General features: G+C 29.0%; 4 protein-coding genes across 6 annotated transcripts; 2 read left to right on the forward strand and 2 right to left on the reverse strand.

Annotated features, from left to right (window-relative positions):
- Nucleotides 1-13,675: 13,675 nt before the first annotated feature.
- On the reverse strand, nt 13,676-93,099 carry Brf (Brf RNA polymerase III subunit). The gene is made up of 8 exons (XM_065515590.1): nt 92,940-93,099; nt 92,506-92,874; nt 92,329-92,433; nt 16,854-17,003; nt 15,180-15,406; nt 14,313-15,100; nt 14,129-14,244; nt 13,676-14,059 (listed from the first exon to the last, which is right to left on the reverse strand). The coding sequence occupies exons 1-8, from the start codon at nt 93,010-93,012 to the stop codon at nt 13,914-13,916; spliced, it is 1,974 nt and encodes a 657-aa protein (XP_065371662.1). The 5' UTR covers nt 93,013-93,099; the 3' UTR covers nt 13,676-13,913.
- Nucleotides 50,754-89,277, forward strand: lute. 3 transcript variants are annotated; one of them, XM_065515587.1, is made up of 6 exons: nt 50,754-51,427; nt 68,861-69,349; nt 84,567-85,106; nt 85,176-85,323; nt 85,383-86,057; nt 87,046-89,277. In XM_065515587.1, the coding sequence occupies exons 2-6, from the start codon at nt 68,965-68,967 to the stop codon at nt 87,593-87,595; spliced, it is 2,298 nt and encodes a 765-aa protein (XP_065371659.1). In that variant the 5' UTR covers nt 50,754-51,427; nt 68,861-68,964; the 3' UTR covers nt 87,596-89,277. The 3 variants fall into 3 exon arrangements, with proteins under 3 accessions (XP_065371659.1, XP_065371660.1, XP_065371661.1); XM_065515588.1 differs by lacking the exons at nt 50,754-51,427; nt 68,861-69,349 and adding an exon at nt 78,893-79,199; XM_065515589.1 differs by lacking the exons at nt 50,754-51,427; nt 68,861-69,349 and adding an exon at nt 82,645-82,889.
- Nucleotides 93,100-100,116: 7,017 nt separating the features above from the next.
- On the reverse strand, nt 100,117-122,209 carry kuk (kugelkern). Its single transcript, XM_065515591.1, has 2 exons — nt 122,093-122,209; nt 100,117-102,662 (listed from the first exon to the last, which is right to left on the reverse strand). Exon 2 carries the CDS (start codon nt 102,641-102,643, stop codon nt 100,766-100,768), a length of 1,878 nt encoding a protein of 625 aa, XP_065371663.1. The 5' UTR covers nt 102,644-102,662; nt 122,093-122,209; the 3' UTR covers nt 100,117-100,765.
- A 731-nt stretch (nt 122,210-122,940) lies between these two features.
- On the forward strand, nt 122,941-132,218 carry LOC135963654 (thioredoxin domain-containing protein 9). Its single transcript, XM_065515592.1, has 3 exons — nt 122,941-123,074; nt 123,465-123,736; nt 130,495-132,218. The coding sequence occupies exons 2-3, from the start codon at nt 123,560-123,562 to the stop codon at nt 130,966-130,968; spliced, it is 651 nt and encodes a 216-aa protein (XP_065371664.1). The 5' UTR covers nt 122,941-123,074; nt 123,465-123,559; the 3' UTR covers nt 130,969-132,218.
- The last annotated feature ends 7,998 nt before the right edge of the window (nt 132,219-140,216 follow it).

Consider the following 140,216-nt stretch of genomic DNA (forward strand, 5'->3'; position numbering starts at 1 on the left):
AAAACTTTCAAAATATTTTCAGAAAATATGCACATGTGATATGAATGAGATGAAAAATAATATTTTGTATGTTATACTTATTTAAGTCCCTTTTTGTAAGCTAATGTGGTAATGACTTATTTAACTCCCTATTTGTAAGCGAAGGTGGTAAGTACTTGCCTCCAATGACATTACCGTGTTAAAATAATGTGTTAAAATGCCAATGTATAAGTGGTGAAGAGTAGTTATATTAACTTTTTAACTCATTACATTTCAATATAAGTTTTTGCTGGGTTATTAGAACAACCTCTAAATGTTGTACATCAAATATAATGACCACCCTAATATACACACATACGAACGAACACAACCAACAAAAGTCTCGTAAGTATATAAAATTACAGGCTTTTATATGTATAAATAAAATATGTGATTGGGCAAAGGAACGATCACAGTCCGAAAATATTTTTTTAAATACTATACATAAGATAGCACTCGTTATTTTACCCACATGTTTATTACTACCAAAACTACTAAAGAAAAAAGCAAAGCTAAGTGGACATATTATATAGAACAAACTGACGTGAACAATTTTCCCAGAATACCAGAATTTTGGCCATTAATAGAATACTAATTACCTAAATAACAAGTACTATACTTGGGGTTTTCGAAGTCGCTGAATAAGAAACTTAAATCAAAATATTCAAAATACTACTTTTATTTTTTAACACAAGGGGAATGAAGCCTTGGAGACAGTAAAGGGTTTTCCAATTGTAACAAAATATATGTAACATGTTCACTTGCATGTATTTGCTTGGGATTTAGAGACTAAGAAACTTAGCAAAATAACTTATCAGCCTGCCCCTGTGAATAAGCATTTGTATTTATATTTGAAACTTACATACCACAGTGGTTTAGAAAAGTTTTTTTTTTAAATAATTCGGTATCTCGGGAACTATTGGAAGTTGAGGTGTCACCAAATTTTAGGGGTCACCCACTGGCTCTGGCACTGGTTCAAAAACACCTCAACTCTTGTGAAACTTCGTTACGATATCTTCAATAATTCCGAATTATTTTCAAAAAAACGTTTCTAAACTACTGTGCATACCTACATATGATAAATCATTCATATAATTCAAACCACACACGCATTTCTTCACAAAACCTCCTTAAAATTACAAGGAATATATTCAGGAATAAATAAAAATCCTTATGAATAAAACTCTTCTTTTTATTTTTCAATATAATGAAATTAAGTTAATTTTAAATAATTGTTGTTGACGACGACATTCCATTCGTAATGCAAAATTTATTCCACAAATTAATACTTTAGCTGATCTGTGCCACCACATTCATATTAAAATATCGTTACAATAAAACAACCATTTATTACAATACTTAAAGTAGTATTAAGTATGAAAATTAATATATACTTACATATAAATGGAATCTTTCATAACATTTAACAATATTCGATGAACAATCAAACACAACAATTTAACATATTAAGTTCAAAGATGATGATGAAATAAAGGTATAAAGGACAAATATTTAAAAGCCCTACAACTTATTTGCAAATACATTGATTAATGCACGAAGACATGCAACCTGTTAGGCAATAAAACCAAATGAAAAACTTCCCGTAGGATTAGGAAAACTCAAAAGTATTAAAAAATTTAATCCTCAGACCCTATGAAAAATTGGTTGATGTAAACAAAAATTTTTAAAAAAATATAAAACTAGAAAAATACAAAAATATTTATACAAAAAGAAAAAAATATGCTCTAAAAAGTCCAAAACTGTCATAAATAAAAAATTATCTGAAAAGCACGAATCTATAGGATTAAAAAAAAATATGCATTTACATGATTCCGTTTTCAATGGTAATCACTTTTGTTTTGCGTTGCCATATGCAATGACCAATATTGTGGATGCTGTGTGTTTGATCATTAAGCATGATCAAACCAGCCACTGCCCATCAAGAACATCTGTTTATGATAATTATTAGATTAATATTCCAATAGTATATCAGAAATTTCCAATTGAATTTCAGAAATTTCCAATTATATTTCAGAAATTTTTAATTATATTTCAGAATTTTCCAATTATGTTTCAGAATATTCCACTTATATTTCAAATGTTTCCATTTGCTTCCAATTGTATTTCAGAAGATCCCATTTGTATTTCAGAATTTTTAATTTATACTTAAAAAGTTTCTAATTGTATTTCAGAATTTTCTATTTGTATTTCAGACATTTCCATTGGTATTGCTATTTGAATTTTCTGAAATACAAATAAAAATTTATGAAATACAATTAGAAATTTCTGAAATATAAATGGAAATTTCTGAAATATAATTTGAAAATTCTGAAATATAAATGGAAAATTCTGAAATATAATTGGAAATTTCTGCACCCTGCATGTAAGAGTAAATAAAAAAACAACTTATTTGGGACTAGCAGAGAACCTTCAAAGTAGTAAGAAGAGGTAGGCTTTGTTTTTGACGTACAAAAGAAACGGAAATGTGTTATTATGATTTTTTAAGAAAAAGTAAATTCCCATTATTTTTATACCCACCATTAAAAAAAGGGGGGTTTATTGGAAATATTGGTCGCATAAGATTCTATATATCTATGTGCGTCCGTATTCTGTTGAAAACAATATATGACCCAAAGGAAAGTTGCAAACTGGCAGAAAATGTTACACAAATCCAGGTCAACCATTTGGGGGGAAAAAATTAAAGTATATGTATATAAAAATTAAATATATATGAAAACTTTTCGGTTTTGGGGTGAAAAATTTATATTTCACTACCTCTCGATCCGCGCCTGGTTTATTTGGTATTGAAAATGGGAAATTTCACCTAGCCCCCATACACATATACCCGGAATACTATTTGAGCAGTTATAAATATGTTGATTATGTGGCCTCCGAAATTATACTGTAAAATATGGCGAAAATCGGTCAACATTTCTCTTTAGTCCCCATACAAGACCACTCTCAGAAAATTACTTGAACATTCATAACTGTCATATAATAATTAAAATCGTGATGAAATTGTACATAAACAAGTTTTATATAAACCTAAATCGGTCTACCAACTTTTGTGAGGATCGGCCCATAATTGACGATATATTGGACCAATTGAAGAGTCAATCGTCTGCTTTAAAATATTTTGACATTCGCTTAACAGTTCGATAACTATTTTGAATTATGTACCTCCCGGGGATTAATTTTTGGGAATTATCTTGAAGTTGTTTTAAGAGGTTTTTCTACCAAATGTTGAGTTTTTACAGCACCAGTCTCCCGATTTTTTTGTTATAATTTTGCTTCAATCTAGCATTAAAATCGTTTATTATTTTGGTTTTTGAGTGCCCCCGTGGACTAGTTGGCAGTGTCCTAATCTATCATTCTGAGGGTTGCTGGTTCGAATACAGCCAGATTATCATCTGTTTCACTACAATGGGCTTAATGTCATCGTCACTCTGCCCGGTAAATTAGTAAGAATAAAATTTATAATTAAAATATCGCAAATCTTAACTCTAGCCACTTTACCAAGGTTTACTACCGTAATTGTATTGTAATATGTATAAACTTTATACTATAAAGTAAAAAAATGTAGGAATCAATGATTAGCAAGGTTACCCACCTACTAGGCAACGACAGATGGCATCTTAGACCAGCTACAGCAGACTCAGCTGGGACAACAACCGAAACTTATACATACAAGGCTAAAATAACAACAGACTGGATCATATGGCAACATCGTACATATACTTAGCTGGAACAACAACCTGGACTGGATCGCACGATACTCCAATCGCAAATCTTAATTCGAGCCACTTACTACTGTTACCTAAGCTACAGTTACCAAAATAGCTCAAAATACCGTTACCGTTAAAATTAATCATCAAAATAAATATTGAAATAACGGTAAAACATGGATTACCGTATGTATGGATGTCCAACATTCTAAATGACGAATCAAGTCTGATGAACAAATTGTTTAAAAGTAATCGAAATTTTTAGAAGTATAAACCCAAAACGACTTAAATCGATTGTGATATCATTTTTAAAAATATTATTTCTTAATGCGGATGATCGCTTTTATAGTTGCAGTTGCAATTAACAAACAGTGAAATAAAACAAATAAAATTTACGAAATTAATTTAATATTTTCCAAAAAATATGAGTATATAAGTACCTCCACTACATATAGTTATATGTATATTTCCTGTATATGCATCATGGAACAAATAAACGAGAAGAGTAAATACTGGCACAACATGACCATGCACATACAGTCGTCATTCAATTGGACATAAATACACAGATACATTCGTTTGAACATTCATAACTACGCATTCGAAACGAGTATATCCTTCCATATTGCAGGTTTAATGGCTGACCAGATGACCGGCCGGCAATAGCTGAATGACTGATTGGGCTGGCTGGATGGGTTAGTTGTCTGTTTGTTTGCTGGGACGAAACGAAAAATTTCGATAAAAAAAAATAATTTTTAAACTTTTACTCTTCTGAATTCACTAAAATTTGGTATACATGTTTTCCATGGCAATGCAAAATTTAATTTAGTTTGGTTTTTATATATGTAGGTTCAAAATTCATATTTTTGAATAGATGAATGCAAAATACCTAAAGTAAAACTGTTAATTACTTTTGAACTGTTGGCCAGACTTTATAATTTTTGATCTCATATTAAAGGATGCATCGTCAAATTCTTTTCTAAAACAGCATATAAAATAGAAAATCGTCATTAAACCAAGAAAATCTCATAAAAGTCATGTTCCAGTTACCAAATAGTTTCCTTTAAATATGTGCACAATTAAAAACATGTATAAATAAAATTGTTCTCGAGCTTTTAGAAATTTAGTGATGTATTTGAAAAAATGTATTTAAGTGTTTGTTTATATTTTTATAACTAATTACCCATTTTTTATAAAATTTGTTTTATGTTAATCATTGATGGTTTAATTTATACTGTTAAGTAAAATATTTTAATAATTGGAAATGGATTCTAAAAATGTCATAAGATAAAGGTTACTTTTGCAAAATATATAGCATATTTTCTAATAAATTTTTAATGAAGGAATTTTTTTTTTTACCAGGCTCTTGGCCTGGTAAAAGTGTAAAAGAGCAATTTAGTGACACAAAATTTTACAAAATGTGAACGTACGTTTAAAATTTGCTGTCGATAAATTTTATTCTCGAACCATATATTGCATTTGTAATGCACTTTTCGATTCCTTTCTTCGGATTTGTCCACATTATTTTGTTTTAATTTTTTTTTTTCTATAAAATTAATTTAGAAATAATATTAAATTTATTTCCAAAAAAAAATAAAATGTGAAATAAATAAAAAATTAGTTCTTATGTATTTTGTTTTTGGTTTTTGCTAAACTGCTCTTTTGCTGGTGAAAGTACTCTACATTGTGAATACCGCTAATATATAAAATATTTATATTTAAATCGTTTGATCTAGTAAATAAAGTAAAGAATGAAGTTTTGATGTCGGTTTTTAATATTTTATTGTTAAAGAAAAACAAAAAATAACGTTAAAGTTAACAATTCAAGTATTGATAATGTTAAAAACATTCGAAAACAAAGTCCATTATTAAATTTTCAACAAAAATATCAGATTAACTCCCGAACAATATACAAAACAATTGACTAGCAAACCCTTTAGTTTCCGTTTTGGAGCTATGCTTTAAAAAATTTTAGCTAGTTGAATCTTTGCTTAATAAAGTGGTCTTGGGGAATTACACAATAAAGGGAATCTATTCAATGTTTGATATCATTGTCACAGAACGTGACTAATTTGAAGTCAGGCACTGCATGATCGTCGCATTTACATATACGCAAAAAGTTTATTACCATGTTAGACAAAGATGTTCAACGACGTTCAAAAGCTTTTCTTGCAACAAAACATTAATTTGCAATATTTGTGTTTATCATTCGATTTATTAAATATTTTGCAACACTTACGTACGCGGTTAATAACATCACTTATATACATATATTTTAACATCATGGCCTTCATCTATTTCAATGTAATCATTATAAATGTCATCCTCAATATCACTTTCGACGACCGTTTCAAAATCACATTCTCCATCACATTCAATTCCACTTTAATTTAAGTTAATATTTTGATTATTAATTGCGATTCTTCTAATATTTCGCCAGCTAAATAACAAATATTTTATTCCGTACCTTTTATTTTCATTGGTACAAGTCCTAAGTTAAAAATTTTGAAAGATTTGTTTTTAGAATTGTAACTTCTTGCAGTAATATTTATATATTTATAGAAGGAGCTATTGAAACACTCATCTACAGTAATCGGAAGTCCCTTTAGTCTACTAAACATATTGCTAAGCAAATAATGAAGTCTAATTGACCAACTCGTTCGGTTGTGATTAGGGTTTTTATCCCGATTCCCGGGATTTTTAGTCGGGAATCCCGGGAATTAAAAACTGGCGAAAATACAAAGAAAAAAAGTTTGAAATCTATTTTTTTCAACAAAAAAACGGAAAATGTTTTTTTTACAGATTTTTGCTTATATGTATTATTTATATGGGGGTTTTCGTATGAAAATTTAAAAACAGAATTAATTCTTATTGAATCATTCTAATTTCTTAAAATTTCTTCTTCAAATCCATAACAAAATAGCTTCAAAAATGTATGAAATGATTAAATTTTTCTTCAATTCAAATCTATTACAAAAAGTTTTATGATAATTTTTTCAATTAATTTTGTAAATGATAAAACAAAACTGAATCAAGAAAAAAAAGTTAACTCAATTTGAATTAACAAAAAATTATGTGCTGTTTTTCTATGGCGAACGAGTGCTTTGAGTGGACGTTTTACATGTATGTTGTTTTTGTTACAATAACAAAACACATGTTAAATTTCCACTCAAAGTACTCGTTCGCTATAGAAAAACAGCACATTAATCATTCAAAGTTTGAATAAATTCTGTTATTAATTAACTACAAAATTAATTTAGTTTAAACAAAGGCTTTTGAATGAATCTAAAAAATAAAATATTGATAATTACGGATTAAGATTTTAGTGAATTAAGCTCAAATTGTATTAATTAAATCGAAGCTCTGATATATAATAGTTATAACACTAAGTTTTTATACGAAATTTGGCTATAATATTCCTAATTTACAGTACATATCATTATATATTTCGGAAATAGGAATGTAGAACAAAAATTTCCCGATTCCCGGGAATCAAAAAAGGTCGGAAATTAAAAACCCTAGTTGTGACTAAAAATTTATGGATGCGATGACAAAAAATCGGTTATTTAAGTCGTAGTCTTCTGTCTCAACTGATTTTCTATTGTTTTAACTTATAATGAAATTCCCGATATTTCCCGCCAAATATATCCCGGGAATATCTAAAAGAAAATATTATGAGGGCCTGATGTGATTTGGAATTAAATAAATGATAATGAATGAATTACATTTTTCCCGATTACGAACCCTTATTAATTGAGGAATATTTTTTAGAAAATAAGCCATTGGTCTGTTTTGAGATATCGTTTGTTCAATCTTATATAAAATTTTGATCCTCAATAAAAGACCAAAGCTAATATAACATTTTTGAGCAACTCAAAATTTTGTACAAACATAAAGAACCTGTGTACCAAGTTTGAACAAATTTTAAACGTATGAGATCCGATGCCTTGTCGAAAATTTGTGTGTCCTCCCTGCTTACTTGCTTGGCAACCATTGCGTATAATGCGCTTTATTACTATTGTTGTTGTTGTTGCTGTTATTATTATTATTATTTGTATTGTTATTTATGCTTAAATAAAACTGATGATATAGACTGTTGGTTGTTATTTTCGATTGATACCAATGCAAACATAAACTTACATACATATATATTCCATATGGGCATTTTTCATTTTGCTTTATTGAGGGTACAGTGGTATGAATAATGACTAAGATGTTAAATGTTTAAGTAATATAAAGATCTGACTAAAATGTAATAATTCAAAATGTATTTAAAAAATTTTCGGAAAATCTGGGTTGAACATGGAAATAAATTGTATGTTAATGGTGATAAGGAATTCAAAATATAACACCAATGTAAAAACTAATTAATGCACATAAAAGCTTTAATGGCTAAATATTTTTGTACACGAATAAAAATCTATTAATTTTGAAAGCTTTTATTATAAAGAACAAAAAATATTTATATAAATATAAAACATTTACTTATATACAATATTTTATTTATCGAATTATTTCAATATATTTCAACAATTATGCTGATATACATATGTTAATTTTATACACACTGTACCAGCAATATTTCAACCCATTTTATGAGATTGTTAACAAAATTGTCGAAATATAAAACAGCAGTGTTTACAAACAACAAAGTGCAACAAAATGATAAATGATTCAACTATAGTTTTTATTTTTTTTTTACAAAATATATGTATGTTTCAAAAACGTTTTGTGGTGAAACACTGTTGTGAAATCTTTATAATACAATTTAAGTTTTTAAATTTCATATCAAATATTCGACATATACAAAATACCGGATTTCAAATAATTCGAATATACGAAAATTTTAAAAACCGGTTTTCGGGTTTTTCTATCAAAACCCGATTTAAATAACCAGGTTTTAGCATTTTTGGCAATTTAAGAATTAAGACAGAAATTAAGTTTAAATTCTAATATAAAACAATATTTCAATCTTTTAAAAATTAATTTAACATAAATAACTTAAATTTAGACATATTAATTATTTTTATATACAAATTACACAGAACAATAATATTATTACAGGTAAGCCTCCATTTACGCGGTACTTTATTTACACGATTTCGATATAACGCGAACTCATATTAGCAACCATTTTTTCAAATACGCTACTTTTTTTACACGATTTTTATATAACGCGGCAACAAACAACAAGAAACGAAAAAACAGAACAGATTTCTTTTTTGAAAACTTCGTTAATTTTTATGAATTTTATGTTATGTTTTGATCTCTTTTATGTATTATTCCTTAATTTTAAATAAGAAATAATTTTTTTAGTTGAGTTTTTTTACTTTACTTTTGTTTTAAGTAAGTTTTTAGAAGTACAAATAAAATAAGTTTTATAGGAGATATAATACAAAAAAATATTAATATTTCATTATCATACCCTACACCACCATAGTGGTGTTTGTAGCGCCCAACAATATTAGTCCAACCACTTTAACGTATACATATCAACTCACTTTCTGAGTATAGAACTAATTTTTGAATTTACATGTGTCGTGTTTTTTAATTTTTTAAAAACTGAAAATGGAATTGTTAACCACATTAAAAATAATGATAAATATTTGTAAAATTTTTGAATTACATATTAAAAAATAATTAAATATCGTCACCTAAAATGCAAAATAACGTAACATCACTTTTCATAAGTTTATAGGAGAAGCAAAAAACGATATAAAATGAAAACTACTTGAGATATTGAAACAAAATTTTCAAGTTTGAATTACAATGACTCTAGAAATATATTTTATGAAAAAAAAATAATTTTTTCAAAGCACACTTTAAGATATGTGGCTTAGGTTTTTTTGAATTGTTATTTTCTGAAACAAAAAACGTATCATCAATATAAATTTTTATGAAAAAATAAAAACTTAAATAAAAATATTTTTTTTTATTTTAAATAAAAGCAGTTTATATATCCTTTTTAATTTTATTATGTTTTTTTTATTTTAATTAATAAAGACTACTTTTTTGAACTAAAAAATTTCTTCATTAAATTTTCATTAAGACAGCAAAAAATATTCAATTGCAACAAATTTATTAAAAAAAAATAGGATACTACCTAAAATAAGGTAAAAACGATTTATTAATTAATTACTCAAAGCATATACGTTATTTTGTTCAAGAAAATCATATACTTGATGATACTTTAGTTTCAATTTTGGTTATAACTTGGTTATTTTTGATAGTAAAAGTTTAAAATTTTGTACACATATGTAATATGATGTAGTGAATCGTAATCAATAATAAAATCAATTTCGAATTTTTTGATGATACGTTGTTTTGCATTTTAGGTGACGATATGTATAATTATTTATTAAAACCGAAATGTAAAAACCAAGTGATGTTCAGTATGAAAAATATTAATATAAATATCTTCAAATTAACTTTTTTTTAAAAACAAATTTATAAACCTGACTAATTTTAAGTTATTAATTTGTATCTATTAAATAATACATATTTACGGTCTCATTTTTTATTCTTTACTGAAGAATTTGTTATTTTAGATTACACAGTTTGAATTTAGAATTTTGTCCTAAAGATAAAAAATTGTGAACGTATAAAATCAAAAAAACTTCATCTTCAAGATCAAAATCGCAAAAATATTTTAAATTTTTTTTAAAGATTCTTTTTACATTTTTCCCCCTATTCAGGTCCATAGGTAGCAAACCGTTCAAAATTCAAGGAAACAATCAACTACAAAAATGTACCTAAGATCTCAATAAACTAGAACTTCCTAGGAATGATTCTTAACACCGTTTAGGTAGGTCAATATAAGTTAGTAAAAAAACTAAAGGAATTAAGTGTTTTGGACCATAAACTATTAATGTACGAACGAATCGTACAGGAAGCCATAAGCTTTCAGGAAATGAAATTTGTATGACGATAAATACTGATAACAGACCTTTATGAATTGACCAATAGTGTCAAAGTTTACAAAAGATTTTAAATAATTTTACTTTCTAGCTTAGTACTTACTCTGTTCCAAATATCGTGTGAAATGCTGTCAAACTACATAAAATTATATGTGTTATATATGGCTTAATATAAAAAAGGAGTGACTCGATTTTTTTTACTTTACAGGAGAAGGAAAAGACTTAATAAAATCCATAAAATTTTAGATACAAAAAAGTTTTAATGCAAATTTTAATAAAAAGAGGCAACACATTTTATTTCTCATTTATTTTTTTTTTTTATTTTAATGATATTACTTATAAAGTGAATCTGGGAGGATATTTTTAATCGCCGACTTTGATTTATGTGGGAGAGATTCGTAACTGTCAGTTAAGTCTGTTTTGAAATATATTGATCCTGATGAGTCATACACCAATTACAGTAAGATCACCAATACATCTACCTAGAATTTTAAATAGAGGTTTGAGTACATACATTTCATGAACTTTTATAGTAAGCAATATTTTTACCAGGACAATTCGAAGAGTATCATTTAGGCATGTTTTCAACATTTAGAATATAGTCGTAGTTAAAATAGTAGTTGAGCTTGAAGGGGTGCTGGAACTTTCCGTGCCTCCTTTATTAATTGCACAAATTGCTACGGCAAATTTATTTGCTTATTTTTAATTTTTCTTTCTATATGACTTGAATGGCTAGAGTCACATTCCAGTTGAGTATGTCGACTTATTAAAAAGTGTTCAATCGTTATTTGAGTTTCCATACTAAAAGCCGACAATGCATTAGATAATATTACATTGCGGTTTTGGTAGACACAACCATCTGAGTAAACAATTACTTGGTGGAATTCTGGCGATCAAGTTTGGATCTTCCACAAGTGTTTAATAACACACGTCGCAAAAACGGAAGATACTAGACATCCATTTCTTTCACATAATATAATTGTCCAATTCGTGTGTTAAAATATTGTATATAGTGAAATTATGTAGTTGTGGCTTCATTTTATTATATGCAGCACTCGTCTTTAGTTGAGGAATTAAATCACTAAAGCTGTTAAATTTCCTGATAGGTGGAAAAATCCGATTCAGAAGCGAATTTTATACTTCGAAAATATAAACGTACAGCTGCGCTGAGAGATTTACTTTGTATTATTGTCATGGTGATAACCAGGGAAACCGGAAATATGCTCTAAAAAAAGCGTTTTAAGCGCTTTAAATATGCAGTAAAAACTTTAAAATATGCTCTTAAAATTTAAAAAAATATGCTCTTAAAAACAAACTTTTACTTAATTTTTAACCAAAAAAATTTTCAAATAAAAATCGTTGTCTATTGGATCTGAAAACATTTTTATACATAGAAAATGTTCTTTCGACATCAACTGATGCATCAGTGATGATGACATCATGATGTTACAGGAGCAAATTTAAAAGACAATATTTCTTTAACACTTAGAACGGTTAAGTTTGAATTAGAACTAAAATTTGATATTTAGATGGCGCTATTATTAAAATAGTGCTTATTTTATATTAAAACAAGTAAGAGAGCTACATTCGGCTGTGCCGAATCTTATATACCCTTCACCAAATTATACTTCAAAATAAAAAATTTAAATATTTTTAGGTGAACAAAAATTTTTTTTCAGCTTTTTAATTTTTTGGAAAAAAAAAATTTTCGAATTGTTTTTTTAAAATTTTTTTTTTTTAAATTTAAAAAAAAAAATTTTTGTTTTTTAATTTTTGCTTGTTTGGTGAAAAGCCATCTATTTTCAATTTTGAATTTTAAACAAAGGAAGTAAAAACCTGTAACACAACAGCGAAAAATAAGTAAGACAAAATTTGTTTTTGATAAAGTTAAAATATACTATTAAACAGTAAAATATTCTCTAAAAACGCATAAATATGACATAAATATGCTCTTAAAACAAATATATGCAAAAATATGAATTTAAGGATAAACTATGCAAAAATATGCACTAACAAATCGATGCCAAAATTTGTATATAGTTCTGAAACGTGTAAATATCTTATCCATATGTTCATTAGACTCACCAGAAAAAACATGCATTTGCATATTTTGGTTTCCCTGGTGATAACCAATCAAACAAAACAAAAAAACAAGTTAGGGTTTTTTCTTTCAAAAATTCTTTGACTTGTCTTAGGGCTTTTTTGAGATCGTTATAAATCTGTTATTTGTAATTATATCCCCTTTAAATTTGTCTACTGGAATAAAGGAAAAAACGCTATTTAAAAAAAAAAATAAGTAAGAAAGACATTACATGGTCTACACCAAGTAATGAGCAAAAACATTTTTCTTTTAAAATATCAATGATTTATATTTTTGAGCGATTTCCGGAAGTGGGCCTTATATGGGATCTATGACCAATTATGGACCGATAACCTTGAAATTAGGTCGTGTGATTTATGTCTATATGAAAGTTATTTATATTGAATTTTGTATGTATACCAACATTTTTAAGAGATTTATGCACGTTAAAGTGATTTTGGGAAGAGGGTCTATATGAGAGCTATGACTAATTATGGACCGATCGTAACAAAATTTGATGACATGAATTTTGTATATATGAAACTTATTTGAAGCGAAATTTGTTTAGATACATATATAAATTAAACATTTATGACCGATAAATAATGGACCGATTTCAGCGATTTTCAATAGGCTTGGTCCTATGTACCAAATTTCATCGAAAAATCTTCAAAATTGCGATCTGTACTCTGCGCACAAGGTTTATATGGACAGCCAGCCAGCCAGCCGACCAGACGGACGGACATCGTTTAATCGACTCAGAAAGTGATTCTAAGTCGATCGGTATACTTTAAGGTGGGTGTTAGACTAATATTTTTGGGCGTTACAAACATCTGCACAAACGCATTATACCCTCCCCACTATGGTGGTGTAGGGTATAAAAACGGTGTATGAATATGGGCGCATATCTATAATAAATAAGTTAATACAAAACATTGATTTAAAGATTACAAAGAGTGGATAGAATATTTATTAAATTCTAAAAAATGGTAATAATACAAAAATAAAATTGAGTAAATAATTTAAAAATTATTAAAATTAAAATGAACCTATAACAATATCGAAAAAATCACAATATAAATATTGTTAAGCTTAATTCATAGACTATAAAATTAAATTAAATTGAATGTATGTATGTTTTCGAAAATATTTTAGATATATTGGCTAAATAAATTAATAATTGTCTTCGTCATAACCGTAGTAATCATCTTCATCACCGCCATCATTAAGCATGTCTTTGAGGGAAGAGTACTCCTTTTCAGGTTCTGGTTCGGGTTCAATGTCATCCTCAGCATTGACATCTTCATCATCCACATCGTCTATGAAATAAGAATTTTATATATTTCAATATAAATGTGTTGTTGAGATATATATTTAATTTATTGTACCATTTTCTACAATAACAGCATCCGGTTTTTCCTCCTGCTCGGCCACTGGTAGACCCATTTCAAGTTTTGGAATTTTGGCGCTGGGACCGCCTATAGAATAGGCTGGTTTGCCACGACTTACAATAAAAAATAAACAAAACAATTTTTAATATTTCAGAGGAAATTTCATTCAAGTTTCTATTACCTATTTTTCGTTGTTATAGGGCCCGTTTCCACTATGACAGGCAAGTCTTTAGTCTCCAATTTAAGTTGAACAGTAGTTTCATCATTTACTAATTTCTCTCCAGCAGCAGCATTTTCACTTTTAATTTGAACATCTGCTGTATTGCTAGTACTGGGTCCACCCTCAGTCAGGGTTCTCAAAATGTCATAATTAATTTTTGTGGAAATTTTCTTTTCTTGCAACATTTTCTCAATGGCTTCACCCGCTGTGGTCGAAGGACCAATGACTTTTTTCCTAGGTTTACGTTTCTTCTTTTCCGGTTTACCCTCTTCACGCTCTTTGGCCAGTCTTTCTTCTTTCTCCTTCATTTCTTTGAGATATTCTGCATTCAAAGCCTTCCACATGGTATTTTTGCGATCTGCCTCCTCATGTGTGAGAATGTAATTATTGATTTCTTCATCATCTAAGCCCTCAAGATCCAATTCATCTTCTACGACAGCATTTTTAGCCTTTTCTAATTCCTGCAATTCACTTGCTGTGGGACGACACATCGATTCAATGTCAGGCTTTAGGCCTTCAATAACTAGTTTTTGTGTTTTTGGAACAACTGGTGCCAAATCGGGATTATCGGATAAACATTCCTGTATGGCTTCCAAGTTAGATTTTTCGATAAATTCTGCCGTCTCGGCCTCTTCGAACTCATCTTTGCCGGTTAAACGTTTGATGGTATTGCGTTGTAATCGCTTGATATCTTGTTCCAACTGTATGTCGATTTCCATTTGCAATTCGGTCAACTCGAATTCAGCGATCTGAAAGTTAATGAACGATTTGAAAACATGATATAGTATATTTTTTTGGAAATGATTAGTGTTAATGTTAATTACTAACATCTTTTATGCGATCTCTATCCTTTTTCCTGGCCGCCTTGAAGGCTGGTGGATCTTGTTCAGCTTCCAAATCAACAGACATAAATTCATCTAGGGTTAGAGCACTGGAGGGTGTATCAGCAAATTCTGTTAGTCTTTTGCGCAAAGTGGATTCATGGATCTTAACAATGCGCACAATGTCCACTATCGTACGACTAAACTCGTGCATACGGGCAGCAATAAGAAGAGCTAGAATTAAGAAGGAATGAAAATTAAATATTTTTATATGGAAATATTGGAAAGAAAATTTTCTAAGGAAGCATTAAAGTAAGGATAAATGCTTTATTATCTACATAAGAAAATTATTTATACTGCATCTAAAATAGCAAACTAAAAACAGTCCGCCTTCTAAATAAAGTAAAAGTGGCACTAGTTAACTAACAATTTCACATAAAACATAAATAATAATTTTATATTAAAGTCTCAAAAGAATTAATTCTTGATAAAATTTCATTACGAATTAATTCCTTGGCATAATTTCTTAGTATTTCAAACGCATTGACTTCATTATTTTGAGAATTAATTCCTTATTGAATCATTAAATTTTTCATTAATTCAAATCCATTATAAAATATCAAGCTTGGCTACCGATTCGAAACGGTTAAAAGCTAAAGGTAACGCTAATTGCACTTATTTCGGTAACGGTTTTTTAATGATAACTATAATTTTCTGCGGTGCATTAAAATGCTACTAAACATTTGACTATTTTCAGTCATTGTTCACGTTTTTGAACGGACAGGTAATAGTTAAATCACTGATCTATCCCAATAAAAATGTATTTATTAAAATTTGTGAAGGAATTTGAAAAACTCGAATATAATTTTTTTTATATAATGATAAGCGTGGAATTTGATTGAAAAAATCATTATTTTCCACCAATATCTAAAGTAGGGTACACGTTTATATCGATTTTTAATTTTTAAAGCTAATTTTTATCAATATTAATTTTTTTTTTTAAATTTATGAAACATATTAATTAATTATATACCCTTGCCACTCATGGCGAAGGGTATAAAAATGAAATATCTTTATAAGAGATTATCCTATTTAGCCATTATTAGGTATGACCTAAGAAAAGAACGAATCAATCCAATATCGGATGCTCTGTTCAAAAGTGAAGCGTATCCCAGCAGTTGGGGTGCTTCAGTGGCACATTTTTTTAAAATTAACGAAGTAAAGCAAAACTTCCCGCTTTGTTGGTACAAAATTCGACATTTTTGATGCAAAAAAAAACATTGTTGGTTACACTATAATTTTCAATAACTAAGTGAGAATAAATGACAGATATGTCCCCTTTAAAATGACATATAAGTTCTTAAAAACAAAAACCGCGTTCAAAAGATACGCCATCTATTGCATATCCCGCATGTTTAAGTCATACAAATGTGACCATTCAAAGGTAGAATGAATTTTATTATGAATTAATTCAACAATGAATGAATGCTAATTAATTAATTAATTGGAATCTCTGATTTATAGAGATTTGTAATATTTATTAACTGTGTATATCAAACAATACAAATACCATGCATATAGGATGTTTATTACAAAATCATAGAGAAAATATGGTATTTTTCATAGGTGTTAATACGAGTATATAAAGAAAAAACACTAAATGTAAAGAAAAAAATCATACCAGCCCCACATAAACCAGTTGGCCTCCTTCCTGAATGTATGGAATCCTTTTTCATACGCTGAACAATACGCAATGCAGTCATTGATACTTCATGTGTTTTTCCACCAAATTGCAATTTATTTGCAAAACGCATTATATACAAACAAGGATCTGTAAAAGAAAAAAATTTAATAAAAATATTAAAAAAAAAACAATGAAATAAAACAATTATAATGAAACAATTTGTTTACGAGTATATGAACATATTTATTTGTTTTCCAAAGAACAATTATATAAATGAATATTTCAAAAAAATTATATATTTATTTAATGCACAAATAAATTCTCATTTAAACAAATAAACAACAAATCATAAAGTTGCTTCGGCATAACAAGACTCAAAGACTTTATTTGGAATAAACCATATTTAATTAAATAAAAGTAGTTTAAATCAATAACATATAAATGGAGATAATAAAACCACGATATTGTAATAAATAAAACCCCATAAAGGGAAAATTGGATTTGAATTTAAAATCACGCACAATAAATGCTATAACATAAATAGCTTATTCAACTATGAGAAAAAAATTTACTTTTTACAGATTTAAGTGTCCTTAGTTCTATATTTTTTTTTATTGTAGCTTCCAAACTGCAATTCTTGTGTAAAAAATCGAGGTAGCTGTGGATTTTTGATTATATATGTAGCTGCCGACTAAATCTGATATATTGATACCAGTTATCTGTGGTCTTCGAAAAACCTATTTTAACACACGATTAGACAGACTACTCCGCACATGGAATATGGATTATAATAACCCATCACATATAACTAGGATGTATAGCCCATGTGTAATTTTTAATTCCAGTTATATAAAAAATATTTTATCATTATTTGGGATTTTTATTGAATACGTAAATCATAGATTATTCAATGTTAAATTTTACAAATTCAAAATGGCTCTGGTACCTTAACCTCAATATGTCCTCTATCTTAAAAAAAAGGATACTAATCTAGGTAGGTCTATAGGTATCATGTAATGGAGTGGCTATTTAAGTAAATACCCACTTCGGCATTAAGAGGTTTCAAATCATATGAATATTAGTTTTATTCTTCGAGTAAAAGTTAGGGGCTCCCTGATATGGATAGAATTATAAACTTGTACATGTACAGGTAAGCCTCCATTTACGCGGTACTTTATTTACGCGAATTCGATATAACGCGAACTCATATTAGAAACCATTTTTTCAAATACGCGACTTTTTTTACACGATTTTTATATAACGCGGCAAAAAACAAGAAACGAAAAAAACACAGCGAATAACAGATTTCTTTTTTTAAAAACTTCGTTAATTTTTATGATTTTTTGTTATGTTTTGATCTCTTTTATGTATTAGACTATTTTGTTTTTTAATTGACATTTTTTTCTTAATTTTCGATAAGAAATAATTTTTTTAGTTGAGTTTTTTTTTACTTTTGTTTTAACTAAATTTTTAAAAGTACAAATAAAATAAGTTTTCCTCAAGTATATATCGTCGCATTAAATGCAAACGGACGTAACTACATTTTGAATTTTTGTGTAGTTACGTCCGCTTTCATTTAAGGTGACGATATGTATGTACATATGTGTTTTCTATTTAACGCGATTTTAGGTCCCAATTTCTATTTTGTTATGTGACTGATGTATTGTTTTACGCGAAACAAAAAATTATTGGCCCCACAAAAGCATTTCGTTCTAAATTAGAACCTCGTTTTACGCGAATTTGATTTACACGCTATTTATTGGGCCCAACAAACCGCGTAAATGGAGGCCTACCTGTATTTTAAAATCCATTAATGCCGTAGAAAAATACCCAGATATCATAGGTTCAGGCATAATATTAAGTTTGCTTCGTATTCGCTCTGAAAATTCCGATTTCATTGGAACTTTTGTATTGATATACAAAATATGTTATGATAAGTCTATGATTCACTTACCGAGATAAAAAAATTCCAAATTAGGTCAAATATTATTCTGCGAACTAAGAACCCTGATTTTGTCCTAACTCTATTAATGATATAAACGAAACTAAATTCATTACACATGATATTGCTATAAGTATTTTAGACGAACTTTCCATTAACACACATTTCACATACCAGAATTATTCATATATCTTTAAAAGGATCCTACCTTTAATCACGGACATGATTAAAAATCTTAAACAAATTCTATTCAGAATCGATATATACACACAGAAAACAGATTGATTGGAAATCGATTCCCATTACTACTATTTAAAAAGACGAACAGACAATTAATGATTATCATTAAAATACTATAAATATTATAGTAAGTAAGAAAATATGGTCGTTCAAATCCGATCATGTATTACCCTACACTAAGTAAATGAGCAAAAACATTTTTCTTTTAAAACTTCAGTAATTTTTTTTTTCCGTGAATGATTTTCGGAAGATGGCTTTATATGGGATCTATGACTAATTATGTACCGATCATCATAAAATTAGATGACATGAATTCCATATATATAGAACTTATTTGGAGTGATATTTGTGTAGATACCTATATAAATTCAATATTTATGACCGATAAAGTCGAATTGCGGGAGGACATTTGTATGGAGGCTAGGTGAAATAATGGACCGACTTCATTGCCGACAAAATTGTATGTGCTAAATCTCTTAAAAATTGCGACCTGTACGTTGCGCACAAAGTTCTGGAATTGATTCTGATGCAATACAGATATCTACACTTTTTTAGGTGTTATTTCATCAATATTATTAACCATATGCTATTACTTATATGTTTGGCTCTGCTCAATTCCATGAAAAACTATCCTTTGTCAAAGGCTTTGGTTGCTAATAAGATTACCCTCTTCAACAGATTTTTCAAAGGAGTTGGTTCATTTTGGTGGAATTTGCCATACAAATTAAGAAACGTATGTAGTAAAAAGGTCCCTTTTTACTCTACGAAATCTGGAAAATCGATGCTATCTCCTAGACTTTCAAATAGTGGGGAGGGGGAGGGTATATTGGATTAGTGCTGATGTTAGTAACGTGCAAAAATATTGTCCTAATATCCACCTTAAAGTATACCAGAAATCACTTTCTGAGTCGATTAAGCTATGTCCGTCCGTGCGTCTGTCCATCCATATAAACCTTGTAATCAAACTACAGGTCGCAATTTTAAAGATAATTCGACAAAATTTAGCACAAACTAAGCCTATTGAATTTGGTTAGAATCGGTATATTATTTCTCCTAGCCCCCAGTATATATATTATATAGTATATTATTTCTTTTGCCCTATCTTAAAATAGTTAAGCTCTCATAAATATCTCAATTATAAACATATCCAAACCAAATTCAGCACAAATAAATTAATATAAGCTGAACTAGGACTACCAAATTTGGTACCGATCGGTCTACAATTTTCCATAGCTCCCATATAAGCACCAATCTCGAAAATTTCATTAATGTTCATAAAGCTCTGAAATATGTTAGTATCCAAATAAAATTCAACAGAAATATGATTCATATATTCGCAAATCATCCCACCTAATTTTGTGACGATAGGTCCGTAATTAGACATATCTCCCATATAAGGCCCACTTCCGAAAATCACTTAATCGAGCATAAATATCTTAAAAATGTTGGTATTCAAATAAGATTCAATACAAAAAAACTGTTAATATCATATACTCCGTGTAGGGTATCATGGTCAAGCCCGACCATACTTTATTACTTGTTTTTATTATTTTTTTTAATAAAATGTTTATTAAATACAAAAAGCTCCTAGATATAGTAGCTTCCATCGAAAGTTTTTGCAAAACAATTGCATGTACTAATACAGTATTGGCCATAACTAAAGCACCCCCTCAATGGATTTTTTCAAATCATAATTTTTTGATAAAAACGGCTTTTTTGGGATGTATTTTGTATATATTTTATTAACTAATGTTGTTAATGTTCATTTAATATTCATTTAGTACAAGATAATTTTATTAAAAATTAATTTAAAATGATAAATCATATAAAAACTCAAAACGCAACGGACAAAACAAAAGCACCCTCTTATAAGATGTTTAAAAATTTGACTCGGTACTGCATATTTACAATGTGAATTATCGGGAATCTCAGTGAATGGACTTCAAAATTCCAAAAGAAAAAAATATAGGAAGAAGTAGTGTGCAAAATTTAAGTTTTATACAGTTTATTGTGAAAAAAATGATGAAAAGGAACAAGTACTCCAGTAAATTTAAAATTAAAGTTATGAAGACTGGAAGACGGGCTTATCACTACATGAATTTAGTAAAAAATATTCAATTAACAGATCAGTTATTTCCAGGCTCATATCAACATTTTTTAAGACTGGTCGAAAATCTCCGGTGCATTCTGGAGGTCGTTCGCGAAAAAAACACGATATTATGATTCCTTGATCAAAAGAGCAATACAAAAAGATCCTACAGCATCAGATATTCAAGAACGAACAAGTTTAAGATTATGCGTTAGCGAAAGAACAATCCGTAGAAGAGTAGTAGAAGCCCGATTATTCAGCTGACGACCTTAAAAAAAACATTTCTATCAGCTAAGAACAAGACAGCTAGACTGAAATTTGCCAAAGCCCACATCGACTGGAGTGTCCAAAAATTAAAGACACTACTGTTCCCTGCCGAATCCAAATACAACTTAAAAAGTTCCGCTGGAATAAGGCGTGTACGCAGACCAAAAGGAGGAAGACTGAATCCTAAGTATTGCAAAGGAACAATTAAACATGGTGGAGGCAATGTAATGGTCTGGGGTTGCTTTTCTGGTCAAGGATTTGGGCCAAATCATAAAATTTATGGGATTATGGATCGGTTCATGTACCGTGATGTATTGAAAGCTGTAATGTTACCTTATGCCAGTGAAGAGATGCCAATTATAGGGAGTTTCCAACAGAATAATGATCCTAAGCACCCCTCCAAAGTTTGTAAGACTTGGCTACACAGCAATAAGATTCAAGTTCTTCATTGGCCTGGTCAATCTCCCGATCTCAATCCTATTGAGAACTTGTGACACATTGTTAATATGAAAATAAATCGTGAAAATTGTTGAAATAAGGATCGGAAATTTTCACGATTTATTTCATGCCGTTAAAATAGCCTGGGAAGGAATATCGAAAAACGCCATAAAAACATATTATCTTCTATGCCAAGAGATGTTCTTGTGCCATCCAAAACAAAGGATTTGCAACAAAAAATTAATTAAAATTTTTTTATTTATCATATATCCTTTGTCCGTTTCATTTTCTACCTAAAAATATTTTTTGATTTTAAGTTTCCTCTTATAGAAAGGTTAACTTTGAAAGTATTTGTTTATCAATACTAAACATATTAAAAATTAAAATAATACATAATAGATATTTAAAACTTTGATTTTATACAAAAAAATACCATATGAAAAAAATTCATTGAGGGGGTGCTTTAGTTATGGCCAATACTGTATAATTAGTAATTTAAAGCAACCAACAGAATTCGATTGGCGACAAATTCGGTTGCAACCAATAATCTGTTTTCTCTGAGTATCGATTCTGAATAGAATTTATAGATTTATCGAGTACAATAAAATTTATCAAAAACTGTTTATTACTACACCCTTAAACTTTTAGCACAATCCACCTAACACAGATTTCAATTTAATTTAAAAGTAATACAAAACTAAAATAACACCGTTCGAAATAAAAACAACCACCACATGTTCATTTTATATAAAAAAAAAACAATTTAAAAAACAATCAAAAAAGCAAGTACAATGAAGTTGAACTTCGAGATCTTGACATTTCTCAGGCAAAGCTAATTAATTTAGAAGGCTGTGAAGAGTTCATCTGAAAAGCTAATAATTTAAAGAAAAACCATACAGACTGGAAAATAGAAAAAAAACGTAATAACTGTGACAAAAAATAAGAAAAACTAAGCAGTCAGTCATTAAGTAAGTCTATAACAGTTGGTCAGTTGGTCTGTAGTTGCATGCAAACTCAAGATCTTGAACCAACATCGGGTTTGGTTTTTTTCTCAATTTTGTTTGCCATGTCTAAGCTAAATTTAAGTCAATTTGTTTTTTTATTTTCGTGTTGGTTTATTTTTTTATTTTTTTGAACAAACAAATAAATGACCTTGAAATGATGTATCGTCCAATACAATACTCGTACAGCATTAAAATAGATATACAAAAACTATTGACAAGATTTTTGAACAACAATAATGTGTTTATAAAAGAAGTTAAATAAAAAGAATTTTTTAAAATTGTTAAGAGACCGACTGCAAACAAGCAAAAATGTTCTGCTACAGAAATATGTTAAACAATTATAGAAGTTCAAAGGTATGAAATCAATATTATATTATTAATAACTTACAAATGTCAACATAGATGTTATGAAGTTATAAACACATTCGGCCCTGTGCTGAAATATTTATATATTTTTCCTGAAATTGTATAAATTTAAATGATTTTTTCTATAGTTATTATAGATAAATTTAGATAAAACTTGGATAGTCACAACATAAGAGACTTGAGTATAATTGGTTAAAGTTTCTAGAAAATCCATCCTTGATTATCCTCATTGGATTGTAACCACTCCGTTACAACCCTAGAGGTGTGTTTAAAGTCATTGTCGTGCTGGAATCTCCAAGATTCCTGTTTCAGCGCTTGGATACATAACATCGTTTAAAATGGATTTGTATACGAATTCCGCCATAGTATGTTTTATGATAAGAATTGAACCCAATATTATGGTGTAGGCTTAGGAAAATATGCCTAAAGTTAGTAGATTTCAGTACGACATGACCATAAACACTCCTATAGGGTTGTAACCGAGTGGTTACAATCCAATGTGGTGCTTGTTTTAAAGTGGCCCGTTAAACGCCAGATCTCAATCCCATAGAAAACCTATGGAAAATTGAAGATCGCAAAATGATGACTCAAAATTATACCACGAAAGAAACTTTACAAGGGAATGGTTAAAATATTTAGTCTACCACTGAAACATCTATCGATTTCATACAATTTTAAAAGTTATATGGGTCACCTGTTTAACTTTTCTCACTTCTGATTTCTTATAGATTACTAAATATATTTGTTAATATGTATATTAGGATGCCAAATTGAATGTCTGTCTCTCATTAAAGTATTTAATATGATGGAATCAAAATTTTCATTTGTTTATTATTTAAAGAATACATTTATTTTCATTTCAAACACTTGAAACTTGCATAAATACTTTAAAAACCACTGGACGATCTAAGAAATAACACTCTTCTAATCCCAAAATAAACAACAACACGACAATGATTAAGTATTGTAATGACGAGCATGACGATGATGATGTTAAAGTTGATTGAATAAAGAGAGAAAGAGAGAAAAAATAAACATCTGAAAATTACGTGCTACAAGTAAATTGCAATTTCAACAAAATCATCGAACACAACAAACTACCAAAGAAAAACAACAAAAAAACTTGAAAATAATTGAATCATTTCAAATTTATAACAAAAAAAATTAAAAACTTCTACATCAGCAGTAACAACAGCAATCACAACAACTAAGAGAATTTAAACAAATCACGATAAAAGATTTTTGCAACATCCAAAATACTACTATATACATTAAGGTAGGGATTGCGATTACGATTAAAAAAAGCAACGTTTATCGCGATTACCGATTAATAGCAGTTATATTATTTACATTTTTATTAAAGTATCAATCACTTCGTTGTAGTGAAACAACGGAAAATAATTTAAATTTATTTCTTTTGTTTAAAATATATGAATTTTACTTTTAAACAGAATCAGCCCAATTATGAATAAAAATTCCCCGGGAGTTTTTTCCCTTATCTCATTTTTCCTATTCAATTTCTATGGGAAAAAACTCCCGGTGAACAAACTCCCGCGGAATTTTTTATTCGTAATTGGGCTGAATATGATTTGTAAAAATCGGTGGAAAAATGTCTGAGTTACGGTAGTTTAAAGACAGGATGCTGTCCAACTGAAGCAAAATACTGTCAGATATGTTTTTTTAAAGAATAAAAGAATACGCAAGCATTTGTATGAAGAAACCGTAAAAGACGAAAAACATGTTATCACAAACATTTTTATTATTTACTTACTTGTTTTGGAAAGCGACTTAATTATGCTTTTTCACTAAAATAAGAAAAAAAAATATTTTACCGCTTCACAATCAACATAGAGTGTGAAGAAAATTTAAATTTGTTGGAAAAAGTGCGTTAAAAAGTGTTATTCGTTCCCGGAATAATTTAATTATAAATTAATCCAAAAACTAATAAAGTTTCTCGAATAAGAAGAAGTTTGGCTGTCCAATGCTTTTTTAATGGTTTATAATATTATAATATAATATGGATATTTCTTTATACTTTTATTAAGAGATTTAAAAGGACAGACTAAGTTAAATCAGGAAAAATCTGTAATTCGCTTCGAAAGGAAACTTTTTTAAATCAGAATGTATGTAAACTAATACAAACCTCTATTAATATCATTATTTTCTCTAAATATTAATAAGTTTACAAGTTGTAATGTTAATGTTTAAAATCCTTTCAAGACTTAAGGCCTTATTCATAATCAATTTTTAAATTTACATATTACAGGATTATAAAATATGAAGATAGTTGTAAAACTCAACAGGAGCTTGCTAAATCATTGGGAACTACGTAAGCACCAATTTCATAAACGTTTGCGAGCAGCAGGATTCTTCCAAAAGCAGGGCAATTGGATACCATACGAATTGAAGCCGAGAGAAATTTTTCATGGCCGAAATAATGCTTGAACGCTATAAAAGATTATAATTTTTATCATTACTTGCGATGAAAAATGTATCCATAACAATAACTCGAAGCGTAAGAGATCATATGTGAAGCCCGACCAAACAGCCGAATCGACACCAAAGCCAAAAATTCTGTATTTGGTGGGATCATCGTTTTAAGCAAGCATTGTTAAAAATGTTGCAATAACTGTTAAAAAGTATTCCGACTAAGGAGTGAGATCGAAAAATTCTTAACACACGTTTTTCATTACATTTTTTAACCCAAGTATTATTTGAATTTTTTTTTGATCAAGTTACCTTTGAAAAACATGTCAGTTATTATGTGTAATGTCAATTATATTAATTTTTTTGTTAATCTGATTAAAATGAGTGACCAGAAAAAAGTGCGTACTGAAATTATTAAATATTTTCAACAAAACCCAACTTGGTCTTACAAAAAGTTGGCCAAGCATACAAAGGTCTGCCGTCAAACTGTTTCCAATGTTATTAAACAGTACCGGGAGAACTTGTCAGTTGATAGAAAACCTGGTTCAGGTAGAAGGAATGGTCCACATGATGTTTCTAAAGCCAAAAAAATAGAACGCATTTTCAAAAGAGCTCCCAACACATCCGGTAGGAAAGCAGCCCGGTTAGCTCAGTGCTCGGACTATTTGGTACGAAAAGTTAAAGCTAATGCAGGTTTAAAAACATACAAGGCTCAAAAAGTTCCTGACAGGAACGCTACTAAAAATTTAGAGGCCAAAAACAGAGCACGGAAATTGAAGTCAAGTTTTATAAAAAAATATTCTTGCTGCATAATGGATGACGAAACGTATGTTCTGGCAGATTTTTCGCAACTTCCAGGTCAAAAATTTTATGTTGCTGATGCTCGAGGGAATGTTGAAGAAAAGTTTAGGACCCAAAAGCAGACAAAATTTCCCAGAAAGTTCTTGGTATGGCAAGCAATATGCAGTTGCGGCAAAAGAAGCCACTCATTTGTTACAACGGGCTCTATAAATACCGAAATTTACATCAAGGAATGTTTACAAAAAAGGCTGCTTCCATTCATAAGACTTCATAATGTGTCCACTTATTTTTGGCCTGACTTGGCATCCTGTCACTATGGCAAACAAGCCCTTGAGTGGTACAAGAACAATAATGTGGTATTTGTACCAAGAGAGGCAAATCCTCCAAACTGCCCGGAGCTAAGGCCAGTGGAGAGATATTGGGCTCTTGTTAAAAGAGAATTGAAGAGTACAAAAAAGGTGTCCAAAAGTGTGGTAGATTTTAAACGGAGATGGACTACATGTTCGAGCAAAGTGACAGAAAGCACTATAAAAACGTTAATGGAAGGGTTTCCGAAAAAGGTTCAAAATTTCATCACTAGTGATTAAAACTATAAAAATAATTTTTTTTGTAAATTGTAATAATAATTTCAATCAAATAAAAAAAAAATTAAAGCTGTAAGTTTAGTGGTTTCTTTTTTATAAACATATATGTATGTTAAGAATTTTTCGATCTCACTCCTTACTATTTGTTTCGATCGATGCAGAAAGCTCTCTATGGGATACGCTTGACTTTGAAACAGAGTATCCTATATTGGCTTGATTCGTTTTTGGCAGTTCTTTTCGGAATCGATACGTTGCCAGAAGGATGAGAAAATGTCACAGAATGGCCAATACTTTGAATAAATTTACAACATTCACAAATTTTTTTGGGGCAATACTAATATATATATATGGATTCTATTGGAAATGCAGCACACATATTTCTAGCTATTTATGTGTGCGTGAGTATCTTCACTTTTAATTTCATTTGCAGACAATTTCCTTGAAAAATCATTGTCATTTTTAGGAAGTTCTTCTACAGATTCTTCTCTCATCTCCATACACTACTCGTCTTTTCCTTCTTAAATATTTAGCAACGAATTCGGTTGCACCACCCCACTAAATTGTTCAACAACAGCAACAACGTTCAACCAAAAATAGAAAAATACCTACAAAAAAAATCTTTTAGTACTTCAACTCTATCAAATGGCAATTTGGTAAAGTACTTGACACACTCAGTAAAAATAAAGAAAAAAAAACAACAAAACGAGAACCTAAAAAAAATGTGTTGTTTATTTTTGTATTTGTAAAAATTTGTTCAAGTGAGTGAATGAAGTGAGTCAGTGAGTGAGTAAATGTCTTCAGTGAACAATTTACGCTGCTACACATCTTAAGCGTAAATTGCTTTGAAAATATTCGTGCTGTTTTTTTTCGAATATTTTTTTGACTGATATTCTTTCTTATTTCTATTTCTACTTATCATTGTTGGTGCTTGCACGAAAAAGGGTTTTTTCGTGAGAGGTGGAAAAAGCTTAAAACCAGTAACAAATTTTAAGCGAAATAATTTTTGGATTCCAAATTGGTCCCCTATTATCATTGGCAATGGTCTTTGTCTATGTATTTAAGATAACAATCGATAGTTTAAATGTGTATCGACTTTTTTCTCTATAGTATTGAAAATATCTTGAGAAAATTTTGTCATGATTTTGCATTTGTTTCACTGTCATGAATGTGTTTGTTTGCATCTTGAGGTTTCACCAATTCGCAATCTTTCAAAATTCGGCATGAATTAAAATGCTCTTCATTTGAAGACACCGAGATTCATAATTGTTTGAATACAATTTCTCTATTTGGAATTAGGAACTCATATTGAATAATTGTTTGATCTTATGCAAAGACTTATAGTCCCATAACCTGTTGGAAGTCGATCTTTGGTATAAGGCCAAATAAATACATGTGTATATAAGTCTTTGAAATTCCTTTCATTTGATATCCATAGTGTCTATATACAGTGGCCCTTTTGCGATTTTCGACGATCGCAAGGTTAAAAATCAAATCCATAAAAATCAAATCCAACATTTTATTAAAATCGGATAACGTTTAGAGTAGAGTGTTCAAAAAACCGGCAAATTTGAAAAACCGGTTTAACCGAAAAAGTGTGTTTTTGAAAATACCGGGTTTGATTATTGTCTTTTAAAAAAAACCGGTTAAACGGTTTCGGTTTTTGTCTTCAAAAAAACCCGGTTATAATAAATTTGTATTTAATATGAAAGAGGTCTCTTTAAAATTATTTTTATTTGTGGACGCTAATATGAAATGTGTTAAAAATTTTGTACTAAATCTTCGGAAATTTAGCATTTTTTAAATCTTAAGACTTTATCTTTATGCAATTATTTTATATCTATTACGAAATATTGTCAAATGCTATAATTTTCTATAGAATAAATCAATATTTTTAAAAATGGTATCAAAGTTTTCATTAATATATTTGAATGAGCTTTAGAAAATGTTGAAAAAATCCAATTAGTTCATAGTTTTAGACGTTTAAATTTCATCATTTGATACCAAAAAAATCATCAAATCTAAAATTTTACATTTTAACAAAATATTTTGAATATTTTAGTTTAAATTTATTTAAATTACGTTTAAAAAAAATTTTAAAATTTGGTATTTGAGATATGCATGAAATTTTATGGTTTTTTTTTGTATCAAGTTATAATGGGTTATATAAATTAGAATACAAAAACTATTTTAAATTAGATTTTTTTTCAACATAAATTTTTAGGAAAATTTTCTGGAAATTTCAAATAAAATGTGCAAACTCTAAACGTATTCCGATTTTGTTCATATTTTCAGCATTGACAATCCAAAAAGTTCAAAATAAGGGCCACCCACAACTTTTTGGATACATAAGTGTAGAAACACGCTCGCGGATTTCGCAGGTCAAGCCCGATCAAATAATACCCTACACTAAGTAAATGAGCAAAAATATTTTTCTTTTAAAATTTCAATAATTTGTATTCCTGTGTGTGATTTTCGAAATGGGCCTTATATGGGAGCTATGCCTAATTATGGACCGATCATAATAAAATTTGGTGTCATGAATTCCGTATATATTAAACTTATTTGGAGCAAAATTTGTGAATATATCTATATAAACTATTAATCGACTCAGAAAGTGATTCTGAATCGATCGGTATACTTTGAGTGGGTGTTAGACTAATATTTTTGGGCTTTACAAACATCTGCACAAACGCATAATACCATCCATACTATGGTGCTGTAGGGTATAATAATGGGGTCAGCGTTGCCACTCATAAAATATTTTTCCTACCAAATTTCTAATTAAAAACTACCAAAGCCTACCAAAACCTACCAAATTTAAAATATTTGAGAAATGCTATATGAATTCGTTTCAAAATTAATAGTTAACTTAAAATTATATTATTGCTGCTATAAAATTATCCAGAGGAAGAATGATATTGAAGCAGAGTTTAACTCATATTATTAGAAAATAAAAGTTTTGAGAGCCCTTTGGCATTTTTTGAACTCAACACTACTAAATAAATACACATTTACCTGACTAAACTAAATATTTTAGAAAATGCTATCTTCATATTTTGCAAATATGTAGTTTTATTATTTTGGCTTAACATAAGTAGTTTTTTCATTATTATTTTAATTATTTTGTTCTTAAAAATACTTCTGTATTCAGAAATATCGTAGCCTACCAAAATACGACAAATATCGGAACAAACCAACCAAACTACCAAAAGTCAATTTGTTAACTTCAAACTACCAATTTTGGTCCAATTGGACCAAAGCGGCAACGTTGAATGGGGTACGGATTTTATTGTCATTTGTATATTGTTGTTTGTATTTCATAGTAATTACACAGAGAAAACAGATTCGTGTTCACAACCGAATTTGGCGCCAATCGAATTTTGTCGGTTGCAAGTACTAACATTCTATTCGGTTGCAATGACTGAATATATTAGTATATACAATATTCATTTGCTGAATTAACGATACACACAACTGCTCGAAAATAATAATTCAGTGGTAAGGACTGTAAGTATCAGTTGGAACAATTAATATATTTTTTGTTTTGTCAAAATACATACACACATAATTTAATTATTTTTTGTGATTCTTTATTCGTTTATACTAAAATTACATGTAAATATGCTACATCTCTAATTATATCTAAACATAACACAAATAATACAAAATAATTCTTAAAATAAGAGGATCTTGCGAAGGTTGGAACAGGCCCGTATTTCATTTTTTGTCCTATATATGAGTCGTCCATCACAGTAGGTACCAAAATTGGAGACATGTTCAGGTTTCATTATGCGCGATCCAGCAAAGCGTTTGATTTCTGCGTTTATGACAAGTGTTGCAGATACAGTCACGATTTTTTCTCTGAAATAATGTTAAAAAATCTTTAGAGACAATTTAAATTTATGTACATAAATGTATACCTAATTAATAATGATGAACTTACCTTCTTGTTTATAATTATTACTGGTTATTTCTTCATGTACAATAAATATACATAATTATTTTGATTTTTCATTTTATTTTAATAATTCTTTTTATAAAATGACAACAAACTTAAAAAATTTTCCATTGGTTGATAAACTAGTATACTTGTATATCATAATGGAATTTTTCGTTTGCAACCATCAATATGCTGAATATAATTCGGTAGTGTTTTCCGAATGTATTAAATTAAGTTTAGTAAAGACACAAACCGGTGCTTTAAGGCTGCTTCAACCATATTTCAATTGCAATTATGGTTTTACGATTCTTATTACCGAAATTCAGTTAAACTTATAGTTATTTAAAAACTACAATAAATATTCGATATATATTATTAAATTTTAATAATCATAACCGATTTCCAACAAATCTGTTTTCTGTGTGTATCTCTACTTCTTCTTCCTTGGCATTCACAAATAAACTGAGAGAGAGTGTGAAAAGATGAGAACTTTTGAGAAATTGCAATGAAAATGAAATAGATTTTTCGTTCAAGCCCGACCACAATAAGTAAATGAGCAAAAATATTTTTCTTTTTAAATTTCAGTAATTTATTTTCGTGAATTATTTTCGGAAGAGGGCCTTATATGGGAGTTATGACTAATTATGGACCGATCGCCATGAAATTACTGCACAACAGTCAGCAGGCTTGTCTTTCTACGCTTACAGTGTCCCCTTGGAACGAATCTGTGGAACGATACATCATCATGAACAGTTGCCAATAAGAAGTTAAAAATGCTTATTTGGAAATACATATTTTCATAATTCTTTTGTATTTAGTAATAGTGTTAGAAATTCTTTAATTTTTAAAGAATTGCTAACAAATGTTTATATCGTGTTAAAATACTCTGTGTTATTGATGTTGCTGTTTGCAACGTTTTCGGTAATGCCATACACACAACGACTGACAACGAAATAAGTGTGTACATAGTTGAAATTGCAGCTGTAAGTACTTGAAATAATAAATCAATGATTTAACCAAATAAGTTCTGTGATTTTTAGTTTTAAAGTGTTTGAAATAAAACGATCAGAAATAATGCACAAATCTTAAATCTATTTTTAGAGACTAAATCAAGGTTAACGTAAAATTTGAGTATGTTCTACAACTGTTGAAAGACAGGACATCAGTTCAATACTATAAAATAACAAAGTTCTTTATCAAAAGTAAGAAATCAAAAAAAATTTTAATCCAAAAACATTTATTTAAGGAATATTATTAAATCACTTTCAATTTTGTAATTTTTAAACATATGTAGGTAAATATTTGTATTAAAACTAAAACATAGAAACGCGTCTACACCCTGTAATTACAATGCACTTTCAGCACAATAAGTAAACAAAAAGGTAAATTCTTTACTACATATATACATGAATATGTATTTAAACGACAAAAGTCAATGAAGTCCGGGAAGAATACAAAAACAAGCAAAACAAAAACAAACAATAAAACATCATTGTACGCTGAAATATTTCTTGAACTTTGCTAGAGTTCAAAACTAGTGCATTCATTAAATTACACTTGTACTAAACCTGAATTTAAAAAAATGCAAAAAATTCAACAAAAGTGGTTATCTTAAAAGTTGTTGCCAACTCTTTGCGGTTAATTAAATACACCGAATGAAAAACAAGGCACAGGAAAATTCTCTCATCCTAAAGCAATGATCAGAGAGAGAAAACCTGTCTTTATGTTTTTTTTTAAACATAAAAATTCTTAAATCTTAAATCACATAAACACGTTTTTAACGTAAAATTAACCAGTTGCTCTGACAGTCACATGACAATACATATTTACTAGTATTTTGTTAACGGCATCACTTTCGGTAAGAGAATATATGGCGGTGCAGCGTATATTTGTAGTGCGAGTAGTGATACGAGAGTGCACTCGTATTTATTGCATTTTTGTGAATGGCCCAAGATCGGGTTCAAGATTTTTAGCATGCTGTTTTTTTTTTCTTGGATGTTTGTTGAATGTGTTTTTGGTAGTGGCTACCACATGAATGCGCCTGGTAGTTGTAGTGCGTGTGTACGTTTTTCTACAAGGTCATTATTAGTGATCTCTCAGTCAGTTGTTTGTTGTGATATTAAACACAATTTTATACATCATGAGTGATAATAAGAAAAGCGCGCCGTACACCCTCTAGTATAAATTATTAAACTTTTACTAACTTTGGCAAAGTTATAACGAAAAATGTAAAAAGGCCTTGCAGACCTACATTATATTAGGGGTTGTACGGGGAAATTTTTTTGAGTTACGGTCTAGTATACATATTTATGTAAGTTTGTCATTCCGTTTTTAATTTCTACAATTTTCATTTGCGACACCATAAAGTACATATATATATTCTGTCCGTCTGTATGTTGATATCAACTTTCCGAAGCCCCCAAATAACTTACATACATGATTCATACATCAATATATGAGACATTAGCTAAATACCACAACCTATTTTTAATCTATGTATATCTGAATTACTAAGTCTTGAATATAGACAATATGGATATCTACTGATAGGCATTTTAAAGACCTTTCCAACGACGTATATAACGCCATAGTAATTCGAACCAGAAAATGTTGTTCACTAATAAAATATTTTCAGCTAAAAACAAGTAAGAAAGTATGGTCGGTCAAGCCCGACCATATAATACCCTACACCAAGTAAATGAGTAAAAATATTTTTCTTTTAAAATATCAATAATTTATATTCGTGAGTGATTTTCGGAAGTGGGCCTTATATGGGGGCTATGACCAATTATGGACCGATCACCATAAAATTAGGTCGTGTGATTTATGTCTATATGAAAGTTATTTATGTTGAATTTTGTGTATATACCAACATTTTTAAGAGATTTATGCTCGTTAAAGTGATTTTCGGAAGCGGGACTATATGGGAGCTATGACTAATTATGGACCGATCGTAACAAAATTTAGTGACATGGTTTTTGTATATATAAAACTTATTTGTAGCGAAATTTGTGTAGATAAATATATAAATTAAACATTTATGACCGATAAAGTCCAATTTCGAGAGGACATTTGTATGGGGGCTAGGTGAAATAATGGACCGATTTCAGCCAGTTTCAATAGGCTTGGTCCTTGGGCCGAAAAAAAGTGTATATACCACATTTTATCGAAATGTCTTCAAAATTAATCGACTCATAAAGTGATTCTGAGTCTATCGTTATAATTTAAGGTGGGTGTTAGACTAATATTTTTGGGCGTTACAAACATCTACACAAACGTATTATAGCTTTGTATATTCGGCTGTGCCGAATCTTACATATCCTTCACCAAATTGTACTTTAAAATACAAAATTTAAATATTTTTAGGTATACAAAATTTAAAAAAAAAAATTTCAAAATTGTTTTTTAAAATTTAAAAAAAAAATTTTCCAAATTTTTTTTTTTCTGAATTGTTTTTTTTCAAGTTTTTTTATTTTTTTTTAAATTATTAGTGCAAAACAAGTAGGAGAGCTATATTTGGCTGTGCCGAATCTTATATATCCTTCTTAAAAAAGTTTTTTCGAAATTTTTTTTTAAATTTTTAAAAGTTTTTTAAATTTTTAAAAATTAAAAGAAAAAGAATTTTTGGCAAAAAAAAATTTTGATGAAAAAAATTCGGGTTAAAATATATTTTTCCTGATTTTGACCCATTGTAGGTCCAACTTTGCACAGCCTTATATAAATCGTTGCAATGGACTTTGATAGATCATTAGATACCAATATTGTCTATATTAATGACTTAGTAATCCAGATATAAAAACTAGTAAATAAGAAATGAAAGACAAGTTCTAAGAAAAATACCTAAGTCCATAGAAAAAATACAAACTAAGCAATAGAAAAAGCTCTAAGTCCAAAAAACCTTTTATCTCGGCAAATACTTATGTTATCATTTTGCTTTTTACAAATTGCGTTTACAGAATTCAAAAATATTTACGCAAAAAAAGTTTGAATGTTTTTTGTCTCTCCTGTAAAATTTTAAAATATGGACTTAGAGCCTTTGCATGTTAAGCCAGCGATATATGATTTTGCACAGCCAAATTTAGCACTCTTACTTGTTAAAATCAATTTTGTTCCTAAGAACATTTAGCGTTTAAATAAAATGGTGTCTCCTATTTAATAAAAATTAATTTAAAATTTTTATTTTATATTTAAGTAGTTTATTTACTTGTATTTTATTTTAAGCTAAATTAAATAAGACTGTGCTACAGCGAACAATCCGTATGTTCAAAATTGTGGTTATAAAGTAAATTGGTTTGTCAAATATTGAATGTCAAGAATTGTGCTGTCATCGACAATAAAGCGATAAAAATAAAGAAAATATGTTATAAGAAAAAAGTTGCTAAGTTCATTAAAATAAAAAATTTATGCAATAGAAAATGTACCAAGAAAAAACTTACAAAACGTATACGAATTGTTCACGCAAAATTTCATTGTATTATCTGCAATATATATGGGGCATTTCATGTCAAGTGAACCAACTTTTGAAATCGATGTCTTCCGATCGGGATGAAATTTGCACCAAGGTTAGCTCTATTGGATAGTAACTCAGACACCATTTTTCAACAACATCGGTCGAGAACTCTCTGAGTTATAGGGGGTAAAATTTTGACAATTTGGTCAAACAGGGGTTTTTTCTTATCCATGTAACTTATTACCTATTGTTCTTAGCAAAATGTGTCCCAAATAGTATAGATAGCTATTTCTTCGATCTTTCGAAAAAAAATATTTAAAAAAAAAATAAAAAATTTTTAATATTTTTTTTCCGAAATCAACAACTTTTTTGACTTTTTTTTAAAACACGTCCTTTTTTTTTTTTTTTTTTTTCTTAAAATAAAGTTTAGATATTTTCCTTGAACACCTACTTGGTCGCTTAGTGGGATGCGAGTGGGATATCTATCAAAATAAATATTTTGTAACTCAAAACATAAAATTTTTGACTTTTTTTGCAAAATCAAAAACTTTGTTGACTTTTTTTTCAAAATGGACCCTTTTTTAATTTTTTTTTTTAAGTCAAACAAAAGCTTAGATATTATCCTTGAAGACCCTTTTGGTCCCTTAGTGGGATGCGAGTGGGATATCTATCAAAATAAATATTTTGTAACGCAAGACATACAATTTTTTTAATTTTTTTTTGCAAAATCAAAATTTTTTTCCAATATGGGCCCTTTTTTAATTTTTTTTTTTTCTCAAAAGAAAGCCTAGGTCCATTCCTTTAAGATATTTTTAGTCCCTTAGTGGGATGCGAGTGGGATATCTATCAAAATAAATGTTTTAACACAAAAATTGTATGTCTTGAGTTACAAAACATTTATTTTGATATATATCCCACTCGCATCCCACTAAGCGATCAAAACCATCTTAAAGGAATAGGCCTAAGCTTGATTTTGCAAAAAAAAATTAAAAAATTGTATGTCTTGCGTTACAAAATATTTATTTTGATAGATATCCCACTCGCATCCCACTAAGGGACTAAAAATATCTTAAAGGAATGGACCTAAGCTTTCTTTTGACTACAAAAAAAATTTTAAAAAAAGGGCCCATTTGGAAAAAAAATCGTATTTGCAAAAAAAAAAGTCAAAGATTGTAAGTCTTGAGTTAAAAAATATTTATTTTGATAGATATCCCACTCGCATCCCACTAAGCGACCAAAAGGGTCTTCAAGGATAATATCTAAGCTTTTGTTTGACCTAAAAAAAAAAATTAAAAAAGGGTCCATTTTGAAAAAAAAAAGTCAACAAAGTTTTTGATTTTGCAAAAAAAGTCAAAAATTTTATGTTTTGAGTTACAAAATATTTATTTTGATAGATATCCCACTCGCATCCCACTAAGCGACCAAGTAGGTGTTCAAGGAAAATATCTAAACTTTATTTTAAGAAAAAAAAAAAAAAAAAAAAAAAAGGACGTGTTTTAAAAAAAAGTCAAAAAAGTTTTTGATTTCGGAAAAAAAATATTAAAAATTTTTTATTTTTTTTTTTAAATATTTTTTTTCGAAAGATCGAAGAAATAGCTATCTATACTATTTGGGACACATTTTGCTAAGAACAATAGGTAATAAGTTACATGGATAAGAAAAAACCCCTGTTTGACCAAATTGTCAAAATTTTACCCCCTATAACTCAGAGAGTTCTCGACCGATGTTGTTGAAAAATTGTGTCTGAGTTACTATCCAATAGAGCTAACCTTGGTGCAAATTTCATCCCGATCGGAAGACATCGATTTCAAAAGTTGGTTCACTTGACATGAAATGCCCCATATATATATTAATTCCTGTTGTTCCTATAAGCAGCATAGGGCCGTAAAGCCCTTATCTGCAATAAATTACGCAAAATAAAAAAAAAAAAAAAAAACAAGTACGAAAATATAGTCGGTCAAGCCCGACCATATGATACCCTACACCGATCTAATTATGTACCAATCGCCATAAAATTAGGTGGCATAACTTCTATATATATGAAATCTATTTGTGTTGAATTTTATTTGAATATAAACATTTTTGAGAAATCTATACTTATTAAAATGATTTTCAGAAGTGGGCATTATATGGGAGCTATGACTAATTATAGAACGATCGTTATAAATTTTAGTGACATGACTTTTGTATATATATAAATTATTTGTGTTGAGTTCTATTAGAATACCAATATTTTTAAGAGATTTACGCTAGTTAAAGTGATTTTCGGAAGTGGGCCTATATGGTAGCTATGACTACTACTTGTGGACCGATCATCACAAAATTTATGAAAACTTATTTTTGTGAATTTAGTTTGGATATCTATATAACTAAGATATTTATGAGAGCTTAACTACTTTCAGATAGGGCAATCGTATGGGGGCTGGGTGAAATAATGGACCGATTCTAACCAAATTCCTTGGGGCAATAGAAGAGCAAATTTTGTCGAATTATCTTCGAAATTACAACTCAGAAAGTGATCCTGAGCAGATTGATATACTTTAAGGTGGGTGTTGGGACAATATTTCTGCAGGTTAAAAACATCAGCACTAACCAAATATACCCTCCCCACTATAGTGGTGTTCAAATTAAAATACCGAAATACCGATTTTGCAGCTTTTCAATACCAAATAATAAAGAACAAAAGAAGGGTAAAAGGCAGAATAAAGGAATAATTTATGTCAGAAAAAAACGCCAATATTTCCTTGTTCATGTCCACTAATGGTGTTTTCTTTTCTGACACAAAATGTTGCCTATATATTTTGTACCATTTATTAAATGTTACCCATACCCTCATAATGTGTTGCATTTTTAACGATCACAATAGAACAAAAATCATTACCATTTATGCAAGTTTCTTTTACGTAGCTTCGAAATATTATAAAACTAACCCTTTGATAAAATTGAGGGTGAAACATGTAGCATATATTCAGGGTTTTAGGGTAACATTATTAGAAAAGAACACGACCAAACTACATTTTTTTCAGAAAAGAACACAAATAAGGCTAAGGGCAGAAAAAATGCACCATTTATGCCAGAAAAGAAAACACCATAAGTCACTTTGTTTCGCTGCAGCACGGTGTAATTAATATTCTAATTTTTTTTTTTTGTTTAAGACTTGGTTTGATTTTTTATGGCAAAAAAAAACAACAATAAAAAAGACACATTTGTCAAAATAAAAACACTCTATGAGTAAGACTGTAAATTTCCTTCCATTTTTTAAAACATAATATAATAGTTATCTAGTATTATCATCAGATAGTGGGATGGTCATTTTGTTTTTTTTTTAACAAATTTAAATTTTATTATAACTCTAAACTTATAAACAAGTTTGGAATTAATTCTAACACATCCGCATATCATATAAATATTATGTAGATACTGACAAGAACTCAGTTCAACTCAAAATAGCATATTTACGCTTGTTGTATGTTGGGAATGACTGAAATTTTAAATATAAATCATTTTTTCGGACAAAGACCTTTTCAATTACGAAGGCTAGGTCAATTGTCGATTTGATTTCTAATTTGTTTATTTCATTTATTTAATGTTAAATGTCTGGTTCCCTAGTTTTTGTTTAAATAATTAATATTCTAAACATTTTTTATTGATTATTTAGCACTTACATCAATAGTTAGTTGAATTTTATATTTTTTTTTTTTGGTAAAACATATCGAAAAAATACAAATTTGGTGAAATAAAAATAAAATTAAGTTTAAAATTAATTATAACACATCCGCATATGCTTAAAGTTTTCATAAATGCTATTTTGACATTGATATAAGTGGTAGCAAATTAACATATTTACACTTATTAAATGTTTAATATATTATATGTAATCGAAATGTTAAAATTGTTTAAAGAATTATTGAATTACTACGGATTCTATTAGATTACTATTGATTATCATTTATATTTATTTAGATTTACCTTGCCAAATTTCAATTAAAATAAAGTAAATTTCTATACTGCGGGCTAAATCAAATTGAAGCAAAAAATAAATTCCTAAAATATATTTCGCAAACTTTCTTAGTTTATGTGTATTTTCAAGGTCCTCTTGCACCAGCATTACACGATAAACATATTCAACAGCAAAAAAATTATAATAAAACTTTTCTATAGTTTTGTTTAACATATTTAGCAACACCTACAAGACACAACTTTGTTGTTTGTTTTGCGAACATATTTTTTCGCCAACTTGCAACAACAGCAACATCAAACATTGAATAGAGCAAGAACATTCTAACACTTAACATTAATTTGATAATCTTTTAAGCAGTAAATTTTATGTTTTTCAAATACTGCAGCATAAAGTAAAAAAAAAAAAACGTTTTAGAATAAATTCTTTTTTCATTCATTCAACTAAAAGCTGTCCAACTCAGATGATGCTGCTGTTCGTAGAACTTCTTACAGATGCAGATGCATCCTTTTTTATATTTAATTTATATGAAAGTACATGTACACACTCTCTCTCTCTCTAACAGATGCCCACACTATCTACCATGATGAAGTAAAAATAAACTAAAATTGTAAATGTTGCATTAGTTAGTTGAGAAATGAAATTAAAACAAAAAAAAATAGTTTTCAAAGACTTTTTCAGAGGGTGTTTGGTTACGTTGGATTTCTATGGCTAGAATATGTATAAAAAGATTTTTCTATTTACTGCTCAGTATTTATTAAACTTAAATGAATAGCTAGTAATTTGTTCCACAAAAAAATTGTTTTAGTTCAGCTATGACTGTGTATGTACGAGTATGTTGGTATTTAGTTAATTTTGTAGTTTTTTTCTATTCTGCACTGTCTTCATTTTAAATTTTAGTATTATTGTTGTTTCTATGTTACATAGAAAAAAACTAAACTAAAATACAGAAAAAACATTTATGAATGAAACAAATGCACTTGAAAAATGATGATAATGTTGATGTTTGATAAAGTTTTAGTACAGTGGGCTTGGCAAAAACAAAATTCAATAATAAAAACAAAATTTCTAAATCTCTCAAAAAAAAATCCACAACAAAAAATATTGAATTAAATTTATGATTTGGCAAGGCAATAATCAATGATATTACGCATAATCGCGTTATTTATTATTTGAATTTGTTTACTTTTATTCATTGCATTTTTCAAGAGTTCTACATTATAAACCATAAAATCTGGGCTCGTTCTTTGTTTAATGTTTTCAATTTTATTTTTGTTGTCATAATCGACAAGTATTGAATCTTATTTATGCAATTATTTAAACAAATTTCGACTAAAGTATTCATTCATTCATATTAAGAATTAACCAAAAACATTTAATATTTGTATACAAATTGTTGTAGATTCTTATAAACAGAAAAATAAAAGATTTATATTTAAGTTTAAAGCCATTGCGCTTAATTAAGTACATTTTCCCATGGTAATAGAGGAGGTGTTGTTGAGTTTAACTTTTGAATTTGGACTTTGAAGGGCAAGGCAGTGCGGAGTCCCAAGGCCCCCAAACTGGGGTACATCGGGTATATGAAAAATTTAAAACGATACCAAAGCTTTGTTATCGAATCCTATTTGAAATATTTTAATATTGTAACCCCATTAACACAAAGTCTGGTTAGGTGTTAACTATGAGAACTGTCAGTATAACTATTAGTTAACACATAACCAGACTTTGTGTTAATGGGGGAAGTGTTTAAAAATCACTAATGAGTCAAATAAGGAAAAAACCGGGAAAACCTCGATTTTTGGCCTATTTTTGATCTATATCTGGATAACTAAGTCATTAATATAGACAATATGGATATCTAATGATAGATATTTCAAAGTCCATTGCAACGATGTACATATATAATGGGTCAACATTTTAACCCGAATTTTTTTTTCATCCAAAATTTTTTTTCTCATAAATTCTTTTTAAAAAATTAAAAAAATTGGAAAAAAAACTTTTTTTTTAAAAAAAATAAAAAGCAATTTTTTAAAAAAATCAACAAATTTTTAAAAAAAATTAACAAATTTTTAAAAAAAAAAAAAAAAATTTCTAAAAAACAATTTAAAAAAAATTTATTTTGGTTAAATGAAAATATTTAAAAAAAAAAATAATAATTAAGTATAATTTGGTGAAGGGTATTAAGATTCGGCACAGCCAAATATAGCTCTCTTACTTTTTATATATACAGTTGGGAAAAAAATAATAGTACCACTATGACACTTTTTTTTATTTTTCCAAAAACAAATAATTAGTGTTGGTATTTTTTCAAATGTTGATATTTAATACATTGGTTAGTATGTCTCCTATATTAAAAATGTATTGAATTGTTATTATATTTTTTTTTGGCAATTTGAAGTAACAATTTCTAGAAAAAATGCCGAAAAATAAAATAGCACCACTTACACATTTTTTATAAAAACAGTTATGTTTCGCAAAATTGCTTCAATTGACAGCATGCACGTGCATGTGTTTAAAAGATTTGAATTTTATTAATTCGATCATAAAGTCTAACGAAAAGCAAATATTTTAAATAAAATGCGTCGTGGAAAACACCCGCAGTGCGGAGAAACGCGAAATAATTAAAAACCTATTATCGGATGGAAAATCTTATAGAGAAAGAAGTTGGTCGATTGTTTGGGTGTTCAAACAAAATGATTCACAACGCAATTAATTATAAAGAAAGAGCTGAAAGACGTGGAAGAAAAGGAGTCCTGATGCCGCTTCACGTCAAAAATTGATCCGCGAGAGCAAAAAGGATCCTTTCAAAGCTGCAACCGAACTAATAAAGGACCTTAATATAACTGCGAGAGTACAAACAGTTCGCACATGTCTAAGAGAACATAATTTAAAAGACATATCACCAAGCGCATGAAGTTCGCAAAGAATATCAAAATTGGCCAGTCCAAAAGTGGAAAAATATTTTATGGACATGAGAGTAAATTTGTAGTTTGGTGGTCATACGTCCTCAAAACTCGAATTCAATCCAAAATATATTACCAAAACTATTTAACATGGAGGGGGTTTTATTGGTGGTGGTGCTATTTTTTTCGCAGCTGTATAGCGGTATAATGTAAAAATTTTATTTTTACACGCCCCTCCGCCCACAGACCGAAAAACAAAAATCTGACTTTACAGTGTTACCCGCTAGGGTAACACTTTACATTGTTATGGTACACGGACTCAACGTATTTGGAAATATATATAATAACCCTTATAAGTATTAAACCACTGTGATATCTTCGAATTCTGGTAAGTAGAAATATAAGTAAGTATGAGTTAAAATACAAAGTATGTATCTATGTACTTGTTTTCATTCGTATGGATGATGACATTTGAAATGTTATTTTAAACACTTTTACTAATGGTTATTTAATGCTACGAAATTATCTCAATGTTTTTTTTTAGCAAAATCATCTTTATAAACTCTTAATATTGCCAGAATTGTACATGAAATATGTATGTAGTATGTAAAAAGATAACAACAATATTTGCTGCAGTAGCAATATATTTTTTTCTTATTTCATCTATCTTTCTATGCAGCCATTCATACATTCAGTCAGTCATCCATAGATGTTGTTGATAAACTAAGGAAATAAATGCATACATTTTAAATTCAAAAGCTTCTTCATAAACTAAATCTATGTATATAGCAAAAAAGTACTTGTAGAATATAATAGATATATGTATGTATATGTAATACGAGTGTTGATTCATTTGTTCTGAAAAAAAAATAACATTTAAAAACATAAAACTTTAGAGGATAGACGAAAAGAATGGAGACTTTTTTTAAAAAAATATTGGGTGTATGACTTAAAAATGCTGATTTTTTAAAAAAATTTAGGTTTTATTTTGAAAAATTTTTACAATATACATTGCTGTGGAGTTTGGACAAAACATCGTAAGTCGAGATAAGAAAATATCTTAGTATTTTTATAACAAAACTAACTTTTCAAAACGCTCCGTTTACACTACTCTGCTTCTTCTTACGAATATTATTTTTTATTTCATTTATTTTAGATTGTAAGCCCTTAGGGCCTAATTAATCCAGCTTAATCATATGACAAATATTATATTAGAATATTAGTTTCTGAGATATCATAAAAAAAACAAATCGACTTATTTGGAGTTGTTGTTGATTTGTTTTTGACAAAAGAACTTAATTCGCAAAAACTGTTGAATTTATCGATAATTATTTTATTATTTATCCTTTGTATAATTCATTGAGACAAATAGTAAAGTTCTTCAAGGACAAATAATAAAATATTCATCGATAAATTCAACAGTTTTTGTGCTCTCCTGAATAAATTGAAAATTTCACTTAAGTTGTTTTCTCAAAAGTTCACAGATTTATTCAAAGTATTGGCCATTGTTAGCTATGACCTCTTCCCATTTGTCTGGCAACATACGGATTCCGAGCCAAAAGAATTGCTCATCTTTTGAGGCCAAGAACGAATCAAGCCAATTTCGGATACTCTGTTCTAAACTGAAGCGTATCCCAGAGAGAGCGTTCTGCTTCAATCGAAGCAAATAGTAGTTGGACGGTGAGTCAAAACTTCGCAACCACTTCATTCTAAACACGTTTTAGCAGGTATTGTAACATGTGGCCGAATGTTGTCATGATGGAATATTACGGTTTTTTGTCTGGCCGCATATTCTGGGCGTTTTTCGGCCAATGCTCGCTTCAAACGAATCAGTTGCGTTCGGTATAGGTTCCCTGTGATGGTCTGGTCAGATTTCAGAATCTCATAAAAGATAGGACCCTTTTGCTCCCACCAAATTGAGTGCCCTGATAGACTAGTCAATAGTGTGCTGGACTATTAATCTGAGGGTTGCGGGTTCGATTCCAGCCAGAGACTCTGGGTGTAGCTGCAGACAAGCAAAACGCTTCGCAGTTTGTTTGTTATGATTCGATGAAAACATTATTTTCTTTTATTAGCGTTCAAGCAGCATTTCAAAGTTGTGTATTTCAAATATACAACTTCAATTCATATGGTACCAATATTCCCCATTTTCGAATGAATCCTGCTGCTTGCAAACCTTTTTAAATTGATAATTGTGTAGCTTCCAATAATTTTGCAAGCTCTTGTTGAGTTTGACAACAATCTTTATGGAGTAATGCCTCAAATTCTTGGTCTTCAAACTTTTTTGGATTGCCTGGGCGATCTTTGTTTTCAGTGTCAAAATCACCACTTCTGAACCGCACAAACCATCTCCCGCACATTGAACATATGAAACACATTCTCCATAAGTTTCGGTGAGCAATCGCTGTTTTTTTCAAATTAAAGAAGTAAAACAAAACTGACACGCCTGGTGGTTATCAATAATCTAAAATTGGAAATTAGTTCTCAAACAGAACAAATGAGGATGGTCTTGGTTGCTATTGCCCCGTGAACAAAACTTGTATTTATAAAAAACTGAACAGTACAGTATACAATTTGCGAAAGAATATTTAAACTGGTCGAAACAAAAATGGAATACTATTCTCTTTTCGGAAAAATCCAAGCAACTAATACCATTTTTATAAAAATTTACAGGAAAAACTTTGATGTCTGTTTTAAAGATTTTTAAAAAATGTTAATGCTATATTCTTATATAGTAAGGTCTCAAATCTATATAAACTATATAAATAAAAATGAAATGTCGTTCGTTGGTAATTGCATCAGTTGAGAACGGCCGCACCGATTTAGAAAAATGTGTTTTTATAATGTTGGTCATAGTCCAACTTAGGTTTTTACGAAATGAAAAATTGACCACGCCCACTTTTTTTACACCGATTTGGCTAATTTTTTGTTTAACTGTTCGTAGTTATCCAATTTAAGTTTATACTGAAGGAAAAATTTACCACGGCCACTTTTACGCTCACTTTTTTTCGATTTATCTAAAATCGGAAAACGGCTTCACCTATTTGACTAATTTGTTTTTAAATGTTCGTAAGAAAAATAAAGCGAAACTTTTTATAAAAACTTAAACCATTTTTTGGAAAATAAATTTTATGCATACATTTTATGAAAGTTTTATTCTTTGTCTATCCATAATTGTTTACAATTTTTAAATCGGTATAAAAATGTTTGAGTTAGAGTAGAGTAGAGTTAGTAAAGTACTACGACCTACCCTAAAACAGTTTTTTCAAAATAACTCATAATTTTGAGGGTGTTTCAAATGCCTACATGCCTAGGTCGCTTTTCAAGCTCTGTCAAAAAGTTTTATTTTGTAGCAGAGTGTTATTAATTAAAATTCGAAAACGAGATCGCGAGAAAATAACCATTTAAATAAAATTACATAACAAATAAAATGCAAAAACATTTTTTATATAAGGGGATTCCCTGAACATTAAAAAATCTAATTAAAAGTATGTATTTCAGTGTTGTCTACATTCTAAATCCGCTAAAAACTTGGCCAATAAGCGTTTCATCAAGAAAAGGAGCTCGATCTGTAATCACTCATATTTCTGACCAAAAAATCGATATTTTTATATAAAAACTCACAATATCTAAAATCGTTAGTAACTTGGCCAATAAGCGTTTAATCAAGAAAAGTAGCTCGATCTGTGATCACTCATATTTCTGAACAAAAATCGATTTTTTATATAAAACCTCAAAATATCCAAAATTGCTAATAACATGGCCAATAAGCGTTTAATCAAGAAAAGGAGCTCGATCTGTGATCATTTTAAGTTTTTTGACAACAGACTTAGGTTCTTTGTCTCTCAGTAACGCTTCGATGTACATTTTATTCTATGACAAAGATCAAACATAACCCACACCTATATCAAACATAACCCAAACCTATATGAATAAAAATTATCATTCAACAATACGTTTTTATTTTTTCTTTTTAACTATTTTTACCCATTTCAAACCGCTTCTCACAAATTCACAAATCGATGCCAAGCATTTTTTTAATTTGGACAGGACAACGTCTGTCGGGTCATCTAGTAACAACATAAATACAGTTTAAAAGAAGTGTGTACATTTTTTCCACTCTAACCACTCATAACATCAGCATTTAAACCTATTTTGATTTTCAATAGATTTCTATTTCAAAATTTCAAACCACCCTCGTACAAGTATGCTCATAAAGAACAAACATTTAGTTAATAGTTTATGTTTGTTTAGTATTAAGGATAATATGTGTATTTGTTGGTTTGTATTCGTATGCATGTACTTATGTAGTTTGTTTAAAAGTAGGAGCAACAAACAGCAATTTAACTGAAGATAATGACGAGATTAGTAAGAAAAACAAATATGAGTAGTACATATGTAGTATACGAATTTTACACACCTTTTTCACTTACGTTTTCGTATCAAAGTTAAGCCATGTATGTACCGTACTAATAAAAATATTAATAAAGGGTTTTTTTAAGGCCGATAGAACTTACAAAGGGTTAACTGTCAAACGAACTGTCATATTGCGCACACTTTTTGACATTTATATCAGTATACTCTGGCAAATCATCATGGATAGATTGACACTTGAAAAACTATGAAATTATCAAAATTTACTTTGAAATTTAGTCACCGATTCACTCAACATATGGACGACTGTTTTATCGCAAAATCTTGTTAATAATCAAAATTGCCGCATATGGAGTGAAACCAATTCACAACAGACCCTACAGACTCCATTACATCCAGATAAATGTACCATTTGGTGCGGTTTACACGCTGGTGGCATCATCGGACCTTATTTATTAAAAAATGAAGCCGAAACTCGCGCATCATGATTAATGAATTTCTGTTTGAAAATATGGATAACATAGATCCGAGCGAGATGTGGCTTCAGCATAGCGCTTCGTGTCATCGAAGTCATTGGTTTATGCTGATAAAACAGCAACAATTGGCGCCAACATTGTTCGTGTTATTCACATACAGCCAGCAATGCTTTACAAATTTTCCAGAATGCGCTTCGTTCAAGCGGCCATATGAAATAATTTTCAAATGTTAATGTGTTATTTTTGTGTTCTTTTTTACAATTTCAAGTTCTAAAAAATACGCTTTAGAAATACTTTGAATTTCAGACACAAATATAGTTAGTTATTCTGTTCATTTGCTTGGGGTAGTTTAAACTATTTTTACTAGCTTTGGGAATTATCAATACAAAAAGTAGATTGACAATTTTCCAATACTTTGGAAAATTGTCAATCTACTAGCATGTAAACGAACAGACGAATTGTTTAAAGGTTTGTCCATGTTTACAGTTACATACCAATCATATCAACTAACTCTACCAACGTCTTACAAGTAATATTTGAATGAGTGCCACTTGCTGCTGTTAAACTCTTGTACTCAAGCTCAACATGTATTATTAATTGCAATTTCTGTTCTGATGAAAATGCTAAAATAAAAGTTTTCTTAAATGTTCCAAGAATTTCTTATAATTGTTAATTATAAATGCTAAAATGGAATGTTTTCTTTGTAAGAACAATTTTTTAGATTTTAATAGATTTTATTGGCAACGTTGTTCAACTAAACTGGGTCATTTATAATTTGGTAATTACAAGAAAAATCAGGGAATTTAAGATTAATTTCAAGCTTTTACTGATGAACTTACGGAGTTACGGAACTTTGAGAAATTCTTTACACCGATTTTTATTAATATATGTTCGAAGGAATTTCCACAGATATATTACTAGGGGGCGGATTAATATGCAAATGCAAGTTTTTTCTAGAACATTCAAATAGCATATAGACTAATTACACACATTTTGCTGTAAAATGTCATCGATTTGTTAAGGCATATAAATATTTGTATATTTTATTGATAATATTATATTTGTATGCGTATTAATTAACCCAATTTTTAATACAAATATTATTTTTTGATGTTCCGATACGAAGCGTAACGCTGGCAGTGAAATCAGCAGGTTTGAAGATAAATGTCATGAAGACAAAATCCTTACATATAAATGCAACCTCCCGGAATTTATTTGCAATAGGTGTAAGCGAAATAGAAGATGTCAGCCAATTTTGCTATCTTGGGAGCATTATATCTACGCACGGGGGATCGGGTGAGGACATCGACAATCGTTTGCAGAAGGCACGTCAAACATTTGGTGGCCTAAAATCTATTTGGAGATCACCATCTTTATCTCTGCTTACAAAAATAGCAATCTTCAATGCCAATGTAAAATCTACCCTTTTGTACGGCTGCGAGACTTGGAACGCTGCCACTCGTGATATACGGAAAATGCAAGTATTCGTGAACCGATGTCTTCGCAAGATCCTACGTGTATTCTGGCCGAGAACCATATCTAATCACACGCTCTGGGAAAAATAGACCAACAAATCCTATCGATTGAGATAAGGAGACGAAAATGCCGTTGGATCGGCCACACCCTTAGAAGGCAGCCAAACGACATCACAAGAACTGCCATAGACTGGAACCCGCAAGGGAGCAGAAGAAGGGGACGGCCAGCTCATACATGGAGAAGGCAGATTGAGACAGAAGTAAATAGCAATGGCAAGAGTTGGGGCGAAGTGAAGGCGTTAGCACAAAATAGAGAGTTGTTCAAACATTTTATTGACGCCCTATGCTCCTTGTAGGAACGACGGGAACTTATTATATATATTAACCCAATTTTTAATACAAATATTATTTTTTGATGTTGAGACATAAACTTGAGATAATGAAAATTTCAAGTTTATTGCGAATTGGATAGAGATCTTAAGATATTCCAAGTAATGCCACATTGAACTGTTCAGAGCTGACGTCAAACTCTCAGCTCAAATTTTATATGCTCAGTTTCCCGAAATTTGGTGAACTGAAATCATTTCTAATGAATACCTACCTACATTATAGTTTTTGCTTTAGACATGACAATACCTTACCAGTAAAACAGGGACAATCGAATGATTCGATAATATCCAAAGATTTTTTCGATAATAACAACATAAAATCAGTTGACACAGAAGACATTTTGTCACCCCCAACTAAAATTTTTCAGTTGGAAAAGAAAAATTTAAATAAATAAATTCGGTTATCAAAACCAAGACTACTTCCTCTGTGTGATACTCATATTTCGAGAAAATAATTACAATAATATTGGTTTAAATAATATTATATACATTCGGATTTGGAAAAGTTCTCTTTAGAAACGAATTACGCATTTTTTGAGGTTTAACTGATAGCGTATTTACATTGGCAGAGCCTATTTATTAAATATTAAATTTTGAGCGATTATTTGAAATAACTTTAATGGTTTTTGGTTTAATATAGTATTAAAAAATTCCAGGGAATAAACAAATGTTTTTAATGTTTCCCGGGAATGGAAAAAGTTCGGGAAATTAGAAATCCTATTTGATATGCAAAAAAAATAAAGAGATATCAGCGGAACCGTCTTAAGTTCAATGCCAGTAATATCAAGTCGACAAATATAAATGTTTTGCAGCATCAACCATTTACGTAAAAACATATGGCCAAAACATCGAATCGTTAAATATGTAGAAGATATTGCGCTCAAAGAATATATCGCCTGTTCCAAATCTTATATAATACGTGCATCGATTTTTGTTCATTTCGTATAAATACATTTATCTAGTTCACCCGATTTGATTAATTTTATATTTTATATTATACTCGTACATATGTATGTATAAGATAAGTCCGAACAAAGTGTTCCATATATTTTGTTCCATATATTTGTCTCTTCGTTAGGACCTATTGTTTTTTAATTGTTTTGAAATGTTGAACGTACATTTTGTTCAGTTTTTTTAGCTTAGACTGATTTTGCCAAATTGCAAAAAAATACTCTCTGATCAGCAGAGAATATTTGCTGTTCGTTTCCAGCGTGACTTTAATAGAGAGACAAACGGACAAGGCTAAGTTTCAACCACATTGCTTTTCAATACCCTAAGTTCAAAAGTATCCGATAATCGATCATACTTAATTGTGTTTGTTTCTAACATTTAATTCTTTTAATTTCCTGTATCCAATAAAACAAACAGATGACACCTAAAACTCTTTGCTAAACCACAAGAACCTAAAAGCAAAACAAATGAACTCAAAAAACAAATAAATTTAAAATAGGTGAGAAATAATATAAAATATACGAGTACAACGAAATAAAAACCAATATAATATATTCATGCCAAAATATTACAACAAAAAAATGACGTCTGCTTGGTAACTCTCTCAAAATAAACAAAAAACTGTTGCCAGCTTTAAATCCAAAAATAAACTTTAAACAAGAAAAAAATTTATAAACTAAGCTCAAATTAACAACAACGAAAACACTAACTAATAAGAGAAGCAGCAAAAAAAATAAAAAATTCACATAAAAAACTGAGAGTAAAATAAGGTGCTGCTGCTGCTGCAGCTGAGCCTAAAGTTAAAATTAATATCAGCAACATGTTAATGTTGGCGATCATAACGAAATCGAACGTTGCGTTGTAAACTACTGGATACTCAATTCAAAAATACCCTAAAAGACGTTGTTTACTGCAAAAAACGTAATACGGTTAAAAAACAAATGTTTAAAATTTTAAATAAATAATACAAATTCCCCCCAGAAATATTTTATAAAACCAGACGCGTCGGCGCGAAGTTCAATATACATATGTAGAAGCAATACACAAATTTAAAAAAAGAAAAAAAGTTAACAAATTGTGTGAAAACAAAATACGCAAAAAAATAAATAAAAATTAAATAATACACTTGTTAAAATCACATTTTTGTTTTAACAAATAATGAACGACAAAGTTTAAGTGTTTTTTTAAAGTGTGTTCAATTCATTTAAAACAAATCAAATATTACAAAAATAAATTTGTTCAATTGCCAGCCGGTTGAAATAAAAATTAAATTAAATAATGGAATTCGTTGAAATGTGTGTAATGTGCTAGCAATTTGTGTTTATAAAAAATATTTAAATCGAAAAAAGTATTTACATATTTATAAAAGAATTGAAATGTGTTGAAAATATTCCAATTTCTGTTTATAAAAAGTATTTATTTATAAAAGAATCATTATTATTTCTTTACACGTTTTAAAGCAAGGAATTAATTCAAAAATATTGAAATAAAAAAGAGGTGAGTAAGTTAATATATACAAAATAAAAAGCAAGAATTTGGAATTTAAATAAACTAGTCGAACAAAAACATTTTTAATAAACCAGTTTGGTTTTTTAATCAAAATTCGTCAAGATCTATAATTAAGTTTTGATTTCCTGTTTCCAGGAGAATATTTAGACAACGTTTAACTAAAAATGTTAAAAAGCAGTTTTGTATTCAAAATTGCATATACAGCAAAGCAATCAGCTGTTTTTTGTTTACAATTTTCTGCTTCGTAGAACATCTCTGTTTATGTGAAAACAAATCTACTGAGGGCAAACAAAAGTAATAAATTTAACATGCATTTATGTACATTAGGGATATAACTATTGACAACTTTTGCAAATATGCAAATTGGCAGAACATAGTCGAATAGAGCATTAAAAAATATGAAAAACCACTGTATTATTTTTTCGAGGTCGTTAAAAAAGTTTACGCACCAAACGCAATAAAGTTTTTCATTAAATGTTTTCAATAATATCGAAATACAATACATTTTATTCCTTCGTTAAGTTGTTTTTATAATTAATTATAACTGCGGACATATTTCAAAAGATTATTTTAAATAAGGGAAGTATCCGGCACACTTCCAAAAAAAGTTGCAATTATTTATATAATTTGTCAAAGAAAATTAAAATATTAAGATAGGAGTGGGAAGGATTTATAACAGTAACACGTACCCCTGTTTTGCCTTTAGAAACTTTTCAATTAGAACGAATTTGTAAATCACTGTTTGTTTCACTTTACAATAATTTCATGTGGATTCGGAATTAAATCATGTAGCAACATTTGCGCGGAAGGTGCAATAAAAGTGATGCAGGAAATACTTCCATTAAAAAAAACGTCATTATTTATACAACATTGGCCATCACGTGGTGGTATGCCAAAAATTTCACCAAAATTAGTTATACCCTAATGTACATATTTTAAAATTAAAACTAATATAAATATATGTCCTTACATATCAACGTTATCAGTAAAAACACAGTTTTTATCTGAAATTAAGAATTAGTTAAAATCAAACATCTTATTATATTTCAAATGTTTGATAATGATTTCAAAATAATTTGAAATATTTTTCTCAACATGTAGGTAAATTTATTCTCAATTTGAGAAATGCCTTTATTCTCAACTTATATATGAAACATAAATCATTTTTTATAACCACCGGGAAAAAGGTAACACATCGAAATATTGGTTGTAGACCTACAAAAGTAATAATATATTCTGGATATATGTGGAGGCCACACGTTTTTTTGTGGTACACTTTTAAGTATGTTATTGTCCACCAATATTGATGAAACATATATGGTTTTAAAGGTTATTTTCTCTAGATGTGCACACCATAAATTTTTTTTAAAAATTCTTTAATTTTTTTATGTTGAAAAACAACAACAACATGTTTATGCACATCTAAATACACGTTTACACAAACGTGAAAAATATTTTTGCGTATACTCAAAAGTAACTGTATAATTTTGTTATTAGTGGTCGAATTTTGACCACCAGGCGATCCTAGTACAATATTAATACGATTTAGCTATATCCGCCCGTCTATTGTAGACGGGAGTTGAAATGTTTAGTAATGAAAATGGGTCTAACCAAATTCAAATTTTAGAACAAAATTTAGCACAAATGGTTATTGCTAGTAGCTAACTTTAATTGTTCAAAATTTTAACAAATTGGTTGAACTGATACTGACTTTTGGATCAAAATACATATATGAAAAACTTTGTTCAGACTTAACACTATACACATATTTTGTTCCCGATAACATTTAATTACATGAATCTGGGTAAAATTAGAATCTTAATATTTCAAAAATTGTTCGCCATATTATAACCTGAATATAAATTCAAATGTGAAATTCAAGTCTTGGCAGAATCTACAAGAAACCTTTGGGAAATATGTTTAAATTTTAAGAAGTTTTCAATAAAAAGCCAAAAAAATCATGCCAAGTTTGTTTTCATTTAATTTAAATAAAACAAATAATAAATTCAAAATGTATTAGAATACTTTCCATATCGTCTAAAAAATTTAACTTTTGATTGTAACTTTTATGAAAAGTAAAACAATTTTACGAATGATTAGATTTAAAGAATGCTAATTAACAAAATGGATTAAAAAAATTTTATTATTCATATACATATATATATTCATTTCATTTAAACTTTTTTTCCAGTTTTTTATTAAACAAATAAAATTATTTATGCCAAATTTTAATTATTACAATATAAATTTAAATAAACTGGTTCTAGCAATGTTACAAAATTGTGTTTGTAATCATGCCTGACAACATTTAGTCTTCATGTGAAAGATATAGAATATAATAACTTGGAATCAATCACAAAATAGTTTTTTTTTATCAATTTTCTATTTTTGTTTAATCAGTTGAACACACTATAATCAGATTTTAAATGATTTAAATTTCGATTTATTGTAATGTTTAATGAATTTTATGTTTGTGTTGTTTTATTGTAAAAATAAACTGTCATACAAAAATAAATTTTCATCCTAAAAATACTTTGTATACATACAAACACACATACTTAGTAATATTTACATTTAATTTTATTTTGTGCCATCAACAAATATTTAGTGCAATCACTTTTATTTATTTGGAAATTACTGAATAATTAATTATATTCATTTTTTTGTTGACAAGAACTTTGTTCATCACAAAAAATACATATTATATTGAATTAAATAATGCAATTTGTTATATACACATAACTAAATACTTAATTCAAATTGTTTATCTTTTTACTTATTTTATTAATGTGTATAGCTTAAATAAACGTATAAATATTTATATTGTTAAACAATAAAATCAGCCGGTTAATTGCCCATTGGAGTTTTTATTTCTTTCATTTATTAGTTAAATGTCAAACAAATAATAAATTTTTTGGCATGTTCTGTCTTTTTTTTCAAATAATTAATAATTTAAGCATGTTTAAGCAACAAAAAAGAAGACAGATTTTACAAAAAATAAACTCATAAAAAGATTGATATAAATTCTAACACATCCGCTTACGCTTGATATTCTGAAATAAGAAAAAGTTTGAGGATGACTTAAATTTTCTAACAACCACAAAGACAAACATTTTAAAAATTATATTAATTTGATAGCATACATACATTTATAATTTTCAAACGTTTATCAAGCCTAAACAGACGCTTGAATTTTACATTTAAATTCAATTAGAGATTGATTTAAAAAAAATATTTGAAAAATGTCATTTTCTCAATCTAATATGTATAATATTTTATTTTCCAACCTAAAGACAAGTTACACAAATAAAAAATATTCGAAAATTTCGTTTTCTCAATATGATATCAAATATTATTTCTAAAGGTATTTATAGACGGCAATACTGAGTATTAACACTTTTCAAATTTAAAATATTATTGAAAACATTCGGTATTTCAAAAAATCGGTTAGAAAAAACATTTATTGTTTACACGATAATATTACAAATATTACAAAGATTTTATTTCTTGTTGATTGATATTTTTCTGAAAACTTTATTTTTATTTTATATTTTCATATATTTTTGTTTGCCTTATTTGTATTTAAAAATACATATGAAAATAAAAAGTTTTTGAATTGTTTTAAACAAATTTTGAATAACGACCGTAAATCAAAAAAATAATACGTATTTTTTGAAAATCTAATACAAAAATTTTTGACAAATATTAATACTCAGTATTGCCGTCTATAAATACCTTAAATATCATTCTTAAACCTAAAGACACATTGGCTACTAATATTTACTACCCCATAAAGTATATATATTCTGGATCGTTATTGATAGCGAAGTTGATATAGCCATACCCATCTGTCCGTATACATATGTTGAAATCAACTTAGTGAAGCCACCAAATAACTTATACTTGATTTATACATCAATATTATAAGTTCGCTTACTTTTCGTTCTGTTTATCCAAAAATACAAATAGTATTGATTGATACTATTAACTGAAATATTTTTTGCTGAAACGTTGTTCAGATAGGGATCCTTTGCTCTCATCTTTTAGTTAAATCCTTAAACAATGCTAGATAATTGTTAATTTGTAAAAATTAACATTTATTTTGTTTAATTTGAGACACAATAAAAGATTTGTCTAAACATGAAAAAAGTTATTGGATAAATTTTCGAACATCAATTAGAGATACGAAAAATTGCGAAATTTAAGGTAAAAATAAAAATTCTCATCGAAATTCGCAAAGTTTAAAGAATGACTTCAAATACTGTACGAAGCGCTAACAGTTTTAAGAGCCACTAAACTAAATTAATTGTATTATAAACTTCGCCCGGTAGCATTTACTAATGTTAGTTATTCAAGTTTCTCCAACCCACGCACACCAGCCTGTTCTTATTTATTTGCAAATAAAATAACTAAATTTGTACTGCATACTTTAGGGAGCTTTTTTATTACAGTTGACTGGACTCACAAAAAAAGAATTTCCGAGTTTTACCCAGAATTTTTGATTTTTTTTCTTTACAAACAATCTCCTGAAAATTTCGAATCGAGTAAAAAAAAATTAGCCAAATCGCTCCAGCCGTTCTCACGTGATGACATTACATACATGGACCATTTCATTTTTATATATATAGAAGATAGACTAAACAAGAAATATTATTTGTATTATTAGATAAACAGAACAAAAAGTAAGTGACCTTATAATTTTGACTTTGAATATCCTTAATTTAAACTAAAATTGTGTAGTTGTTATTCATTTTGGAGCTAATCAAACGTTGCAATGTCCATTTGGTTAAAGCAAACACAGCTATTTCCCAACTTTTTATCGCATTTGGCAAAAAACCTCTATGGTTCAAACTTGCTTCATATCTTTATTTAATTCTGAAATACTGAGAAACAAAACATATAATATATAAAAACATATAAAATAGAAAATAAAAAAAAAGTGGAGATTGCAGCCTCTGCTTCTTCTACACAACTCACTTATTCCTTTTATTTTATATTATTATTTTTTTTACTTTTAATCAAAGCATTTCAAATTGATATTTTCCCCAACACATTTGCAGCAACTAGTAAACAAACATTAATTACTTGTCAACATTTCAAAAAAATTATTGCAAATTTATATGTGTTACATTCTAACACAATTATACAATTTTAAAGATATATGTATATAAAAAACCCTTCAATTAGTAACCAAATTACACATTCATAATGTACAACAATGAATTGCAGAATATAAAACTTAAAAGTAAAAAAATAACACCATATGAGTACAATGCAAACGAAAATATAAATAAAAACTGCAGTTGAATCATTATTTGAAACTTATTTTACAAGTCATTAGAGACTTTTTTTTAAACATTTCTTGAAAAATAATTATTAAAAAATGATTTGCAGAAAAACCATATTAAACAAATAACAAAATTCCTAAAATCACATTATTGCAAAAATACAATTTTATAGGTGATGATGATTTGTAGCAGCAAGAAAAAACGAAAAAATAACAAATAAGAGTCTTATATTCGGGCACTAATTGTTGTGCGTTTTATATAAAAACATTTATCAACCGATTTGGCTAGTTTTATATGATCCACTAGCGAACCATGTGCCTGCTTTGCCTTTCAACCAAACTTAATATCAATCATATAGGTCCCAATACCTACTTTGTGTTTGGTTGAAATCGGTCGACGAGATTGAGCGTGATACGGCGACATACGTAAGGCCAAAATCGCCTCCTTTTTTATAATATGTATTACTTAAAAACTCGGAATAATATCTGTCATTTATTCTCACTTAGCTATTGAACATTATAGTATAAACAACAAAGTTTTTTTTTTGCTTCGAAAATGTCGATTTTTGTACCAACGAATCGTCATATGCGGGAAGTTTTGATTTATTTCATTAATTTCAACAAAAATTTGACGCTGAAGAACTCCGATTGCTCAACAAAGCGTATGGTGAATGTGTTTCATCGGTTTCAACGAGCAAGAGATGTTTTGTGCGGTTCAGAAGTGGTGAGTTTGACACGAAAGAAAAAGATTGCCCAGGCCAGCCAAAAAAAATTTGAAGACCAATAATTGGAGGCATTACTCCATGAAGATTGTTTTAAAACTCAACAAGAGCTTGTAAAATCATTGGTTTCATCCAAAAGCAGAGAAATTGGGAACCATTTGAATTGAAGCCGATAGACTTTGAAAGATGATTTTACATGTCCGAGATGATGCTTGAACTCGAAGCGTAAGAGATCGTATGTATTTGGTGAGACCAAAAGGATACTATAAATTTATGTAGCCATGAAATATCCATTTCCCTCGAAGGGAAAATTGCTATCGTAAAATTCCCCAGAACTTTTCATTCACAGTAGTTGATTTTGTTCGTAACAGATGTTTATTGTTTACAAAATTCCATCTAAAAATTTCCCATGTTGGGGAATTTTTTTCACGTGAACAAAGTAGATGAACGAAAAATGGGAAAAGGGAACATATTTCATGAGAAATATTGATTCGCGATAGGGGTAAATGTGTTTTTCGGAAGTGATCCTTATATGGGATTATAGACCGATTTTCATAAAATTTAGTATATCGATTTATAATTATTAGTGCCAACAACATACAGACGGACAGTTGGACGGACATAACTAAATAGTCTTATAGAAATTTATAAGGACCCATAATAAATACATTTTTGGTTCTATGACCAATATTTCAATATGTTACAAACCGAATGATAAACTCAATACCACCCATATTTTTGTTGGTGGGTATAAAAATAACTTGGAATGAAAAATTATGTTGTGGCCATTATTAGATACATAAATGGTTATTTTAGAAATATTTTATGTTTAAACAATCCTCCTCTTCAACGAAATATTAGTGTTCATTTAATTTTTCCACCAATTGTACAAAACTTAATTTCAATAAAGTTGGTGATGATGAAAATCTTAAGGGCACTTGTTGTTGTTACAATGTTGTCATGTGCAGTTTCTTACAATGTTTTCATGCACAAGTATCTAGAAACATACATATGTATGAATGAATGAATGAACCCATTGTATTTGTAAATACATTAACGAGAGGTGCAGTAGTGTTCCATACAAAATTTTACATTAATATAATAAAGTGTTAAGATGTAAATCATAATTTAGTTGCATAGTTGTGTTAACGGTTCATTTAGTTAACAATAATTACTCAAAGATAAACTGATTGAAAGGAACGAACAAAGTTATGAATAGGTCAGTACTAGGTATGTCAATTATTCGAGTTTTATTTTTATCGAATATAAATTTATAATTTTATGTGATATTGATTAATTTTTATAATTTCCACAATTAATCGAACGAATAACGAGTAAAAAAGATTATTCGAATAATTTAATAATATATGTTTAAAACCAGTAAATTTTTAAATTTTGTTAACAAATGATTCAATAAATTTGTCAGGTATTTGATTAAATATATTATATCTATATTCTTTACTATTAATTGGAAAATCATTTTAACGCTATTATATGACGAAACTATTTATTGCTTTGTATTTAGAAGTCACATGGTTTCCGTTTGTATGTCCAAATTTTTGTTTATATGAATTATTTTTTAAACTTTAACTTGAAAATAAATTTATTCGTCTATTCGATTAATCGACAATTATTAATTGTATATATTTGTTTATTCTAAATTGAAAAATGTTTTTTATTCAAATCTTTTACATATAAACACACAAAAAATGTTTCTACCTACATATAGACTCTAAAACCATCCAACCGATTAGTTCAAAACCGGTTTCATTAGAAAGGCAATTTTGAGAAGTTAGTTTTAGACACCTAAAATACTGCATTATGTACATTCGGTCCATTCGTGAAGCCGATTTTCGAATATTCCCATTTTTGAAATTTCGAAAAAATAAATTTTCTTAAAATTTCTTCCGATGTGTAGATCCACTAAGAAAGGATTTTAGGAAATTCGAATTTTAAGGGGGTAAAAATTGGTAAAAACGGGTAACATCTCCGTAACTAATAAAGCTACCACCAAAAATCAAAGGTAATCTGCATTTATGCAAAAAATAACCGGTTTGTGGTACTTTTGATTTTTGTACTTTTAAGAGGATAAAACTGTCGAAAACCGAGTTTTGGTACTTTTTAAAAACCCAAAATTTAAATTAAATGGAATTCTTGTCCTTCTAAATTCAAATGGATATTTAATCTACTTTTTACTTAAAAATTCCTTTTTATAACAAATAAACAATATATGTTCATGTTTTTAGCGTATTAGCATACGCGTGGTATCCGCTAGTAAAAATATATTTTCCTCGATTATTCGAATAATTTTAAATAAATTTAATTGCAACCCTAGTTTCTGCTAAGATAGATAATAACGTAAGCAATATTGATTTCCATGTACTATATTATTGCTATATAGATCACTGGGTTAAGAAAAGTTACCTGCACAACAAGATGAATAACCAGTAGATAAGTATATACGTTAGATATGTATGGTAAATTATTATGCCACCTGTTTTGGGGAGCATAATGTTGAAATAACCTTTTAGATTGTATAATCAGAGAGAAGTTGCAGGAAATCTATTGTGAATTAATTTGATTATATGTATACTGCAGACAACAAATTTGTTTGTTTAACTTAAAACTAATATATTTAAGAAAACGACATAGAAAGTCGAATAAGTAAAGCAATTAATTAATTCAGAAACGGTTTTGATGATGTATTTGAGATTATATAGAAAATATATATCTGACTGAAGCTGAACAAATAGGGCACGAATAAAACTCAACTCTTGCACAATTTTATGAAAACAGTTTTTTTAGCAAATATTCTGTGTAACAATCATAGAAAATGTTTAAATGGCCAACATCCATCTTTATAAAATTGAAAAATATCCTATAATTTAAAATAGAACTTCTAAGACTACCCTTTCTCTTGTACCCCGGTTCGAGTACCTACTGACGGTCATTCTGAACACTTAGCTGTTGTGTATGAAGTTTTTGTTTTACAATAACTGCATTGTACTTGGGTTAATGGTCATATTGAATTGAATATGTTCTTTTGGTTTTATATCCGATTGAAGTCATAGTATTTTTTTATTATAAGAATGGAAACCATACCTTGCCATACCTAAAAACCAGACCTACATCATAATATTGACACCGCCAAACTTGGCAGTCTTATTTGTAAATTGTAATCCGATAAGAGAACTGTATTCCATTTCTGTATCGACCAGTTTATATGTTCTTTGGCAAATTGTATACGAGCAGTATGGTTTCTTTTAGAAATAAGAGTTTTTTCGAGGGGCGATGGCAACCACTTTGTACTACGGCTAACAGTTTGAGAACTAATTTCCAATTTTAGATTATTTATAACCTCCCGTGGAGTATTTTTTGAGAATTTCATAAACTATTGTCATAATGTTTAATATCGAATAAAAAACAAACATCATTAAAATCAATCAGAAATGAACAGATTTATTATTTTTAATAAGTTTTCACAATTATCAATTATTTAATGTAACAACTAATTTCGGAAACTATTTATCCCCTACACCACCATAGTGGGGAGGGTATTATGCGTTTGTAACGCCCAAAAATATTTATCTAACACACGATCGACTCAGAATCGGTCCGTCCGTCCGTCTGGCTGGCTGTCCATGTAAACCTTGTGCGCAAAATACGGGTCCCAATTTTGAAGATAGTTTGATAAAATTTGATACATATAATTTCGACCTAAGGACGAAGCCTATTGAAACTGGCTAAAAGCGGTCCATTATTTCACCTAGCACCCATACAAATGTCCTACCGAAATTGGACTTTATCGGTCATAAATGTTTAATTTATATAGATATCGACCTAATTTCATAGCGATCGGTCCATAATTAGTCATAATTCCCATATAAGGCCATCTTCCGAAAATAAATTACTGAAATTTTAAAAGTAAAATACATATCAAGTTTATGAAAAAGTTTACATTTCTCTTAATGTAGGGTCACACATGACAAATATTTGACGAAAAAGACGCAACCACTAAATAAAATAAGAGTAAACACGTCAAATAAATTTGTGCAAAAAATAGCGGTTACGCTTTTTTGAACAAATATTTGCATTTTGTGTGACCCTACCTTTAGAAGCATTCGATTGGTAGTCATGTAGAGTCGAAATTAATTAGGTTCAATTAATTTATTCGCTACCGATAAAATATTGCTTCGGTAACAGTGAATTAGCGGTAACGGTATTTCCTGTTATTTCGGTAACGGTTTTTTAATGACAACGGTAATTTCATACTGAGTTAAAATGTTAAACAAATATTACAAATTATTTTTAGAATATCGCTAACGGTAGCCGTATTTTAGCGGTAATGGGAGTTATTTCGGTAAAGGACTATTAGCGTTAACTGTAGTTGTGCTGAAATGGTAGTTTAGAAGGTACTGTTGCTTAGCGGTAACGGTAGCCAACTTTGCTTAGTAGAAAGTAATTGTCCCTATTATTTTTCCAACACTTTATATTTAGTAAAATGTCATGTTTTTGAAAACAAAAATTGCGGAATATAGTTTTCAAAAAAAGTTTCCATTGTATTCATGTAATCATTATACAGTCATTCACTCTATAATGATTATGAAATTATTGAATAAAGATTTGGCGCAACATGAGGGCGATGATCTTGATGTTAAAATATGCATGCATACATATATTTAGGTAAGAGTAAAGAGTTTTTGGCGCAAACATTGTGCATCAGTTTTTTTATAACTGACAGATGGGAAAATTACAATTTTCTATGCATGCTGATATGGATTCTTCCCTGTACCTGAAAAGTTCAACCTGCACATTAGAATCATTTGTTCAATTAACAAGTTACACTTTAAGTTGCCATCGAATTTTGTACTAATTAAAATAATTGCTTTGCGCCGTCGAGCATGCCATGCCAACTAAATAAATTATTATTTTATTAGTTTGATTTACACTTCAAATTCCCATATTTTAAGACATAATTAAAAACAATGTTATATTTTTTTTAACCATTTCCCACTTTTTGTGCAACATATACAGAAAGAAAGAAAATTTTAATACACCTATTGTTTTACTAATTGATACTGAGAGTAAGTGTTTTTTGTGGGATTTGTAGCCCGGTGACTTTGTCGCTAATGTGAAATTTAAATGTAATAATAACAAATACAAAAAAAAAACGACAACAAACACAAAATTATGCAATATTATTACCGTAGTTTTGTTTTATTATTTATTTGTACGATTATACGATATTGTTGAGAAGATGTGTGTTATTGTTATAAAAGCGTGAGTTGAAAGAAGACGAACTGTATAAGTACATACAGTGACTCCCATTAGTATTCGGTTTTTTTATTCGAATTATTAAAAGTCAACAAAATTAATAGAAAATAATAAAAACCGGTCATATTTTTTTTTTATTCATAAGACATATTAAGAGATCAAAAAAAAACTTATTTCAGAATTCTGAATATTGAACAAACAACATAAATAACAACAAAAACAAAAAAACTTAAATAATTCACACTTCATTAATATTCGCACATATAACATTATTGTTTAAATACAAATTTAAAAAAAAAAATTAATATCTGGTTGGATAGCCCTTATTTTTTATAACCTCAGAAGAACAATTTGGCATATTTTGCAATTAATCAACACTGATTTTATCCCATTCTTCCTGCTGACTTTTTTTGAGTTCGTTTTTCGATGAAACGGGATTTCCGCGGATTCGGCGATCTAAATAGTCCCATGAATTTTCTATGAGATTCATGTCTGAGGACTGAGCAGGCGTATTAATCACTTTTGGACAATTATAAAGCAACCACTCACGCAAAACGTGGGCTTTATGCTTAGGGTAGTTTTCCTGATACAAAAATATTGTTTCCTTTTAACTCCTGATTCGGCTTCCGCCACACCATAATTTTTCCATCACTTCCAAATAAGTTAAATAAGCTTTCATCGAGAAAATTACGCCTTTCGACCAATTTACATTTTTTTTATATGCTCCTTAGTAAATTTAACAAAAAAAAACATTAAACTCAAAAAAAACTCAAAACTTGACCCTTATTTTTTAATGGCGTGACTTATTGTTACTTCTGATACTGTCTTTCCAAATTCCGCCTTAACTTCGATCCTGGATTTTATATCTTCGGATAATGTCACCACAGTATTTTTTCCCTCTTTTGTAATGAAAATCACTAATTTTCTTAGCTCTAACAAAGTATTTTTTCCTTTACGACCCTCGCAGCTTTTATAAAAAAAACTTGAGAATGACAATGTTTATTCAGCTAACATTATTTATTTGATGTTAATTAATGAGTGTATCCCAATTTCCCCAAATAATGTATATAAATATGCAGATTTACAGCAGTGAATTTTATGGTAAAACTAAAAAACCGAATATTAATGAAGCATGTATTTCTGTAGTATTTTAGTTTCTTATTATTTTAAAATAGATTCACTCAATATTAATTAAAACCAATTAGTGAAAAGTGAGCTCTAAATATATACATTTAAGTAAAAAAAAAAATAAACATTAACAAGATGTCATTATATTCATTGAGAATTTTTGGATTTCAGAAACTGATATATAAAAACCGAATATTAATGAGAGTCACTGTATGTATATATACTTCAAGTACAAAAACAGAACGAAAATTATTAAGTAGACAATAAAAACACAAATAAATTCACATACTAATCACATCACAATCTCAATTAAAATCACCTCCTAATCGTGTATTTTAAACACACATGAAATTGATAAAATTATTACGTTGTATGTATTCAGTCGACGACGATTGTCATCAATTGTTGGCTTGAGTTAAAAAAATTGTTTTATTTTTTTTTTTTTAAATTTTCAAGAAATATTCTGCAATTATTTCCGGCAATGTGATTTTTAAACTTAAACCCTTTACGTCACTGAGACTTTTTTCGAAAATAATATATATAAACGTGAGGATTTTGATAAATTGTTGCAAACAGAAACAAATATTACAAAAATTAACATTAATCGGTTTCAGATGCCGGTAAATGTTCCTTAAAGTTTTAATTTCATTATCTGGTTTCATCGATTAAATCTCCAAAGAGCTCATTAAAATATTTCAAGGGCCTACTCTAGAATGTTTATCTATGTTAATTGTTTATCTGTGTTAATTGTTTTAAGCATACAATTATTCGATAATTGTACACAAAAGTAGCAATGTAGCAAAATTGAGGGGTATATTGATTTTGTCATTCCGCTTGTAACATATCGAAATATTGGTCGTAGAACCAAAAGCTATATATATTCTGGGTTCTTATGAAATACTAATACGATCTAGCTATGTCCGTCGGTCTGTTATTGGCACGACAGACCCTCGAGGAAACAACCTACGGGGATGCAATATTTTCAAAAAAATTCTTTGTTGATCAGACATGTTTGGTATTGATTGAATGTTGCTCATTTAATCAATACCAAACATGTCTGATCGGTTAACTAGAAACAGAGTTATGGACCAAAATTTTAAAAATGTTTTGCTATTTTCTTTAAATGTATTGCATTGTTATTGATATTTTGATAAAAAAAATACATGTTCTGTTGATGATTTTCATACAAATGTCTAGAGCCACATTCTATAGTACATAAATATACAAAAAAAATCAGCAAACTAAATTTTACTTTTGGTTTTTGTGACGATCACTCCATAATTTGTAATAGCTCCCATGTAAGATAGATATCAACGCACAAAATTTTATGACAATCGCTTCTTAATTCATAAAATACATTATTCTCTAGTAATGTGAAATTTACCACCGATATTTTCTAGTAATAGAAATTATAAAACTAACCAAATCGTGTGAAACAGATAAATTAAAACGCACAAAATTGGTACCGGTATTATATTGATGGATGTATATAAGAGTTGGCACAGCGACGTTTATACGCAAGGCTTATTCGCAAATAAAAATATTGTAATTAGAAAAATTTGCCGTATAAACAGTGAATTATTTTTTTATTTGCAAATAGCTAACTCACGAAAACAATTCCTGATTAACGACACTATTTGCAAATTAGATTTTACACATTGCCATATTTTTAACGTTTTTAGATTTTCTTTCGTATTTTAAATATTTCATTGCGTTTTTGCATTAATTGAATTGTAAGACAAACAAGAATTTTTAATTCTTTCATTTTTGCATTTAAAAAAATAAGAATTTTCCGTAAACAAAGTGACATATAAACGGAGAGTTAGTTAATTGCAAATAATTTTTATTTTCGAATAGGCTACGTATAAACGTAGTAACAGTCATATATACCACTATTGTTAGTATTCACAAGATTTTCGTATTTAATAAATATATTGGGTGTATAACTTAAAAATGCGGTAATTACAACAGATGGCGTATCTTTTGAAAGCGGTTTTTGTTTTTAATAAATTATAAGTCATTTTGAAGGCTACATATCTGTCATTTAAACCAAGGTTTTTTTTTGCTTCGAAAATGTGGAATTTTGTACCAACGTATCGTCATATGCAATTTGTTTTGCTTTACTTCTTTAATTTAAAAAAAATTGCCACTGAAGCACACCGATTGCTCACCAAAGCTTCAGGTGAATGTGTTCCATCGATTTCAACGTGCGAGAGATGGTTTGTGCGGTTCAGAAATCGTGATTTTGACACGGAACCCCAAACAATTTTGAAGACTTAACAACAGTTTCAAAATCATTGGGAGCTACTTAAGCAGTAATTTCAAAAGATTTGCGAGCGCAGCATTCATCCAAAAGCAGGGAAATTGGGTACCATACGAATTGAAGCCGAGAGAACTTGAAATACGTTTTTACATGTCCGAAATGATGATTGAACGCTATAAAAGAAAATCATTTTTGCACGCAATCATTACTTACGATGAAAAATTAATCCATTACCGAATCGACAACAAAGCCAAATCTGAGTAGACCATCACAGGAAACCTGTACCGAACGCAACTGATTCGTTTGAGGCGAGCATTGGCCGAAATATGCGGCAAGATGTTGCAATACCCAGACCATCCGACTACTATTTGTTTCGATTGATGCAGAACGCTCTCTCTGGAGTATCCAATATTGGCATCATTCGTTCTTGGCCTCCAAAGATGAGCAGTTCTTTTGGCTCGTAATCCATATGTTACCAGAGGGATTGAATAAATTTATATTGTACAAATGTTTCAAAATAAAAGCTACAAATTTTTAGGTCATACACCCAATATTAAAAACCAAATGAAAATTTTTTAAATTCATTTATTTATTTAAACTAAAATACGATCAAGGAACATAGAAAATTAAAAAAAAAATTTAGGAAACGTGTTTTTGGGGCTGTACCTGAATGGGTACAATGGCGTAAAGTGTATTCTATTTTTATAATGTGTGAAAATTTTTAAAACATTACTTTTTCAACACAACGCAATATCGCATTGTTCAGACAACCATTTTATTCTGTTATGACATTCACCCCACCGTAGGGGATTTTTTATCCTTTAAGGAAATTGGTTTCCAGGAGTAGTTGCGACACCAGAAGCCAGTTTAATTTGTATATGGGTCTCACTTTGTCAGTAGCATCTAAATTAGTGTTATCAGCCAAATTAACAAAACGTTTTATTTCTTTGAATCTGTTCCGTGGTATAATTTCGGAAATTTTGGAGTGCGAGTATCCTCGCAGAGCATCCAATACATATCTTATTTTGGCATAGAACGATATCCACTGTAAAGCAAAGGATAAATTGTACTTATTAGCTTGCGATGCATAAATGCAAGTCTGCTAAATGGTTAAAATAATAACCTTTTCCCATTCAAGTATGAAATAATATTGAACTCATTGTCCAAAAAATAGTTTGAGACATTTGAACATCGCATGGTCTTATTATTCAAATAGAATTTGTTTTGCTTGATCTTGAGGGCATTATTTTCTGTCAGAACATCTCAAGTGGAATATCATCGTATCTATCACTGTCAAAAAATACTTATATTTCAAATGGTACATGCGATCTCTAACAATATCGTCAGCAACACCTTCATCTTCATCCATATTACAATCCGGATCTGATAAAATAATAGCTATCAAAATTGTGGTGCTCATATTTTTCCAAAAAATCTAGTTTTTAAAACATTTGCATTAAAAACTTCACGTTTTGATGGTCTGAAATTCTATTTTAGCGTAACTCTTGCTTTCGTAAAACTGTGTTTGCTCTCCGCAGCTCAATTGTTACTAACCTCGCTAATATTCCAAAAAATGATACAGCATTATAAAAACAGGACAAAATATACCTTAAGGGTATTATTTTTTTAAATTTTTTATGTGTGATGTTTAAAGCACAGTGTGTTGAATGCAAAATCACAAAAAAAGTTGTCAAATTTATCTTGTTAAAAAATTTATTTCTATAAATTTTTTTTTAAATCTTAATATAAAAAGATTTTTATTCGAGAATTGTTGATCGAATAATTTGTTATTCTAAATAGAAAAATGTTATTCATTCGAATAAAAAATATTTTTTTCCTCGATAATTCGAATAATTGTTATTCGAATGACTACCCTAAACACTAGTCACGTGACATGTGAATAGGCGATATATGTATATCACTTAACTTGTCATATTGTGGTAAAAAGTTGAATTTTAAACAAATTTGAAAATAAGTGTCAGAACTAAAACCACGAAGAACCAGTCATGACAACAACATAGTACTGTGTAAGTTTCATTTGAAAACATGGATTACTTTCGCGACCTGCGTACACTTCTTAAGCCAAGTGACAGGTCTCTTTCATTTAAAGCGATAGTACTGGAACCGGTCCCTATCCTGGAAGAACCAGTCACATAACTAGTTCTGTATAGTCACCTTCCCGCTAAAGATTTTATACCCATATAAGAAACATGGAGAACCACCAAAATCGTGAAACGTTATTAGTTTAATTTAATATTGAGTAATGTTGAAAAAGTTTTAAAAAAATTTTACGCCAGATAAAACTTGACACTAAATGAATGTACTCTAACCACAATTTCAATCATGTATAAAAACGCGATATTAATAGTGGCTGTGAAAGAAGACTTCCTGCAACATTTAAAGAAACAGAAAACATATTAAAGTGAAAGTGAACAAGCCGAAACAAATTGAAACTCTCAAGATAGAAAAGACATGCAGCCAGTTAAATAGATAGACAGACGGACAAACAATTTGTACATTAAAATTAAAATTATAAAATAACAAAAAATGTGAATTAGTAAAGGGGGACAATGATCAAGGTGAAGTTTATAGTGGGTTTGTTTTTAAATAACAATTGTTGTGGTTATTACGAAACAATTTGTTTTCTTTTTCTTTAAATTAAATGTGAATTTTAAATAATAACACTAATGTTTGTAATACTTAATGCTGGACATTTGTAATTAATAACAACTTTTTTCCCATTATAGTCCAGCAGCTGAAACAAAATTCACAATATCACTTGGAATCGAAAACCTGTAATGTCCGGCTACCTTAGAATGAAGGCTGTCATTTCGGTTGGTGTACAGGAAAGATGATCGAAGCATTTGCCAATCACTTAGGCAGTCATATAGGCAGACATTTATTTTATTGGGCCACCACAGCACCAACGGTTCACAACTTGGACACGGAAACGGATTACGGCCTCAAACTGCGCATTTCAAATATAATCAATAAATTTCATGGACCACTTGAACGTGGCGTACAAATACTCGATCATTTGCTAACACTGGAAGAAGAAGATTTTAACGATCACTGGGGTTCTGCTTACATCCACAACTATGAACCGGAAATAGTGGATAGTCGGGAAGAACCATATAATACGGGCGGGAGAGTAGACGGTAATCAAGAAGTTTTACATTATTATGGCAACAATAATGGCGGTGTAATGCGACAGCAAAATATTGCAAGAGGAAATAGTAAGTGTATAGAATAGTTATTTAATGTTTAAATATTTTATTAAAAAATTAAATAATAAACAATACAATTCATTATACATAATTTTCTGTACGTTAATTTCTGTTTCTATAAATACCTAACAAAAAAATCACCAAATTTGATGATTTATAGGAAACCGAAAACTATTTAACGTTTTTGTTTTGTTTAATAAAGGTCAAACAACTCATTTACCAGCAGCGCAGGTTTGAGATAGTTTTGCAGGGGGGATTAAGATATTAAATATACTTTGCTTAGAATTATTAAAGAATTTAACAAAATTTAAAAATTTTAATAATATGTATATTAGGGTGGCTCAATTTGTTTGGTCGTATAACAAAACGTAATCTACGAAGAATTCTAAGAAAATTTTCCCAAGAAACTATGGGTCTAAAATCAAAACCTAGCTCCCGCTGAGAGACTTCGAAATACACAGTTAGCAATTTTTAAAAACAAATCTTAAATCTTTATGTCTCTCGGCGGGAGCCTACGTTTTAATTTTAGATCCATACTTTCTTTTGGTAATTTTATTAGAATTTTGTATAGATTCCGATTTTGCTATACGCCTGTCAGGTTTTTTCTCACCCGAACAAATTGACCAACCCTAATGTACATAAAAAAAGGAATGTTAATGCGCTCGAATCGTAACAGAACAGAAATGCCTTTTTACACTAATAGTTCTGTCATATTTCGATTCATGTATAAAAATTCACCTTCCAAATTTGTGTAAACTTTTTTCTTTTGTGAAATGTGTGTTTCCTACTTTGTAACATTTTTTTATTCCGTTTATATATAATTGTAAGACCATCCACGTGTCGAGCCCTAACCGAACCGAAATATCTTAAATGCATAACAACAAACTTTACAGCATTATTAGGGAATGTTTGCTTATTTTAAATCAATGTAAATATATAAGCGACTTGCTTTTAAGCTAAAATTGGTTTTGATATCAAATTGTAACGGTATTATACCGCGGTATTTTGTACATTTATGAAATTGCAAAAAATTATGTAAACGATCCTTATTTATCGATTTCTATTAAAAAATTAAAATAGAATATATTGTTGGTTAAGATATTTTAAAGGTTTTTTTTTTAAACACTGGTTAGAATAATGGGGTATAGGTACGCAAATCTGGTTTAAATCATTCAAACAAAAGTGGTTAAACAAATTCTATAATCAAAAATCGACACGTGAATACTTTACGTTTTTTTTTTTATTTAAATAAATAAATAAATAAATTTCGGGTAATATACATATTTATAAAACTTGAACGAATACAAATGAATATCATCTCCAATTACCCCTAGCCCCACCACACCACTGGAGTTTCTCTAAAAAACATATACCGCAGATCGAACACGGGAGACCGGCCATGAGTAGACAAGACAACCAACGGCTTTAAATAAAAAATCAATGCACCTCTTGTATTAACCGTAACTAGTTTTTTTTTTTTTGTAAAAAAGTCGAATAATAACAAATACGATATCAACATTAACCAAATGGTCAAAAGCCCAAAAGATAATAAATAAAACCTTCAAATAAGCAGAAAACAACAAAAATAATCAAATGTATTTGTAAAAAATAAAAAAAAATCAACTATAAATTCAAGTTCAAACTACAAATAAAGATGAGGAACTAAAAAATGGATGAAGAAAAAGAAAAGAAGCAAATAGAAGACAGACAGAAGACACACGCAAAAATATTAATGTTTATAACCAAACCGAACTTGAAGACAACAACAATCGATAAAACATCGAAATACCATAAACTCAACGAACAATAAATATTTTACACACTAAACGAAATGTGAAACCATTTCCATTAACAATTGTATTTAGAACTGAAAATGATTTGTGGCTTATAAAAACAGTGAAAAAAGTAGTGTAATTTACCTGTATTTATTTTTCAAATATATGAAGGCACAGTAAGTGAAAATACAATGGAAACATCGTTTGAAATCTCTATTCCGTATTTACAGTTTTCAAAAATATTACCCTTTACCAAATATTTACTATGAGCATGAGCATTTACTATGAGTGAATAAACACTTTGGAAGATCCATGTCAAAGCGGACAGCAGTCGAATTTACCATCTCCGATTTTAATGAAATTAACCACATACATAATATATCCAATATGTTTCTCATATCAGTGACTTTTACAATTTTTACTCATTCCGATGTAAAAATATCGCGATTTGAAAATTGAATGATTGGTTAAAATTGTCTAAAATTATAACACATAATTGCCCATAACTTCGAAGCTACTCAAAGTCCAACATAATTTTTGATTCCATTTTAAAGGCAAAGTGTGTACTTCCAAAATGTTAAAGGTCAATTTTCAGAATATTTATTTCAATGTAAAAAATATCAAAGATCGCGGTGTTAAAAATTCAAAAAGAAAATGGTATGAGGGCACCTAAACACTCTCCACTATATTTTTGCAAAAAATTTCGATGGAGACTCGAATAGTTCAGGAGTTATAAATAAAAACGTTATAAAAAGTAAATTTTTTCATATAAATTCATATAAAAATTTAAGCACATTCGTTTTACCACATAAATTGAAATTGATTCAATTGTGTTCTGTTTTCTATTTGCTTAAATTTTTATATGAATTTATATGAAAATACGTTCTTTTAATAACGTTTTTATTTATAACTCCTGAACTATTCATCTATACATCGACAAAGTTGTCAAATTTGGGACGTTACCACGACGAAATGTTATTCAATTTTAATATTCTAAATATTTCTTAAAATATATTAAGAACATATAACAGAACATTTAGCAAAACTGTTGGGAAATGGTGTAATGTTCCCACAAGTAGAAACAAACTGCTAAATAAAATAAATTTAGCATTTTACATATAATTGAGCAAAATATGCCGATTAACTTAAGATATGGAACGTCAATGCAAATCTTTTGTACAGGCTTTTGGTAATTTAATACAAATTAGTTTAAACTTCACCACTACTCTTGCAACGCAATGTTAATATAGAAATTTAAAATAATGTTGAGAATTCTTGTTTTTGTCATTATTGTTAAAGATATACAGACGTACTAATTAAAAGTATAGCGGAGTTACAAAAGAAATAATGATTTAATTAGCATTATTTAATTTAAATGCTGAGATTTTTCTTTATTTTAGAAATTTAGGTGAAGGTTAATTTGCAAAAGAAAAAATGGTACTTCAAATTGGTTTTAGTTTTTAGTTTGGTGTTGGTTTTCAGTTCTATGAAATCAAGGTTTTTGTTCTGATAAAATTTAAATATTAATGCTTTCTGTGACCATAAAATAGTTTAACACATATTTTGATGATACACCAGTTTTTATTGATGACGAATTTTTCAGTATTTTTCTGAAATACATACATATTTTGTATTATAAGCAAAATGAACGCTCTAAATATTTAAACTAGATGACAGTATTATATATTTTGATGATACACTAGTTTTGTTTGTGTCGAAAGCAAAAAAAAAATAAAATTAACAAAGTGAACATTCTAAATATCTCTTTTGTAAATTGCGTCTTAAATAACAGCATTAATTATTTATAAAATGTCAACATGGCATTTCAGCACTTTTGCAAAAAACGCAATATAAAGGCACCCGATGTTCTCAAGTTCTAAAATTGTTCTTCGTCATCTAAAAATCGAAAAAGGTTGTTCATTTTATTTGAAGTTTCGCGGTTTGGGTCAAAGTGGTTCAAATGTGAATTTGTGATACCTGAATCCAAAAATTATGATTAAAATCTAATTCGAATTTGACTGAATTCCAAAAATCAGAAAAGAATTATTTCGTTGCATTTATATGGGGTTTATAACGTATCAATTTAAACTTTTTATCTTTTGATCCAGCTCACCAAATACTAGCCAGGACAAACATTCAAACAAACAAAACATTCTTTTAGTTGGGAACATCGATACCGTATTTTCCCGCCATGGAGTCATCCTAATAAACATAAATAGAAGTGCGTTACTTACGAATACAATTATAATGTCATATGTCAGAAAAATTTTAGTACCACAGGGCTTTACTTGAACTATTGCAAACGCCCGAGATCATGGCGATCGCACTGTATTCAATGTTAGGATACATTTTAAAATAATTCATAAAACGTGCAAGTTTAAAATTGTCCAGTAGATAAGATGTGTTGGGCAATGGATGATGTGAGCGATCAAAATTTAATTAATTATTCAAGTCATTGATCTAAATAAAATTGTTTTACTTCTGTGTTTTGTTACCACCTGTCTATACCTGAAAAATTTTTGTCATGATAAACGTCAAAATGGTTGTCAAGATAAAAAATTATCAGCTATAGTCTCCATTTATTAGTATTATTGCTTCGCTATGACAAAATTGTTAGTGCTTTTGCATAGACAACTTTGTCTTGACAATAAACGTCATTAATTGTTATGATAAATATTTGTCAAGTATAGACAGGGGGTAATAAACAAAATCTTCTATCAGAACTTTTAATCATTTACATACATTACAACCATTTTACGAATCCTGATTCATATAAATATCTGATATAGAAAACAAATTTCCTACATAAAATTCGCCATGCAATTTAAAAAAACCATTTTAGAAATACATAGATTAATAGCAAAACGTTTTGCGTACAAGACGTGCGTGGTTTTTATAATTGTTCTATGAAACAATAAACCATAAATAAAATATGTTTCCTTATTACTCGCCAAAATTTAATTAAACCAATTTTCAAGTTCAACTGGACTAAATTGTAAAAATTCTGAAATAGGAAAAAAAACGTCATGACCAAATGGTCGTTGACACACACTTGGCGACTGGCGGACGCTATTCTCTTAAATTCATTATTAATTTTAAAATGAAAACAACAAAACAATCAACTAAATCGGTATTAATCAGTAATTTACACAATTTGAAGAAAATTACGCAAAAAAAAACAATACAAAATACTAGTAGTCGAGTACTATTTAACACGCAGTGATAGATAGATAGTAGATAATGTATGCAAAACGCGTATACGTTTCAAATTTGTATGCACGAAAGTCGGAATTTTATTTAAAAGTTTATAAAACTTTTATAAAATACTATGATGAATTGTTAATAAAAATGTTAAGATGACTATGGCGAACAGACGAAATAAAATTACAAAAATACATACGTACATATACTGCATAAAAACACAAAACCTCTCAGTACTTTAACAATATTATTATTTTTTTTTCAAAGATTTGCATAATAACATGGTTGATTAGTGTAGTAGATGATCGTTTTTATTGCAACGGTTATGATAATAATTTGGATGACAGACAATTACGAGACTTCTATGGTATACGGTTTTGCGAATCAGGTATTCTATTGAATGCTGTTCCTACAACACACAGATGATGATGACTTTAAAATATTTTACAATTTAAATTAAAGGGTTGTTTATTGTATTTTCAACATCTTTATTATTAGGGAAATATTGTCAAAAATGGGTGTTGACTGATAATAATAATAATAATGCAGGCACTTAAGGTTTTCTTACTTAATATTAAAATGGAAAATTTAAAATTTATTGATTTTTAAATGGCGACCTCTTTAGAGTATGCTCTTTACACCAATGAAAAACTAGCAGTTTTTGGATTTTTTAGGGCTTTCTTTAGTTTTTCCAAATCAAGAATTACTTTCAACAAGTTTTTGATGAAAACTCAATAAAAACATCTAAAACATATCTTGCAACTCTGGATGAGACCCAGCTGTTAAGCAATTAGTCAATGTCTGTTCGCTTGGCTAACTCCAATTGAAATAGTTGGATTTCAATTTTTGAATTGATTTCTATAGCACCCTTAGGGAGTGCAGATAGAAATCAATTGGTTACTTTATACATCCCATGTAAGCTAGCGTGAAGACAATTGTCACTTAAGTGTCTCTAAGTAATCTTATTTTCTACTGCACTTTTTTGTGAGTAATTGGTACTGGTTTTATACAAATTGATATAATTCTCATACAGTTTATTTTCTTTTTGCTTCAATATACTGCCATCCCATGTAACCTAGAGTGAAGTCAAACTGCACTTTAGAATGTAGTTATTTTACCCACCAGAAACAATCTATATGAGTTGTCGGAGGCAGGTTTGTTTATAAGCAATCGATCAATTGGTCAATTAATACCCGTACATGTTAAAACAAGTAAGAGATCTATATACGACTGTGCCTATTTTATATACCCTTCACCAAATTATACTTAAAAATATTTTTTTTTTATTATTTTTATTTAAACAAAATTATTTTTTTTTTCCAAATTTTTTTCCAATTTGTTTTTTAATTTTTTTAAAAAAGTTTTCTCTAAAATTTATCAACGGTTTATTTCGGGCACTCCATCCATCAAAATTTGCCTCGCGCAGAATCCGTCAATCCTAAATATTTTTCAACCTAATTCTTCAACTTTGGAGCACTTAAATTGAGTTTTTCTTTAACTTTACGGACAATCCATATAATATCTTCATTATTAAATATTTTATTTGGCGTAGATCTACCCTTAACATCTTTTCTATTATCGTGGCGGAACCTTTCTATAATGTGCTTGACAGTTGAGGAACTAATTTCAACAATTTAAAAAATTTATCGTTGGATTTTGCACTGTTTCAAATGACGAATAGCGTCTTTTCTTTTCTAAACTGATGTTTGTTTACCCATTGTATAATTTAAAATCTTTTCAACTTACATATTTTTAAAACAGAAAAAAATGCATTGCAACGGTATTTCATTATCAGAGAAAATATCAAATACACTGCATCATTTAAGCTGTGAGCATATTTTAAGGAGAAAAATATTTTTTTCTTTAATATTTCTTCAATTAGATTGGTATTTATTTTTTCTTCCTCAGCATTATCACAGGACACATATCATTACATTTTATATACAATTTGATTGATAAATTGAATGAACATTCGACTAATTTTCGATTTTCTAAAATAATTTTACCTACATCAAATAAGCTGTGAGTCACTGTATTTTATATTTATTAAGAAAAGAATAAATAAAAATTATACTGTTTGCTTTGTATTTGTCCAGGTAAATCGATATTTACCAACTATTTGCCATATTTTCAAAATAAAAATTCCCAGCTGCCCGTCCTTGCCCCATTTTTTGCTAGAGGTAAAATTTTGAAAAAAGACATGGGCACATATTCAAAAATCTTAACTAAAGTCGGAACTAGTAAAACAGAAACTAAAAAATAGTTTAGATAGTTGTAGATCTTATTCACAATTCATAACTAGCTTAGTTACACTGCAGCCACACGATCAAGTTTTTCTTGATAGTCTTTTACATATACTGTTTGTCAAAATTTATAAAAATTGAAAGCGGACGTATGCAGCACGCAACTTGAAAACCATTTTAGTACAAATTGGACATAAAAATGTAATCAGCTGTTTTCTTGAATGAAAAATTGAACACCAACTTGAATGTGAAATTGAATGCAAGTTCGTTTCAATTCTTAAAAGTGTGAGTGTATTAGTAAAAAAGTGTGAGTGTATTAAAACTTGAAAGGCAAAACTTGATCGTGTAACCCCCAAGTTACTGCTTTGACATGTAGAGAAAACAAAATGTCGATAATATTTTGATCGATATATACTGTAATTAATTAAAAGGCTTATAAAGCTATTAAAAAACTATTTTTGTTCTCTAAAAAGTACATACAAGATTTATAGTTATAGTTTGTATGTAAATCAATTAAAATAAGGGCATGTAAAATTAAATTTTTCAATAGAATCTTGTTGACAAAAAAAAACACATCTCTAGATTATTTTCTTTTTGTATAGATGTATTAAAATGAAATCAATCAGCTGTTTTTTTAATGTATTAGTTAGTTGCCATTTAGTTACCATGATTAAGTGCTAACTATTTGTGCTGAAAGTAACCAATTGTGAATAACTTAAATAGGTACTTAAAAAAGTTAACACTTGGTGATCGTTTATGAATATTTCATTATTACTTTTTTATTTTTTATAAAATTGATTATTATTTTTGTTTTTTTCACAAAATTTTGTTTTGTTTTTTGACACATTTGCCCCTCAAGCAACAATAAAAGACAATAGCGGTATTCACTGTTAAGTGCGAATGGTCTAGCATCATTGCAAATGCAAAATTTTACCGTAATCCAATAACAAAATACACACAAAAACCTTTACAATTTTGCATTTGCAATGATGCAATACCATTCGCACTTAACAGTGAATACCGCTAATGTTGTTATTGCAATGTTGTACTTGTTGCAATATCAACGAAAAAACTCAAATGGCGCCACTGTGTAACGGTAGTTTAATGCGACTCAATATATTAATTTAGCCGATTCTTAAACCACAAACCTTTTGACACTTGTTTTCAACTTATTCGTAGCAAATGTTTGTAGCAGTAATGCCATATATTTCAAATGCGGTCATTAATATTTTATAACAGAGTTGCCGTTAGCAATACTAATTAATTTTTCAAAGTATATTTAAACAAGTAATACACATGCACAACAAATCAACAATAAAAATATATCATTCATTTTGTTTGTGTAAAATCTTGTGAGATTGCCAAAAACTGTTGACAAACATAGAAATAAAAACAACAAAGTAAAAAATTTTGACAATCTCAGAAGTACATATTTACAAAGGAACATAAAATGAACAGCTGATCACTTGCATGTACTAGTTATAAATATACTTTGCTAGGATAAGTCTATTACGTTTTTCTCATCAATAAATCTAGCAACCACATATTTTTTACATTAAAATTTGAAAAAAGCTTAAACTTTTCATAAATTTGAAAAAATCGAAAGTTCGAAATGTCTGGCAGTACTAGGTGGTAAAGAGAGCAATAATTAATAACAATAATAGCGGTATTCATGATGTGGAGTAAAAAGAAGAAGTGTTATTTATGGACAAACATTTCTATTTCTAATGAATTTTATTTTTAGTTTGTACTAATGTGCTCTTTTACTGCATTACCAGGCCAAGTAGTTTACATTGTGAATACCGCTAATGTAGTTTTCGGTTTTATTAATTAGTCTTTACCAATTATTACTTTGCAGATATTTGAAATAAACAAATTTTAAAATCAGAATTATAGAGTCAAACTTGCCAACTTTGATCAGTAACTGAAGAAATAAACTTGAAATATAGGCTTGATCGGACAGAATTTGGTTATTTTTTCTCGCAAACATTATACTGATACACACTTTCTTTATTGCCCGACTTTGGGCGGGCGCAGGAACATCCAACACCAGCTTCGCTGGTATAATATATAATATATTTTATATATTCAAATGAAAGACATTTTGAAGCAAAATGTTTAAAATAATAATTAAAGTTATAATTAAAAGTTCTATCAGAACATCAAAATGCAAGCTGTTTCGATGATCTTGATTTATGTCCAATTTTCTTTATTTTATTCCAAAAAAATGTTATTTTTTTTCTAGAGTTTTGTTCAGCCTTTTAACGCGGAATAGTTGGCAACACTAGAAACGAAACAAAAGTAAATAAACGAACGAACGAATACAGACTAAAAACATAAAAACGAAAAGACAAGCAAAGCAGAACGAGAAAAAGAAAAAATTAGTCAATAGAACACAAAGCGCAGAAAATTTTCTTAATTTGTTGAAAGACCAGTAAAAACTTATTTATTATTTGAAAAATGTCCAAAAAATAATGTAAATAGTACAGAAAATATTAATTTGTAATAATTTTACATAAATAATTAAAAGAAAAACAATACCATAGAAGAAAAAAGCCTGTGAAAAAATGGCTCAGTGGCCTATGATTATGGGAAAAAGAAATCAGGAGGCCATGTCACAAATGAATGCCTGGATAAATGGTAAGTGTTGGAAGCACCACATAAAATACAAAGTATGGAGCTGTAAGTTAGATTTTACAACGAAAATACTAGAAAATATAATTAAAATCACTTGAGAATTTGCAGACATCAAACAAAACACCCAACAAATTGTAATAAGTGGCTGCAAAATCCAACGTTAAATTAACAAAGCTACGTCATACATTGCATACGTACATGCATACATATATTATGGGTGTGTGTAACGTAGATAGGAAAGGGGTAAATGAACCTGCCTTTTAATACCTTCCCAAAGATACATTTATTTTTTGTTTTTGTATAAATGTTTTTGTTTCGGAAACACTTACAAAAAGTGGTGCTATTTATTTCTTCGTTTAAGTTTTCTTTATATTTTTATTGATTTTTTTCCCTATACATGCTTCTGCACTCCTAATAACAAACAAGGCAGTCAGGAAGGCAGCTGCTTTTTTTACTTTAACTTGACAATTTGGTGTGTGCAAATTTTGTTTTTTATATGGTTTCAAGTCATAAAAACTTTTTTGGTTTTATTTTAGGGGTAAGATTATGTTTGAATGGTTGATTGTCTGGTGGCGCGTTGGTTGTCTAAAAACAACTGCCTGCTAGCCGGCCTCATTGACATACAGCAGAATCAACCAACAACATGCAAACATCATCATAATATATAAAGAGGTTCTTTAAAAACATACGAGTCAGACAGAAAGACTGTCAGGCATACAAAGCCAAAATAAATACACACATGCTTGGTACGTTTACAACACGATGAACATAGAAAGACGACGACGACGATATACAACTTAGGAAGATATGAATGAGAAGATGCCACATTTAAAGTTTATTTTGGTCACATGCATTTCATATTTATTTTTATTTTTCTGAACAAAAACAATCAGACTACGATGACGGTAGTCAACTCTTAAAGTCAAACATGAGAATAAAAGAAGAAATAAAATAATACATATAGAAAAGTAAGACAGGGAAAGAAAAGATAAATGCATTGCTACAAATCTAGACATATTAATATTATTATTGTTGATGTGTGTGTTTTCTATATGGAATAGGGGTCAGGTCTGACAAAGACTTGTATTTTATGATTACCTTCATACAATAAATTTAGCTTTTGGGTTAAATAAAATGTATGATATAACTTTTCCGCTTGCTACATCTACATTAGCTAAAACTAACTGATTTTAAATTTGCGATCGATTGGAAGTTGTGACGTAAAAGACGTAACAACTAAAATAAACACATTTGAAGTCATTTATTTATTTCAAAAATTTATTTTACTTAGGATGAATTAAAACAAAAAAATTTGTTTTATTGTATTTGATGCTGTTTAATCTTACAAATCATTTGTAAGAGTAAACACGTCAAACAAATTTGTTAAAAAAAGTTGTTACGCTTTTCATAAGTTTGGAGAGTAGAACAAATTTTGTGGTGTGCATATACATTTTTTTTTCATTATAGCCCCAATGATGAAGTCTATTGAAGATTGTTAAAACCGACCCATGATTTCACCTAACCACCACAACTCTGTTAAATATGTCGATGTTCATATAAAATTCAACGTAACTATGTATTATATTTGTAAAAATTACATCACCAAATATTATAAAAATCGGCTCATAATTGACCATAGCGCACATATAAGGCCCACATCCGAAAATTACTTTTGCATGAATAAATCCCTTACAAAAAACGATATTGACAAACACCGATTTTTCAAAAAAACATTAACTTTAACTATATGAGAATAAGCTTTTAAATTGACGAATTAAAAATAAATTATATATGCTTGTTGGCGCAAATACAATAAGATTCATTACGTAACTTGTTTCAATAAATTTGTTAATTATTAAATTCAAATCGGTTAAAATTTCAAGTTTTATGTTCGAAGAAAATTTCCATAGCCCCTGTCTATACTTGACAAATATCAGAACAATTAATGACGTTTGTTGTCAAGACAAAGTTGTCTGTGTAAAAGCACTGACAATTTTGTCATAATGAAGCAATAATAATAATAAATGGAGACTATACTGGATAATTTTTTATCTTGACAACGATTTTGACGTTTATCAGGTATAGACAGGGCGAAAGAAAACTCATATTTAAGGCTTTTTAAAAGTAAACAAACGCGTTGAATGAAAGCACAAAATTAGAAACTTTGAACAAATATTGGAATCATGTCTTTTTAAAGTGTTAGATAGATTAGAAGGGTTGTGTCCTCTAAGAAGTACACTTCCTCTCGGAGACCCATAGGATCCATTGTGATATAAAAATAGAACTAGATGTGAAGAGAAGAAATGAAATTGGAAAGAAAATAACCCAGTAAAAAAGGATAGGAAATAAGTATAGACTGATATTCTCATATAGCCATCCTATTCCACTGATAAAGGCTAATATATTACCTAGATCATATCTAGCTCAGGCTTGGGGGTAATGATAACATTGTGTAATCTATTACACGCATAATTACAATTAACTTGTAATTGTAATGGAATTTTTGCAATTACAATTACTTGAAGTATATAATTGAGCAATAACACATTACAATTACATATAATTTTAATTGAAATCTGCCCCCAACCCATTTTTGCCTGAGACCCTATAACCTAGGACAGTTACACATAATATTTTCTACAGTTTCTAGTTCCTCAATATCCTCGCATATCTTAAAAAAAACGTCCTGTGCGCCATTTACCAATGTTGACCCTGTAATCCGTCCTACTACACCATAATTGGTTTGTGGAGTCTCGGAATCTTTCGAAGATCAAACCATAGTAGTTTAACCTTCCAATCCATATTAATATAGTCCAGATCCGAACCCTGTCTAGAAAGTTTATCTGTTTTAAAATATTAATTAAGCAACTTTGATAAAAAATCAAATGATTTATTCTCGTAGCTAAATATATAACTCAAAAACTTATTTTTATAAATTTATCAATGCACTCCTGCAAGTTCTGAATGGAAAATAAAGTTTTTAGGGAGGTGGTGGTGGTAAATAAGCACAAACACACAACACGCTGTTTGTTATTTTTGTTAAACTTTGCAATGTGTTATTTTTTATATTTGTTATATTTTGGTCGATTGCATATTGTGGAGGGGGGTAGCTGAGGAGGTGGAGAGAGGGAAATATTAAATGGTATTTTACAGTTGTTGTGACATGGTTACAGTTCAAAATTTTTAATTTATAAAAGATACAAATTTTATTTTTAAAACTGCATTATTTTTTGCTTCTTTTTTTACAACACACACACAAAATAAAATTTAATTTGTTTTTTTTTTATTATTTCTGTTCTTTTACTAATTCTTCATCATTTTCGAACAACACGAAAAAAAATTATTATGAAAAGAGGGGAGACGATTCAACTTTAACATACAAAATACGACGTGCAGTTTTTTCATGTGATTATCATTGTTATTGTTGTTGTTACAGTGTTTGTGTTCTTCTGTATAAATTCAATATTATTGAGGTGTTGTTGGTTGAAGTGATGGCACGCGTTATAAACAGTTGCAGCCTCGGTATCGTCATTATTCATTAGAAAATCAAACCAAAAATAATTTTTAAATTGAAAACAAACCAAATCAAACAGAACTTGTACGTGCACTAGTTTTTTTTCTTTCCTTAATATTAATCATTTAACATAATTTTCATGGTTTTGTATCGTTTTATAGATATTTTTGATGCTATAGGTATGATATATTATACAAAATTATATGAGATAGTTGTAAATATTTAAAGTACATTTATGATGAAAAGTGCATAAAACCAAAAATGATCATGTTTAAAAAGAAATTTGTGCTTAAAATAATTTATGGTGGAAAATTTAAGAAAAAAAATCATTACGAATTATCTACTTAGCCGAAAGAAAATAACAACGCAAGCAAAATTTATTGGCATGGTGATGTTCCAAGAAAATATTTCTTTTTAATCTTAAAATTTTTAATGGTTTTCTTTAATAATCACTCTTTACAAAAACGTGTCAAGTGTGTTAATTTACAAAAATGCAAGTTGTAAAAAAAATTAAATTTAATTAAATTCAAACTGAATTTAATTTGTATTATGTATGTAAAGAACTTTTTAGAAAAAGTTACCTTTTAGGTAAATTTATCTGCTGGGTATTTTACACCGTAGATATCTAATTATTGAAGTTACGGGCATTAAAATTTTTTTGATTCTTTTTGAATTAAAGGGTTGATAAAATATTTTTCTCAACAAAATACATAAAAAAACACATAATTTCCATTCATGGAAAATCTCAAGAATTGAAAATAAAAAAAGTTTTCAAAAAACAGGAATAAGTTTTTGAAAAAAAAAAAAAAAAATTTGGAACAGAATAATATAAAGGCGCTAAAAATACTTTTGAATTACCTTTCATTTGATATAAAGTAGGTGACAATATTATGAAAACTTTTTTTGAAAACTATAATCTTTAATTAAAGATTAACAAAAATACATTTATAGAAGTATTGGCGAAGTAATGAAAACTTTTAAACTTCTGCAAGAATAAAACAAAAACAATATTTAATGATTTTATTTTAAAAATGTCTTTTTGTAATTTTTTAAATAAAAAACCGAAATAATAAACGATTTTAGTGATGGATTGCAGTAAAAAACTATCTGCACAAAATTGAAAAAAAATTATGAGAATATTTCGTGAGACAATGTTGGGAGAACTTAATTCGTCCCCTCAATAAAACAATAATGTATAAGCATATACACCATTATAATAGCTCGATAAATCAAATTCCGTATGTGAACAGAAACTAAACTTTTGTTTTTGCAACGAAAATGGCATGTCAATATGTTTAACAAAATATAGTCGTTATCACAGATAACGAAAATAATATACTCGGATAATTTTAAAGCAAAAACTTCGTAAATGGTATTTTCGGAAAGCATTTTTTATTTTTGAGAAATCTACCCTAATATGCAAACATTCTAAGGTCGTAACCTTTAGCATTAAGATTTTTTTTAATGAGACTGCTGCTGTCCTATTACTCTTATTTTAAATTAATAATAATAACCATTCATCTAACACAATACGTTTATAAACAATACTCAACATACACATACGCTATATTCTATTACTACCAGACGACATAGTAAATAAATAAATTATAATTGAAGGTCATGTTTACTAGCAGGCATGCACACATAGATACGACCAATCCATGTCTTCCTTCCATATATGCATATTTATATATAGTATATGCGAGTATGCACATAAATAGTAAATGTGTATTTTTATTATAATATAAACTTTAATATAAACAATGTTTATATTATAAATAAATTATAAAAAGAAATATAATATGCTATTAAACTAATGCCATTTCCCTTTGTTTGTATTTGTTATTTCTAAATAGTGGAAACTTTGAATAATGGCAATGGTATGCTACTCTCCCCACCACACAATAATTCAGGCCATCAACAACAACAACAGCAGCAACAATCAACACGTGGTGGCGGTGGAGCTTCGACAACAGCTACAGCAGCAGCATCGGCTAGTGTGGCAGCAGCTGGCGGAAATGAAAGAAGTGTTAGTAGTAGTACTGCAGCTGCTGCTTCTGCTTCAGCAGGAGAAAATAATTTACAAATAACACAGCCCATTAGTGCGCCATCGTCACCGCTAGCCTCACCAGGAGCTATAAGTCCAACATCATTTTGCTTGCCATCTAGTTCAACGGCAGCAGCTGTGGCAACATCAAATGGTAGCGGTTCGTATGTGTGTCCAAACGGTGCTAATGCTGGCAACATGTCATATGCAAATGTAGGAGCATCAAATGCAAATGATACAGCAGATCCCAATTGGCAGGCTACGAAGGCAACGGTATTAGAACGTAATGCCGCCATGTTCAATAATGAATTAATGTCAGATGTTACATTTGTAGTGGGTGATGATTTTGGTAAGTTTTGCATCTATGAATACTACCCCATTCATATATACATACATTCATGATTATTTTCTATAATAGATACTGTTCAAACTATACCAGCTCATAAGTATATATTAGCTACAGGCAGCTCGGTATTTTATGCCATGTTTTATGGTGGTTTGGCTGAAAACAAACAGGAAATTAAAGTGCCAGATGTGGAACCTTCAGCCTTCTTAACACTATTAAGGTTTGTTTAGTTTCTATTTAACATTGTTTCATGTTGCTTCATTAATTTCGTCCCTACAGATACTTATATTGTGATGAAATACAATTGGAACCTGATAATATATTAGCCACTTTATATGCAGCCAAAAAATATATTGTACCACATTTGGCCAGAGCCTGTGTGAATTATTTAGAAGTTAAATTGACTGCAAAAAACGCCTGTCTACTTCTCAGTCAATCACGTCTTTTCGAAGAGCCCGAACTGATGCAACGTTGCTGGGAAGTAATCGATGCTCAAGCCGAAATGGCCATTAAATCCGAAGATTTCGTTGATATCGATCTTAAAACGTTCGAATCGATTCTATGGCGCGAAACCTTGAACTGCAAAGAGATTCATCTCTTTGAGGCGGCTTTAAATTGGGCTCAGAATTGTTGTCAAAAGATGCCTATCGATAATACTCCCCAAAATATGCGTAAAGTTTTGGGACAAGCATTGCATTTAATACGCATACCCACCATGTCATTGGATGAGTTCGCCAACGGCGTCGCTCAGACTGGTATTCTAACATCACAAGAGACAATTGATATGTTTTTGCATTTTACAGCCAAATCAAAACCATCATTAAACTTTCCAACCAAAGCACGAGCCGGTCTAAAAACCCAAGTCTGCCATCGTTTTCAGTCGTGTGCATATCGCTCGAATCAGTGGCGTTATCGTGGTCGCTGTGATAGTATACAATTTTCGGTGGATCGGAGGTAAGTGTTGCAAATATCTTCGATAAATTGCAATGAAAACTCTTTTTTCACAGAATATGAAAAATGTTAGTGCATATTTATTATATTCTGAATTTTAATTTAAAAAAAAATACCAAACTTCTACCAAAGAAGTTCATGCATAACAATTAGTATTAGGCCTAAATTCGGGGTTCTGCCATTAATCTGTCAATCAACATGGTTTTTGCAATAAAAACGCATATGTTTAAGATAGAAACAAAAGTCCGCTTTCGGATAGATTCGGAATAGGCCGAGTATTCATTTTCTGGCGGAATGGTTTTTTGTAACTAAGAAAAATATTTTTTTATCCAAACAAAGAATTTCTCATTAAATATAAATTTAAAACAAACTAAGATAGATATATTCGGCTGTGCTGAATCTTATATAGCCTTCAACAAAGATTGAAAGCAATTTTTGTTGAAAAAAAATGTTTAAATGAAATAAATTTTAAGTAGAAATTTGTGACCGATTATGGTTATAAATGACTAGGTTATGATGAAATAAATAAAAATAAATAAATTTTAGTAAAAAAAAATTGTTTGAACGTGGGTCCGAATTTGTATGGCGTTATATACCACGTTGGAAAGATCTTTAAAATGTCTATCATATCCATATTGTCTGAGTAATCCAGATATAAATGAATAATAGGTCAAAAATCGAATTTAAATAGCAACATAAGCGGGACTTATCTACTATATTGGTGTATCAATCATATATGTGTTGATTTCAGCACATCTTTATATATCGACTCCGCTATCTATAAAGATCCTGAATATTTATACTTTATGGCGTTGCAAATGAAAAATGTAGAAATTACAAATGGAATAACAAACTTATAACATTCATGGTGAAGGGTATACAAATTGTTTACCAAACGAAAAAGTATTTTTGATCAAATAATGTTGTTTTGTGTTAGTAAAACAAAATTATTCTGAAATTAGTAATTAAAATTTATTTTTATACTTTTCAGAATTTTCATTGTTGGTTTTGGTTTATATGGTTCATCAACTGGTGCTGCCACCTACAATGTAAAGATCGAATTGAAACGTTTGGGACGTACTTTAGCTGAGAATGATACGAAATTCTTTTCGGATGGTTCCAGTAATACATTTCATGTTTTCTTCGAAAATCCCATACAAATTGAACCCGAATGCTACTATACAGCTTCAGTTATACTAGATGGCATTGAACTGTCATTTTTTGGACAAGAGGGCATGTCAGAGGTATGCATGGGTAATGTAACATTTCAATTTCAATGTTCATCGGAAAGTACCAATGGCACTGGAGTACAAGGTGGTCAAATACCAGAACTAATATTTTATGGTCCAACAACAATGACCTCAATGAATTCACCCACACAATCGATGTGTGCCAGCCCAGTAGGTGAATTAGAAGGCACATGTGGTTCGGGCACAGGACAAACAAAAAGTAATCGTAATTCTAGTGATTTAACAGTAAATTGTGATGATTTATTAGCAGCAAGTTCTAGTTCAGATGGAGTTGGTGCTTCAAGTAATTAAGAAATAAGTTAATAATATATGCACACTCACACACATATTACATACAAACAATGGAAACAAATTTGCAACATAATGGTTTTTTTCTCTCATTAGTATAATATATACATTAGCTATATACATATAAAAACATAATATAATTATTAACCAAAAAAAAAACAAAAACTAAACAAAAATATATGAAATTTTTTTACATTATTTTTGGAATAGCATATAGTAGAAGAAAAAATGATAAGGGATATAACAAAATCAAGTAATGAAATGAAGAAAATACATACGTAGAAAAAATAAACAAAAAAAAAACAACCAACCTATATTGAGGGAACATTTAAGTCTGTTTAATTCCAAAACTATATATTGAATTTACTAATAGAACACAAAAATACTAATGATACTTAAAAGCAATATTTGAAAACATATGCTTGAATTTTTCTCATCTTAACAACAACATAAAAAAATAACAATTCATAAAGTAATACATACATAAATAATTGCAATAAATTAAATAAATACTTACAAAGGCAATCAATTATTCTAGTTTAAAAGTTATTAGAGACACATAATTCGAAATATTTTTAAAAATGAAAAACAAAAACAAAACAACTGGGATCTTACAAAATAAATATAAACGAAAAAGCAAAATTTATATACCTTAAAAAATAGCAACAAATCATATATATACATATATATACAAACAAATTACATACATACATATATCTTTATATATTAAAAACCAGACAAAGAAAAACCTTTTCGATTATTAAAAATAAAAATTACAAAAACCAAGCAAACAACAAATATGTATACCTAAAAAGTTACAAGTAGTTTAAACATTTTTGACCAGTTAACAAAATTAAATAAAAATATATTATACACAAATGGCTGCTGGATTATATTAGTGAGTTTTAGCACCATATTTAAACAGTAAAAAGTATTTTCAGGATTTCATTATTTCCTATTTTCCTGAAATATCACTAATATAATAAAGCCAAAAATAAAGACAATTATTAACAATATTCCATTAAAAAATTAAATATATACTACCAAACTTATTAATTAATAGCATTATTACATTGCATTATAACGATTGCAGTAATTAAGTGAAGAAAATTTCAACATTATAAAAATATAATTATATAAATAATTTTGCATTTATTACACATTTGGTTTCTAACTTATTATTTCGTTTATTTGCCAGCAATTAACCAAAATAATAAAAATTTAAAACAAAGTTACGTACTTTTTGTGTGAACATAAAAGAAATCCAATAATGCATTAATTAGTCCCTTATGGGTACGTTTTCAAGACATCCCACTTTATTTTGTCTCAATATTTTTTTTTTTTAAATTTTGTTTATCTTTTTGATTTAAACTTAAGCATTATTATGTTTTTTTAATAGATTTAGTTGTTATTTAAGTATGTATGTGTGTTTTTGTTTATCCTGAAGTTTGTAACTTGTCCACTATGGATTTTTTCTATGCCTTTATATTGCTACAATTCTAAGATACGATCGATCAATGCTTCTGGTACTGATTTTTTTTAAGACACTACATTTACAAATATTTTTTTCCTATTTTTTTGTTTAAGTATAATTATATAGTTGGATAATGAATTGAATTTAATTACAATAACCTATTTTATTCAAATAATAAATAATTGAAAAAAAATTTTAGAAATTTTTAAAATTTTAATGAGTTTTATTATCAAGGGAGTTTATTTATATAAATGGTAAGTATTCAAGTCAAATATTGGAAAAATTATGATATATTTATTGTATATCAAAAGTAATAAAATTTGTGATTGTTTTGAAAATTAATATTTAGAAAATCGGTTAGATATCAAATGGGATCCTTAAATAAAAATTTAAAAAAGCATTGTTCGCAAACCCAAACATTGCACTTTTAACAATACAATACATACTATGTTAAAGATATTCGATAAAAATAACCGAATACTTGATTTACATTTCAGATATTTTTAGTGTTTATAAAAAACCGTTTTGTCGGTTAACCGAAAATTGGCTTTTACATTTTCATATATAGAAAACATAAAATATACATAGCTTTCAAATTTGTATTTTTTTAGTTGTTGTAGCAGCAGTGTTTGCTGAGTTGACAGCCCTTGGCCAACTGAACTCGGGTCATTCCGGTGCGTAGAACCGGCTGTCGTGGGAATGTATTTAGTAGTCAGCAATGGTTAATTTTTAATAACTATAAATATGCAAACGTGCTAAGTCCATTTTATTTTGTTTAAAATTTCAAAATGATTATCTCAGTCAAATGGAATTGAGTATAAATATGTTACTAAATATATAATACTTGTTTTAATTATTGGTTTATTCATTATATTTCCACCAAAAAATGTAAATCATAAATTTGTTAATTAAATATTTGACCATTTTGAAATTTATTATCACCTCGACATTCTGACATGAAACAGCAATTTTTCAAGTCCCATAAAGGACCTATAAGATGGAAACGCACTTATTCTTAACTGTGATTATTGGTCATTATAAATCATACCAAATAAGTAATAAAACTGCATTAACAGATTTCAAAAATATTTGAAATCAACGATTTTAAAACATGTTTGTCTCTCCTGTAATATTTTTGAAAATGTACACTAAACTAACGAAATTATTAATTAAATTTTAATAAAGTCAACTTTGCTGAAATAAGGTATGTATATCAAGGATATGTAAATGAAATTCAATTTAACGTTTGGAAAAATCAAATAAAAATCAATAAGTTTTTAATGCATCATTAATTGGGGGCTGTTTTTAAGCTGCTCGAGTTGGCCCATCGCTCAAAATTAATGAAATATTGGATAGATTTATCTATAGAGACATCTTGGAAAGAGTAATGCTTCCAAATTCTGAGGATAATATGCCTCTTCCATGAGTTATTCAGTACGATAACGACCCCAAGCACTCTTCACATGTTGTTAAATCGAGGTTAGCACAAGAAAGAGTTTCAGTAATGGAATGGTCACCACAATTACCAGATTTAAATCCCATTGAGAACTTTTGGGAAATCGTTAATCAAAGAATCGACCCCGAAAATTGCACTAATTCCGATATTACGTTTCAAGGATTGGTAGATGCTTGGAACGCTATTCCTGCAAATTTTATTGCCAATATGATAGCTTCACTGCCTTGCCGATGTAAGGCCGTCATTGAAAATATAGGATTAGCCACCAAATATTAAGTTTTATAGACATAAATGTTTTAGAAGCAATTAGTTGCATATGTTTTGGCCATTGAAATATCAACCCATACGTAGATTTTTTAATTTTTTTTCTTTTCAATGCAAAAAATTCTGAATTAAATTTCATATTCTCATTTTTAAAGCATTAATAAAAAAATATTATAAGCAAATGAATATTTTTGTTTACCTTTAAAACTAGTTTAAACAACTTTTGTAAAATTCTGATGCTAGTTGCATATGTTTTGACCACCACTGTATATCAGCAGGTTAGGTTTCAAATCAGACCAAATGTTTGATATAATATGTTTACAATGAATATAGAAGATTCACCAAAACATGAGGTTTATTCATTTTAGTCCCAATTTTTAAAAATTAACCGGTTCGCAAAAAACCGAGATTTCGAAGAAAAACCGGGTTTTCGGTTAACCGATTTATAAAGACTACTAATAATTGCAAAAATTATTATTATTAATATTTATTCAATGCAAATTTAATTTACAAAAAATATAAAGAAAAAAGGACTGGCTGCCAGGGCCTTTGCCTGTAATTGCAAAAAATATATTGCTTAGTCTAATAGGTGTTTGTATTATATTTGTTTAATTTCGTCTTTTAACATTGGTATATGAAGATCTTTGTGTAAAGTGCTACGTTTTACATTTGAGTATCAATGATTGCTGGATATATGAACAATATAATTATAGTGGAATCCCAAAGTTTTTAAATATTTTGCTTCAATCTTTGTATATAAGATTTCAATCGCTTTTTAAAAGCTTTTATTTAACTTTAATGTTTGTTTAGGTACAAATTTGTAGCTGAATTTTGAACCAATGCTGGTAGCGAATAGGCGTATAGGCTGCAATTTTATATTCATGCGAACACCTGATGATAATGCAGTATATTGTTTAACTAAGTAAATCATTAGATAATAATGTTGTAACGCATTTTATATTTTATAGTAAAACATGTACAAGTTTATAATATTTATTGATCTTATTTTCAAACACAAAAATATACTTTTTGCAGATTTCAAATTATTAAGATTTAATTTATAAAACAATTAACTTGATTTTTCTTTCCCACAAATAAAATTAAATCCACGCAATTTTATAATTTTAAATATCGATCTTTAAATTAATGAAATTATTAAATATGTATATTAAATAACTGTAATGTCGGATGACGTCCGAATGGTATTTGCTCCAACAACGTACGTTATTTGTGGCAATTCCAGCGAAATGGATTGACAAAGGAAAATGTGTATGTTAACAAATACGAAATATTATTTTATGGATGAAAATGAATTCACTAAATTAAACATAAATTTATACTCTATGTTTGGAAGGAGAAACACTACCAACAAGTGGGATTGAAGAAAATTAATAATGACTCAAAAAAAGGTAAATAAACAGATTATGATTATAGATAAAGCACAGTTCATCCAGATTTTAGGGAAATTATTTTTTTTGTATCAGAAAAAAAATATTAATTTTACACCAACTAAATACCTCCAACTTATTGTTTAGCACTTACCCACAGATGGTATGTTTATACATAAAGCATTTGATAACTTCAAATATGTTCTTCCAAGTTCATATGAACAAATCTGCTGCACATCACTAATATCAATCAATAAATCTAAAAGAAAAACAATTAAAAAAGGAATTAAACAATGCTTTCAAAGTGTAAACAAATTAATATTCAGCTTACGTGATGTTCCCTCTGTGCGGCAAGTAATGTAAACACATGCCGCATATATATGAGTACTTTTGCGGCCACGGGTCAAATGACGCATTAGGGCCATTTTGAAGAAATTCAATGCCGTATCGATATAATGTTGGGTCAACTGCAGTTGTTGACATAAATGAGTTATTTCTTTCTTGGCTTTTTTCAGCGTAACCTCACGCGACTCAGTGCCTGAACCAACTTGAAATTTTCCGTAGCCATAGTTGGTGGCACCACCTGAGGATTCAGCCGAAACAAATTGACCGATAGCAGCTGCACCATGGCCAACTTCTTCAAATTGTATTTCTGATACAATTAAGGAATCCTCGAGTACCGAACCACAATTGGTACAAACTAATGGTAAATGTGAAAGGCTTTTAAGAGGGATACAAATAAATGTTGATATTTGCATAAATTACCTCTATCACCACGTGCGTTATCTTCTTCTATATCCGTAGAACCACAATTTCGGCATTTAATACCGGATGACATATTAAAGTAGCTTTATATCTGTCACAAATGTTAAATTTTTCTTGAATAAATATTAAATAAAACTAAAAGTTTTGAACTGAATCTAACAAATTTCGTTTACTACACGGCCGAAATTCTTTAAACAATGACATGCACCACAAAAGAGAATGGAAAACATATGACTGTCAGTCAAAATGTAAACAAAAGAGCGGTGATTTTCAGCTGTTGTTTTTATTTTTCAACAGCCAGAGTTGTATTAGAATTAGCGAATATGTATTTACCCAACACTGAATTTTGTTAATGATGTTGTAACCTGTGTTACCATATATCAAGTTTTCCCTTTTTTTTGCAAGGTTTTTGAGATGCAAAAAGTTTTATTTTTTTAAAAAAAGTTTTTTGGAAAATTGTAAATTTATAATATCAATAAGTTGAACCGTTAATTTCAATATGATAGTCTCCAAATTAATTTACTAAATGGGGAGATTGATTTGAAAATATTTAAAGTATCTTCAGCACTAAATTCACATAAATTATCTCAGTCTGATTACATATATGTACGAATTGGGTTTTGTAATTTTTGTATGTACTTAAAAAAAGTTTTTTTGTTGAAAAAAAATTTGTTTGTTTAGAAATAAAAAGTTTTCTTCAAAAAATATATGGCTACACTGGTTGTAACACCATAGTTTTGGTTATGTGAATTGAAAACCGTTAAGTTTGAATTTATTGAGACAAAGAAATCCGCAAATTTTTTAGTCTCAGTAGTGTACAAAAATTATCTTAAAAAATAAATTTCATCTATTGTATATTTCTAATATTTTTTAGTACAGAGGTCTAACTTTAACCGCAGATAAAAAGGGTTAATAATGTTCTAGAAGTTTAGAATTACTAAAACATTACTGAAGCAATTTTGTTTTTTATATGAATTTTTTTCGATTCTTAAAAAAATATTGTAAACGGTTCTTGTATTGAATAAAATGGTTTTTGTAATTATTATGATTGTTAATTTGGATTTTAACATTATCAATGGTGTTATTAATATGCGATATTGCTTTAAAAGCAGTCAGCCTGAGTATTTTTGACTTCTGATTATCAGAATTTAATGAAGTCAAATTACATTTTTGATATTTATACCCTACAGCATAATTCGGTCCATAATTAGTCATAGCTCCAATATAAGACCCTCTTCCGAAAATCATTTACGAAAATAAATTATTAAAATTTTAATAGAAAAATGTTTTTGCTCATTTACTTAGTGTAGGGTATTATATAGTCGGGCTTGACCGACCATACTTTACTTGTTTTTGACAATTTTGACCTCAGATATAAGAGTTAACAATGTCCTAGAAATTTAAAAATTAAAAAATCCTTAATTAGCAATACAAGCAATAATAGGTACAATAGATAAATATTGCATTTTAAGTCTTCAATTTCTATTTGAGGTACTTTTTTGAAAATTTAAAAATGTTGGGAAATTGATTTTTTCTAGAAGATTTCAACCCGAATATTATAAAAATACCAAAAAAATCTACCTTTTGTTCTCATTTATTAATATTAGCAGTATTCACAATATGGAGTACTTGGCCTAGTAAAAAAGCAGAAAAGCTATTTATTGACAAACATTTCAATTTCTTATGTATTTTGTTATTTGATATTGTGCTCTTTTACTACATTACCAGACAAAGTACTTTACATTGTGAATACCGCTATTGAAATAAATTTTATAAAATTGTTTGAAAACAAATTTTTAAAATGTAAAATTTAGAATTTGAGAATATGTAAGAAATTTATTTATTCGAAGTACAGTATGTCAAAAATGAGTTTACACATTGAAAATAAATTTATATTTTCGAGTTTGATTACATGAAAATACCACTTATTCTTTCATTACATATATTTTTTTGGTTTGTTATGAATATATAGAGTATATACAAAGCTTACATAAGGAAAAAGTTGAATTACAATGTAAAATATACGGAAAAAAAGTCAAAAACAAACATTATTTAATTTTGGTAGTGTCAATTAACTCTTTTCACAACCAATTTTATTTGTATTTTTTGGTACACACTTAATGATCAATGGTACTTTACAGATACTTATGATCTGTATTCTTCTTCTCTACAAATTTGTTAGTTCGAGATCGATTTTTTGTTTTGTGATCACCATAGTGTAAAATATTGCTTAGAAAACTTCCAGGAAGAAGAATATCGTACAACGTGACTCTGCTAATTTACTACAATTGCCAATTGCAAAAAAGTATACAGGAGTTGTTGAGGACGTTTTTGGCAACACGAAATATAATTTATAGTGTTTGAGAACGAGCAGAAATGAGGGTAGAGGAGCGTTAAAATGTAGTGTTATCCCTAGACCTAAAATAACTGAGCGCCTAATGACAGACAACTTCATTAAAACGCTCAGATTTCAACCAGAACTCTTCCGAGGGAACTTAAAGAAGAATGTGATGTAGTCATTTCCCATGAAACAGTTAGACAGGCCATAATAAAAAACGAATATTCAACCACAGTAACATATAAAAAACTACTGCTTTCTGCAATAGATGTAGAAAAGTGTTTTTTCTTCGCTTCGATTATTGGGATGACGTTATATTATGCGATGAGACTAGGGTTCCTACGCGGGAAAAATTTCCCGGGAATTCCCGGGAATATTTTTTTGTTAATTTCCGGGAAATGTTTGTCGGGAATTTTCGGGAATTTTTTCATAAGTTTTCTTCTAAAAGTTACTATATTAAGATACGTTTTGATGACTAAATTTGTTGCTAATTGAATTATTCTATTATATCCATAGATTTCTTCGGTTCTAACAACAGATAGTCAGTTGGTAAAGAAGTATTACTATTGAAATAACCGAATTTTTTTAACTCAACTCAAGCCACAGCAGAAAAATTTGGTTATTAAGAATTAATCAAATTTAAAGTACATATATTCTCTTAAACGAATTATTAAGATGCCTAACATTACATCTTTTAGGGATATTCAATGATCATTATTCATATTTAGAGAAAATAACAATAATAGCGGTTCTAATTTGTTTATCTACAATCAGATTTGAAAAATTTCCCTAACTACGCATGTTTTGTAGATTTAACATGGTCGAAATTCTTAAGTTTTTTAATTAAACAATGAATTTATTGATTTCATACTGATTAAAACTACGACTGTGACAATACCGATCAAATGCCACTATTAAATCAGAAACCCTTATAAATGCTGGACCAACAACCAAATACAGTAATTTTATACTTCTTTTAAAACCCTGGTAAAATTATAAGTCAATTTATTCGAAAAATTTTTTCTGGTTTTTGGTATAATTTAGTGTTAAAAAATTCCCGGGAATTCCCGGGAATGAAACGATATTTTAATTTCCTCCCGGGAAACAAAAAAGTCCGGGAAATTAGGAACCCTAGATGAGACTTAAATGATCTTGTATTACAACAAAGTGTCATCTAGAGTTTGACGTAAGGTGTTACTTTAAAATTTCGATTATGATTTGGAAGTATATCTCAAGCAAAGGATAAAACAGACTTATGTTTTACTGAAACAATCATGGTCGCGGAACAATATTTAAACACTCTGAAGAATAATTTGCTAAGAAATGCAACTAAATTTGGGTTTATCAGGACAATAAACTGCAATACAAATTTTATCTAAACTTTAATTGTATATAGTGGGGATGTGGCTTCTGTATAATTTCTGCGATGTTATAGACATGACAGCAAAAGGTCTCATCGTCAATCCAACTGAAAATTTTAGTGTGTGTTTAAAGAAAAATATCGCTAAAAGGCAACCAAAAAACAATACTGTAAAATTAGAAGAGTTACAAAAGAAATGGAACACTATGACATATACAAAAGCAAAAAATCATCTGTATGCGTGGTATATCCTAAGCGTGGTCATACCAAATAGTAAAAATGCCAAATAAGTAAATAGATTATTTATTTAATAACTTAAAACTAACTTCTTGTAATTTGTGAAAAGAGTTAATTGACACTACCAAAACTAAATAGTATTTTATTTTCACTTCCTGTTCGTTTCTTTTACATTGGACTTGAACTTCTTCCATATATACGATTTATATATACCGTGTATATTCATAATAATCCAAAAAAGTTTATATATCGAAATAATAAGTGGTATATTTCTTGCTATCAAAGTCGAAAATATAATTTTTTTTCAATGTGAAAACTCATTCTTGACATACTGTATGTAATATAAAAAAGCCTTCCTAGGCCAATTAACATATATTACAAGATTTATTCCTGAATAAAGATATCTAAAATTAAAAAAAAACAACAAATTATTTCAATTCATACTCAATACTTCTTGTTAATGGCTTCCCAGTAGAGTGTCCAAAAAACCGGCAAATTTAAAAAACCGATTTCCGGTTTTACCGAAAAAGTGTGTTTTAGAAAAAACCGGATTCAAAAATTTAGCATTTTTGAATCCTTAAGGCTCCATCTTTATGCAATTATTTTTTATATCTTTTACAAAATATTGTCAAATGCTATAATTTTCTATAAAATAAAACAATATTTTTAAAAATGGTATCGAAGTTTTTCATAAATATGTTTGAATGAGCTATAAAAAATATATTTCATTAAAACCTGTTAACCGTCTTACAAAAACCCGAAACCGGTGGAGTTTAGAAATAATAATAATAATAATCTTGTAGAACATAAACAAAATACGGTTAGAAACAAAGTTCATGAATGAACAACCCAAAAAGCTCTTGACATACTTACTCCGAGATATGCATACGACGAGGAACATTATATACATAACTAACAATCATATTAGTGATACGATTAAGTTTAGCTAAATTATAAGATAGAGTACCAGGGGGGTTACACCCTAATTCGATTCGAAAGAAAAAAATTTTCGAATTACAATGTATTTAGCACACATTTTCGTTTTCGTATTAAGTTACGCAGTAACCCCCCAGATATAACTTCCAGTCCATACATCACATGAGTCATTAAAAGTACATATGAAATAACATACAATTTTATGAATTTTTGTTTGGTTTTAAGTAATAATGGGTTATCGATGCCAGACAAAATTTATACTTTACTAGCTGACTTCGCTCGGTAGATATTTACTAATGTTATTTCTTCAAGTTTCTCCAAAAATTTCTCTTATTAAGAAAAATGAGAAGTGAAAAGGAGACAATATATTAAAAACATAAAATTCCGAATTTTTGAATTTTTTCTTTACAAACCATCTCCTGAAAATTTCGAATCGAATAAAAAAAAATCGCTCCAGCCGTTCTCACGTGGTGCCATTACATACATGGACCATTTCATTTTTATATATGTATGTATATAGAAGATAGATATTTATACATCTATGGATAAATAAAAGTCGAAAACTTTTATCAATTGGATTTTTTGTCAAAATTAAATTTTGAAATTTTGAACACGAAACTTCAAATAAAATGTGCAACTTCTAATAGATATGTTCACCCTTATGTTCCCTTTTCCCATTTTTCGTTCATAAACTTTGTTCACATGAAAAAATTCCCCATGTTGTGAAATTTTTGGATGGAATTTTGTAAACAATAAATAGCTGTTACGAACAAAATCAACTATTGTGAATGAAAAGTTTAGGGGAATATCACGATAGCAATTTTCCCTTCGAGGGAAATGGATATTTCATGGGAACATACATTTCACATGTTTTTCACGATAGGGGTGATTATTCTATGTTCTAAGTTATACTTTGGTTCTAAACGTTATCCGATATTGTTCAAATTGGCAGGGATTGTAGTCAAGAAAATGGCTTTTAGATTTGCTGTTAGCGTTCCAATACAATCACCCCTATCGCGAATCAATATTTCACATGAAATATGTTCCCTTTTCCTTTTTTCGTTCATCAACTTTGTTCACGTGAAAAAATTCCACATTTTTAGATGGAATTTTGTAAACAATAAACATCTGTTACGAACAAAATAAACTATTGTGAATGAAAAGTTCATGGGGAATTTCATGATAGCAATTTTCCCTTCGAGTGAAATGAATATTTCATGGGAACAAAATTTCAGATGTTATTGCCGATAGGGGTGAATATATGTACATTAGGTTGTCCCGAAATTTTTTTTTTTTGATTTCGCTAACGCAAGACCTCCTAAAATTTGCGTAATTGATCGTAGATTACCAAAATGATTTTAAAAATAAAATGAAAATATATCTTTAGTGCTCTACCGATCTTCAAAGTTTTGAAAAGTAGATATTTTCATGATTATATTTCGCTATCCTTAAATTCGACACATATTCACCCCTATCGGCAATAACATGTGAAATTTTGTTCCCATGAAATATTCATTTCCCTCGAAGGAAAAATTGCTATCGGGAATATCATGATGAACTTTACATTCACAATAGTTGATTTTGTTCGTAACAGCTGTTTATTGTTTACAAAATTCCATCTAAAAATTTCACAAGGGGAATTTTTTTCACGTGAACAAAGTTGATGAACGAAAAAAGGAAAAGGGAAAATATTTCATGTGAAATGTTGATACGCGATAGGGGTGATTATAAATATGCCATGACTATATATAAAAACGACACTACGAATTTGCTAGATACTGTGGAGTTCGTTCGTACACCGGTTATAACGAATTTTTTACAAAAAAAAAAATTCCGGAAAAAAAAAATTTTTTCCGGACCCAAACCATTCAGTTTCAAATTATGTACCAATTATTACGGTTAGTCATTTATTATAAGTTTTATTTTCTTGTACATTAATTTCAAGTTTAAAATATATCAATAAAATAAATTTGTATCTCGTTTTTTTTAAGCATACGGTTCAGGTTTGTAAAAACGTTTTCAAAAGTAGAGCCCTCAAGATGGCATGTAATTCGATTTTGATACCTATTGTGAAAGTGTAGCTCGAAAAAAACATGTTTCTCATCCAACGACGGGACAGCCTAATGTACATACATACATATTATGTAACTGCTTTGATATTTATACATCTTCTCTATACGAAAACGAAACTGTTCTATATACATAAACATTTTCAGTACGAGAACGATTTACTGTAAAACCTGCTAATCTGGCAAATACTGGAATAGAGTTATTAACGTTATAAATTTACTAAACATCATTTAAAATTATTTTATTATAAAAATCACTTTTATTTAAAAATTTGATTTGATTTCATTAAAATTAATGCTTTAAATATGTTAGCCAATTGTTACATTTGTTAAGGTGTGCACAAAAACTGAATTATATATTTGCAATAAAACATAAAGGTAATTGTAATTGGAAATTATAAATTGACAGATGCATTTTTATTTATATGAAAAATTTTAAATTTAAACTCAAATTTTTTTTGAAAGAAAAATGCATAAATTTAAAGAATTACTATAAATTCTTTTACAAAAAGTTGAACTATTTGTTATTGCATGTCTTTTGTTGAATAAAAAGACATGTAAAAAGAAATAGTTTATAGTTTGTAGAAAATGAGCTCCGATTGGTGGCTTCTTTTTTCTTTTTATATTAAGAAAACGAAACATTTATCATATATGTAATTACTTATAAACTAAATTTTAAAAAATGCTTTAAATACATTTTTATACAATGTACTTTGATTTTTTTTTTTATAAATTTTGCATCCAAATGTTTGAGCTCTCTAAATTACAGACGACATAAAATAATACATATCTGTTAAAGAAGGGAAGGGGCAGGTATTGGGGATATGTAAGGTGATGATAATTATACATTACAAATTAACTCTAAATGATAATAATTATTATCGGTTTACATAACAACACATCTTTTGTTTTTAGCCATAGGATCTCCGACAGCAGGCTGCAAAGGAGTCTCAGTGATTTTAATGTCAGACTGTTCGCATGTTTGTTCCATACCGCAGGTTTTTTCACGTTTCAACGAAACATCTGTAAATTCTTTGTCTTTTGAATCACCTTGATCTGATGTCGGTGTTACAATATCGGTTTTTATCTTTGTCTCCTTGGCTTCTTCGCCTAAAGTGGCATCAGTATCATCATTGGATGTTGTACTGGTTTCAGAATGTTCCTTGTCGGATTTAGCAATTTCTTCATGTACAGATACACCGGATACATTTTGCACTTCAATTTCATCCTCAGCTTCTTTTAGTTTTTGTTGCAACTTAACGGGAGTGCTACTTTGTAAGGTAGCCTTAGAGAAACGATTGCGTAACAATGAAAGTGGCGAAGCGACTGCACTGAAAAAGCCATGCATGTCTAAGCGTGCTCTCTTGGGAGGCGAGATTTCCATATCAGTTTGCAATTCTCCAATGGCTGATTGAGAATGTTGTGGAGGTGTACGTTCTCGTTTGCGTCCACGGCCAAAGAAGGAAAATGACAAATTATTGGGAACTTCAGAACCTACTGTCACATTCATACTGGAGTTTGTGACATCCAATTCAGTGTTGATACGTCTATAGGATTCACGAAATTGTGAGTTGGTTTGAAATTTAGAGGGTGTGTAATCCGATATTGGGCGTATGCTTTTACGTCCTGAAATTTGGGAAAATGCCCTAGGGCGTTCGGGCGATAATCCACTTTGCATAGCCAATTGTACATCAGATTTTGGAACAGCTGCATTACGTTTTGGCAAAAGAATTTTACCGGGAGTTGATGTAGCCGATGGAGCGATATTAATATGGGCCACTTCTCCCGTTTCCGACGTTTTTATGGGGGAACTTTCAATGGCCAATGGTTCCATTTCAATATCATCATTATCATCTATAGTTGATGTTACTTCCCGTTTAGTGACGGGAGTAGTTTTAATTGCACTGTTAGATGGCGTCGACTTCTGAGGGGTCTTTTCACTGGCTTTTGTTGGCGTTTTATTTACAGGAGTCGAGGTTTTGTTAGACTTACTGTTGGTTTTAGGTGTGACAGGTGGAGATTTTTGTTGTGGTTGCTGTTCTTCTACAATCTCCATATTGTCAACATGTTCCTCCTCTGGTTTTCTATCGAAATTTTTAATTTGTGTTTCTTCTTTTGATTTTTTATCATCATTCTTAACTTGTTGTTGCAGTTCTGTTTTCTCGTCGCTTTTAGCAACCGCTTCCTTTTTATCTTCCTTGGCCTCATTCACCTCTTTAGGTTTATTCTCATCTTTTTTAATATCAGCTTTGTCTTGTTCCGGTTTTTTATCCTCCTTTGGCTTAGTTTCTTCCTTTTCCACGTTTTCCTGGTGTTTTTCCAATTTATCGGATTTGTTAGATTTTTCCGGCTTTTCTTTCTTCTCTTTCTCATTTAGTTTGTTGTCATTACTATTTTGCTGCATTTGTTTATCCTTATTCTGTTGTTGTTTGTTTTCATTAGCTTGTTGTTTATTGCTGTTTACACCATTCTGATTTTTTTCATTCGGTTTTTTATTATTATCGTTTTGTTGTTGTTTTTTATCAGCCTGCTGTTGCTTTTTATTGGGATTTTCTTTAATGTCCGAATTGTTAACTGTTTGTTGTGGTTCAGTCTTTGATTGTTGCATTTTATTATTGGTGTTGGATGTAGAATGTCCATTAGCATTGTTGCCACTAGAATGTGCAGCATTTCCGCCACCTTTATTTGGATGCGTTTTGGTGACCGTTCCACTCAAAGACAGTGGTGTACGACGTCCCGGCTGTGTTGAAGTCTTGGCTGACATTTTAAAATGAGGATTGAATCTGAAAAGAGATATGAAAGATAATCAAATTAAAAAAATCATTCAATATTGTATGGAATGACAATATTTAACTGACAAATCAGGAAGTTTTAGTAGGAAGTTTTAGTAATTTTTCCATAAATTTTGTAAATAAGGCTTTATAAACTTTATGAAAAGTTTGAAAGACCAATTAATTCTTAATAATTTTGGGACAACAATTTTCTTTTAACAGTTTTCTTTTAAAATTTTCTAACATTTTTAAGAGATTTGTGCTCGTTAAAATGATTTTCAGAAGTCGGCTTTGTATGAGAGCTATGTCTAATTATGGACCGATCCTTATACAATTTGGTGACATGACTTTTGTATATATATCGTCACCTAAAATGCAAAACAACGTATCATCAAAAAATTCGAAATTGATTTTATTATTGATTACGATTCACTACAAAAATAACCAAGTTATAACCAAAATTGAAATCAAATATATTATTTTCTTGAACAAAATAACGTATACGCTTTGAGTGATTAATTAATAAATCTTTTTTAACATATTTTAGGTAGTATCCTAATTTTTATACCCTTCACCTTCGTGAGAAGGGTATATATAAGTTTGTCATTCCGTTTGTAATTTCTACATTTTTCATTTCCGACCCTATAAAGTATATATATTCTGGATCCTTATAGATAGCGGAGTCGATTAAGCCATGTCCGTCTGTCTGTCTGTCTGTCTGTCTGTCTGTCTGTCTGTCCGTCTGTCTGTCTGTCTGTTGAAATCAGTTTTCTGAAGACCCCAGATATCTTCGGGATCCAAATCTTCAATAATTCTGTCAGACATGCTTTCGAGAATTTTGCTATTTAAAATCAGCAAAATCGGTCCACAAATGGCTGAGATATGAGGAAAAAACCAAGACAACCTCGATTTTTGACCTATTTTTTACCTATATCTGGATTACTAAGACATTAATATAGACAATATGGATATCTAATGATAGATATTTCAAAGACATTTGCAACGTCGTATATAAGACCATAGTAAGTTGGACCTACAATGGGTCAAAATCGGGAAAAAAATTTTGAATCCGAATTTTTTTTTTTTTTTTAAAAAAAATTGAAAAAACAAAAAAAAATTTTTAAATTTAAAAAAAAAATTTTTTTTTTAAAATTTAAAAAAAAAAAAATTTTTAAATTTAAAAAAAAAAATTTTAAAAAAAAAAAATTTTAAAATTTAAAAAAAAAAATTTTAAATTTAAAAAAAAAAAAATTTAAATAACAATCGAAAATTTTTTTTTTCCAAAAAATTCAAAAAACAACTGGAAAAAAAAATAAATTTTGTTTACCTAAAAATATTTAAAATTTTGAAGTATAATTTGGTGAAGGGTATATAAGATTCGGCACAGCCGAATATAGCACTCTTACTTGTTTTTAATAAATTTGTTACAATTGAATATTTTTTGCAGTCTTAATGAAAAATTAATGAAGATACTTTTGTAGTTTAAAAAAGTAGTCGTTAGTAATTAAAATAAAAAAAACATAATAAAATTAAAAAAAGTATATATAAACTCATGGCAGAACAAGCAAGGTACAATTATTAAAAAGTACGTTCTCAATTATACATTCCCCATAACGTCAAACAAAAGAAAATTAAAAAAATTTGAAAAAAAACAAAACGAAATGTCTAAGACAAAAATAAATTAATTAAACAAATTTTTGTGTATTTATTTTTTTTGTGAAATATTCAATTCAAATTAAATTTTTTCCAAATAAATATGTGTTAGTTTTAATATAACGTACAAAACATTGCGAAAACAAAATAAAAAGTGATGAGAGTAAATGTGTTATTTGACGTTGTAGGGGTAAATATTGAAAACTCTCCCTAATAATTGTACCTGGTTGGTTCTACCATGATATAAACTGTTTTTATTTAAAATAAAAAAATATTTTATTTAAGTTTTTATTTTTTCATAAAAATTTATATTGATGATACGTTTTTTTGTTTCAGAAAATAACAAGTCAAAAAAACGTAAGCCACATATCTTAAAGTGTGCTTTGAAAAAATTATTTTTTTTTCATAAAATATATTTCTAGAGTCATTGTAATTCAAATTTGAAAATTTTGTTTCAATATCTCAAGTAGTTTTCATTTTATATCGTTTTTTGTTTCTCCTATAAACTTATGAAAAGTGATGTTACGTTATTTTGCATTTTAGGTGACGATATATAACATATTTGTATCGAATTTTATTTGAATACGAATATTTTTAAGAGATTTATGCTAGTTAAAGTGATTTTCGGAAGTGGGCCTTATATGGGAGCTATGACTAATTATGGACCGCTCGTCACAAAATTTGATAGGCGTTAGTTTAGCTTATATAAAACTTATTTGTGCTCAATTTGGTTTAGATATCTTTATAACTAAGATATTTATGAGAGCTTATCTATTTTTAGATAAGGCAATCGTATGGGGGCTGGTAGACATAATGGACCTATTCCAACCAAATTCAATAGGCTTCGTCCATGTGGCAATAGAAAAGCTTGTACCAAATTATATCTTTGAAATTGCGACCTTTTGTTTACCTTTGATTACACTATTATAAAATATTCGGACCAAATTTCGTATTTTTAGTTCCATTAGTTTCGGTCATATCATGTTATTAACAGCGGATGTTCGCTGATGTGGGTCAACGTATTTCCACATATCTTTGTCCATATATGTTGTACCGATTTTTCCAAACATTTTTTTCGATAATTTTTGTTTTAGAGGATCGCGCAAAACATTGCAACATTTAAATTAATTTACAGTTAAGAAAATAAGGAATATCAGTATGATACAAATATCATTAGAATCATCAAATGCAATTCATTTAAATCTGCCAGACAAATAAAACCGAGTTAAATGTAGAAGTGAATTATGATTGTGAATTTAAAAAAATAGATATCCAATAAAAACCCTATAAGTTGTAAGTAGATCAAAAGTACTTTAAATTAAAATTAAATTATTAGATTTATTTAACAACTTTCTATTTTCATTAAGGAATATTGCTACTGTTTCATTACTATAAATGATTCTTAGTAAATTTAAAAATTAAATCTGGCATAATTTCTAACAAATTAGCTTTTTGTATTTCTTACTGATAGCAGACTTTAAGGCCCTAATTTTATAAATCACGTCACCAAAGTGATATTTATGTGCAAAGCAAAAACAACATTTCACACATTTTAAAAATTTGTTTTTGTTTTGTGTACACAATTTTCAAATTATGAAATGCAAATCAACGCTTGAATTTTTGTGCGTTTGTTTGGTTTAGAATTTGTACATAAAACAAAAACAAATTTTTTAAAAGTGTTAAATGTTGTTTTTGCTTTGCACATAAATATCACTTTGGTGACGTGATTTAGAATTTGTACATAAAACAAAAACAAATTTTTTAAAAGTGTTAAATGTTGTTTTTGCTTTGCACATAAATATCACTTTGGTGACGTGATTTACAAAATTAGGGCCTAAGTTATAATTAGCATTTGTACTGCCAATATTCCAGAAAAACGGAATAATATGGAACAATGCAAGAAAAATGTTTATTAGTTCTTAGGTGTTTTAACGAGATTACCCCTGCAAAAACTTTACTTACCTAGTAAGCCAGCAAGTATAATTGGAGCAAAGCGATAACTACTTATTATTTGACTGAAACACTACTTACCGTTGTTCTAGATTTTTAAAAAAATCAGGGGTCAAGCTTACAAATGTACTTACAATCAGTTGAGAAATAAGTAGTAAATTCACAACAAGAAAATGTAGCTAAAATAAAACACAAAAAATATTGCCTTGTGTGGGAATCGAACAGTCACATTATTTGCTTGTGTTTGATAGTCAAGCTTCTAACTCACTGCTCCATGTACGAGTTATTTTATTGTAAGTTAACAATAATTTTAACATCAACATATAAATGAATATGATATGAACAAAAAAATGAATGGCTTTGACAGGTGGCGAACCACTAACCTCCCGTTTTCCAGTCAAACACTAGATAGCTGTGCTAAATGCAAAAGTTCATTACCAGCCTGTATAAAAATAAGTACTTATTCTAGTAAATAAAATAATGTGCTGGGTAACCACAACTCCTTACAAAAGAATGCATGAAATAACTAGTTGTCATTACAAAAATTCACAAAATTTTTGCTGGTACCATCTTCGATTCCATATTATTAATGAAGAACTACAATATAAAAATTACTCTTAAAGAAAATCTAGTGGCATTCCGCAAGATCTCTCCAATTTACGTTTCCAGTTTGTTCAAAAAAAAGTAATTTTTGAATTCCCTCCCATAGGCTTTTGAGTTTTTAGTCTTTTGTACTCTTTTTGAATTTTGAAGAAAACATGTCCTTAAGTTTAGGTAAAACGAAAAATTAGTTACGTTAATAGTTATGGCACGTATATAGTTGTGGATTGTTTTCTAAATAAATTGCTAGAAGAGAGGTAATACATTTTTTATTGTAAACAATTTTGAAAGATGTAGCAAGATGAAAAAAAATAAACACTATTTTTGCGCACCGACGATATGTGTATATACAGTGATGTGAAAAATAATAAGGACACTAATGTGGTACATTATTATTTGGTGAGAATGTAAGTAAAATTTGAGAATTGCTGAAAAATAACGGTTCTTATTTTTAGATAAGATATTACAAAAACAAATTATGTTAAATTTTTTTTTAAAAAATACATGCATTTGATAATGCATAGAAATAATGACAGCGCATCAATTTGAAAAAAAAACATATAAAAGTTATTGAAATTTATTATTTTGTGTATAAAATGCAAAAAGAGTGTTCTAATTTACATTCCAACATAAAAAAAAATCCTTTTGTTTAAGCCAATTTGTGAAAAATTGAAAATCTAAGCATTTGTGACCCAGAAGTACGGCAAGATATCAAAAAATTGTGTGAAGCGGGAAATTCTTATAGAAAAATATCAATGTTGCTTGGAATTTCATAAACAACGGTAGAATATGCTGTCAAATGGATTCCTGCTAAATAAAAACGTGGTAGAAAACCGAAAGTTATACCAGCAGTAAAAGGAAAGATCATTTGATGTGTTAAAAAGCATCCATTTATTCCGTCTAAACAAATAAAAAATTATTTAAACATTAACATCGATTCACCAACAATTCGGAAAACACTTATTAAAGAGAACCTAAAAGCTCGCAGTGCTAGAAATGTACCAATGTTGTCTAAAAAGAATGTTCAACAAAGGTTAACATTTGCTGAATTCCACTCTGGCTGGTCTCAAGAGAAATGGCGAAATATTCTTTGGTCGGATGAGACGAAAATTAATTTATTTAATACAGATCGAGGTCTTTATACTCTAAGAAGACCAATTAATACAGCATACAACTCCAAGTACACTCTTAAGACGGTGAAGCACTGCGGTGGTAATATCGTTGTTTGGGGATCATTTTCGTACTATGGTGTTGGGCCACTATATCGTATAGACAGGGCATTATGAAAGCAACTGATTATGTCGAAATCCTCCAGAATTGTATGCTACCATATGGGCAATTCCATATCATCGTACGTGACATTTGTACGCCTATAGAGTGGAATAGATTTTGCAAAACTAAGAGTATCTGAAAAATAATTTGGTCTTTATGTTCAATTCAGAGGGTACTATATTTTAAAATAATAAAAAGTTCTTTCGAAATATTGTTGTCCAAAATACTGAGCGAAACAAGGGTATATCGTACGTGGCATAAAACGGAACTCATTTTGAGGTACATGTAGAAATATGCGAAAATGTTCGAATCGTGAAAGTCGTTATGTCTTCTTTTAATTTCTTACACTAAACGAAATATTTTTCCTTTACAATCTTTCGATGATTTTATAATAAATAAAATTTAGTATCGTACGTGACAGATTTTTCTCTTATAATAAAACAGTATAGTCTGTAAATATATGTATACAAAAACTAAAAAAATTAATAGAACATATACATTCGATTTCAATAAACAATTTGACAATAGCAAAAAAACAATCAAAGTCAAATTCATTTCATACTACAATCTAATTGGGAGCCTAGTTTTCGTCGCAATTTTAGCCTAAAACATACCTAAAACATTAAAAAATTAAGTATAATCAGTTTAGACTATTATTTTTGTCTTTAAAATGTTGTAATATGATCTAAATACTATCACATAGTAACATTTTATTATTTTCTTCTATTCAAATCATCTTGAAAAAAAGTTTCAAGGGTTTTTGGTTTTTCAGTGTGGTAGCGATTCTCGTGGAATTGCCCATATGCCGAAAAAAATAATTCGATGGGTATTCCAACAGGATAATGACCCCAAACACAACGAAAAGTGTACTAAGAAGTGGTTTGAGAACAACAAAATGAATCTATTAGACTGGCCTGCACAGTCTCCAGATCTAAATTCGATTGAGAATTTGTGGACTACAGTCAAAACATCAATCAGAGGAAAGTGTTCTACAAATTGCGATGAGCTCTGGGAATTAATTCAGGCTGCCGGTATCAGTCTGTCAAAAACTTGTCGATTCTATGCCCAGATGATGCCAAGCAGTTTTAAGCAACAATGACGCATCAACAAAATATTAGCAACTCTAGCACCATATTAGAACTGAAATTAGTGCAAATCTATTATGAACTTAATTGTTTTATTACTATTTTGAAGATAACATGAAGTGCCCTAATTTTTTTCACAGGGTGAATCTGTATTTTAAGGTTAATTTATTTAAATAAATAAAATAAAAACAACAATTTGATAAAATCGCAATATAATTTGTTTTTGTACTAAATTAACTAAAAACAAGTAAGAGTGCTATATTCGGCTATGCCGAATCTTATATACCCTTCACCTTTGTTGTGGATGCATTATTATTTTTTATAATTAGTATATATGTATGTACATTGCCCACTTTCAGCGTACAGCATCCTAAATTTATCAAGAACACAAAAAACAACAACAACGCCAAACGAAACAAAACACCAAAAGAAAAACAAAATACGCAAGGCAATGAAACCAACACACATCCAAACATACGTTTAATTGTATAAAAAACAACAACAACGCCAAAAGAAACAAAATACGCAAAGCATGCACATTCAAACATACGATTTGTTGTTTTTTTGTCAAAAAAACCAACACACAACCAAACTAAACTTTAGTTGTATAAAAAACAACAACAACGCCAAAAGAAACAAAACACAAAAAAAAAACAAAATACGCAAAGCATGCACATCCAAAAACATACGTTTTGTTGCTTTTTTGTCAAAAAAACCAACACACAACCAAACAAACGTTTAGTTGTATAAAAAACAACAACAACGCCAAAAGAAACAAAAAACAAAAAAAAAACCAAATACACAAAGCTTGCACACCCAAGCATACGTTTTGTTGTTTTTTTGTCAAAGCATGCAATACATTGTGTTTTTTGATGAAATTTTCAGAGGTTGTCTCGGATTTTTGCTCATATCTCCGTTATTTATGGACGGATTTTGCTGATTTTAAATAGCAAAATTCTCGAAAGTATGTCTGACAGAATTGTTGAAGATTTGGATCCCGGAGATATCTGGGGCCTTCAGAAAATTGATTTCAACAGACAGACAGACAGACGGACAGACAGACAGACAGACAGACAGACAGACAGACAGACAGACAGACAGACAGACAGACAGACAGACGGACATGGCTTAATCGACTCCGCTATCTATAAGGATCCAGAATATATATACTTTATAGGGTCGGAAATGAAAAATGTAGAAATTACAAACGGAATGACAAACTTATATATACCCTTCTCACGAAGCTGAAGGGTATAATGAGTACAGTCAAGGCAAATTTATTTACAGGTATACCCAATTCTACAACAAATACAACTTTACCAAAAACAACATGTACTTTGTTTTTGTAAAATTATTTGCTAGCTGTCAAACAGCTAAACAACAGCAGACTGCAAAAATCAAAAACAGGGGTGAAAATAAATAAATACGTGAAATTTACTTTCAATAAGTACTCCATTCACTTTTATATTATCAATTATTCACTTTTCTACTATTTTATATTTTTTATTAAAAGAAACAAAAACGTTAATTTAAATTAATATAGAAATGTAAACAAACTTTGACAGCTAGAAGTGAAAAACAAATCGAGCAAAAAAAAGTCAGCTGGCTTTTCGACGTCACCTTATTAGATACGCCTTGAGTACAGTTATCTATCGGCAATTCTCTCATTTTACTTAATTTATCATCACATATTGTTATGGCACATTAGTGTCCTTATTATTTTTCACATCACTGTATGTATTCATGTATGTATTTTTATAGAACAATAACAAATTCTTTTGCTGTTTATATAAACATTACAAAATATATAGCAGGGATTGCAAATGGAATTTAAAAATTGTACCATTCAGCATTAAAAATTGTACTTTTTCGACATTAATTGTACCAAAACTAGGATTCCTAGGCGGGATTTTTTTTTAGAAATTCTTGTGAAGTTTTTTCACTAATTCAAACAATCAGTTTAATTTTATGGTGAGCAACATGTGAAAATTTTAAAATAGAAAAATAACAAAAAAAAAAGCCAAAAAAAATTGTGAGCAACATGTGAAAATTTTAAAATAGAAAAATAACAAATAAGCCAAAATAGGAGAAAAAATTTTATTTTCGAAAATTTCTAATTATTTTGTTTATATCCAAATTTCTATAAAATTAAATTTGTGTTGTGAAAACTAGCAATATTTACAACCTCTAAGGATATTCATATTTAAGGAAAATAATGACATCAATAGTGGCTTAAATTTGTGTATGTACTTGAGAAATATTTGAATAATGATTAAAACTAGGGGTATGACAAGACCGGTCAAATACCGCTATTGCTTCTTTATGTCAAAAACGTTTGTATTAATTCATATAAATTTCATTATTTAAAAAAACAATTATTAGAGATATCATAACTATACTTTTAAGCAGTTTATTTGTTGATATTTTGGTAATTGTTAGAGAACAAAAACTGAATGTATAAAACTTCATGATGAACAGCAATTCCAAAATTTATTTCAGTGTTAAATATATTTTCAAATTGTCCAAATAAGTCATTGGTGTACAATTGTACTTTTCAAGATCGAATTGTACCAACTTTGCCATCCCTGATATATTGTATGTAAAACTCAATTGACATAGAAATATTTGTAAAAGTGTAAGAACAACCGCAGCAAATCAAATGCACTTGTATGTTTGTAATCTGAAATATAGTCGGGAGACAAGCCTCTAATATAAATGCATGCATACATATTGGCCATAACTAAAGCACCCCCTTAATGAATTTTTTCAAATCATAATTTTTTTGATAAAAACGCCTTTTTTGGGATGTATTTTGTATATATTTTATTAACTAATATTGTTAATGTTCATTTAATATTCATTTAGTAAAAGATAATTTTATTAAAAATTAATTTAAAATGATAAATCATATAAAAACTCAAAACGCAACGGACAATACAAAAGCACCCTCTTATAAGATGTTTAAAAATTTGACTCGGTACTGCATATTTGCAATGTGAGTTATCGGAAATCACATTGAATGCATTTAAAAATTCCAAAAGATAAAAATAATGGAAGGCGTAGTGTGTAAAATTTAAGTTTTATACAGTTTATTGTTAAAAAAAACAATGGCAAGGAACAAGTACTCCAGTGAATTTAAAATTAAACTTATTGAAGACTGGAAGACGGGCTTATCACTACATGAATTGTGTAAAAAATATTCAATTAAAAGATCAGTTATTTTCAGGCTCGTTTCAAAATTTTTTAAGACTGGCCGCATATCACCGGTGCATTCTGCAGGTCGTTCGTGTAAAACCACACGATATGATGATTCCTTGATCAAAAGAGCAATAAAAAAAGATTGTACAGCATCCGTTAGTCAAGTAAGAACAAGTTTAAGATTATACGTTAGCGAAAGAACAATTCGTAGAAGAGTAGTAGAAGCCCGTTTATTCAGCTGACGACCAGCAAAAAAACCATTTCCATCAGCTAAGAACAAGAAAGCTAGACTGAAGTTTACCATAGCCCACATCGACTGGAGTGTCCTAAAAGGGAAGACAGTACTGTTCCCTGACGAATCCAAATACAACTTAAAAAGTTCTAAGTATTGCAAAGGAACAATTAAACATGGAGGAGGCAATGTAATGGTCGGGGGTTGCTTTTCTGGTCAAGGATTTGGGCCAAATCATAAAATTTATGAGATTATGGATCGGTTCATGTACCGTGATGTATTGAAAGATGTAATGTTGCCTTATGCCAGTGAAGAGATGCCACTTATAGGGAGCTTCCAACAGGATAACGATCCTAAGCACACCTCCAAAGTTTGTAAGACTTGGCTTCAGAGCAATAAGATCCAAGTTCTTCATTGGCCTGGTCAATCTCCCGATCTTAATCCTATTGAGAACAATATTAATATGAAAATAAATCCTGAAAATAAGGATCGGCAATTTTCACGATTTATTTCATGCCGTTAAAATAACCTGGGAAGGAATATCGAAATACGCCATAAAAACATAATATCTTCAATGCTAAGAGATGTTCTTAGAAAGGTTAACTTTGAAAGTATTTGTTTATCAATAATAAACATATTAAAAAATGAAAATAATACATAATAGATATTTAAAACTTTGCTTTTATACAAAAAAAATACCATATGAAAAAAATGCACTAAGGGGGTGCTTTAGTTATGGCCAATACTGTATGTAGGTTCATAGGAATATTAACAAACAAAAATAATAAATTTTAAAACAATTTTCCTAAACTCTGTACATATTATTATGATACTTTTCTTTGTAGAGCTATATTATTTTGTAATTTTTACTAAAATTTATAACACATTTATAACACATGATTATCACTCCACGGCAAAAAGGTGTTAACATAACTTTTGACTCGATTTGCTTGACATTATGGGTGAATTCCGAAATGTATGTATGTATTAGGGTATTCATTCGAATAATGATCGTTCGATTAATCGAATAATTTCTTACGAATAATTATTCGAGCAATTTAAAAATGGCCATTTTCGAATAACGAATAATTCGAACAATTTTATGTAGAATAATCGAATAAAACGAATAAATGTTCATATATATTTAAATTTATTAAATTGCTTAAAATTTTTCATAATTCCAAATTTAAATAAAGTATAATGACTCACAAAAATTGTATTATTTCTGAAAATCGACAAATAACTAAAGACAAAGGGACTTTCCATCACTGTAGATGAGTGTTCCGATAGCTCCTTCTATAAATATATAAATATTACTGCAAGAAGTTACAATTCTAAAAACAAATCTTTCAAAATGTTTAACTTAGAACTTGAACCAATGAAAATAAAAGGTATGGAATAAAATATTTGTTATTTAGCTGGCGAAATATTAGAAGAATCGCAATTAATAATCAAAATATTGACTTAGATTAAAGTGGAGTTGAATGTGATGGAGAATGGGATTTTGAAACGATCATCGAAAGTGATATTGAGGATGACATTTATAATGATTACATTGAAAGAGATGAAGGCCATAATCTTAAAATATATGTATATAAGTGATGTTATTAAGTGCAAAATATTTAATAAATCGATTGATGAACACAAATATTGCAAACTAACGTTTTGTTGCAAGAAAAGCATGGAGTTCGTCTTATACTTGATATTGAACATCGTTGAACATCTTTGTCTAACATGGTAATAAACGTTTTGCGTATTTGTAAATGCGTCAATCATGCACTGCCTGACTTCAAATTAGCCACGTTCACGTGACAATGAACTTTGGACAGATTCCCTTTATTTTGTAATTCTCCAAGACCACTTTATTAAGTAAAGATTCGGCAACGTTGATAGAGCATGATGTATAATACAATTTGTAATAAATAATTTAGAAATAGTGAATAATTAATTTACTAAAGAAATAGTTACTCAATTTAAAACCCGAATTAATGAACGATATAAAAATGTTCTGAATACGTTTATATTGTATTTGAATTCAGGATCATGTCCAACTAACTCAAATTTTTTAAAGCATAGATCCAAAACGGAAACTAAAAGTTTTACTAGTCAATTGTTTTGTAGATTGCTCGGGAGTTAATCTGATCAGAATATTTTTGTTGAAAATTTAATGATGGACTTTGTTTTTAAATGTTTTTTAACATTATCAATACTTAAATTGTTAACTTTAACGTTAGTTTTTGTTTTTCTTTAACAATAAAATATTACAAAACCGACATCAAAACTTTATTCTTTACCTTTTTAAAAAAATTTTAATTATTCGAATAATTCGATTAATTTTAAACGTGTGATCGAATTATTCGAACAAGTTAAAATCTCTTATTCGAATTATTCGTTTTATTCGAACAAGAGAAAAATCGAATAATTCGAATACCCTAGTATGTATGCAAGCAGTCATATCTTTATCAAGACAAAGCATGCAAAAACGTAGTTAAAATTTAAAAAAAAACTTATCATACTGCCCTTTTTTTCTTTTTCATACATTTTGCGATATGAAACATTATCAAAGTTTACACGGTTGCGTTAAGAATCGCTCGACTTTTTAAGGTTGCATTGCATACATACATTTTGGAATTCACCCTATTTTGATACACACAGATACTTACACATACATACATATATATTTGAAAATTTGCACACACAAAGACGTTAGACATAATTATGTAAAAAAAATTATATTCAGCTATTAAATTCAATTAAAATATAAATAACACATATTTGGTATGTATTTTATATATTTCAACAAACACAAATTCATACATTTAAAAATGTTTATTTATATCAAGTGTTGGCACTGTTTAGTACTAAAATTACAGAATGATTCCTGTATTTGAAATGATTTCCGATGTGATTTTAATATTACCGAGGTTAAAATTACCTCTATTTTGTTTAAACAAATGTATGGAGATTTTTTGCTTGCATATTTAAACTTGTCTTGATTATTAAACTAATTTTTTTACAATATGCATTATCTTTTCTTTTATGTTTGTATTTCATCAAACTCATTTAAAATTTAGTTTATAAAAAATGATCAGCCTTTTATAAACACAATTGTGTTTCGTTCGAAGGGGTTCATGGCGTTAGTACATTCATTATTTATTTTACGTGAAAAACTAATGAACAATTTATTAGTGCTATCAAGTACTCGGTGTATGTTAATTTAGTGCAATTAAATTTTAAAGACAAAAGTAAATAGATTAATTTTTTATTTGTTTATTTTATATTTCTATTTTTATGCGTTTTGTTCTGAAAACAATAAATACCACCATCGAAATGTAAATAAAGTTCGTAATGCAATCAACAAGAAAAGAAAACCAAAACACAATGGGAAATTTGTTGAAAAAAAAGTTGTTGGTTGCACTTGCTTGCACTGCCAATGTTTTTATTTCTATATGTACAATAATATCTATTTTTATGCTGTGGGTCTATTTTGTTTTAGTTCGTTTTTTCGTACAAACGTTTGGATTTGCTGATATTGCAAAATATATGTATGACATACACACATACATGAATGGTCGTTAAGTTAGCATAAACAAGATATTATCGATTAAATAATTATGGTTTATTTCAAATTAAAGAGTACTTCGGATTAAAATATTTTCAGATTCATTGAATTTGATCGATTCGATTATATATAACTACTAGCTGTTCCGGCAAACGTTGTTCTGCCATAGCTCACACAAAGTTTGAAGACTCCCACTATAATAGTACTCCAGGTATGCAATAATAAATTTTTACTTTGCATGGGAAATTTTTCCATTGTACCGTATAGGTCAATTGTGAATTTAAACCATCCAGGGACCCACTCAAAAACACGCAAAAAATTTCATAGAAATCGGCCCAGCCGTTAAGGAGGAGTTCAGTTAATAACACACGGACAGAAGAATTATAGTATATGTATATAAAGAAGATGTATAAAAATACTTTTTTAAAGTGTAAAACAAAAAATGTTTCCATTAAGTGGTTGCAAATTAGTTTTTATATACAAGATGTATGTATGAGTTTTGCTATTTAGCTGACCAGCACTGTATATTAAACTTGTTTCATAATTTAATGTGGAAATGCATTTGCAACAAATAGTTGCAAAGTTAAAAGCTTTCACCTAAACTGAATAATATATACTTTCTCTTTATTTAAATGGCAACAAAGTAAATAATCATTTTAGAAATGAATACAACTCCAAAACAAATCGAAAATAAAACGGAAATGTTCAAACAAATCTAAAATTTTAACCGAACACAATAAATAAAACATTTTCATTAGGGAAGCTAATGATGCATAACAAATAGTATGTACCTATGTATTAATTGTTTATATTACATATCGTCGCTAGGCATACAAAAAGAGCTAGAAGTCTCTATTTAGAAGGGAACAAAAAGAGCTATGAGTAAATCATATAGAAAAAAATTAAAAAAATAGCTTAACTAAAGCTTATTTGTATCAAAAACTAATTAAATTGTTTATGTTATTATTTTGTGTAAAAAACAATATCTTTTCACGTAATACATATATAATACAAAATACACATTGAATGAGTTTAATTAAATGTGTATTTTTAAACATAAGAAATATAGACTTAATTTTAATTTTTCTTGTATTTGATCAACATCTAAATTTCGATTTTAATTAAATACTATACATACTTATTTGTACACTCAGATATGTATAGAATTGTCATAGTATTATTGTATTCAATCCATCCGTCTGCCTATCCGTTAGCTTTAGCTTTTGTTTATTTTTTTTAATATTCATAAAATGCACAAGTAAGCCAATCCCTTTATGTAATTATGAAAAATTCTTTGTTTTTGTTTTATATTATTCTTTTGAAATATTTCTTATTTTTTGCTTCTTCTTCTCACACACGCATACATGCATAAACACTTATTAACAGACACAGATACAAATTTAAAATTGCAACAAAAAAATTAAAAGTTTACAGTCAAGGCTAGGAACATAAGGAAATAGTATGTGAGCAATGACGAAAATCATTTGACAAATTAGAAACAAATGCCTTTTCACTAAAAACCCAAATAAAACATTACCTAGCCTATTTATAACAAAAAATCAACTCTAAACAAGAACTATAAGAATTACACAGGATGTGTATATATGTTTGAAAATTACCTTATGAAAACGCTTTTAAATGCCATTTAAGTTTTTTGAAATTTATTGAATTACCTTTTTGTTTTCATCATTATTTTAAATCATAGTTTCATGTTAATTTCACAGATATATCATTCCAAGTACTTCAGTTGGCACAACACTAATAAAACGCTATAGAAATTGAGATCGACATGGGTAAAAATCGGAAAAAATATTTTTTAACCCCAATTTATTTTTTACCAAAATTTTTTTTAAAATCTTACCAATATAAGGCAATAACTTGCAAACTTTTGCAACTGTAAACTCAATGATGTGGTGTTTTTTTTTGCGGCATCACTGCCAGCAAAATGCATTAAAAAACATTTTACTAAAGAAATGATGGCAAATGTGCTTCTGCGGACGCTAAACTTTAGTTATGCTGCAGAGATGCACTGTTACTGCAACACACCCTTTATCTTAGGCACTGTTGCTTGTTTATATTAAAATGGGATAAAAAATCTACTTTTCATAAATATGGAAGTCGTCTATTAAAAAAATTATTAAAACTAGAATCATAGAAAAATACACATACTAGATCGGCAACAATCCTGCCAAAGACCCAGTTGTCAAATATCTATGTAGTATTTCAAAATATTATCAGCCCAATCATGATCAGCCCAATTCAAAAAACTATGTAGTATTTCAAAATATTATCAGCCCATTTTCATATTAAAATTCAGTGTTAACATGTAAGAGAACTATATTATTCGGCTGTGCCGAATCTTATATTCCCTTCACCAAATTATACTTCAAAATAAAATTTTTAAATATTTATTTATTTTTTCAAAGTTTTTTTTAATTTTTTGGAAAAAAAATTCGAATTGTTTTTTTAAATTTTAATTTTTTTTGTTAAATTTTAAAAAAATTTATATTGTTTTTAAATTTTTTTTTTAATATTTAGCGAAAAAAAAAATTCGGGTTAAAAAATATTTCTTCCGATTTTGACCCATTGAAGGTCCAACTTACTATGATCTTATATACGTCGTTGCAAAGGTCTTTGAAATATCTATCATTAGATATTCATATTGTCTATATTAATAACTTAGTAATCCAGATATAGGTCAAAAATCGGGGTTGTCCTGGTTTTTTCCTTATATCTCAGCCATTTGTGGACCGATTTTCTCGATTTTGAATAGCAACCGAGCCGGAAGAATTCCGGCTTGGGGACTTCAGAAAGTTGATTTCAACAGACAGACGGACATGGCATAATCGACTCCGCCATCTATAAGGCTCCAGAATATATCGCACACCCAGTTCAAAAGTGACACAACTCAAAATTTTAATTTTTCAGAAATCGAAAATAAATACATATGAGTCAAATAAATAATTAGTCAGGCTTGTATTTTTAAATACATATATAGATTTTTAAAAAAAGGTCCAAAAAGTCGATCGTACGTATACTTTAGCAACTGTATGTATATGCATAGTTTAAGCGTAAAATTAATTTTTCGGGTTTATATAACCGGACAAATTAATTTTGAGTTGTGTCACTTTTGAACTAAGTGTGCGATATATACATTATAGGGTCGGAAAATTATATTGTGGAAATTACAAACGGAATGAAAAACTTATATATACCCTATCACAAAGGAGAAGGGTATAAAAATGGGAAAAGGGAAAAAAACTCACGCGGATTTTTTATTCATGATTGGGCTGTATATGAATATGTATATACTAATCGAGCAGAAACTAGAAAACACAAAAATTACTGAAATGTTGACATGTATTTTACATGATAAAAATATAGAAGGTAGTTTCCATGATAAAAATATATTTTTAGTGCTTTGTACTTATAATAATATTATTATAATAAATTTATAGATGAAAGATAATTGATAAATTTTAGCTCACTTAGCAATGGAATGTTAAAAAAAAAACATTTTTAAAAATCAATCTTTAATTAAAGTCATGATATGAAAGATATTTTGAAGCACCTTTTTTTCCTATAACTTCTAAACTAAGAGATAGCTCTATATTTAGATTAATTATAACAATATTTTCGATTATTTTGAAAACTGTATTTTAGCTGTAACATTAATAGCAGTTATTTTGCGAATGGTATTTTAGGGATACCGATATTCGAGCTGAAACTGTATCAAGCCTTCATGGCGAAAATAACAATATTTCATTAGTAATAAAATCTGATATAAAACAAGTAAGAGTGCTATATTCGGCTGTGCCGAATCTTATATACCCTTCACCAAATTATACTTCAAAATTTTAAATATTTTTAGGTAAACAAAATTTAATTTTTTTTCCAGTTGTTTTTTGAATTTTTTGAAAAAAAAAATTTTCGATTGTTATTTTAAATTTAATTTTTTTTTTTTTAAATTTAAAATTTTTTTTTTTAAATTTTAAAAATTTTTTTTTTTTTTAAATTTAAATTTTTTTTTTTTTTTAAATTTTAAAATTTTTTTTTTTGTTTTTTCAAATTTTTTTTTTTTTTTTAAAAAAAATTCGGGTTCAAAATTTTTTTTCCCGATTTTGACCCATTGTAGGTCCACCTTACTATGGTCTTATATACGTCGTTGCAAATGTCTTTGAAATATCTATCATTAGATATCCATATTGTCTATATTAATGTCTTAGTAATCCAGATATAGGTAAAAAATAGGTCAAAAATAGAGGTTGTCTTGGTTTTTTCCTCATATCTCAGCCATTTGTGGACCGATTTTGCTGATTTTAAATAGCAAAATTCTCGAAAGCATGTCTGACCGAATTATTGAAGATTTGGATCCCGAAGGTATCTGGGGTCTTCAGAAAACTGATTTCAACAGACAGACAGACAGACAGACGGACAGACAGACAGACAGACAGACAGACAGACGGACATGGCTTAATCGACTCCGCTATCTATAAGGATCCAGAATATATATACTTTATAGGGTCGGAAATGAAAAATGTAGAAATTACAAACGGAATGACAAACTTATATATACCCTTCTCACGAAGCTGAAGGGTATAAAAAGTAACATTCTTAACAATATTAACACTTACTAACTTGGAAAATCAAAGTAATCCTAATAAATAACAAGTAAATTCAATGAGTAGCAGCATATTAAAATTCCACAATTTTTAAACGACTCCATTCGATTGGAAAAAATACGCAATGAATATTATAAAATATTTCACAGCCTTAAAATTCTGACAACAAAAGATTTGTCGAAGATGTAGAAATTATTGGTACACAAATTGGAGGATTACTAGCTGATCGTTAGAATGTAAAGTTGATATTATAAAATAAAATCATATTTAGATACTGTTTAAAGGATTTAATATACCGTTTTGATTATCTTGATTTATTCCACTTATAATTGCTCAATATAATAATAATAGGGAACAAATCAAGATCCCCGTAACAGTTTATATTTTCATAATTTTTTTTCTGTTAATATTCACATTTTCTGTATTGCCGGCCTTCGGGCGGGTGACGGGACTTTTAACTCTGGGGTGTATCGCTAAAATCACTTTTTCTGTATATCAAAATTTTCTGAAGTACTGTCATATAAAATCAAAAAGGAATTTTTGGTTCACAATATTAATAAACTGTACCATATTATATATCATATTAAAGGTATTGTGAAGCACTATTCAATGATACCCATAACGATCAGTTTGTTTTCCAAATATATGAGAAATGTACTATTATATGTATTGACTTTAAATTCATATAACTCTTAAACTAAGAGAGAGCAGGCAAAAATATTAACGTTTTTGTGCTTCTAATTATGAGAGCTATCAACACCAAAGAAATTATAAAAATGCAAGCTGTTTCGCTGATCTTGATTTATACCAATAATAGTTCCTTTTTAAAAAATGTCAACATAGATTTAGAAATAAAACTTCTTTATTGTAATCATTTTCTCTGCCAACACTGTACCCATGTTAGGCGATAAGCAAAGGAATAACATTGTTTATTTGTATGAGTGTGAATTTATTTTATTTTCAAAAATGGCGGTCGTTGGCTTTTGTACTTGTATGCGAATCCTTCAATCATAAAAGAAAAAAACAGAATTAAACTATTTTATGTAATAAGTTTGCAATTTAAAATTGTAGCACTGTATTAGAAAGCCCGCTAAAGCATTTCGACCAATAAGTTATTTAAAATTTCTGTATAACAATTCCTACCCCAATAGCAATTGGAAAAACCGACGCTAAACGCGCCGCCAACATAAATAAGAACTTTTCACAACGCCAATAATTTGTGCCTTTATCTTAAAAAGTTTATTTATGTTAATAAAACTAACACCAACCTTTTGTATTGTTAATTTATAGTTTTCCAATTTAGTAGTTTCTTTTTTATTTGTTTAATTCAAATTAATTAAATTTGTTGGATACACAACACAATCGCAAACACACACGAAACGAACAGGCACAACAAAAAAGTAACGAATAGAGACGAGTAGTGATGTAAAAGTATTGAGTATTTAGACGTTGAATAACGACTGTTTTTAAGTAATCGGCACTCAAAATTTCAGTGTTGCATTTTGGAATAAAAAGTAATGAATATAAAAAAAAAAAATCAACTTTTTTCGGGTCGATTTTTCGACTATTTTAAATTTTTGAATAGTCGACTTTTGCTATTTAAGAAAAGTTTATTACATTTTCCACTTTCTTATTTTAATGTAAAAAAATATATGGTTGCTAATTTATGAGCAAAATGCATTTTTTTTACAACAAAAAATAGAAATAAAAAATCTTTTATCGACTATTCTTCTTTCTTTGTAGTTGATAGTTGAACAAAGAATCAATTCTGAATTTTTGACTGTACAGAAAAAAGTCGATTGTTCAAACAATCGAATTATAGAACCCTACTCCAAAACGGCGTAAAACGTTTTTACACTACATACAGGGTTGCACTTTGCAAGCAGTCATTTCCAAACTATCTGCATCAAGGTGCATTTAATAAGGTGCCATCGGCAGCACAGCTGATTATAGAAATAGCTCGCACAAATGTCAAACTACATATATAAAAAATATTCGCCAGTACGTTCGTATGTCAAACTATATATATAAAAAATAAGTGAATTCGCCTGTATTTATTTCAATTCGCCACTGCTGTCACCTTGTTAAATACGCCTTGTATCTGCATGAATCATGAAATGTCATATTTGCCAAAACGTATGAATACAGAGTTACTCAAACTAATTTTATATTTTCTAGTATTCGTGTGGGACAAGTTCTTAATATAATACATTTTTATAAAAAATATCAAAAGAAAATATAGATATTAAGGTAATTATTTATTTGGTTTAATAGTTTATAGTGAATTTTATTAGAAACAAATTAAATTTATTAACATTTCTGTCGATTTTATCAAAATTCCATTGAAAACATTGGCACCTGCATTTTGGAAAATTTCTTGCCTCGCCTTCTTCATACATAAATGACGTCTTATAACTTTTTACAACAACAACTATTTACATGTCTTCAATTTACCGGGTGGTAAATATACATGTCTGCTGCTACCATTACTACTGCTGCTTTTTTTGTTGTTGTTGGCAATAATGAAACCGGGTTATCTTCCTATGACTACTACTTCTGTGTCTGCTGGGGCGTTATGCTGCTGCATGTTCATTATGTCTTCTGTCTCATGGCTAATTTTGTTTACCGTTTGTCGAACAGTCATTTTACCAACCTACGCACTTTTGTCAATTTCTACATCAAAAACGAAAAATTAATTACAAAAGTATAAAGCAATCAACAACAACTTTAACATAATGGCCAACATTTTGGAAAATCAATTGGCTGGCTTAACACAAGTTATTGAAAAACAATTGGATGAGCAATTGGAACGTTTTGATAACCTGGATAAAGATGACCTCAAATCAATAAGAGAACAACGTATCAGAGAGATGAAAGAATTGAATACAAAAAAACAAGAATGGCTAAAAAATGTAAGTAACATTTGAATTAGTTAATGCAGTGAATGTGAAGTAATAATTACATAGAATTAAGAAGTAATTAGGGTTTTCTCTACTATTTGTTATGCGGAATATAAATTTATTTATTTAAATCGCGTAATATATGAAGCCTTTGTAGGTCAATAAAATCTAAGTATATTACAAAAGAAGAATCCTGAGTTAGTACAATATTTACTTAAATTTATATCAGAAATTAAAAACTTGTACAAAAGTTCTCAATTAAATAAATGCATTCTTAACATACGAAATTTTAATTTTGTAATAAATTTTACACATTTTTTTTCCTGATGCTCATATTAATACGTTGTACTCTATTGATACAATTTAAATTTACATCTCGTGTAAAAAATTACACTGACTTTTTAATGATTCATCCTGTTCGTACAAAAGCAAATTTCAATTAATTTTGAATATGATCATTACATGATTAGTAAACTAATTAGGAACCGAAAATTCAATTATATTTTTTAAATAAATAAAATAAAGGGCAAGATTTTGAAAATTTTTCATGAAAAATATTTTTTTTTTTTGCATATTTTACAGGATTTTTGTTGAAAATTGCATAAATATGCATATATGTAATAATATGTAAAGAAAATATAACTTAATCTAAAAATAGCTATACATATATTATCTCTTATAGTTTACGAGATATTCGCATTTCAAAATAAAACTATCAGTTATTCTGTTTTTTTTTTTGATTATAGCGGATCTAAATTATTTAAAAATCGCTTCTGAGTTAAAATCAAATAAAAAAACGTTTTTTTTTAAAGTATATTAGATTTTAATTGTACAGATTGGTATAATTGATATTGGTACAGAACATATACATTAGAGCAGTGGTACGCAAAAAGAGGCATTTAATTTGTGTGCTCTTTTGGGTAAAAAATAAAATATCCACAACAACATCAAGAAACTGAATGAAGTGTGTATTTTTACGCTCTATTACGCTCTTTTGTTCACATTCGGGTTGTTTGACGAAAATCATCGTAACCTCAACAATATGAACGCCTACCATGGCATTAGAGTGTCCCAAAATTTTTTTTTGGAATTTCGGAACGCATATCCTCTAATTTTTTTATATATATAAAACTATAGTTAAATATGAAATTTTGTCTTTCTATCATGATTGTAACCCGTGCCGACTAGCGATTTAGTTTTGTGGTGCATTTACAAGGGGAAAAAATGCAATTTTTTCAGTTTTTGTAAAAATGTTGCCATTAAATAATTACTTTTGCAATTTAATTTAAAAGAATCGATATGTGTACGTAATTGTCGTTCTAATCTATATATATAAAAGAGTAACGTTACTGACTGACTGAATGACTGACTGATTCATCATCCCACACAAAAATTGGTTAAAAAATGTTAAAGTTATTGAAAAATCGTCAGGCCATTAACGTGAATCAGGCCACTAGAACAAGAAACGTAGGAACAAATTTAACATATTTTGAGAAATATTAAAATAAGAGCTTATTTTTACTTAAAATATATATGTACATATTTACTTGTATATGAGTTTTTGTCTTCGTAGGATACCGTTAACCTATTCGCAGGTATGACCAAAAAAAATTTTTTTTTGAACGGTAGTTTCAAAACTCCAATTTCAAATTTTTAAAAATTTTGTTTAACAAATTTCAGAATTTTTTGATCATCACTTGGTAATTTATTGTCAACATAATAGGGAATAAAAATGTGAACAAATTATGTCAATACCTCCTATAGTTTTTCCGTACCTTCGATTTAAATTTTGCGATTTTCGAGAAAAACTAATTTTTTGGCCATATTTTGGCGAATGAGCCGAATTTCCTTACTGTTATGATTTTTAAGTAAAAGCTATTCAGAATATTATAGTCCATGTAATTTTAAATATAGTCTGAAAGTTTAACTAAAATCGGATAACGTCAACCCTTAACCGGCAAGATTCAGAATTTTCAGTATATTGTTGATTTTGAATACATATATTTCAAAAAAAAATCGGGAAAGATTTGGATCAGCTATTAGCAATAAACCAGACAAAGGTAAATAAGATAACTGAAATTTTAATCTTCAAATGCGAATATCTCGGAAACTAAAAGAGTATATCATCAACTAAAATCCAAATAACGTAGCATCACTTTTAATAAGTTTATAGGAGAAGCAAAAAACTATATAAAATTAAAAGAACTACATGAGATATTGAAACTAAATTTTAAAATCTGAATTACAATGACACGAGAAATATATATTTATAAAAATCCAAAATAACGTATCAATAATAGCTATGTTCAATAACTAAAAGTTGTTACTAGTTAGTAACAATTGTTACTGGAAAAGCGTTAATTAACTCAAAAACTTGCAAGTAGAGAAAAAATCAAGAGCGTATAAATTTTAAAGAGTGTTCTCTCGTTGCAAACTATTACAAGTTCTATTTTGAACTCGTAATATTTAGCAGCTTATATTTTATATGTTTTGTGTTATTGTTTATTTAAAATTTTATTTTTGTGGTGAAAAAATGTCAAAACAAAAGAATTTTCAATAAAATTAAAGAAAATGTGAGTATTTATACATTTTAAAAGGAATAAAATAAGAAAATTGTGTGTATAAAACAATCAGCGTTCCCGCTTTGGTCCAATTGGACCAAAATTGGTAGTTTCAAGTTAACAAATTGACTTTTGGTAGTTTGGCTGGTTTGTTCCGATATTTGTCGTATTTTGGTAGGCTACGATATTTCTGAATACATAAGTATTTTTAAGAACAAAATAATTAAAATAATAACGAAAAAACTACTTATGTTAAGCCAAAATAATATTCTATAATATGAAGATAGCATTTTCTTAAATATTTAGTTTAGTCAGGTAATTGTGTATTTATTTAGTAGTGTTGAGTTCAAAAAATGCCAAAGGGCTCTCAAAACTTTTATTTTCTAATAATATGTGTTATTATTCAATATTTCAGTTTCATCTGACACTTTAAATGTCCAATTATGGAAATTAGGACGCGTAATTTATTTCTATATGAAACTTATTTGTGTTGAATTTTTTCGGGATACCAACACTTTTAGGAGTTTTATGCTCGTTTATGTAATTTTCGGCTATGGTCAATTATGAATTGAATTTTTAGGTGTAATTTATTTGTAAAACTGTTATTTAATATCTATATAAATCAAGCATTTATGACGGATAATGTCTTATTTCTGGAGGACATTTATATGGGGGCTATGTGAAATACATGGACAACCAGCCAGGCAGATGTCAAAAATCTCAAAAACTGAACGATTTTAACATATTTATGATTGTAGTGTTATTAAATAACTTTCTTCCTCTGCACAGAGAAACAGATTCGTAGTAGCAACCGAATTTGTTGCCAATCAAATGATTCGGTTGCACACATAGAATTTTTCGGTTCTTTCAACAGAAAGTCAGTTAATAAAGAAGAAATTCGGTTGAAATAACCAAATTTTTGTTACTCCTTCTAAAATTTTTTACCCGCAACTGTAATATTCAGTTACTAAGGTAGAATCATTCGATTGGCAACAAATTCGGTTGCCATCACGAATTTGGTTTCTCTGTGTGGGTAATTTTATAGCAGCAATAATATAATTTTAAGTTAACTATTAATTTTGAAACGAATCCATATAGCATTTCTCAAATATTATAAATTTGGTAGGTTTTGGTAGTTTTTAATTAGAAATTTGGTAGGAAAAATATTTTATGAGTGGCAACGCTGAAAACAATTGTTACTGGAAAAGCGTTCATTTACTTTTTACTATTTTTGAGAAATTAAGAGAGTAATTTTGTAAATTTTGATTTTATTCTCTCGTTGCAAGTATTTACTGGGAAAGTAAATGAACAGACCTAATATAAATTTGTATGAAAAAATACAAATTTAAATAAAATTATGTTTTTAAATAAAAGCAGTTATAGATATTTTTATATTTTGTATGCTTTTTTATTATTTTATTTACTAACAACTAATTATTTAAACTAAAAAAGCTACTACATTAAATTTTCATAAAGTCTGCAAAAAAATTTCAATTGCAACAAATTTATTAAAAAATATTACGAAACTCCATAAAATAAGGTAATATACTATTTATTAATTAATAATCAAAGCGTATATGTCCGTTATTTTGTTTAAGAAAATCGTGCACTTGATGATACTAGGTTTTGAATTTTGGTTATAACTTGGTTATTTTTGATAGTAAAAGTTAAACATTTTGTACATATTTTAATATGATGTGAATCGTAATCAATAATAAAATCAATTTCGATTTTTTTCATGATACGTACGTACAGTGATAGACTTAAGTATAGGCACAAGCGGCATTTTAAAAGAAACTGGTGTTTTATTTGTATAAAAAAACCCGAAAAAATTATTTTATGATTACATTATAGGAGTATAGGTTGTACATTAAAATAGTAAGCATGAAAATTAAATACATCTTCTTTGCAAAAAAAGTTATTAAAGAAAACATTAAAAAATTCATTATTTTACTGGACAAAAGTATAGGCACAACTTAATTTAATTAATTTAATATTTAGTTGGCAGTCTTTTTACTGAATAAGTCTATTTGGCATGAAGTGGACTAACTTTTTGGTTCTATTTTCTCATGATTCATTCTTCCATGAAAACAGCTTTAAGCCTCAGTGTTATTTGAAATTGGTCGTTTTTGGATTCTTCGCTCCAACTCCTCCCACATATGGTTTAGGTCAGGGGGGTGTGGCATGAGCCGTATTATAGGCTGGAATACATGAGCCGTTGTCTTGCTGGATGGTAAATGATTTCGGTATGTTTAGCTTCTCTGCGCTTTTTATGACATTATCCTTCAAATGTTAAGGTTAACTGTCGTATCCATTATCTGTTCAATTAATACGACCTCTCCCACACCCGCAGAAGACATTCAGCCACATACCAAAACAATTCCTCCACCATACTTTACTGTTTGTACAGTGTTACGCTTTCATATACAGTGTTACGCTTTCGTCAGACCCTAGTGTGTCCATCAGTTCAGAAACTATTAAATTTACTTTCGTCTGTGAACAGTACCTGTAGTGCGATTCACTAAATTTTAACGAACCGACAATCGTAATGTTTATCGACATAAATAATTGCTTGCAGTAACGATAGTGTGATTCAATAATTTATTTTTAACGATTGTTTAAGATATGACATCTCTGTCTACAAAATATCAAAATAAGCGAAAAGCAGAAAACCATTATTTGACACAGAATGAAATAATTAACCAATGGTGTAGTGAGTACAACGTTGACTACCAATCGGAAGATTGTTGGTTCGACACTTAGCTGCGACCTACTTTTTTTTTTTATTTATTTATTTTTTTTTGTAAATACATAATTTTAATTTTTATAAATAATTCTACTAACAAAACAACTTATTTCCGGCAAAAATGTAAAAGATTCGCGAACAAAAATAAGTACTTCTTCCAGGCGAATAATTAGTAGTATAATCGTCAAATTCCCTTATTTTTTATATATTATTGTAAATATTAATAAGTAAACAAAATTGTGTTTCCATTATTTTTACGATTAAATAAACACAACTTAAATTATTGTCGCTAACATAACGAAAAAAAAACTGCTTAAAGTAACAGTTGACTTCAACCGACAGCAAATGTCGTTAAAAATGTTACTGAGTAGCAAATTTGATAAATTTTCGTTATATTTATTTTAACGATACGATTGTCGTTATAAAAGTTAGTGAATCGCACTACTGATCCCAAAAATCGTATTGCTTGTTTTCAAACTGTTTGGCATATTCTACTCCCTTTTTTGGATTACTAGTAAATGTTAACGGGTTGCGTCTAGCCACACGTAAGTTATAAAATACAGCACACTTTAAGGCACTCAGTTGATGTTTATTTGAATTGCGTCTCTGATAAACTGACTCACGACTGCAACCTATGCCACTATTTATAACACTGTCATCTGCACTCTAGATTGTTCTTTAACTGTCAAAGCTCGTATATTCTAGAGCTTTCGAATACACATGCCACCTATGGTGAACTTTCTACAATGTTTTTTTTTTAACTGTCAAAGCTCGTATATTCGAATTCGAATATACGAGTTGCAGCAAACATTAAGCGTTGTCATACCTACGATCAATGATCAACTCGAAGCTTTTATTCAACGTTAATAATGCCCACAGATATGTTACAGTCTGAGAGGCACTGCTGTTTGAAAGCATTATGCAACTTTAAATCAGCCGTTAAAATCGTTATATTTGAATTCAAGTAAAATTTCGAAACAATGGGTGAATTCCAAAATATATGTATGCAATGCAGTCATATCTTTATCAAGACAAAGCATGCAAACGCGTAGTTAAAATTTTAAAAAAAAACTTATCATACTGCCTGTTTTTACTTTTTCATACATTTTGCGATATGAAACATTATCAAAGTTTACACGGTTGCGTTAAGAATCGCTCGACTTTTTAAACCTTTCAGGGTCAAAAATAATTTAGGCGAGCTAAAAGTATGAACATTTATATTTATACTAACTTGAATACGCTGAATCCGGGAAAAATAAAATTGTTGTATTTGGTTGCTCCCTAGGCTTTTATTTAAAACAAAAAAATTAAAACTAACTGTATTTTATTATACAGTAAAAGCGCATAGAAACAGAGTAGGTTATGATGTCGAATAATGATGCATTGCATACATACATTTTGGAATTCAACCATTATGTATGTAAAAAAATAGTAATAGTAACATTCTGCTAATTTATTTTCAGGGCCATGGCACCTTCACAGAACTGGCTGATGAAAAGGAGTTCTTTGAAGTCTCGAAAAAATCTCCCAATATTGTGTGTCACTTTTATCGGGACTCAGCAGAACGATGCCGCATTGTCGATATGCATCTGAAGATCTTGGCTGGCAAACATGTCGAGGCAAAATTTTGCAAGGTAAATGCTGAAAAGTCACCATTTCTCACACAACGTCTACGTATCAAAGTAATTCCTACCATAGCTTTGATAAAGGATAGTAAAACAAAGGATTTCATTGTCGGCTTTACCGATTTGGGCAATTGTGATGATTTCTCAACTGACATGCTCGAATGGAGAATAGCACAGTCCGGTGCGATTGACTACAAGGGTGATCTGATGACCCCACCAGATATTAAAAAGAAAACATATATAAATCGTCCCAGAAAAACTATACGGGGTGGTTATGATTCAGATGATTCCGATATTGACTTCGATGATTAACCTGCTTGCACACTTACTAAATAGTTTAAAAAGAAGCTAGTGTTTAGAACTACTCATTTTTTTGTTTCAATACATTAGTCTATATTGCCTGCCTTTTCTTTTTGCTGTTTCCCAAGTGTCTTTTTTTAAGCTCAAGTTTGAAAGGTTAATATTCAAACTTTTTTTCATTAACCTAATGCTTAAAAATCAAAATGTATTCAACAATGTTTAATTGCAAGAAAATAATCAACAACATGATACTCTTTATCAATAATTTCATACCATTTACATTCACTTTATTTTTTGTATTTTAATTTATATTAAAAAAATTCCTAGTTTTACTACACAAATAAATAAGTATTGTTTTTTTTTTTTTTGCAAAATGTCTTTTATAAAAAGTAGCACAAAATTAAAAAAAAAATTAATAGGATTAAAACTAAAAAAGACAACTTTTTCGTAGAATTTAGAATAAAACATATTTTCTTAATGCATAAAAAGTATACATCATAAGCAAGAATATCGACATCAAAGGTGAAAGTGAACATACACAAATGTTCATAAACATATATACACACAGTTACTAAATTATACGTACGATTTACTTATTGGGCCTTTTCTTAAAATTCTATATATATAAATATACAAGGCCTGACTTATTCATTCACTCACTCACTCATGACTGATGAGTCAGTGAATCAGTGAGTGAATGAATGAATGTGTTATGCCTTGTATTTTTAAATATATAGATTTTTTAAAAAAGGTCCAAAAAGTCGATCGTACGTATACTTTGGTAACTGTGTGTATGTATGTACTAAATAATTATGTGAATATATGTGTATGAGATCATTTGTATCCTAACCCCCAGTAACACGAAGTCTGGTTATGTGTTAACTAATAGTTATACTGACAGTTTTCATACAAAAATAATTTAAAAAAACAGTATAACTATTAGTTAGCACCTAACCAGACTTCGTGTTAATGGGGGTAAATGTAATAAAAATTGATATAATATTTTCATTTAAATAATAGTAATAATAATTCCTATTTTTATAGTGTCAAAGAATCTAAGCAAAACATACATAAATACTTCATTCACAAATTAAATTGGACTAAACAAACAACAAAATCTCTACATATTTTGTCTCGTTCTCTTATTAATAAAAATAATAATAATCTTAATTTATTTTTATAATTTTAAAATGTAATATTTTTTTAATTCAAATAAAAAATGCATGTATGTATATGTTTTTTTTATGTTCAAAACAAACAAACCAGTTTTTTTAAGAGCTAATTTTAAGTGCCCTGGAGACGATCAAATAAACCCGTCAATCAGTGCATATGTGTGAGTGTCGTATGCTTGAAGCTTTAAAGGAGACGTACAAGTAAATCAATCACCATTTGTATTTGGACGCACTTTTCCATTATTACCAAAAATTTCGAAGAAACTGACGTTTTTTTAGTTAATCAGAGACGTGAAACATATAATATGAATATTTTGTTTCATCCGTGAATGGTAAACACAAAGCAAATGAAATTTGATTGTTAACCCATTAAAAACCAAGACCGTTTAAAATGAAAAAATTTTAAATTCATTTATTTATTTAAACTAAAATACGGTCAAAGAACATAGAAAATTAAAAAAAATTAAAAAAAAAATTTAGGAAACGTGTTTTTGGGGCTGTACCCGAATGGGTACAATGGCGTAAAGTGTATGCTATTTTTATAATGTGTGAAAATTTTTAAAACATTACTTTTTCAACACAACGCAATATCGCATTGTTCAGACAACCATATTTTTCTGTTATGACATTCACCCCATCGTAGGGGATTTTTTATCCTTTAAGGAAATTGGTTTCCAGGAGTAGTTGCGACACCAGAAGCCATTGTAATTTGTATATGGGTCTCACCTTGTCAGTAGCATCTAAATTAGTGTTATCAGCCAAATTACCAAAACGTTATTATTTCATTGAATCTGTTCCGTGATATAATTTCTGAAATTTTGGAGTGCGAGTATCCTCGCAGAGCACCCAATACATATCTTCTTTTGGCATAGAGCGAAATCCACTGTAAAGCAAAATACTCAAGAATATATTCAAATCTTCTGCGTTGAAGGAAAAATTGGGCTTATTAGCTTGCGATGCATAAATGCAAGTCTGCTAAATGGTTAAACTAATAACCTTTTCCCATTCAACTATGAAATAATATTGAACTCATTGTCCAAAAAAAATAGTTTGAGACATTTGAATATCGCATGGTCTTATTATCCAAATAGAATTTGTTTTGCTTGATCTTGAGGGCATTATTTTCTGTCAGAACATCTCAAGTGGAATATCATCGTCGCCATCACTGACACAAACTACTTATATTTCACCTGGTACATTCGATCTCTAACAATATCGTTAGCAACACCTTCATCTTCATCCACATTACAATCCGGATCTGATAAAAAAATAGCTATCAAAATTGTGGTACTCATATTTTTCCAAAAAATCTAGTTTTTAAAACATTCGCATTAAAAACTTCACGTTTTGATGGTCTGAAATTCTATTTTAGCGTAAGAAAATCTTAAAAAAAATTATACATATCAAGCCATTGTACCCAATTGGGTACACCGATTTTCCTAATCACACAACTTTGTCCCAAAACATTATTTTTCTTATACATTTTTATAAAATGTACACATAATCACTCTACTTCACAAAATTATAAAAAACTCTTGCTTTCGTAAAACTGTGTTTGCTCTCCGCAGCTTAATTGTTACTAACCTCGCTAATATTCCAAAAAATGATATAGAATTATAAAAACAGGACAAAATATACCTTAAGGGTATTATTTTTTTAAATTTTTTATGTGTGATGTTTAAAAGCACAGTGTGTGGAATGCAAAAGCACAAAAAAAGTTGTCAAATTTATCTTGTTAAAAAATTTATAAGTATTTGAATATTGCCTTTTTTCGGTACTCAAGCAGGTACAATGGCTGGGAATGGGTTAATCACACCAGGAGACGATCAAATAATGAGTCGTCAAATAAAAAATCAAAACTTTTTGATTTTCATCAATCATTGCCGACAACGCGTACGTGTCGCCGAAAAAGAACGACTGCACGCACACAACTATGTGATTGATGTGTTTATTTGATCGTCTCCAGGGCACTTTAGTTTGAAGACTGTTTTTATTTTTTTCTTAACCTGGCATTCTGGGAATGACTACTAATTCAGAATTGGAACTAGAAATTTAGGTCCGTATGAGCATCAGCAAAAATAAATTTGCGAAACTAATGAACCTGGTTGGTCACCCAGCTGAGGTAGAGTAACATTGGAAAATGTCAAAATCAGATTATAATAAATAAAAATTGTAAACAAATACTTTATTTTTTTAGAAATAATTAATATTTTGTAATTTGTAATAGTTTTGATAAAGACCAGTAAATTGTACACTTGCGTGTCATTGAACAACTTGTATGTACTTCATATACATAATTCACATGATGCAGTAAAATTTCGATATTTGGATGTTACTTTAAAATTTAAAGTAACATACAAATATCGAAATTTTACTGCATCATGTGAATTATGTATATGAAAGTATGTATATTAAAGTATAGTATGTATAAAGTATGTATATTAAAGTTTAAATATAAAAAACTATCATATACAGTGAGGCCTCGATAATCCGTAATTCGATTATCCGGCAACATCAATTATTCGTGAAAGAAAAATAAACAAATTTTGGATCGATTTCAACTTTTTTGCATCGATTAACCGAAATTAGCTCAATTATCCGGGATTATAAGCAACATTTTTTTTCGATTATTTTTGAACAACAAAAACAATGTGAATAAAATGAAAAAGAGGAATTCTCCATTCGAAACTGCAAATATTTAAAGATTGCTGAAGAACCAAAAGTTCTGAATTAATAGTGAATGAAAAGGCTGAAATATTCCACTCAAAAATAAACAAAAAAGCGACATGGAATTCACAAACTTAGGACAAAAATCAGCAATCAGCTGTGCTCCCGATGGCACCTTCTTAAATGCACTTTGGACAGTACCAAAGTAAAAAAAAAGGTGACAGCAGTGGCGAATTGAAATAAATACAGGCGAATTCACTTATTTTTTATATATAGAGTTTGACATACGGACGTACAGGCGAATATTTTTTATATATGTAGTTTGACATTTGTGCGTGCTATTTCTATAATCATCTGTGCTGCCGATGGCACCTTATTAAATGCACCTTGTGTCAAACTTTGTTTACATTTTGTAAATGTCAACCTTTGTTTTGCTGTTAAATTCGTTTATGTTTTAAAACCAATAATAATACTACACGAAATTAGTTTTATTTTTAAAAACATCAAATTAAATTACAGATTCAAATTTATAAACATTTTTTGTTTAACAAAAATTCGCTTTGATTTATTTGTGAGCTGTTTTTGACATTTTTCCCTGCCGCCAATTCGCCTTCAAATGCAGGCACAATGTCAAACTACATATAAAAAAATATAACCAATTCGCTCGGTATTCTTCATTCGCCGATGACACTACCAAGGTGCATTTAATAAGGTGCCATCCACAGCACAGCTGATTATAGAAATAGCACGCACAAATGTCAAACTACATATATAAAAAATATCCGCTAGTACGCCCGTATGTCAAACTCTATATATAAAAAATAAGTGAATTCGCCTGTATTTATTTCAATTCGCCACTGCTGTCACCTTGTTAAATACGCCTTGGACACTACCAAGGTGTATTTCAAGGCGTATTTAACAAGGTGACAGCAGTGGCGAATTGAAATAAATACAGGCGAATTCACTTATTTTTTATATATATAGTTTGACATACGAACGTACTGGCGAATATTTTTTATATATGTAGTTTGACATTTGTGCGAGCTATTTCTATAATCAGCTGTGCTGCCGATGGCACCTTATTAAATGCACCTTGGTGTATTTAACAAGGTGACAGCAGTGGCGAATTGAAATAAATACAGGCGAATTCACTTATTTTTTATATATAGAGTTTGACATACGGACGTACGGGCGAATATTTTTTATATATGCAGTTTGACATTTGTGCGAGCTATTTCTATAATCAGCTGTGCTGTCGATGGCACCTTATAAAATGCACCTTGACATATAGTGTACAAAAAACCACAGCGAATTAAGAAGCAGCTGATTTTATGCACTCACCTTGTTAATACGCCTTGGTGTGCCCCAAGGCGTATTTAACAAGGTGACAGCAGTGGCGAATTGAAATAAATTCAGGCGAATTCACTTATTTTTTATATATAGAGTTTGACATACGGACGTACGGGCGAATATTTTTTATATATGTAGTTTGACATTTGTGCGAGCTATTTCTATAATCAGCTGTGCTGCCGATGGCACCTTATTAAATGCACCTTGGTGTGCCCTGAATCAGGCCAAGCCAAATTTATAAAAGGTAACCCATGGCGTAATGATTATAAGGTGTATGCGTTACGGCAACAAATACAACAATACAAAAACAAATAACTTTTATAGTGTCAAAAACAACTGACATAATGTATACAAACTACAGCAAAAAAAAATTTGACAAGATTGAAGTTGTAAACAAACTCGAGCAAAAAAATAATCAGCTGTTTGATTAATGTCACCTTGTATATCATTACACCATGAGGTAACCTAAGAAGACCAGCTGTTTATTTGTTTTATTCACTCAAGGCGTATTTAACAAGGTGACAGCAGTGGCGAATTGAAATAAATACAGGCGAATTCACTTATTTTTTATATATAGAGTTTGACATACGGACGTACGGGCGAATATTTTTTATATATGTAGTTTGACATTTGTGCGAGCTATTTCTATAATCAGCTGTGCTGCCGATGGCACCTTATTAAATGCACCTTGTATTCACTTGTTTAGATGTTTGAACTGTCAAGATGTATTGGTGTGATGAAAAATACAACAAATCCAAAAGCAAAAACAACAACAGGCAACTTTGACAGTTCAATTTTTTAACAAATGTTGTTTTTTTACATGTGTAATTGTTGTAGTTCTGTTGTCACCTATAAATTCGCATTGAGTCAGGCCAAGGCCACAAAGTATACAGAGGCGTCACGAGACAGAAAATAATATAGTTCTATATTTGTTTCATTTTTAGTAACTGCCCTTTTTATTTTGTTTTAGTCTTAATTTTCTGCCGCAATAATTCAATTTCTTTCCGATTTAGTTTGATGCAATCATTTATTTTTGTAATATTTCACTTTTAATTGCCATTGTACATGTGGAGTTTTATTTTGCAAATGTAAAAAACAACCAAGAATTTTGTTTCATTTAAATTTACACGTAAACAATACACACATTTTTATAATTTTTCATTTTAAAAAATTGTCTTACAAATTTATTTGTTTGTTTTGTTCACATTTCTTTGTCTACCAAATTCGTGTTGTATATAGCGTTTTGCTTTAACACATCACTGATATTGTAGTACAAAATATATTGCTATCTCTTTTTATGAGAACTGCCCTAACATCTGATTTGGCGTTTTTTAAACGTCAAATTTGACACTTCTGTATATTCTGTGCCAAGGCGTATTTAATAAGGTGACAGCAGTGGCGATTTGAAATAAATACAGGCGAATTCACTTATTTTTTATATATAGAGTTTGACATACGGGCGAATATTTTTTATATATGTAGTTTGACATTTGTGCGTACTATTTCTATAATCAGATGTGCTGCCGATGGCACCTTATTAAATGCACCTTGAGTCAGGCAAAAGAGAAACAAAATTGGACAGCAGTTTTTACTCCAGCGTTGCCGTTGTGGTCCAATTATAATAATAAAATGTATTATGGTTGCTTGGTTTGTTCCGATTTTTGTCGAATTTGGTAGGTAAAGATAATTTTGAACAAATAAATATATTCCAGAGAAAAATAATTAATGTCATAATAAAATTAATTTTAATAAATTAAATTTAGTAAGGAATATATGTATCTATGTTTTTAGTAATGCTCAGTTCGATATAAATATATGTTGTCATGTTTAGTAATCCTTAGCATTTTATTCCTCATGTTTGATTATTATATTTTTCGAGTGTTATTAAACACATAAATTCATTTTAAAGCAGTTGCGTTCCTTTGGGTGGTTTTATGGCAGAAACCAAAGTATAACTCCGACTCTTTGACAGCAGTACCTAACTCTAAACATATGTTAGTAATAAAAATGTACGTGTTGGTGCCTTTTTAATTTTCACCATACACACAGAGTTCTATAAAAATGTTAAAATTTTAATTTATTTAAATTTTGTTCTATTTCCAATACCAGGGCACACTTAGAAAGGTGACTGCATCACTACAACAATACAAAAACAACAGGTACTTTGTTTTTGTTAAAAAGTAGGTGAACTGTCAAAGTTGCCTGTTGTTGTTTTTGCTTTTGGGTTTGTTGTATTTTTCGCCACAACAACCACAAGTGAATTGACAATTTAAACTTAATAAAAAAAAATAATCAGCTGTTTCATCGCAGTCACCTTTCTAAGTTTGCCATGTTCCAATACAAAAAATTTAAACTCTGTTCTATAATTTAAACTTTACCACAAATAAAATTGTGTGCAAAAATTAATTTTTTTTGAAAAGCTAATCGTTTCGTTTTCTCTCTTTGTCACTTGAAAAGTTTTTGTTTTGTTTTTGCTCATGTACAATTAGTGATGCTAAACGGGGAATCCCGTTCCCGAAAATCCCGGGGTTTTTAAATATTAAATCCCGGGATTTTTGGGATTTTCCAAATCCCGTTTTTCATAAATAAATAGGGGAAATTGTCATTTTTGTGTGCCTTTTTTATGCATTTTGACATTCTACATGCCGGAATATCGCTCAACTCCTGTTACAACATAGTTAGTAAAGGAAAGCGGTATTTTAGGTTTTCCTGGAGTGGGGCTCTGGAAAATCAATTCTTCACATTTATTTGTAAGTTATCTAACAAAACTCAATTTAAATCCTCTTCAAACAAAATTGATTTTGTCTCAGATGAGGAGCTCGAACAAAATGAAAATATTTCGATTGCTCAAAGGCTAAAAGATATTATTAATAAATGTAAAAAACCCAAATAACAATAACGAAACCAAGTTATAATGTAGATTTGCAACTTGCATAAGAAATAGATCACTTTATTTCTGAAGGAACAAGAGGAAAATACTTGCAGATTTGTTGTAAGTATTTGCAAACGGTTTTGCCAATATGAAAGATGATTTTCGGCAGCATATGTCGGAAACAAAATTCGTTCCAGAAAGGCAGACGAAACCATAGATTCAATAGTATGCTTTTTAGTGTCTAATAAAAATTAATTGCTAAATAAAAAATTTACTTTCAATTGTAAAGACATAATTATGTACGTTTCTTTCTTATAATTTTCGGGATTTTAGATTTCCCGAAAATCCCGAAACCCCGGGTCGGGATTTCGGGATTCTTTACCAAATCCCGATCCCCGGGATTTTCAAAAATCAGTCCCGATTAGCATCTCTATGTACAATACAATATAAAAATTTGGATTTGTTTTGTACATTTTGCAAACGTTTGCGAAATGTTTTGTTTGTTTTCATACTCTGCTTTTAACACTCTCTTGCTCTCTCGTTACAAGTTTTTAAAAGTAAACGAACGGAATCCCGTAACTTCCATTGATAATTTATACAAATTATTACAAATTATCAAGTACGCGAACCCTACTAATGTAAACATAAATTGATTTTTGGATCGTATCTACATAACGTTTTTCAAATAACAAAAATTTGGTAGGTTTGGTAGTTTTTGATAAAAAATTTGGTAGGAATATCTTTTGTGTGGCAACGCTGTTTACTCCACCACTTCACAACAACAACAAAGTAAAACTCTGAGAGGAATATCCACTAAACTTTTTGGGGAGAAAATAAATTTTACGAAATTTTTTAGTTGTTCGTGGCAGTGTTGCCACCAATAAAATTATAAACTACACATGCCTCATTCCTAAATTACACATACGAGAAAAAATGACACATGTAATTTTTGTGATTGCAATAGGAGAAATTGTCTAAAGGTGGTCATATTGTGAATACAAGATTTTTAAAACGTACATGAATACAAAAGGTTTGGACTATGGGATGTTTGGACCAAATACGATCACTTAGTGTCAATTATGGACAATTTTCACTTGCACAGATTTTAATTTATCCAGGAATTAGGTTAGGTTCCATGGGCTGCTGCTCCTCAAGCAGCTCACTTGGGTCCATTTAAATCTGATCCCATTGTGATACCC

This window comes from Calliphora vicina, chromosome 1 (assembly GCF_958450345.1).
Source record: "Calliphora vicina chromosome 1, idCalVici1.1, whole genome shotgun sequence".
Classification (NCBI taxonomy): domain Eukaryota; kingdom Metazoa; phylum Arthropoda; class Insecta; order Diptera; family Calliphoridae; genus Calliphora; species Calliphora vicina.

Coding starts and splice junctions, on each gene's coding strand:
- Brf (XM_065515590.1), bottom strand. CDS start 93,012: ATGTCATCCGGTATTAAATGCCGAAATTGTGGTTCTACGGATATAGAA. Junction 15,407..16,853: donor AACTGGTTTATGTGGGGCTG/GTATGATTTTTT, acceptor TCTTAATTCTAG/CTCTTCTTATTGCTGCCCGT. Junction 14,245..14,312: donor CCTATAACAACGAAAAATAG/GTAATAGAAACT, acceptor TTTTATTGTAAG/TCGTGGCAAACCAGCCTATT.
- LOC135963654 (XM_065515592.1), top strand. CDS start 123,560: ATGGCCAACATTTTGGAAAATCAATTGGCTGGCTTAACACAAGTTATT. Junction 123,737..130,494: donor AACAAGAATGGCTAAAAAAT/GTAAGTAACATT, acceptor ATTTATTTTCAG/GGCCATGGCACCTTCACAGA.
- lute (XM_065515587.1), top strand. CDS start 68,965: ATGATCGAAGCATTTGCCAATCACTTAGGCAGTCATATAGGCAGACAT. Junction 85,324..85,382: donor GCCTTCTTAACACTATTAAG/GTTTGTTTAGTT, acceptor TCGTCCCTACAG/ATACTTATATTGTGATGAAA. Junction 86,058..87,045: donor CAATTTTCGGTGGATCGGAG/GTAAGTGTTGCA, acceptor TATACTTTTCAG/AATTTTCATTGTTGGTTTTG.
- kuk (XM_065515591.1), bottom strand. CDS start 102,643: ATGTCAGCCAAGACTTCAACACAGCCGGGACGTCGTACACCACTGTCT.